This window comes from Camelus ferus, chromosome 9, assembly GCF_009834535.1.
Source record: "Camelus ferus isolate YT-003-E chromosome 9, BCGSAC_Cfer_1.0, whole genome shotgun sequence".
Taxonomy (NCBI): domain Eukaryota; kingdom Metazoa; phylum Chordata; class Mammalia; order Artiodactyla; family Camelidae; genus Camelus; species Camelus ferus.
In genome coordinates, this window is record NC_045704.1 from 58,131,693 (window position 1) to 58,253,588 (window position 121,896).

A 121,896-nucleotide genomic window follows, 5' to 3' on the forward strand; every position below is an offset into this window, starting at 1 on the left:
AAATAACAAAGACCTTCCCTGGATTATGGGCTAGAACAATGGTTCTTAATCAGAGGCAACCACTGATTCCAGCAGAGGTGAGGAATGCTGCTAAACAGCCTACAATGCACAGGACAACACGTCCCTCCCCAACCCCTACTGCCCCAACAATAAAGAATTCCATGAAGAATTATCTGACTCAAAATGCCAATAGTGCAGGGTTGAGAAACCCTTGCCTTAGAAGAACCTTTAAGAGAATCTCAGTGAGAACAGAAGAGAATTTGGGAATGTGCCCAGTGATTACAAAATTTAACAGCAGAAAGCAAAAGCGCACACACAGACACACACACACACACAGAGTTGGTTAGAAGAGATGATAAAAGATTTTAGTTTATAATAGCAACCAAAACCAAATAAAATGACCAAAAAATGGGCATAATTTATAAAAACAAAACTTTACAGTGCAAATGCAAAACACATACAATGAAATGTTCTTGGGAGCGAGCAAGCAATATTGTAAAGCTGCCTGCTTTCTCTAAATTAATGTATAAACTTAATATGCCCCTGATTGTTTTCAATGCCAAAATGATTTTTCGAACTAGACAAACTGATTCTAAAATTCATATTTAAAAAATCAACAAAGAAAACAGGAAAGAGAAAATTAATGAAGGGGAACTATTTCTATTAGATAATAAAACAATATTTAAAGCTACAGATAATTAAAATAATGTGATGCTGGCATGACATAAATAGTATGGACTAGGAATCTCAAAAAGAGGCACAATGCCATGGAGATTTTATATATTATAAAAGTAACATTCAAATCTGCGAGTAAATGATGTTGGGACAACTGGGTAGCCGTCTGGAAAAACATAAAAGTTTGATTTACCTGTCATTTATATGAGTACCAGAAGAAACAACAGAATTTTTTGAAGACAATATTAAAGTATAGGAGACCATAAGCAAAACAAAATGACAACCTACAGATTTAGAGAAAATATTTGCAAAGATGAGACTGACAAGTCAGGGCTTAATTTTCAGAATATATAAACAGCTCATACAACTTAATAAAAAAACAAACAAACAACTCAATCCAAAAATGGGCAGAAGACCTAAACAAGCAATTCTCCAATAAAGACATACAAATGGCCAACAGGCACATGAAAAAATGCTTGATATTACTAATTACCAGAAAAATGCAAATCAAAACTACAATGAGATATCACCTCACACTTGTCAGAATCACCATCATTCAAAAGTCCACAAACAATAAATGGTGGAGAGGCTGTGGAGAAAAGGGAACCCTCAAACACTATTGGTGTGAATGTAGTTTGGTGTAGGCATTATGGAAAACAGTATGAAGAGTCCTCGAAAGACTAAAAATAGACTTACCATATGATCCAGCAATCCCACTCCTGGGCATGTATCTAGAAGGAACTTTAATTTGAGAAGATACATGCACCCCAGTGTTCATAGCAGCACTATTTACAATAGTCAAGACATGGAAACAACCTAAATTTCCATCGACAAATAACTGGATAAAGAATTTGTGGTATATTCACACAATGGAATACTACTCGGCCATAAAAAAGAATAAAATAATGCCATTTGCAACAACATGGACAGACTTGGAGATTGTCATTCTAAGTGAATTAAGCCAGAAAGAGAAAGAAAAATATCAAATGATATCACTTATATGTGGAATCTGAAAAAAAGACAAATGAACTTTTCTACAAAATGGAACAGACTCACAGACATAGAAAACAAACTTATGATTACCAGCAGGGTAAGGGAGTGGGAAGGGATAAATTGGGAGTTCGAGATTTGCAGATACTAACTACTATATATAAAATAAACAAGTTTATTCTGTATAGCACAGGGAACTATATTCAATATCTTGTAGTAACCTATGATGAAAAAGAATATGAAAATGAATATGTATATGTATGACTGAAGTATTATGCTGTACACTAGAAATTGACACAACATTGTAAACTGACTATACTTCAATTTAAAAAAAGGAAAAAAAATTCCACATATGAGCAATCTCATATGGTATTTTTCTTTCTCTTTCTGGCTTATTTCACTTAGAATGACATTCTCCAGGGACATCCATATTGCTGCAAATGGTGTTATGTTGTCGTTTTTATGGCTGAACAGTATTCCACTGTATAAATATACCACATTTAAAAAAAAAGAACATAAATACAAAACAGAAATAGACTCATAGACATAGAATGCAAACTTGTGGTTGCCAAGGGGGCGGGGGGTGGGAAGGGACAGACTAGGAGTTCAAAATTTGTAGATACTGACAGGCACATGTAGAATAGATAAACAAGATTATACTGTATAGCACAGGGAAATATATACAAGATCTTGTGGTAGCTCACAGCAAAAAAAAATGTGACAATGAATATATGTATGTTCGTGTATAACTGAAAAATTGTGCTCTATGCTGCAATATGACACAACATTGTAAAATGACTATAACTCAATAAAAAAAGTTTTAAAAAAAAGGAAAAAAAAAAAAAACCCAAGATCAAAGTGGAAAAAACTTGTCTAAGTATGTCACAAAATCAAAACCCAGAAATCATGAAATAAAAGGTGAATATATTAATCTATGTAAATAGAAAAGAATGACAAACAGGAAAATACATTTGCAACTTTTACATCACATGGAGATATCTCCCTAATTTATAAAGCAGCCCTCTCAATCAATAGAAGACCAACAACTCAACAGAAAGGTAAAGAAAGGAAATAGACCATCCACTCAAAAGGAGACCAAATGGCTGTTAAACCTGAGGAAAGAAACCAACCTCACATACAGTAAGGGAAATACACCAGAATGATTTACTTTCCCCCCATCAGATTGCCAAAGTTGTAAAGTTTGTATTTGTGTGGGAATGGGGAACAGATACTCTCATACAATGGTGATGGGTGTGTAAGTTGAGAAATCAGTTAGCTTTGAACTAGACAACCTGATGCACATACGTTTTAACTCAGGAATTTTATTCTACACATCTACTCACACATGTGTAAAATGTTTTAAGTTATTCAGTGATGCATTGTCGGTAATCAACAATTGGTAATATCCCTAAATGTCCATTGATAGTGACCATGAAAGATCAGAAAGAATATAAATGCTCATGAGTTGCGGACTACAAGATTATAGCACATTCATGGTATAGATACTAGGTAGCCATAAAAAGTACTGAAGGGGTTATTTATGTGTCAATACGGACCAATCGCCAAACCTCCAGGATATACTGTTAAACAAAATACGCAAAGAGAAGAGCAGTATGTATAGTATATCACCACTTGTCTAAAAATGGAGGTGGAGAGAGGCACACGCACACACAGACATAAATATATAGTTGACTGTATGTGCATTAAAGTATCTCTGGAGTGAAACAGAGAAACAAGTAACCTTGGCTGTTTCTTCAGACTTGGTGACTACTTTATAGGAGCAAAAACAATACCTTCTGTTCATTGTATATACTTTGATACCTTTTGGATTCTGAACCGAGTATGACTATCAGCCTATCAATCAATCAATCAATATGAAAATTTAAACACAAACCCCAGTACTATCAGCATGATCTCCAGCTCTGGCCAGCCAAGTTTCCTGCCCTCTTTACCTATCTCACCTGGCCTTTTCCAAGCTGTCACTGCTGAGGAAAACTGGGAATAGACAGTTTAAAACATGGGGTTATCTTTCCTCTGTATGCATCAAACCCAGGCTACAACTCTGCATGGGTCCGCAATAGCCTGCTTTTAAATCCACAGGGGTGGAGAATTTAGCTTATTTTTAAATTGGATGGAATTCAGAAAAGAACTGCCAAAATGATTAAATAGACTGGAGAGACTGGTTCATAAAGAGAGATGAAAAGACCTAAACGTGTGTAATTTGCCTAAATGACAGCAGGGCCAATCTGTGGTTAGCACATGCAAGTATTCAAAGTGTTCAGTCACCAGGAAAGGAGAGGAATCGTTGAGGATGTAAATAGGAGAAAGATGAAAATACGGAAAGAAAAACAAAGGGTCTCCATCTTTCTGTCTGTCTCTATCTCCAGAGCAGCCTCTTCAAAGCAATGGATGTCTTGTTCCCTGGATAACACCCTAGAAAATCTTTCCTTTTGCAGAGTTGCAGGCCCGCACCAGCTCCCAGGCCAGAGGGTGAGATGTCACCACGGAGACCATTTATCTCTACTTCAGCTCCCCTTCCCCACTACTCATCTCCTTGAACTGGTGCTCTCCTGGGTCCCAGGGAGCACTTTGCTTGCTCTTTCTCTCTTCCTTATGCATACTCAATGAGGGTCAGTCTTGGGGGGGGGTTAGTACACAGTTTATTAATCATTCATTCATATTTCAAAATCTTGCTGGGTGCCTATCATGAGGCTAGAAAACAAGACGGTGATTCCCGCTAGTATCAGGGAGTTCACAATGGCTCATAAGAGGTCTACTCTCAAGAAGTGACCAGTGAGATGGCCAGGTTGATAAAGACCAGCTTAGCAGCAGCACTGGGCTGCACATTAAGCCCATCTTTCTCATCAGACTCTCACTCAGCCTATCCCCTGGAGTGCACAGAAAATTTACTTCACTGCAATGCCACTGAAAATGAGTACCGTGGGGGTTATTTTGCTCTTTTGTAATCTATCTGCCTTGTCTTTTTAGCTGCTATCTCTACTCCATTCCTTATTTTTCCCATTGACTGAATCTGCATCCATATTCCTTTGAGCTTGTGTATCAGTGCACCAGGTATGTGTTTAAGGGTGTATATATTGATGTGGGAGTGTATGCAAGTATCTGCGTGTGCATGCATGCATAATCATGCACGCATACTCATGCACCAGTCTGCATGTGCATTTCTGAGTTTATATTCATGTGCTGCTGTGTATCTAAGAAAATGCACATCTGGGTTAAGATGAACCAAAAATAAGATGAGCCAAAAATAAAATTTAAGAAGCACTCGGGTAGGGATTCCAAAACTAATACCTAAGAGTATATTTTAAAACCATTTGTGGTTTATGTTTATTTAAATTTTCCCCTATTTATCAGATGAAGGAATTGAGCTGTGGCTGAAACTTGAGCCCGATGTGCTTACTATTGGCAGCAGCAGGTGAGGCCACACCCCTGTGGGCAGAAAGTAGGGTCTGGGAAAAGAATTATTAAAGCTCTCAATTATCCTGGAAAAGAGGCAGCTTCTGGGTCAGGAGATGAAAAATTGGCAGTTGGGCCCTTGGCTGTGGGTAAGGAGAGAATGACTTCTCTCTGGGCTCTGGTTCTCTGGGGAAGAGGCTCTGAAGAGTCTAGAAGTGCCGAAGGGTTTTCCTACACGGTGGAGAGAAGCTAAGCTCAGCCATACTCAGCCAGGCCAGGAGCTAAGCAGTCCCGCAGCAGGAGAGGAAGCAGGCTCACGCTGGCTATGCCATAATTAGATTTGCCCACAGATGACAGAAAACCCAAACGCACACAAAGAAGTCCAGAAGTAATTGTTCCAAGGATCCTGGGGTGACTTCACTGAGTAATTGGTGACTCCATCTCCTCCCCTCGGCTCTACCAACCTCAGCATTTGCTTCCAGCCTCAAGACCACCTCGTGTTCCAATATGGCTGCTGTAAACCCTGCCTTCACATACTCATTTCAGGCAGCGGGAAAGGCAAAAAGAAGCATCTCCCAGCTGTACCAGCCCCAGCAAGGAACCTTCTCAGAAGGCCACTTCTGTTGCATTAGCTAGAACTTAGGCTGGTGACTGTACCTAGCTGCATGAGAGGCCAGGAAAGACATCCTTTTAGTCTGGTTTATCGCCATCTCCAGTGAAACTGTTCTTCTACAATGAAAGAAGGAAGAGAGAATGGATATGGGTAGAAAGCTTTTCTGCAGTAGCTGGGCAGAAATGCAGCCTACACCAAACTGCATGAAGATGTTCAACTGTTAGCTGAAAGATGATTCTGTTGTAAACTTCCTTTTGGTTATGCCTGAGGCTGTACCAAAAAAGTAATACGAAGTTCTCCTCTTGATGTGCTGTGGGGTATTAAAGAAGGGTCTGTGTCCACTCTTGGGCAGAGGGGAGAGCAGTAAGCAGAAACTATGGTGGTGGCTGCAGTGGCCTCAGAGAGCACTAGCCCGTGAGGAACCACAGAGAGTTTTCTGGAGCAGCAGAGCCATGTCACACTCAGGGACAATGTGTCTATGTTGTCACTACTGATGGGGGGACACAAGAAAGACATCTCCTGGAGACTCCCTGAGAAGCACCAGAGGCTAAGAACACTTTGGAAGCGAGCTGGGGTCCTACTGTCCCACAGGTGAGGTTACCCAGTCAATGAACTTCGTACTGCACCACTTATGTGACCTCGTTTATAGTCATGAGCAGGTGAGACCTGGAGGGTATCTGAATGACTTAAAATAGAGGACACATTTCAAAATCATAGGCTTTGTAAAGAAAGAATTGATTAAGGAAATGTGGATGCATGTATTTCAGACTAAATTCCAGCTTTTTAAAGTGAGCTTAGCTAATCAGTGCTCACTTTGGCGACTGGTACGCTGGGTGATCTTCAAAGCACGTTTCAGGGAGGGTATAGCTCAAGCAGTAGAGTCCATGTTTAGCATGCCCAAGGTTCTGGGTTCAATCCGCAGTACCTCCTCTAAAAGCAAATAAACTTAATTACCACTCCCCAACCAAAAAAAAAAAAGGCTTTGCTTTCAAAGCACGTTTCATGGAACTCTCTTGGTTGGGTTTGTGCAGTTCCTCAGAGAGCAGAGAGAGCTTATTTGGCCTTGGTCCCCAACTCCTGCTACTTACATGATATTCAAATTTTTGCATTCCATATAACTTTGTAATTGAAAAATTACTTACATTCCCCCCAAATTAGAAATTACTGACTTAGGTATTTAACTTATTAATGGTGATTGTCTAATAAAGTTGGTCTCGTTATCTTAAAATAGCAACATTGCAGAAAAACTGAACAAAAGGACATGAATATGTTATACCTACTCTTCTAAAAAAAAAAAAAATCCCGGCCTATAGCAACAGTAACTGAGATATACAATACCAAGATACCAAGCACTATGACTTAGTACTAAAAAGGCTCTGGACATCATCAATTAAAATATTTAGGAGGAGAGGAGGGGATTCCACATGAAGACAAACTTTGAAAATTCCTATTTATCCATCTGGAAAAACGAAGTGGTGGTGGAGGGCATGAACCAGTGACTGGACTATGTAATAAAAATCTGATTAAAGTTTCCCAAGTCATGGACGATATAGAAATGGTGAACCAGAGACTCTTTAACCAGATCCTGGAATACTGGAACTTGGTGAGACTAGAGTTTGAAAGAAGCAGATACACAACAAATGTGAGAAAGTGCTACTCTACAAAGCAGGTGGTGAATTTATGAAACGTAGTATCTCAAGTGAGCATACAAGGTGAAAATACAAATTGGGGTACAGGAAAGTTTTAGTGGGCCAGATAAGTTCTTCAGGTCTTGACTTCAATGAATGGCTCTTGGAAACCTGAAACAGGAATTTGAGATAAGCTAGAAATGTCTTGAAGTCCATTTTCACTATTGGGGGCCAGTATATTGTAGGGTAATAATTAATTTCCATACAAAATCCCATAATTTTACCTTTAGGCTTGGATACTGGTCTGGGTGGATCATAGACGGACATGTATTCTTAGGAGTGTTTCTGTAATGGGAAGTACTGGCATTTCCCCGACAGCCAACTCTTCCTAAAGCAGTAGGGCACAGCATCAATCATAAACACAATTTATAAGACACATACTGCTGTTACTCTTGATGTAAGAATACATGCCTGCTTTGCTTGGTTGGTTTTATGCTTTGTTTATCATAACATGGATGACAATTATGACAAGCAAGTATTTGTGTCACACTACGTTAATAAGAGTGCTTTCAGCAATCACTACAGACAGGCCACCCCTCCTGATTAAAGGTGAGATGTCACTGAATGCTGTGCTGGCTTTGCACAATGAATTAAGATATTATGGCTATATACATATAGCTTTTTATTAAAACTACCTTTATTGATGAAATTCCAGCAGGAAAAAAAAATAATTTTACTGCAGATCCAAGCCTCTAACTTCCAGTACTTCATTTCCCTCTGAAACAATAGTATTTGGGACACATAAGGTTACTTAAGAATATAATTATCGCGGGACAGCAGAGCTGTCTGCAACGGGGAGTTCTGAGTAGGTAGCGTTATCACAATCAGCCACAGGAGATAAGATTCATTAAAGAGAAGAACGGGCTGTGATTCTGGAGACACATGAGTAAGCCCCGTAAGAGTCAGCTCCAGCACTGTGAGAAGTGCGGCCCTTCGCAGAAAAGAAGGGGCTTGCTGCTGAATTAAAAGGCTGCAAGTGACCTCCCCAGGTCATCTAGTTCATCCCCTTCAGGCAGAAACCCTTAGAACCCAGAGTAATTCGATGATAATGCAGCCTGAGAGAGAGAGAGGGTGCGCAGGCATTCCACAATCACTCCAACACTCAGAACTTCGCTGCCAAGAAATTCTTCTTGGGTTTAAATATAATTCTTCATTCTATGGCTAATTTGCTTTTGTTTTTGTTTTCTCTTTTCTTCTCCTGAGAGACAAATCAGCTGATGAAGTGAGACTCGGGGAACCAAAGGAGCACAGCCTGCCTGGAGTTGGTGAATTCAAAACCAGAGAATGTGTTAGGTATCTTTTCTTTCCCCCAGGTCAAAAGAACAGCAAATGCTTTTCTTGGCAGGCAAAGGGCACTGGCAGGAGGCAGCTGGTCTACCTGTTTTCAGATAACTAAAATTCTTTAAGGCTTAGGGTACAACACACCAGGGAATCATCTGCTAGTGCCAACCAAAAAAAAAATAAAAAAATAAAAAAGGAGAGTAGCAATTTAAAAGTCTATAAAAATACTGAGCTCTGTGGGTCTGAGCCTGGTGCTTGAGCATGGGGGTGAGCAGGAGGTCTCTTTTTCACCCAGGTAATGACTATATGAGCCCCATAAGGAGATGGTTAAATCAAACACCGAGATGACTGCTCTTAAGAGGGGAAAAATATGTCAATCACACTTTGCCTTTGACACAAGGAAATTCCTTGAAACTGAGAATGGGGAGTGGAAGGGAGGGAGAATGTCTCCTGATGTGGGTGGCCAGGAAACCGGGGGCCAGAAAAGCATGAGAGGAGAGAGGGAGAAAGAGACTGAGAGGGAAAAAAACACAAGATTGAATTCTAATCAAAATGCTATGAGGCGTTCACACCAGGCCTTGAGAGAATATTAACAAGGTTACCCGAGGGGGGGCCTTTAGCCCCAGGAATTATTAGTGAATATGGAATTATATTTGCACAAACATTACCAGATGCAAGGAGCTAAATGTGCTGCAGATGTGGAAGGAGCCAGCGTATGTTCCAAATAGGCAGCAGCTTTATTTGTTTTACCCTTCTTACAAGAGCCTGGGCAGCACGTTTCTGAGGGGTTACATTTCTGGAATGACCACCACACCACTAGGCCTCTGTTTCCCCCACTGCTGCTTGTATGAGCCTTGAAAATATCTCTGCCCACCACCACGTGGAGTGGCCCTGAGGAAGGCTGGACAAACTTGCCAACTCACCTCTCCCACCTTCAGGTATCACAGCGCTCTAAGGGGATCATGGTGCACCAAGAAGGGATTTTTCTTAAAGATGACAGAGTTCAGAGTCAGGTAAATCACAGCAATTTCAAAGAAGAGCTTTGAAATTAAATGTAACAAGCTGACATGGAGGTTTAAAAAAACAAAACAAAACAGTAATTCAAGAGGAACAAAGAGTTCCTTCTGATATGCCACTATCAGATCCTCAAGACTTGGTTTAATTGAGATTCACCACTGCTGAAGGAGACATATCTCATCTCCGTGGTTGGACAAGCTGTTGCCTCCAGGGAGTCCCCGGAATTTGTAACCCCAAATCCCCACCACCATCCTGCTTACTTTGAGCATGACTTGCCGGTCTGGGGACAGAACTGTTCTGCATGTTGATATGATGTTGTAGGGGCAGCTGACCATGAAACTAATGGCATGAGAGCCTTCCAAGGCCCTGGTAGGGACTCCATCAATGTGTAGGCATGGTTATGTTATTACAAAGTTTATACAATTAAGGTACTTAACACCAATTCGTTAATACTGCTCTGACTTCCACTGTCACAATTCTTTTGTGAAGGCTGGCCTCAGAGTTGAGTTGAAGATGCATTTAGCTGGAGTGGAGTGGGATGTACTATGTGTAATACACATCACTTTTGTATATAATTGATCCTAGTCACCCAGTTGTAGGAAAGGATTCCAGAATCACTCCTATCATTTTCTGTTCACCCAAGGAGCTGAGACCGAGGTGTATCATGCCAAGATGTGACTGTCCATCTCACAATGCCCAGCCCCCAAATTAGGAGGGTAACAGAGGAGAAACAAGATTTGACATGTACATTCAGAAGCTAGTCCATGAAAACTTATCTAAATCTTACAAATCTTTCATGAAAAACCTTCACAGAAGTTTTCCCAAATTCAACAACAATCCTAAAATTTTGCATGACAGTAGAAGCAACAACTTGCGGTGCTGGAAAAACTTTTCCTAAATTATCAGTAACAAAAACAAATTTTGATGCATCCTGTTAGAGGTAAGTTGAAATGTTTCCATTCTCTCTATGCGGTATATCAGTAAATTTTCAGTAATATACGAAGAGGCGAACAGGAATATATACACACACATACACACACGTATAAAATAGAGATAGTTCAGGTAGTTATTAAGTTAAAGCACCATGCTGTGATATTTGCAGGTTTTATGATGTTTGTGGTATTTATCCATTTGTTGGGGTTTTTAAAGTAATTTTTTGTAGTTTCTTTTCTCATCCTAAAAAAAAATTTTTTTTGCTTTAATTTTACAACCAGAACTGTGTATCTTTTTCTTAAAGAAGGACTCCAATATTGTTTAAGCTTCAGATCCAATATAGGCCAAACTGGCCTCTGGCACCATGTACCATGTTAACGTACCATGTCCTTTTATTCTACTCATCAACTTGTAAGGTAGGTCTTGTTCATACCATTTTTAAAAAGAACCTGAAACTTTTAGTCACATAGCTTCAAACACATCTGAATACAAAGTCTGTCTTATGCCAAAGGAAATGAACGAGTGCTGGTCCTAACTGTATTCCCTACCCCTACCAGAGCGCATGTGCTTCCCGAGGTCATCTTTCTGTGCTTTATCTAGTCTGGTTTAAATGGATTCTACTGACACCCTTCCCCCTACCACCCTAACCCATCTGCCCCCACGACTGCCTCATTGTTAATAGATCTGAAAGGTCTCACTGTCAGAGAACATTTCTTCATTTCCTTTCCATTACTCTGAAATGTGCCCTTGTGGACCCCTCGGTCAATTCCTCCTTCTTGTGTTATTTGACAATTTTTTGGTGGTGTTTACACTCCATAGAAAGAAACATGAAAGATATTTGAAAGCATCTGGGCTGAAGGACATGCCGTCTTTGAAATCTCTTTTTTTTTTTTAATTTAAATTCAAAACACACCCCCTCCGGGAAGCCCACCAGATTAATTCCAGGCAGCAAAATTCCCATGCCATCCTCTCACAGTCCCTTTATAACTTGCTATTAGCTAGTCACAACTACACTAGATGTGTTTGCTTATATTCTTCTTCTTACTAGAAAACTTGAGATTAGCAATGTCTTACAATCCTTACTTACTATTTAAACTTAAATGCATATTTGGATTGCAAATTTTTTGTGGGAACTCAGTAAATTTTTCATACTATATAAGGTAAGGAAGTGAAGCCTGTTTTTTAATTCAGTACACCTCAGTATCTATCATGTTGCTTTCAAAATGAAAAATATGCAAGTTCATTTTGCGTAAAAACAGAAAACCTCACTTCTCTGGGGGAACAAAAAGCTCATCAAAAGCCCAGCCTGGTTTTCCCAAATTCTTGTGCATGGCTTTAGCTCTTCCAGTGTGTAAGAGTGGCAAACAAGAAATGCTTCAGTTTCTCTATCTGTAAAATAAGAATCGTGTTCTTTCTTGCCCATTTACTTCACAAATGTCTCATGGGGAATAGGAGTTAAATGATTAATGACTGAAAGCTCTTGGACAAACACAAAATGCTTAATAAAAATAATCCCTCATTGCCACAGTGATGGGCACCAGTGACCTGATGCTAAACCTTGACCGTGATTGAAGGCGATTCAGATAAACTTGGGGCCCTGTCCATGAATCTGCGTTTCTTTTCCCCTTGTGAGGACAATCTGGGCTGGTGTTCCTTGACTTCCTCCACCGACAGGCCCCTGTCCATGGCCCTCCCAGGCTCAAATCCAACCCCCAGGTAATGTGAAATCTGGCTTCCTGGTTGTAGAGGAGCCACATGTGGGAAACTGTAAAATGCACCATTGTGAGGTCAATATATAATTTCATCCTCCCTTTCTCAGGAAACATGCCTGCTCAGCCCATACCACAGTATTATTAGGAAAACTATTTGAGATCAAAACTCCATTTTTCATTTGTAGTGTAGGCCCTTCCTAAGAGAAGCCCTTGCATAGCTCTGGAAAGAGTCTCCAAGTGCTATAATATTTCCTGTCATGACTGAAAGAACTGGGCTGTGCTTGAAGAGTAAATATATCTCTATTGGTAGAAACTGGAAAGGTTATTATCAAAGGGAGCAAGGGATTTGGCATATTCTTAGTTCATTATGTTTATTGAACATAATCCGTTCTTGGTCTTCCGGTATAATACAGCCATGTGGAATCACCCTGGACTCAGATCCGATCTCCGAGAAATTCAGACAACTCAAGATGCATACCTACTCAACTGTCTTGTCCTAAAACCACTCTTTTTATTTCCTTCTTTAAGAGAATGAAAGAAAAATAAGAGAGTTCCTGTTAGAGAAAAGAACCGCAAAGCTTTATAATGTGTTATGACACGGGACAAAGCAATACGAGGGGCTTGGGCTCTGGCATCGGACCAAACTGAGTTTGGAATCTCAATAATATCAGTTACTCAACAGTATCAGTGGCTAATCTTGACCAAGTTATTTAACTTCCCTGAATCCATGTCTCTGTCTAAAAAGAAGGACTAAAAATTCCTATATCATAGATCATTAGTGAAGACTGAATTAGATATTGTATAAAGTGCATGGCAGAGTGCCTGACATATAAGAGACAATCAATACATAATAGCTAGTCATAATCATAATAGTGGGGGAAAAATACATACTCCTAGACTACCAACAAATCTATTATAATAAATCAACAAATGACTGAGCATCCACGTGCTGGGCACAATGGGGAAGGAAATAAAATGACTTACACACAATGAAACTGACCCCCCAAAAGTAGTTTCATTTTTGAAAATGTCAGTAAAAATACATCTTTATGGACTTTTTTGCTTTTGCTTAAGGTATATGCCAATCATAGCATCTGTTCTTAAACTGTACAGGTTTTAACTGCTGTACTACAATATACTCATTCCTCAGAAACATTGTATACCATAAAATTGTGTGCTAAAATAAAAGGGAAATGGAGAAATAACATATTCAACTTTGTAACTAACAAAAACAGTCATTGTTAGGTAAGAGGTATCTTGAGGGGAAAAAAAGGTGGAAAAGCTGGAAAGCCCAGCAAAGATGATCAGCTGGAGTTTGTCTCACGGGAAATTTAAAAATGCTTAAAAACTGCTGCTGCTTCTGGCCAAGACTGAGTGTCAGGGACCAGATTTACTTTGTTGTGTAAAACAGCAACAGACCTGGACAAATATATGAATCAAACAGCAACTCCCAAGATACTGGAAATAATCAACGAAGGCCAGTGATCTCTGAGTGAGCCCAAGGTTAGCCTTGCTTACTGCCTGAAGAGAGTTTACAGTCTGTGACACAGAGAGAACTCAGGAGATCTCCCTGAATTGAGATGGAGCTGACAGTCCAGATAAGCCAATAAGGCTCGAGTTCTCAGTGCAGAGAATTCAACTGGAGAGAACTGCACAGAGAACTGAGAAGTACAGAGTGCGCCTTTCAAGGCTTCAGTTGGTAACTGATCAAGCATGTGAGTGAGTAAACTACCTGAGACCAGGAAATGAATAGTCTTATGGAGTAAGAGCAAACTATCCAGAGGTTCATGCAGGGACAGCATACTGGCCATTCCCACAACCCAGAATGGAAAATTCATAAGTCATGAGGCTGAGATTAGTAATAAGAAAGTTCTTGCCTCAGCAGTGGGAAAAATTAACCCTAGGCTAAATATTGTTCTGGTGCCACCAAACAAAGCCTAGAAACAAGACCCAAAAGTATCAAACTGTTTCCAAATAACAACCAGATTCCAGAACAAAGTATAATAATATTTTTAAGAATACAAAAACAAGCAGCACTATTTACAATAGCCAAAACATGGAAACAGCCTAAATGTCCATCAACAGGTGACTGGATAAAGAAGATGTGGTATATTTATACAATGGAATACTACTCAGCCATAAAAACCGACAACATAATGCCATTTGCAGCAACATGGATGCTCCTGGAGAATGTCATTCTAAGTGAAGTAAGCCAGAAAGAGAAAGAAAAATACCATATGAGATCGCTCATATGTGGAATCTAAAAAACAAAAACAAAAACAAACAAACAAACAAAAACAAAGTGTAAATAAAGGACAGAAATAGACTCACAGACAGAGAATACAGACTTGTGGTTACCAGGGGGGTGGAGGATGGGAAGGGATAGACTGGGATTTCAAAATTGTAGGATAGACTACACTGTATAGCACAGGGAAATATACACAAAATGTTATGATAACTCACAGAGAAAAAAATGTGACAATGAGTGTGTATATGTCCATGAATAACTGAAAAATTGTGCTGAACACTGGAATTTGACACAACATTGTAAAATGATTATAAATCAATAAAAAATGTTAAAAAAAAAAAGAATATAAAAACAACCTACATCACACAAGATAAAATTCATAATGTTGAACATCTAATCAAAAATGTTCAGGCATGCAAAAAACTCCTCCATAAAGAGGAGAAAAACCAGTCAGTCAAAATATACTAAAAAAAATGACACAGATGATAGCATTAATAAATAAGGGTACTAAAACGGTTATAACTGTATTCTATGTGTTCAAAAAACTAGAAGAAAGAGTGAACATTAAACAAAGACATGGAAGATCACTTTTAAATTGAACTTCTACAGATGAAAACTGAAACTTCTAAAATGCAAAACACACTGGATGAGATTAACAGCAGATTAGACATCATGGAAGGAAAGTAAGTGAGATTGGAGACATAGCAATAGAAATTATCCAAAATGAAGCACAGAATTGAAAAAAAAAAAAAAAGAACAAGAGAAAAATAAAGAGTGTCGCTGAACCATGGGACAACTTCAAGCAGCCAACTATGTGTGAAACTGGAGTTGTTAAAGGAAAGAAGGCAATAAGAAGATACAAAATATTTGAAAAAGTAATGTCTAAAATATTTTCAAATTTGATAAAAAAAAATATAAACCCACAAATCCGGGAAACTCAATGGTCTTCAGACACAAGAAACATGAAGAAAACTACACTAAGGCATATCATAATCAGATTGCTTAAAACTAGTGATAAAGGGAAAAATCCTAAGAAGCCTAAGAAAAATGATACTTTACATACAGAGAAACAGCAATAAGGATGTAGACAGTGTAGAGCATCTTTAACGTACTCAGAGGGGAAAAAAACCATTAAACTAGAATTCTATAGTCCATAAAAATATCTTTCAAAATGAAAGTGAGGAACTTTTTCAGACATACTTAGAGGCAAAAAACAGAAAGACTAAAAGATGATCTATCTATGATTATCTCAACAGGTAGAGGAAGAAACATTTCACAAAATCCAATATACACTACTGATTTTTTTTAAAGTTTCAGCAAACTAGAAGAGAAGTAAACTTGATAAAAAGCACCTACCAAAAACCCTATAGCTAATATCATACTTAGTGATGAAAGACTAAATACTTTTTCTCTAAAATCAGTTTATAAAAAAGACAAAGATGTCTGTGCCATCACTTCTATTCAGCATTATACTGGAGGTTCTAGCTAGTACAATAGGCAAGAAGAGAAAAGAAAGAAAGGAAAGGAAGGGAGGGAGGGATAAAGGAAGGAAGGAAGGATGAACGAACAGAGGGAGGGAGAAGGAGGGTTTCCCTTTGGAAAAAGTAACACTGTCTTTATTCACAGGTGACACAATTATCTGTAGAAAATCTTAGGAAAGCTACAAGAAAGTTACTAGAACAAATAAGTGAGTTTAGCAAACTTGCACTATACAAGATCAATGCACAACAATCAATTGTATTTCTATGTACCAGTAACAATTAGAAATTTTAAAATACCATGTACAGTAATACTGAAAAATATGAAATAGGAGTAAAATCTGACAAAAGATGTTTAGTATTTGTATAATGCAAACGACAAAATGTTGCTTAAATTTAAGAAGACCTAAATAAATGAAGCAATACATGGAATTCATGGATCACAAGATTCAATATTGTCAAGATGTCAATTCTCCAAATTGATCTATAGATCCACTGCTTTCCCCATCAAAATAACTACAGGCCGTTTTCATACAAGTTGACAAGCTGATTATAAAATGTATGTGTATGTGAAGTGGGTACACCTAAAACAATATAACATTGTAAATCAACTATAAATAAAAAATAATAAAAATTAGATGAAATGACAAGGCCCTTAGAATCCTTAAAACACTTGGGAAAGGCAGAACAAAGTTGGAGAACTTATGCTACTTGACATTAAGACATACTGCAAAGCTGTAGTAATCAAGACAGTGTGGTACTGGTGTCAAGGAAGACTACATAGATCTATGGAACAAAACAGGACAAAACAGAAATAGACCCACACACGTATGGCCCATTGATTTTTGACAAAAGTACAAAGGCAATTAAGAAGAGAAAGCTGGTCTTTCCATAAATGGTGCTGAAACAATTGTACACTCACATGAAAAAAAAAAAGTGGACCAGTTCAACCCTAGGTACTTCAGCATGTATCAAAAAATTAAATGATTATTCTATCTTTCCTTGTTAGTGTTATCACATCGGTAAAGTTAACACTGACGTAGTAGTACCTGATATTCAGTCCATATTCAAATTTCCTGAATTCGACCCAATAACGTCCTTTTCTTGATTTTTTCTCAAGCTAAGGTTTCAAATTAAGTGTTATGCATTGCATTTCGCTTTCATATATAATCTATAATCTGAGTCCCCCTCCACCAAGTCTTTAAAAATTTTTATGACATTGGCGTTTTTCAAAAGCCCATGCCAGTATCTTGAAGGGTATTCAACAATCTGGATTTGTCTGACTGGTTCCTCAAGTATGTATACAGGTGGCATATTTTTGGCATGCAATACATAGGAGATGTACCCTTCCCATTGTAGCATGGTAGATACACCTAATGTCATTTGCCCCATTTGTGATGCTAAGTTTAAGCATTTGGCTAAGTGGCATTTGCTGAATTTCTAATTTCTTTATTGTAAAGATATCTTTACTCTTTGTAATGAATAAGCAATTTGTGATGTAATTTTTTTTTTTTTGCGTGAAAAGGCTATTTAGTTGCTTTACGTTATATAGCATACACTTTTACATTTCTTTTTTCTAAAGGAATTTCCTGTGGTGATGTAGTATTTTGAGATGTTTACTCTGCTCTCCAGTAACAGTTCATTATCGATCTTTTTGTCTCTTTTTAAAATTGATGTGTAATTGACATATAACATTATATTAGTTTCAGGTGTACAACATAATGATTCAATATATGTATCTACTTGTGAAACGATCCTCACAAGTCTAGTTAATACCCACCACTGATGAGCTTCATATGAATCAGTCATTGCACTGATGATTGCAAAACGATAAATGTATACTTTTATCATCCCTTCTACATAAATTAGTTGGCATTTTTCTGTAAAGAAGAGCTTTCCTCCTTCCTGCATTGCTTTAAGAATCACTATGAACATACGGATTTTTAAAAATTCAACATGTTATTATATTATTATAGTATATATTATGTCATATATTATAATGTGTTATACATTTTCTTTGGGATGCTCAAATTGTCTCAAATGTGGCCATTGGGAGGCCATTCAAGACTACTTCTGTGTCCTTTAGAATTTTTAGTCTTTGAGCACTCCCTTGACTTCCAGGACAATATATTCTGGGGTTATCTTGCACTTTGCCTGCTCCAAACTTGAACTGGACATTTGCTCAAGAAGCCTTGTTGTTTTTGGTGAAGGATGGTATTTAGAAACCAGGACCTAATTTCTAGGTCCTGCTGCTGACATGGAGTCCACAGTGGTGTCCCCCAATTTCAGGATTCTTCCTCACCTTTCCCCATTGCATTCTTCTCCCTCTTTTCTTAAACAGGGAGAACCTGGGTTGCCAACCACCTCAACACTGTTTTTTTTTTTCCCTCTATCTTACAATACAAATAAAATAATTGTAGTCCTCCAACAACAATGCTAACAACAAACCCACTAAGTTCCAGATTTTGTTACAGATCTTTTGATCCTTAGACTATATCAGATTCAGATGACTGTGTTCAAAAGTTACCTTAATTCTTTTTCCCTGCATGGTTATGTTATTAATTTGACAAATGGCTAGTTTTTTTTTTCTGATTGTATTCATACTATTGCCATTTTTTATTTTTCCTTCCTGTGTTTATTTTGTCCCAAATTAAGCAAATAGCACACACACATTTTTATTTCTCCTTTCTAACACAAAAGGTAATGTACTACATATACTCTGTTGCACCTTGCCTTTTTTTTTCCCCTCTGAAGAGTATATCCTGGAAATTACTTCCTATCAATTCACAGAGGTCTTCCTCACTGTCTTTTATGGCTACATCATACTCCACTGTACAAATATACCATAGTGTACCAGCTTCCTGTGGAAGGAAATTAGCATGTTTCCATTTTTTTTGCTATCATAAACATTACAATGAATAACTTTCATTATACGTTGTTTCATTTTTTGTGGCAGTGCATCTCAAGCATATGTATCCAAGAGTGTATTAGTTTGCTAGGGTTGACATAAAATAATACTACAGACTGGGTAGCTTAAACAACAGAAATTAATTTTTTCTTGCTTCTGGAGGCCAGAAGACAAGATTAAGGTGTCAGCAAGTTTGGTTTTTTCTGAGTCCTCTCTCCTCGGTTTGCAGATGGACACATTCTTGCTGTGTGCTTTTGTGGTCTTTCCTCTTTCTGTCGTCTGTGTCCTAATCTCCTCTTAAAAAGATACCAGTCATACTGGATTAGAGTGTATCTATATAACCTCATTTTGCCTTAAAATGATCCCATTAGAGGTCCTATCTGCAAGTACTGTCACATTCTGAAGTACTGGGGGTAGGGACTTCAACATACAAATCTGGGAAGGGATACTATTTGGTCCAAAATAAAGAGTAAATGCTAGTAGTGGGGAGGGTACAGCTCAGTGGTGAGTGTGTGCTCAGCACACACGAGGTCCTGGGTTCAATCCCCAGTACCTCCATTAAACAAACAAAACTAATAATAAATAAATAAACAGACCTAAGAGTGCCATCTAAAAATTTCTTTAAAAAAGAGTAAATGCCAGGCACTGTCTAATTCCACTTCAATGGTTTATACAGTGTTGTACTACCAATAGTAATCAAGCACTTATTATTCAATCTCTTAAAATACAGCTGAAAAGACTATTGCTTAGCAGTAGCCGCACTAAAAATTTTTCCCTTCATACTGAAGGTTATAATTTTATTCCAGCTATTTCAGCTCTCCTTGCCTAGGAAAATCATGTTCAAGTATCACAAATTCCACGTTATACTGCCGTTATTGTCTTATTTACCAATGCACACGAGATACTTGATGTCATAGAAACATCTTTGGCAGCAGACCAGACTGGACTTTAAACTGCTGTGACTCAGATGTTTTACCCTGAATCTGGGTAACTGTTTTACAAAGAATTCTCGCCCTGAAAAAACTCTTCTACCATAGTAATGGTTCTGAGAGTGGAACATGTGGGTTTTCTAAAGAAAATGTGTAAACCTGGGGATAGATCCCAAGTTTTCTAGTCTATGTTAGGAAAAGAGGAATTGAGCACACTCCATTCCCAAAGAATTTAAAATGAGAAACACAGATTGTATTGCCCTTAGGCTTATCCTTTGCATTTCATTTGTAGGTTGCAAAAGTAAGCCCCCATTCTAGGGATTACGACCCCATGGGAAGATAGTAACACTGCAAGAGATTTATAGCTATCTCTGGGCTCCTGCATCTGGGTACCACAGGGTTACCTCCTCCAGTTCTCAAAGGTGAGTAGCCCAGAAGACTATTCCTTTCCCCTCTATCAGCCTGCCCTTATCAGACTCTGCCTCTGACTGCTCCCTCCCGAGGTCTCCTTTTGAGAATAGTCTCATATTCTGGGCTTGACTTTACAAGTGGAAGTTTATCCCCAGACAGTTACAAACAAGTGCTCTGAACCTCTTTAATCTGTTTTAATTACAAAAGAAAACATCATCACTGTATCAAATTTACATAGCACAGATGTCTAAAAAGCAAAAAGTAAAAGTCCTTTCCTGAACCCCAGATGGAATTTATGGTAGTGTTTATACGTTGTTATTTATAAAAACCAATTCTCAGTGATGACAGCAGATGGGAAACACTTTCATGCACTGTTGCTGGGTGTACACATAGGTGAACATCTTGGCAGATAAATGAGGAGATAGTTTTCAAGATGCAAATACACATAATTTCAGAATTAGTCATTTCACTTTTAGAAATTTACCCTGCAGGTAGATTTATTTTTTATGTGTACAAATATATACTTACAAAGGTGTTCACTGAAGCACTGTTTGCAGTGTTAATGATCTAAAAACAATTTAAACATTTACCAAAAAGAGACTGTATAAACAAATAATAATATTCTCATTCAACAGAATACTATGAAGCATGACTTTTTTTTTTTAACTGAGGTATAAATGAGTATTGAGATGTTAAGATGCTTGTGACACAGTACGGGGAAAACGAAGAAGTAGAGCCCGTGGGAAGGAAAGCATATGGGCGTTTGTGACATCTCCGTAATATGCATAGAATACTTCCGGAGGGATGTACAAGTGGCTAACCATTCTTCTTCTGGAGCAGGATTAAGGAGCTGGGATAGGATACTAGAGAAGAGAACTTTTACTTCTTGTTTTGTATTTTTCCCAAAATTTGAATTATTTTTGTTTACCATGTGCATGCATTCTTTTTAAAATTGAAAAAATAAAAGGTATTTTAAAGAAGGCCCTTCCGTGTTCTCAGGCATGACTCTTACTCATAGTTCCCTGTTAAGTAGATCATGATGCATTCGTTTCTCGGTGTTCCCTGAAAGTTTTGTTTTTGCTACATTCTTCCTTTTCAGGAGCCATTCTACATAATGGATGAAAATCACTTGAGTTTGGTCTAAGTTATAGTAGGACTGAAAGGGAAAAGAAAAGCCACTTGGGCTTTGTGTTACATAATTCTTTGTTGTGTTATAACAACACATCTAAACTCCCAGACAACACACCAAGAGATGCTTAAGCAAAAATGAAAAAGAGCAAGAAATGTGAGGTGGAGAGCTTGCAGTGGAGACACAGAAAACATCTGCCCCCCAACTATGATTCGAACATTCCTAATTGTTTGTCATCTGTTTACTTTCTAGATCCTGGAGACCAGGAAATAGTTTTTTCAGTCCAGAATTACATTACAATTGTAAAATGTGGATGCTTAGTTACTTTGTTATTGGGGAAGGTCTGACCACTATTTATTTGAGTAAGAGTAAGAATTACTAGAACTCACTAGAAATAAGGCTTTGTAAAATAATACCTGACCATCTTGGACCTCCAAAATTTTTTTACAGCCACACGGAAAGATAAATATTGGCAAAGGTGAAAATCAGATCACTTTGGACCACAGGACCATCAGCATCTTATTCTGAGAATTCAAAGCTGTACTGCAGAGTTGAAACATACAACAGCTGGCCATGTCATTCCACACTACCGACGTCTTCTAAAAGAACTGGATGGCATATGTAAATGAAAATCAAATGAATATTTATTTTCATTTTTAAAATATTTAGAAGCATTTTGCAATTCCCCTGGAGAACTACAGGCTCTCTGGACTGTCGCAAAGCCAGGGCTAGATCCTGGTCCGGGAAGAAATCGGCGCCAACTGCTTCTGAGAAGTCAGGGGTGGTAATGAAATGGCACCAGGACATGTCACTGTCACTTGTGTGGTTTAAATTCTTAAAAATGACCTCAACCAGCAGTTGACCTCTCCAAGTAGGTACCTGAACAGTATTATTGTTCAAAGATTTCTGGAAAGCCTGCACTGCCAATTTAGTGAAAGCAAAGCTTGAGTGCTTCCCCCCACCATCCCTGACCCATTCCAGCAATGGAAAACCATCTGCATCCTGGCTAAGCCTGAACAATTGAACGCTCTGTGCAAAAAGTAACCATTCCTCACCATTCCTGCATCCCATCCAAACATGGATGTCGGCCGCAGTCTGCAAGGGACTGAGGGGATAGGCAGTTTCTGTTCTAGTTGTGTGAAAACATAAACTAACATCTGCAACACACTTTAGCATTTTCAAAGTGTTTTTCCCTCATATATCTTGTGTTCCTTCTTCATACATGACCACAAGTTGGAGAGCAATGAAAATATAATTTGTATTATGCACTCGACCCACACTTCCTCCTCGGTGTCTCAAATCAGGTTGAAAATGTCATTGGTGAATATTAATTTGTAAATTGTGGGAACATTTTTGTTTTCTTAGAAATAATAAATTAAAACTGAAAATGATTTTCAGCCTTCTAAAATGAGTTTGACTTCAACGTTTCAAAATACGCCCAAACTAATACCTACATTGTTTTATTCAATTCAATTAAGCAGTTACTTATGGAGCACCCCTTGTGGGCAGGGTGCATGCCACAAAACCTCAGGCAAAACTAGTGGCTGCTCTAGAAAGATCTTAGGAGTCCATGGAGAACAGTCATGGGCTTCAGAGAGGCTGTGAAAGACCCCATAAGATGTGGGAGCACGAGGTGCTGAGGGAGCACAAGGAAGGGTGCTAATCGCATCTTGGGAGGAAAAACATGTCGCATGTGGCTTTCCTACCACCTCTTCACAGCATGTTAAGGAGAAACATACTGTTTGGATTATGGAAAGTAGTGTGAAAGAAAGCATCCTGTTTGGGGAAAGCAAGTGAAAACACGCACATTCCCCCTTGGCTTTGTCCATGTTCATCATGTTTTCTTCCAAGTCCCTCCCTTATCTCATCACAAGCTGTGCCTCTTTTTGAGCCACACAGGATGCTGGCTCTAAATAGATTCCTGGGAAAGGGCCTGTAAATGCCTGTGTCATGCCAGGGCGTGGGAGGCAGGGAGTGAAGGGACCAGGCAGGGACACCAAGACAGGGGAGAGAAGGCACCCACAAAACAGCTGGCTCTGGTTAGCAAAACACCCAAGGCCAGGGAAAGGCAGGCCTTGATAAGGATCAGACTACTCAACTGAGATATTACTTCGGGGTTTCTCTACTTGCCACCCCTCCACCCTGATGCTGTCCTCCAGGCAGGGTTGGAGTTCCCCTCTGAGCCTCCACCAAAACCCTCCTTCCCTCCCTGGAGACATTTGACTGGGCAGGGAGGGGGGTCCTATTCTCTGTTCACTTGTCACTTACACGTGTGTGTAGCTCAAGAATTTTCTTTTATTTCCAACGTCTACCACAGCGCCTGGCTCAGAGTATCTTTCAGAAAATATCTGTTTCTATCTTTCAAATTGAAAAGCACTGGAAATCCTCAAATTAAAGTAGAACAAACACACACACTTAATCCCACTGCTTTAAAATAAATTACATAGAGATGTAAAATTTCCCCTTTCATATCCTTCTTTTTGCTAAAACAGATTTATCAAAATATACAGTAAATTTTGGTTGTGTGAATTAATAAATGAGTGAATAAGTAAGTCTAATAGAGTTGAAGAGGCCGAGGGAAGGAACAGAAGTTAAGCCAACAATCAAAAGGATCACTTCCCATCCTTCACTTCACTACACCTGCAAAGTCTCTTTTGTCATGTTCTGGGCTACAGGATGTAGACATCTCTGGAGCCCATCAGTCTACCACAGAGCCTACAAGGCACAGAGATAGCAGATCTAAGTACTTTCTAAGTCCAGACTTTCCTTCTAAGGAGCCCTTTGACCTCATTTGCTTTCCATTTTTGGATCTTAGTTTCCTAATTTATAAACTGGGGAAACTCATTTAACCAGTATGTTACTAGCCATGCACATTCTAAATTTTAGAGGTACTGAATAAAGCAGACAAAAGTTCCTGCTCTTATGATGCCCACATTCTAGAGGACGAGAAAGTAAATTAGGTAAAATATGTTAGATGGTGGTAAGTGTTGAGGACTGATGAGGAGACCAGCCTGTCTAGGGCAGAGATGAGGGGAAGGCAATGGGCAAAGAAGCCAGAAAGGGAGGCTGGGATGGAGAATGCAGATCATTTGGAACTTATAGGTCTTGCTAAGGACTTGGGTTTTCTCCAAACGACAGGGGAAGCCACTAGACGGTTTTGAGCAGAGGAGTAACCATGATCTAATATACATTTTAATGGGTTGCTCTGGCTGCTGACTGAGAACAGACCTAAGGGGACAAGGATGGATGCAGGGAAACATGTTAACGCCTTACTCCCCTCTACCATCACTCCTTTGTATGCCTTTCCATTTGCACACCCACGCTTCCTTCATGCTGTTTATCCCTCCTAAAGACACCCTGCTCCTCTCTCCAACTTGAAATTCCATTCAGTCAGTTCCTCCTTCAGGAGCCAACTCAGTGCTCATCTTAAAGCTGTAAGGGCACTTGGGGAAGTTGTTATCCTTCATCCCCATCTTCAGGTGAGGACAGCGGGACAAAGACCCTCAGGCGTCCGTCCAAGGTCACACATATAGTAAGTGCTGCACCCAGGGCTGCCCTAAAGTGTGATTTGAAAAAAATTAAAAGATATTCTTGATAGAGACGTTCCCCCTGAAATTGTTGGCTGTTGGCAATTATCATTAAATTGTCATCTTGAAGAGCATGGATGGTTGTCTTACTCAGCTTTGTGTACTCGGCACTTAGCATGGCGCCTGGCATGCGAAAGACACCCAGTAATTGTTGCTGGATGAGTAAATAATAGACTGTCAAGAGTCCGTGTTTCTGTGTTACTAGCATCATGCTGCCCCACTTCATGCCACTGCCTCCTGGTTTAAAATGTCAGACAACTGGAAAGGTCTAAGAATCTATGAGAGCTAGTCTTAAGTGTTCTAGGAGGAGAACTTATTAACAAATGGAGCCATAACAGGACTGGAGTGGGATCTGCCTAACACAGTAAAGATCCGAGCTAGAGACCCCCTTCTCTCCTTCCCCTTTTCAATTCCCAAGTGATTAGATGGATAAAACAGGTTCTACAGGGGTGTTATTCTTTGAGGAGAAACCACAGTTCTATTATTGGGTGCCTTTCTGCACCCTTGGCATGTGGATGTGGTTTTTTTTAAAACATTTTTTTTATTGAGTGATAGTCATTTTACAATATTATGTCAAATTCCAGTGTAGAGCACAATTTTTCAGTTATACATGAACATACATACATTCATTGTCACATTCTCTTTCGCTGTGAACCACCACAAGATCCTGTATATATTTCCCTGTGCTACACAGTACAATCTTGTTTATCTATTCTACAATTTTGAAATCCCAGTCTGTCCCTTCCCACCCCCCACCCCCTGGCAACCACAAGTTTGTATTCTATGTCTATGAATCTGTTTCTGTTTTGTATTTATTTATTTATTTATTCTTTAGATTCCACATATGAGCAATCTCATATGGTATTTTTCTTTCTCTTTCTGGCTTACTTCACTTAGAATGACATTCTCCAGGAGCATCCATGTTGCTGCAAATGGCGTTGTCGGTTTTTATGGCTGAATAGTATTCCACTGTGTAAATATACCACATCTTATTTATCCAGTCATCTGTTGATGGACATTTAGGCTATTTCCATGTCTTGGCTGTTGTAAATAGTGCTGCTATGAACATTGGGGTGCAGGTGTCATTCTGAGGTAGGGTTCCTTCTGGATAGAGATGTGGTTTTCATTGATAGTGATTATCAACAGTGACAACAGAACTGGTAAGTAGCCAGGGCTGGCGTGGGAACTGTGTGTAATGACCAGAAGAGGCCCCAAGAAGCCCGCCCTTGTCCTGTCAGGGAATTTGTGGACTCATATTGAGTGACCTGGTTGCTAATAGTTTAGAAATGGGAGTATCTGCAAATTTACCCCTGGCCTCTCCTTCCCCTCCTGGTAACCACAAGTTTGTTTGCCACGTCTGTGAGTCTGTTTCCATTTTGTAAATAAGTTCATTTTCTCACTCTTTAATATTCCACATATAAGTCACATCATTATGGCATTTTTCTTTCTCTCCCTGGTTTACTTCACTTAGTATGACAATCTCCAGGTCCATCCAAGTTGCTGCAAATGGCATTATTTTATTCTTTTTTATGGCTGAGTAGTATTCCATTGTATAAATATACCACAACTTCTTTATCCAGTCATCTGTTGATGGACAATGTCTTGGCTATTGTAAATAGTGCTGCCATGAATACTGAGGTGCACGCATCTTTTTAAATTAAAGTTCCCTATGGATATATGCTCAGGAGTGGGATTGCTGGATCATATGGTAAGTCTATTTTCAGTTTTTTTTTTTTTTGAGGAATTTCCATACTGTTTTCCATAATGGCTGCACCAAACTACATTCCTACCAACAGTGTAGGAGAGTTCCCTTTTCTCCACACTGTCTCCAGCATTTATCATTTGTGGACTTTTGAATTATGGTCATTCTGACTGGTATGAGGTGACACCTCATTGTAGTTCGATTTGCATTTCTTTGATAATTTGCAATATTGAACATTTTTTTCATGTGCCTATCGGTATGTCTTCATTGGACAAATGTTTGTTTAGGTCTTCTGCCCATTTTTTGATTGGGTTGGGTTTTTTTTGTTATCAAGTTGTACGAGCTGTTTGTATATTCTGGAAATTAGTCCCTTGTCAGTCTCATCCTTTGCAAATATTTTCTCCCATTCTGTAGGTTGTGTTTTCATTTTATTTATACTTTCCTTTGCTGTGCAAAAGCCAGTAAGTTTAATTAGGTCCCCTCTCCAGTTCTCACTCTGCCTCCAGACTCTCTCTTTGGCGCCAGCTCCCAAACATCACCTTCCCTCACCTCCATGCATGTGATAATATTAGAAGACTCATTATTTTGCCTTTGTTTTGAATTTATTATCTAATGATTTTCTCACTAACACTCTCTTCAAGTTAGTCACAGTTTGAGTCAATTCCTCCAACACCACATTACCCAAGACACAGTTTCCGGGTCTTCCACAGGTTTATAATGAAATGATTAAAGAGTCCTTGAGGTCCCAGGGGAACATTGTCAAAATGGGAGGATATTTCAGTCTATCAGTTTGTAGATGTATTTCCAAAGCACAGAGATATCTTTGGGTTAAAAAATGTAACACCTGCACGAGCATAAGCTTATACAGTTAAGGGCTGAAAGGAACCTTGAGCATCATCTGGTTCAACCATTCCCATACTTTCAGCTAAAAAGTAAGTTGAGAGGTTAAGGACTTTCTAATGTCACTTTGCTACTTAGGGCAGAATTACAACTGGAAATAAAACCCAGGGTTCTTCCAGTACAGCCATGCCTCCTGGAGCACAATCTCTTCTCACACAATCTCTTTTCTCTTGCTTCCCATTGCTTCAACCCTCCTTATGAAAGTTTATCCTCTTATATGCAAACTGATAAGGACAAATCCTTAAAAAGAGATGCTGGCAGAAGGAGAACTTGATTATAAATAGGGAGATGATGCAACCACAAGGGCTGAATCCAGAAATAAATCATATCTTCACATAGTGTTTACTGAAATTGTCTTTTGAAAAATTTCCATAGAAATTATTTTACCCACCACAGGAATGTCACTCCCTCCCACAGGGATCTGACCAAACAGAAAGAGAAGCAGAATGGAGAAAAAGCAGTAATTTAGATTTATATATAAAACATTAGTTGGAACCTAAATAATAAGCTTCAACTAATCAGAATATTTTATGCATCCTGCTTTTTAATGGAAAAGGCAAACCACAAGAAAGCGACCATGTATCAGAGATTTAAAAATGCTTCCAGGGCTTATTTTAGGCTTTACATCCCCCCCCCTCACCATTTCCCTGCAACGTCTGTCTTTAAAATATCTCACTGCATACCTCCCTCCTTCTCTTCACATGTGTTCATTTGTTCACTTAACCAATCTTCCAATATCTATTGAGCCCTCCTCTGATGTCTCACGAACTCTGCTAAGATGAAAACATGGTTTTGCCTTAGTTTAATGTCTGGTTAAAAAGTTATCCTAAGAAGATTTGGATTGTTTTCACTTTTTTTTAAAGTTATATTTCCAGTTCTATAAATGGATAATTCTGTACTGAATATTTCCATTTGGACTTCCAGATCCACTGTGTACCATTTTGCAACCTGTTCCGTGCTTCTAGTGGGGAGTGAGTGGGGAAAGGACTGACCTTAATGGACCAGATAAATCATGTTCCTTTGCTCTGGTCTTCAGCAGATGAGAGGAATCCAAAGATCAGAAGATTAGAGGGTGGGAGGAGAGACAGGTAGGGTGACTCCCACCCACATCCCACCCCTCATTCCCCACACCTGCCAAGCTGTGGGTGAACAATGGCTACATTCCTCTCCTAAAGACCCCAGCACTTGTTAGGTAACCCCCTCCTTGGATTAGCAGCTGTCACATATATCACTGTGACTGTCAATTAAAAAATGATGAGTGTGTTTCCGAGAAACAACAGAAAGCAATGTAGTTGGGAGCTAAGAGAGCTGCTACTTATGTAGCTACACAGAAAGAAAACAGGTCAAATATTCGTCCTGCCTGCCCTTTGAAAATAGATCTGTGCAAAGCCCTTCATGTTCATAGCTAGGTGAGAAAGGTTTCATAGTCGCTGTTCTTCATAAACCCAACCCTGCCATGCCAGGATGACAAGTAGGCCCAGTTTTACTTGGTTGAGAGCAGATGCCTGGGGCACAGTCTTGAAAAAGTTGTGAGGCCTGTTTTCAGTATCTGCCCTGGACATGGGTCAGGGCCCACACTCTGAAATGTAGATCCGGACTGGAATATGGACCTCTATCTCTAAAGGAATCTGATTTAGGACAATTAGAATCTGGGACAGAAACCAGTTCCTAGAATCACAAGAGTTACAATGTATGTTGTCTAGCCCTATTTTTAAATCATTTTACAAACAAGGAAAAAGAGGTACATGATGGTTAAACCAGTTGACAAATCAGTAATGGAACTAGCATGCAAATTTCCTCTGAATTCACACTTAGTTCTACTTATTAAGGACAAAAAGTAAAGAAAAACATGGCTGATTGCAACTGTCAGTTGGTTTTGGAAAGTTCAATAGAATCTAACTGGTCAAGATGGGATTTAACTGAGATAGTGAGGCCAACACCTTTCCTGTTTTTGGAGAGATTGACATCTTTTGATGTTGTTTTTGGAAAGACTTTGATCTAAGCGTTATATCTGACTAGGAGCCTAGCATCACACCAGATACATACATGTGGGAAGGAAACTGATGTAGCTTGATTACATAGACAAAACAGAAAAGAGCCTACCTAAAGACATTCCAGGGAGCTTTTCAGAGACATTGCTCTAGTTCTCTTTGTAAAACATAAATCCAGAAGGGGGAAGCCTATTCACTCTAGCTACGAAGTAGCTAGGAGCAAAGGGTGGTGATTTAAACATAGAATGAGTGTGCAGATAACATACAGATTTTGTCTCAAGGGCTCTACCATCTGGAAAAGATACGGCATGCAAGAAGAGACAACAAAGTAAAATGTTCCTCCAAAACTTCAATTTGCTCATGTCTAAGCTCCATTTCCTCCATGAAACAATTTGTCCTAAGGCAGCAGGTCAACAGTGGGGATGGGGAACATTGAAAATAATCTCCTACGTGTCCTCAAAATCGTTCTCTCCATTCTAGCTCCATGCTTAATTAAGGAAGCAATTCTCTGTCTCCTTTGACGACTTGTATCCTAGTGTTGAAAAGTAGTTTGAAAAAAAGTATGGAGAGAAATTATGGAAAAAGAATAGGAATCCCAGGGCCTGCAACACCCTCCATATAATTAGTCTTCCTCTTGGTACTGACACTAAGAATTCTACAAGTAATGGAGTCAGTTCTCTGAAGACAAGTAACTGTAAATTATTCCCTTATGTCCACTCTGACTCTTCCTATCTATTCTCACCAACTTCTCCCAACCCCTAACAAAATGGCTTCATTGTTGTGGAGTAGGAAACGGTCCTTAATGTAATAAGTTGAATCTGGAAAAAAGAATACGGCCTTGGCCTTTAATTCTGAGAAGAAGGTACTTTGAGGAAAATTCTATTTTTCTATCCATGTCACTCAGGCTCTCCCTTGATTTTGCTAGATGGCATCTTCCAGGAAAAAAGTGACAGTAATATCACCCACGTAGCCCCTAAGCAGCTTTCCCAAAGACCAGATGAAGCCTCCTGATTATTACACAAAGAAGACACTCTCATTTGCACTTCCCCAAACACAACTAGGGAAAAAAAGCATCTTTTAACGTTAGGGGTGGAGAGAGGAAAATATCAACTCTTTAAAATTCAGCCATTGAGTTGCTCTGACTTTGTAGCATGACAAGGAAGTGCCCTGAGGTGAAACTAGCCCTGCTTGGACCAGTCCCATACTTAGCAATTTCAGCCTTACAATGGTATCACTTAGAGTAGAGCACTCATCTGGAGATTAAAGTTCTTTCTATTCCTACTCTTATTTGTTGTGTGAGTTTCACCAAGGTACTTAGTATCTTTGAACCCACTACAGTTTATAGTTTCATCGGCTATAAAATGAGGAGTTGAACTAGAATTAAGCCAATGGTGAAAAAGAACAATCTCCAAATCATCATTATGGTTTCCTAAGTACTTTAGTGATCCTGGGAAGTTATGTCATTCAAACATTGACTCTGCCTCACTTTGATTTAGGGCCTTTATTTAAGTCATAAAATGAGTCCAGGAAAAGACAGTATGGCCAGAGAACTGTGGCTGTGCCCCAGATTATGAAGACAAAGGTACACCTTCATTGTGCAATCTCTTCCTCTGTATTTGAAAAATATACTCAATATAAATGAAAGGTCAGAGGTGAATGGATCATACTTCAAGTAGGTTTGAACATAGATGCCATCTAGTCTTTGCATTCTGCAAAATTCTTCTTTAAGTGAATAAATGTGTAGGGTAACTCTCCATTACCTTGATCAGCATCTAATACCAACCTGACACTTAGAATTAAATTAGAGAAACAAAATTGGATACTCTGAGACTTGAGGGCTGATTATACTACCAGAGCTAGGAGTGGACTTAAACTCTTTCCTTATCCCATTTAAATCTAACTAGATATAAACTCTCCATTACTGAGGAACAGAGGTGTGTCTGCAGAGGTGGAGGCTCCCCTTGATGTTCTTGGACAAGGAAATCTAATCCTTTCTTCTGACACACATGGTTGCAATAGAAAGCCTTCCCCAACTGCCAGTCTGGTTTTAATCTATTGTTTCAAGCAAGATGGGATTTGCAGGGAATGATAAGGAAAGAGCAAAATGACCAGAATGTACTATAAAATAAAAGTGTTGATGAGAAATCAAATTTTAAACAAGTGTTCAAAATTATAAGCACGAACATATGTAGACATACAGTGCATGCTACAAGCACATGACAATAAAAGTTTTTAATTGTAAGTATATCTAAAGTCTGCTTTGAATACAACATTTATATCTCATTTTACTAAAGTTCTTTGGCTTACCAAACGATAGCCATGGTAAAACACTGCCAATGAATACAGTGGTGCTTCATTTAAACACTGCTGGACAACGAAACATTCCTTAAGCAGACTTCCCATGTAACCAAACTAATCCTGCATTGTACAAACCTTCACAATGTTAAACACTTTATATGGAAACTTTTCAAAAGTTACATTTTTTTCTTTAAAAGATACACTGAATAACATCTTTTCCTGAAAATTCACTCATTCATTCAATTAAAATACTTATTAAAGCATGCTTATTATACTGCACTTCTTAGAAGGCCAGAAGATAGTAAGCTTAGATGGTGGTGAGCATTTTGGTGATACTTCCCCCCCAAACCAAAAGGTTTTAGAATGCCATTGTAAAAAAGTGCAAAAGCAGACAAAACTAGATTGCTTTTAATAGGTCTAGTGTCTTTTCTGCTGTCAGCTATCCCTTCTGGCTAAAAGCATATCAACCTCTATCAATTAGTTGCTTATTTTGTCAAAATAAAATTTAGATTTAAAAGATGTGCCTAGTGGGGCGGGGGGGGGGGTATAGCTCAAAGTGGTAGAGCGCATGCTTATCATCCATGAGGTCCTGGGTTCAATCCCCAGTACCTTCTCTAAAAAAAGTAAATAAACAAATAAATCTAATTAACTCCCCCAGACAAAAAAAAATTTCTTAAAAAAAAAATGTGCCTACTCTGTGCAAGGCACTATACTAGATGCTGGGGGCATGTAAGAAATACAGAAGGAATGCCCATGCTGGCTGAGTGGCATTCAAGAGTCACCAGGTCACCACTGTGGTGGGAAACACAATTTATTCTAAGTTTGAAAATAACTTACTTTTAAAAATACAGATATTGAAACACAGATATTGAAAGTAAACATAATGAAAGTTCTGATACATTTTCTTCAATGGGAGTATGTCTTGGGAATATCTCCCAGAAAAACACTGTCAGCCATGTGAGTCTTCATAGACAAAAAACTAAACTGCTTGAGGAGATAAAGTCAGCAGGCCCTGTAACAGCTTTCTGCTGGAACCCAGTCTTACTGCCAGACTTTATCTTACAATCAGGAAGGCTTAAGATGTCACATGTCTAATCTTGCTAATTCCTAGGGTCACTGACTCTAATTAATATATCTATAAAACCTGTATTTTAGCATTTTAATGCTCTGCTGTATATGAGTACAAAACATGTAGGCATTTATAAAACTGCTTGTTTAAAAGGGATACTCTATCGTTTACAAGATCAACCATCACTTCTGCGGGCAAGGTCTCTTTTCAGGGTTTCAGTAACACCATATTTTGGGGCCTTTTAAATATTTTTTGGCTACTCCTTTTAATTTCCATCACCCAACTACTGCTGTTTCACAACTCTACCTTGTAGTCTCAAAAGATTTCCTTGGATTTCCATCTGTTTTGTAGCTCAGACCTCTCTCCTGAGCTCCAGATCTATGTATCTAATTGGTGTCATATTCGGAAGCACTATAAGCTCCTCAGAAACTGAGACAAAACCAAACCGAACAGTTTTGTTGAAGAATGCTGAAGAAATGACTTCCTTAGTTGGTTCCCCCACCCCCATTCCTACAATTCCTTCCCTGATTATTTCTGTATTACACCAATCGTGCTTGAACTTCACCAGTACTTTGTACCACTCTTATGAGATTTTCACTCTATGGTTTTAATTTGTAAGTTTTGTCTTACCTTGTTAAGATTTCAGTTCCATTATGAGTATTGGCCTTCTTACTGCATTTATCTCCTAACTCTCCCTAATGGATAAATACAACAAAACACATAAAGGAATTCTGACGAGTCTCCCCCAGTTTTATTTTTACTGATCGATTTTGGGGTATATTAATAGGAGCAGTAGCACTGTGCGAACTCTACTCATAATTTAAGCCAAACACAAAACAATTTCTTCTATTAGGTATCATCTTCCCAGGAAGCCTTCCCTGGACCAGGTGGAAGCACCACAGTCCTAGACACTCCACCTCCCCAATTCTGGCATTTGCTTCTGTAACACCTAAAACAGTACATCATTTATATGCTATCTCCTTAGGCCATACACTTCCTTAAGGCAAGGTATGTCTTTCTCTGTACTTTCAGCACCTAGAAGATGAAAGGTTTTAAAAAACGTTTACAGATCGTTTTAAAAGTGTAATCAATGTATCGAGGCCACATAGGTCACAAAAGACCACTTACTACCCTCTAAGTGGATTAGGGAGGCCCCATTCCTAGAGAAACTTCTTAAAAGCTTGCCTCATGATGGCGATGATTCGAAAGGCAACTTCCTTGACTTTCTTCCAGTCTAAAAAGCTGCTACTAAAGCCCTCTAAAGAGACGGTCCCTTCAGCAAGCCTGCATAAAAACTAGGTCTCCAGGGCAAATACTAAAAACAAGCCCCACCCTGTTCCTATCCGCACCTGCTCAGCAGCAGCAAAGCAGCCCGCCCGGAGGCCATATGCGCATGCGCAATAAACAAAAGCGCCGAGAATCTAGGACTTCGTCCCTGAGCTGACGTCACTCAAGACAAGACGGCTCCGCCCTCCTCAAGATGGCGCTGCACTCAATGCGGAAGGCGCGTGGGTGCTGGACCTTCATCCGGGCACTTCACCAAGGACCCGAAGCTGTTCCCGCTCCCCAGGTAACAGAAGCTGGCCCTCTCCCGCCGTTTTCCCATCCCGCTATGTCCTTCTCATCCCCCTTTCCTCTGCTTGCTTCTTCTCGCTTCCCTTTTCCTCTGGAGAGTACAGAGCCCTTTCCTTCCTAAGGTCGATTCGCCTACGACTGCCCGCCTACTCGGAGCGTGGCGACGTTGCAAGTATGCGCGGTGACGTAACGCGCTCCTGCTGGGAGGAGCGCGCCGTCGTTTGCCCACTCTGCCTCAGCCTCTCGACCTGAGGGCATCGCACGGGCGCTGTTGCCGGGCAACGCGGGAAGCCGAGCCCTGTGTGAAGTTTTCAGAGACCCGAGGGCCAGTCTCTCCCGGACTGCCCACCTTGTGATCCTGTTGTTGTTTTTAACTCTCCTTTCCCTAACAGCAAGCCAACGGTCCGGCTGAGAAATTAGGGAAGACGCCTCGTTAGGAATTGGGCCGTTTAAGTAGGTGCACCCTCTTGACGCCCTCTCTCTGGCAATGCGGTACTTGAGCAAGTGTCAATGCATCTTCCACTCTGATTTCTCCTCATTGCCCCGAAGTAGACGTGTATCAAGGAGGTTTTATGAAGGAATCTCAGCAAGCTGCCAAAGGCGTCTTTTTGTCCTGGCAGCACTGCTGTTACTGTTTCTCTGTCGGGCTGAGAGCATGGACACGGCTTTTAACCTGTCCCGTCAGTATTTAGAATTTTACCCTCATAGCAAAAAGAAAAAAAAAAATGTATATTATTATAAATACATATAATCTCTTACCTTCATTCAGATATTTGTTTCAGCCAGATATTTGCTAAACGTCTTCCAAGTGCAGTCTCAGTAGTAGGCACTTTGCCAGACATTTCTACATTTCTTTGGAGATAACTCCTGGGAACTAAGGAGATACTTGAGATTCTGTGATTATTAGGTGATTTCCTGTCATCTTTGCATATTCATAGTCTTAATGTGTGTGAGGATTTTGTATGGTAACTGGTGTATTGGAGAGAGTACTAGACTGAAAGTTAGGAAACTACAAGTCAAGGGATTTGTCTGCCATTTGCTAGCAGTGTGACATGACAAGTCACTTAATCTTGGTGGGTTTATTTTCTTTAGCAAAATGGGTGGAGGAAGGGTTGAACTGATTGACCACGTTCCTTCAAGCTTTGGAAATTCTATTGCTCCATGATTATGAAGTCAAAAAGTAAAGCAGTAAGATTAATTATGAAAACCAAGATTTAAGTTCAACTTGGTTTTCTAATCATCACATAAATTACTTAACTTTCTGTGCTATGTGTTCTTCATGGATGTGGGCCTCAAGATTCTTGGAAGGATAAAGCATATTAAACTAGAAAGCTATTTGTTAACAAAACAGCTATTTAAATGTTATTTTAAATTTCAGGCAGCAATGTTAGGTAAGAATTCATTCAAAATTAGATAATACATCTAATACTCCACTGTTTGAAGTTTGAGGGTTTCATTCTGTAGAACCAGAATTGGTTGATTACTATATTTATAGCTAATAGTAGCATATTAAAACCTGTGGATCCAAAGTAAGTCTTAGACCCAAACCTCCTCTCATTACAAACTCAAGAGTTGAGAATGTCATGAGAAATAAAAAATCAAGGAGAAAAGAAAAACAAATTACAGCCCACAAATACTTGCCCAAGAAAGTTTATGGCATTCAATCATTATAAATGCTAAAGAAAAAATTTCTTAAATCTCTACTATTGTTTCAGTGGCATTTATGAATACGATTATCTTAAAGTATTAATCTAGATTGTTTCAGGGTGTAGAATTTCCAGAACAGGTTACTGTTTCCAAACCTTTACTTTAGGTCTCAGTAGAATATGAATTAAATGTAAGCAAGAGCATTTTTTTGAAGTATGATCTACATATAATTTTCAGTCATTAAAAATGGTTTGAAAGACTAATGCCGTCTTTGGAAAGACCAATTGGGAAAATATATAAAATTACATTTAAAGTGAATTATAATGCAATTTGTAAATAAATATTTATGTAAATATATGTACAAGAAAAAAGACTGGAAGGAAACAACTATTCTTAAATTTTTTTGTTTTGCTTTGGTCTTCCTAAATAGTGGATTAAAAGTGATTTAAGTTTTCTTCTTTAAGCTTTCTGTGTTTTTCACATGTCCTAAATTGAAGATATATCATTTTCAGACCCAGAATAAAGTTTTAAAACATAAATCTCCAAATAAATGCATAGGCATTAATATCATCTGTGATATTTTAGATATCTGAAAGAGATAACTTGTCCGACAGTGCTGTTATTAAAATGGGCTTAGAAAAGTTATTAAAATGGCTTTAGAAAACTAAAGATTTATGGGCACTTCTCCTGTATGTATCTTCTTTTCCTCTTGAAAAGTTTCCTTTGAAGTCAAAGATTTTGTGAACAGATGCAGAAATATGTGAAGGAAGAATTGGATTCTTAAACCAGATGCATTAGACACTTTTATGATATCTCATACTCTTTGCGGAAAATAAAAAAATTATTTTGCAAGGGTGTAGTATATTGGAAAAAAACGTAAATTTGTCACGTGGATGATCCTATCAAAATCTAAGAAATAGAAATTTGCTTGTGATTGGTTTTGGCTGCGCGGTTACTTCCTGAGGTGAGAAGTAAAAGTGGGTGAGACACCGCAGTGCTTTGCTAGAGTCCTGTGATTCCTTGATTGTGTTAGTGTTTTCTTAAAAAGGCAAAATCTTGGGTAATAAGCTTGGCACTGGAGACTTTTAGTTATCTTAGGCTTTTGCCCCCCAAGGCTTGATGTAGAACTCAAGTTTAAAATAAAAACTTGGAAAAAACAGAAATAACAGTGTATCAAGTCCTACTCATTATGAAATGTCCACAGTTTATATGCAAGTAGTTTATTTTGCCAGGTGTTGCCTGACAGAAAAATATTGAAGTCTGCCGAGATGAGAGTAGTCACAGACTCAGGAATGAAGATCTGACATGTTATGTTTAAACGCTGATGGCATTAGGTAAATTTAGGCCTGTCATCATTGGCCAAACACAGAATCCATACTTCTTTAAGTACTAACTTATGATTGCATTGTGCAAAGAGTGAAATATTGATGACTAGCAGACTTTTGCAATAATATATGTAATCATTCAGGTGAAGTGTAAAATATCCACATTTGATCACAGTTGAACAATACACCTCATTCATTATTAGCTGTCCCAGTCTGGGTTTGGCCAGTATTAACATATTGTTCCTACTGTTAATGGCCATTAAATGTAGCCATTAGATGAAGGAATCATGCCTGCAAAAAAATAGGCAATATATTAAATTTTAATCTTGTATTTAGTTCTCACAACAAGGCTTTTTAAAAAATCAGACCCTCTTTTTTTTGGTGTATATATTTTTTTTATTGAACTATAGTCAGTTTACAATGTTGTGTCCATTTCTAGTGTACAGCATAATGCTTCAGTCGTACGTGAACATACATATATTCGTTTTCATATTCTTTTTCACCATAAGTTACTACAAGATATTAACTATAGTTCCCTGTGCTATACAGAAGAAACTTGTTGTTTATCTATTTTGTAGATCCCTCTTTTTTTTAAACATGTTTTATTTTAAAATAATTTGAGATATGCAAAATTGTGAAATTAGTACAGAATATTCCTGTCTACCCTGCACCAAGCAGCTTCTTCTTGCATAATCATGATATAATTATCAAAGTCAAGAAGTGAACTTGGGACAATTTCAAATTTCACATTTTCCCGCTAGTTACTTCCTCGTCCAGGACCAAATCCAGGATCCCACGTTGCATTTAGCTGTCATGTCTTTTCCTATCATTGTCATGTCCTCAGTCTTTAATGACCTTGGCCTTTTTGAAGAGACTTGCTTAATTATTTTGTAGAATGTCTCTTAATATGGATGTGTCTGATGTTTTATCACAATTAGACTGAGGTGATGGATTTTGGCAAGAATACTTCAGAAGAGATAGTGTTCATAACAAGGCTTTAAGGTAGGTGTTAACACCTTATTTTGAGCAGACGAAAATAGACTTTAGTTAAGTTACTTGCCTAATGTCTCAAAGCTAATTAATTGTGAAATTAGGGTGTTAAAATTTACTGTTGGCATTTCATTCCAGATTTTGTAGTTAGTATTTGTTTTTATAGGTTTCTCTGATCATTAAATTGGGGTAGTGTTCCCAGTGACTTTTCCCTTAGCTTTTCTCTGCCGAGTTCATCCATCCAACATGCGATGTGAGCTATAATCAGCCTGGAAAGCCATCAGGAGCCGCTGTGGCCATCTGGGAATTTTACTTGATGCTAACTGCCAGTTTGATCAGGCTGCCATATCTCCAAGTGCTTTTCTTAAATGGCACATAAAAGTGTTTTGTGGACCCACTCTAAAGCCCCTTTTAAGCTCAGTCTATGAGTCCATTTGTTTAAAATACTCTTTGAGTTGATTTTCCTTGTGAATTGACTTAGCTTATTAGAACCAATAATATTTCAATTCTTGGAAAATGTCTTTGAATGGCTAATGAAAACTACTGATGATAACTGCTGAAAATATAGAGGAGGAACAGTAGGTAGACGCTGAGCATTTATCCTGGCAACTGTTATAGCAGCCACAGCCGGGAAGTGCCGAACAGCGTGAGGCTGCTGACCCCAGATCCTTTCCCAGTGTATCTGTTGCATGGCCGAAGGTTACAGAGAACTGTGTGCAGAGGACCCCTTTTTATATTCTTTTTCATCATAGGCCATTCCAAGGTGTTGAATATACTTCCCTGTGCTACACAGTAGGACCTTGTTGTTTATCTATTTTATATTTAGTAGTTAGTATCTGCAAACCGTGAACTCCCCAGTTTTGGATTTCTTAAGATGAAGTTTGAAAAATACTTCAGCTTCCTTAAATATCCAGGTGAATTTGTTAACTTAGGACCGCATGCAATGGATGAATTATTTTTAAGGAGCTGCTCTGTAAATGAGTTATTTGGGAGTTCTTATTCTGTTGTGTATGTTTTTAGTCAATAAAATGCAATATTTGTTCTATTTATGTTAAGCTGTGTGAGTACTTGAGATAATGGCAGTCAGTTTTCCTTCCTTCCTTCCTTTCTAACTTCTTTCTTTCATTCCAAATACAGAAATACAGATTACTTCTGCATAATATGCTAATGTTTGTGCCCAGAGATGATGCTTTGACCTCATTCTCAGTCACTGCTGTGACTAACTTGGCCTCTAGCCTCCTCCCAAGGAGCGCTTACTCCAGTTCTGCTCATGATCCTATTTTACCACCACCACTCAGGGGTTCAGGAATTTCTCTCCTAGAGACTGCAGCACAAGGCCTAAACTTTCTTCCTGAATTTCCACAGGAGAAATATACTCACTTGGGATAGAAACTGCTCTGCCCACGTGAGACACTAGATGCAGAGAGATAATTTATAGGCACAGGGGTGATAAATGGACTCCAGCTTGGCTGAATTTAACTCCATTCAGGCATTTACAGTTTTCTCTCTATATCATTACTTAGCAATACTCTATCTTTTATGCCGAGTCAGAGGCTTAACACTTTTCCTTAACTTCCTTACTTATGGGGTGAAGCAAGGTCATATGTAGGTTTGTACCACCCCATCATCTGACTTCTAATGGTCCTGTAATCACTGACCAAAATTCATCTACTGCTCTTTTTTCTTGGCTCACAGTCTTCCTTGCATTGAACCTACTTCTGGTTGGCTAAGAACTACCCTTTTGACTGCCTCTTTGTGTCTTCAAAAGTGCAGTTGAGCTACCCTGGTTTCTAACCCACAGAGATTCTCACAGCTTCCACTTCTACATTCCCTGCCCTCCAGGCTGGGACACCAACCAGCAGGCAGACAGAGATGTCAGTTTCTCCTTTGCATTCCTGTCCTGGTGTTCTGGCTGTGACTCATTATGGCGCCAGGCAACTCCACTGTGGATAGAGCTCTGAATGACCTTGGATATGTCACTGCTTGTTTCAGGTTCTTGGACTAACAGTTGTAGATTTTTCATCAAGGCATTTGAAAACAAAATAAAATAATAAATATCACCTTGTGAAACATTTTCAAGTGGGATCTTTTATTTTCATTAATAATAATACCCTGTTCTAATAAAACACTTCGTAGTCTTCAGAATGCATCACGTATTCTTATTTAATCTTGAGGACGACATTCACTCTTTAGCCATCTAAAATTTTTACTCACTGATTAAATTTTCATTGTGTCTTCTCTCTCTTTTTTTTTTTTTACCAGCTTTGTAGCAATGATGAACCTAAATAAGTCAATACCAGTATTTTTTAAAGTTTTGGTTTGGTGGACATTATTTTCTTATTTGTACTAAAATTGATTTCATGTTTAATTCATTTTTGGGCCCTAGTCTGATAGGACTGTGTTAATTTCAGATATTACTGCATATGGTGATGACAGGGGGAGGTGATACCAGCACACATTTATTGGATGCTTACCGTATAGCAAGCATGTTTGAGGCACTTGACATCATTAGGTCATTTAATCCTTGCAACCTAATGAGGTCAGTGTTAATATTACTCCCGTTTTATAGATGGGGATACCAAGAGGTTAAATAACTCACTCATGGTCACATAGCAAGTATTAGAGCCAAGATGTAAACCCAGGTAGTCTGATTCCAAACTCTGAGTACTAATAGTAATAAAAAGCCATTGAATTCTGAAACAAATTACCTGTGTTAATATGCTGATAACTGCCATGCAAAGTTTTACATCTGTTCCATGGAAGCCACTTATATTTCTTGCCATGGTGACATGCAGAGTAGAAATTATAAATCATCCTTTGTTGTTGCTGTTCCTACAGTCTTGTTTGGCTCAGTGAATTATGAGAAAGGAGCAAAGCTGTCTTGTAAATTTATCTCCATGTCTCTATTTGGCTATTGCCACTAGGATTACCCTGTGTAAAATAAGGGCTTTTAACACGTAAGTCCCAAGGTGCATGTAGGAAGTTCTGTTTATACACAGTCTATAGCTGAAAGGTCAACCAGTGCACAGCCTTGCAAGCAGAGGGGAGGTGGTGAGTGCTGAAGCTTATGGATGGCCAGGAGACCACTATCTAGGGTCTAGTTGGGATTTATGGCTAGAGTATTTTCTTCAAAAGTAACAGAGGTGCAAAGTAGTAAGATGGAAAAGATGAAAATAATTAGTGTTGTAGGCTATTTCTGCAAGGGATAAGTAAGAATTTTATTCTAAAAGACTCTCATTCCAAAAAGTTCGCAGAAGAGTCTGAAATTCACTAATTGAACTAAAGCCAACTATTACCAATTAGTGCATTAATTAGGATACTCTTGCAGCAACATTGAACAGAATTTATTTTATATACCAGACAAAGGACTCCTCATGAACAGTTCCTTATACTCTGGAGAATTCAAATGGACCATTCTATTTTATATTCATTCAGCTCCACTCTTTGCTCACTGTATTACTTTGGAACCCTCTTGGGAAGCAGGAGAATGTGATGGTGAAGGGAAATGAAGCTGTTTATTTAAATCTCTGATTTGAATTCCTGTCCTCCCATGGGGAGAATGGTCTAAGCAGCCAGTTCATAACTTTGCTAGGAGAGAAAAGAGGTCTCTTGGGCTGGGGGTGAGTGTGTAGCATGAAGGTGGACTCCCAAGGGAGATGTTAATGACCAGACTATATGGAGCCCTTGCCAATTCTGGGGAGAGAGCCAGGTTGGCCTTCTGTGGATACTGGTTACCTGGCCATCTTGGGTGTAAAGGAAAGTCCTTCCATGCCGGCAACACTTGCTTCTCCAGTGTCTGGAAAGTTGCCAGGAAGCTGAAAGGAGCAAGGGTCTAGAGGATCAAGAGTCACCTGAACATTATACTTGTCCTCTTAAAGTTGACTGGCTTCTCACTAAGAGGAAGTGTGGTAAAGCAGAAGAGGCATGGCTATTGGGATCTGTCAGGCCTGGCTCCACTAAATGCTAACTGTGTGATGTCAGGCACATTATTTGACCTCACTACACCTCAGTTTTCTCATCTGCAAAGTATTAATAGTAATACTCACATGGTAGGAATTTTATGTGGATTTGAGATTCTACCAAATGTATAAAGTCCCTTGGCCAATGCACAGCACCTAGTGGGCCCTCCATGCTGATAATGATTATTTCTTCAATAATATATGATTCTACTCAGCGACTTTTCTACCATTACCAATCTTAATGATCTTTTGATTCCTCCCATCTCCATACTATCCTCTCCTCTCTCTCCCACCATCAGTCTGACCAGACTAACCTCCCAAAAGCAGTGCACTAATTATGTTCTTCCCTTGTTCAGAAAACTTTGGGGGCTTCTTACAAAGTTTAGACTCCTTATAGCCTCCCATTCAAGATCTTCCACAGTTTCGATCCAAAACACTTCTCTAGGCCATTGCTGACCTACATGGATCCTTTGCCCTGGAGTTAATATAATTTACAAGTTTGCTCAGAGCTATTTCCATTTACTTCTTGGTTAATGTCACTGTCTCTTGTTGGAAAAACCGTTCTTTCCATTCTAATTGGTCTGTATTCCATCATTCTTTAAAATAACAAATAGCAACAACAACAAAACTCATTTATAGGTTCCAGAAAACTTTGCTCTTAAGCTGGAAATGATTGCTCCCATTTTGAGATTTCATAAGACTTTGTACCTTTCTTACGGAAACTGACAAATCCTTCTTTATATTCTCTGTTTATAGGATAGATGCTTTAGGACAGATGGAAAGCTTGCTATTTTTTATTTAGACCTTTTATGAGAACTCCAGCAGGAGGCAGTTTATAAGAAATACATTGTTCCACAGATGCAGTCTTAGGCTGTCATTTAGCAGACCGACACCACCAGGAGTATGTTCTTAGAGGCCACCCCTCATTGTGAAAGACAGGGCAAGAAGGATTCTTCCTGTTGAGCCCTGGATATGATAATTAAATGTGTGAGAAAATGAGTTATTACTCAAACCTTTGATATAATAATTCCTGAAGCAGAAAGAGCTCAGTAAATATTTATTGAGTGAATGAATTCAGCAAAAAATAAATATAAGACATGAGAAGGTGCACACCATTGGCGTTTAGCATATTGTTGAATCTAAACCATGCACTATTTGTGTATATTTTTATGTTTTTAATTACAAAGGATACTCAGTTATTGCTGCAGTTAATAAGTGATCTTATTATTGCCCTAAGCATCCAGATGTTTAAAAGTGATTGGGAGATAATACTGGTTTCATTTCAATGATTTTCCAAGTAGGCTCTGACTTTCTAACTTGTTACTATAACTGACTTTTATTGCCACTCTAGCTCTTATTTTATTTTTCATAGTTACCTTTTCATAGCTAATTATACTGGAGTTTGCAACCTTTATATTTTATACTGAAGTTTGTTACCTCTGTATATAGAAAAGTGTAGACTCAGGATTAAGATGAGTAGATTTTATTTCGAGCAGTTTTGCCTCAAGAGACTGCCTGGTTCAATAAATGTGCGTATTAGCTATACAGGCACTGACATCGTGGTTTTCACTGCTATATCAAGAGAATGCTCTCTTCAATTCATAAAGGAAATAAAAGGCTCATCCTATCAACATTGCCTTTTTTCTTAATTGTTCATTTTAAGTCAGCCTTTAAAACAGCCTTTGAAGGTGTGCCTAGGAACTTTGCTGTATAGATCTAGTTATGCTCTGCAGAGATACAGAAAACAGCCCTAAGTTTCCCTGCACTGTTATGCTATGTAGACAGTGAGGCCACTTGTAAGCTTCCCATCCAATGCTATTTGATTTTTCTTTGCACTATGAAAACATAGTATGATTCAAGAAGAATTTATATATTCATTACAATTAACTTAAATTTTCTTCTTTTAAAGTGGCCTAGTGATGTTTTAGTGGTTGATTAGGAAAGTTTTATTGTTATACTTGCTTACCAACTTATCATTTACATGTTCAATACAACCTGAAATCAACCTAGTATAATCGCAGAACGGTTACAGAATGTCATGTCTGTTCAGGAGGGGTTTGATTGCAGCATCTTTCTGATAAGTCTGTGACTACAGTGGCCAAACATCTTGTTAAACCCAGGACCGGTTGTATCCATCAATTTTTAAAATTCTTGGAAATTCCAGTGTTTCCACATCCACACGACATCTCCCGCATTGTTTTTCAAATTCTAAAGTGAAACAGAAATGCTTTAGTAGACCATGTGTCCTTAATTTTGATTAGGAATATATTAACATATCTGTAACTCAAATAGAGACACAGCTCATCCCCTCGTCTTATTTTTCTGTCTAACTAGCAGACTACTTTTGTCAGTCTTCCATGATTCCTGTCTTCCCGAAAGTCAAATGCCCACCTTTACACTGACTCTGTGGAGACAGGGTCATCCAGCTTCCATGTGGACCACATGTTAGAAGGGTTGGGGGTAGAGAGCAGTGTCTCTTCAAAAAAAAGTTAACAGAGCCAAGACCACAGATGGGATTACTGTGATCTGAGTGACACTTAAATTTGTGTCTTTTTTAGAGAGATCATCAAGAAAAGCATGTAAAGTGGGAAAAATAATTTCCAAAACCAGGGTTTTTTCTTTTTTAGTCCTTTTTAGGCTCAGACTTTGGGAGAGAGAGATCAGAACTGAGACATCCAAAAAAAGAGAGAGATGGGAGAAGAATCATTAGAGTGTGGATCTAAGGATTCCAAGAGGTTAGAGAATTTCAAAGAAAAAATGAAGAGCAAGACAGTACTATAGTATGATAAAGACTAAAAGTTATCCATTAGAGTTTATAATTGGTATATCACTAATGATATGAGCAACCACAATGGCTTTAGAGGAGTTACTGGTGCAGACTAGTGACAGTGAGATGAGGGGTGAGGAAGTGGGGATTGCTCTTGTGAGGAGCCCGAGTGAGAAAGAAGCATCAGAGAGGGAGAAGGGCGCTTTGAAGAATGGCCTGACCCAGCGAATTCTTTGAAGGTAGGATCTTTTAGGATGGAAGAGCCTTGAGCACGATTAGAAGAGCCAATAAAGATGGACAGATTGAAGATACAGAAAAGAGATGGAAAGAAATGCAATTCAGAGCAAACGCTTGAACATTAGGAGAGACAGACCAAGCAAGTCTGGGACTGGGAGAAAGGTATAGAGATGGCTGTGGGTCTAGAGTTTGCTGGGAATGGGGTGGGAAATTCAGGAACTCTAAAACCTCATGGGTATAATTCTGTCAAGGGGTTAATAGAATAAGTCAGTGATTTAGTGGACAGGCTCTAAAGTCAGACTGCCTGGGTTCAAAATAAGGTTCTTCTACTTGGTAACTGGAAGTCCTTGGGCAAGTTACTGAACCTCTCTCTACTTCATTTTCTTCATCTATAAGAGGAGTTAAAAACTTGAACTCTGTAGCCAAACCGCCAGAGTTTGGAGCTCATAAGCTCCACCACTAACTAACAGTATGTCCTTGGCAAGTCACTTAACCTTTCTGTGCCTTAATTTCTTCTTCTGTAAAAAGGAGACAATGATACTATCTACCCCACCAAATCACTGTGAGGATTAAATGAGTTAATATTTATAAGGGTCTAAAACAGTACCGGGCATATTGTGAGCACTATATGTGTTTGAAAAAATGGTTCAATAAGCGGTGTTGAGAGTTGAGAGTCCAAGAGACTATAATTTAGATTTATAGATAGTATCTGTGTTGTTTTAAGGTTTTTCACCAGAAGTGCTCAGCTATTCAGGTATGTAAGTGAAGAATGAGCCCTCTAGTCTTGAACCAGGATTGGAGTTTTTGTGTGGCTATGGGGAATCTACTGGCAAGGGTTACTGAAGTTGCTAATGAGAGCAAAGTCCAAGTGATTTACCTTGAGACCAGGCTGGGTAGGGAAGAGGAGAGGTCAGATAGGGACCGCTGCACTAGTTAAAAATGGAAAAATCAGAGACTCCAATTTCTAAGTGAGTTTGGAGAGGAAGTATAGTGGGAATAAAAGCATGAACAAGTTGAAAGGTGGAAGGTTGTAGACTGAATAGAATATTGACACTTAAGATTTCAAAAACAGGAATTCTGGGTGATGACAAAGTCCAGGGTATGGCCATGGGACAAGGTAGTTGAGGTTGAGGATTTCAAACAAATGTATTGAATGCTAGACTATTGGATGAGTAATATTCCTGATAATTGAACTCTTTTGGATAATGGAAGTTAGGGTTGAAAGAGAGCCAGCTTCCTAAGCCTTTAATCAGTTTGGGAGAGTTATTCATGAGACAGGAAGAATACAACAAAGTGCTGAGCAAGTGTAAACGTCTATCCTCCCATTTATGTAGTCACGTGAGACGTTTTGGACCATTTGTACCCAGTGTCTCCTGAACTATTAAAAGATTCTGTTCAGTGGAATATTATTTGGATATGTCACCTGGTAAACTGGGTCCTCATCTCAAATTCAGAGGATTAGTAAGATCATGAATATTTTCTGTGTATTGATATATTAGCAAATATTGAGCACCTACTACACCAATGAAGAACACAGATAAAATCTTATATCCCAGAGGGAAAGACAAATAATAAACAAGTAATTAAAATATGTTAAAATATGTATGTTAGGTGATAATAAGTGACACATTGAAAAATAAAGCAGAGACAAGCGATGGTAACTGCCACAGGATATTGCAGTTTTAAATTGGATGGTCAGCAAAGGCCTCTAAGAAGGTGAGATTTCAGAAGAGACCTGAAGGTGGTGAAAACACATGCAGGGTGGATATCTGGGGGAAGATGGTGCCAGGCAGAGAAAGCAGGAATGGGACAGCCTTGAGGTAGGGGGGGTGGCTAACCTGGCATGTTTGAAGACCAGCAAGGAGGCCAGTATGGCTTAAGAAGAGTGAGAATTTCTGCATTTTACAAATACTATATAGTACTTTCTGTGTGTTGGACACTTTTCTAAATACTTTATAAATATTCATTTAATGCTCATAACAACCCTATAATGCAGTGCTATTATTAGCCCCATTTTACAGATGAGGATCTGTAAAACAGGTGTTAAGTAACTTGTCACACTGGCAACAAAATGCACATAGTTTAAGAGGGGAAGGAGCCAGGGTTCTAACCTTAGGTTTGTTTTGCATTATGCTGCCCATTATAGCAGTAGGACATGAACTCAGATGGCTAATTGGAAGGTGGGAGTGGGAAAGTCAATTGTATAGAATCTTGGAAGCAACTGTAAAGACTTTGTCTTTTGCTAGGATTGAGTTGCAAAGCCATTGGAAGGCTTGTTTGGAGGAATGACATGGGCTGACACAGGTCTTTAAGCTGCACTCTGGCCATTAGGTTGAAAATAGAATAGAGGAGCAAGGATAGAAGCAAGGAGACCAGTTAGAGGCTAGTATAAAGTCCGGGCGAGGGATGATAGTGGCTTGGATGAGGATGAGTAGTGAAGATGGTTTCATGAGAAGTGGTCTGATTCTTGATATTTATTTTAAAGAATGTAGAGCCAACAAGATATTTTTACTGACTAGATGTAGGATGAAAGAATGGAGTCAAGATTGATTCCAAGGTTTTAGGGTAGAGCAACTGGAGGAATGAATTTGCCACTTACTGAGATGGTAAAGATGGCAAGAGGAATAAGATATTTTTTGGAAGTGGAGGGGAAGGTCAGGAGTTGAGTTTTAGTCATGTGGAGTTTAGATGCCCAGTGAACATTTAAATGGAGATGACAGGTAGACAATTAGATATATGAGATCAAAGCTCAAGAGAGACATCCAGATAGATATATTTGCGAGTCTTCAGTTGAGACTCTTCTTAAAGCTATGAGATTGTGTGTGATCATCTTAGCAGTGTTTTTGGAAAGAGTTGAGAAGTGGTCCAAGTACTGAACCTGTGAGCATTTCAACATTAAGAGATTGGGATGATGAGAATAACCAGCCAAGACAGTAGTAGCCAGATAGATAGGAGGAAAAGTAGGAGAAGGTGACATCCTGGAAGCCAAGGGAAGATAATGTTTTCTAGACCAATTCACATGCATCTGTGCACATGTGCGCATGCGCGCGCACACACCCACACACACACACAAGTGCTTGCACATGTACACCACGTATCATATATGAAGACAGAATAATCAAGGGTACCAGCCACTTTTCTTCACTGATTACCATAGTCTCTACTTGCAGGAAAATTTAATTGGGAAGCCTCAGTATTAAATAAGGTCACTTGATGGGTGTGGAATCAGAACAAGGGAGGTTCAGTGGGTCACTTTATTGGCTGGTGTAATTAAGCTATGATAACCCGAAGCTCCATCCCCATCGTGGGGTGTACTTGCTCCTTAGGCAACATGTGGTACTGTGACATATGACTTGTGTCACAGAACCATTTCCTTTGGACACATGGCCAAAGTTTTCCCAAGGGAGCTGCTTTTTCTAAGCTTCCACCCCTCCAGGAGGCAGAGTCTTTCTTTAGATATGTTAATGTACCTCATCTTGTTTCCATTAAGTCTTATCCTCAGAGTTCTTAAACTTTTTTGGGAAGGGGTCATTATTTCCTTTGATTAAAATGTAGACTTTCTGCCTAGAAAAATATATATATATAAATTCTCAAAATTTTGTGTACGGTTTCACAAGTCCATGAACCCAGCTTAAGAACTCCTACTTTAGGCTGACCTGTCTCTGATTTGTTGACTCACTCATTGAAGGTTAACTTATTCCCTTCTTTCAAAGCCCTCTTCCTTATACACTGGAATAGTACTGCCACTTACCAATTACAAAGCTGGTCTTAGGATCTACACCATAGAACTTCTATGTGAAATTGTTTAATAACGAAATATTTCTGTTACTTTAATAAGTGAAACGTCTTGTCTAGAAGGGTGGTAGACTGTCATGCCATATGCCTCCCTGTACACATTGCTTCATAGTGAAGTTCTAGCATATTCATATACAATAACACAAATGTGTAAAGCTCATGCTAGCCAGTTCTGAAATTCAGCCTTTAGTAGGGGTGGGTGAGTCTTACTATAAGATGCTGCTGCTTAAACAATTAAGTATATATATATATATATATATATATATATATATATATATATATATATATATATATATATATATATTATATATATATAATTAAAGTTTGGCAGAAATAGAGGAAGATTCAAAATATTTGCTTGAAGGGTGAAAAGAAAAGCTGCCCAGAATATTAAGAGCAATACCCATCTGAACTTCACAGAAAGTGTCATGAGAGTGTCAGTGATTAGAACTGATCAGATATTTGGCTGTCCTTTTCAACCAGAAGATGGATTTGAACCAGATTACCACATCCACTGTTTAGTTTTGAAGAGAAAGAAAGAAAAAAAAAAAGCCAATTATTTGTCTCTTTGTTCAAAGGCTTTTTTTGTATTGTAGATCCCTGAAAGGCTGATAGAGAAGCCAGCCTTTCACATCCATTAAGGTTAGCCCTGAAACTGTTGAATTTGATCTCTTCCATTTGCCATCTGGATACAGTAGAGAAAAAGCTATTCTGCGTTGGGTTGCTGGACACCATCCAGAAAATAATATGTCAGGGGCATCAAAGGCTTGAGGCACTTGGTCCAGTCTGTCTAACGATCACAGGCAGGGCCTGCTCTCCAGTTTTGTAGTATGTTTTATTTTTGCAGTGACAATATATATCCCAGTAAAATAGATCACAAGGGTTACTGCCAACTTGTCAAAGCTGCAATTCTTCCATCATACACTTCAAAAAAGGGCCAGATTTTAATTGGGCAAGGCTTGATTTCCAAACGGAGGAAGCTCCATCTCATCACAGTCTATACCCTTTCTTAGGGAGACTACTTAATGCAAAGGGGATTCTAACTCCTAGATTGTTTCATCCTACACCCAAATGCCAAATTTAAAGTCTCCTTAAAGTTGACCTCATTTAAAGCTGTGTTCCTTACCCTCTTTAGAAGTAGGCCCAGTATCTGGCCAGCTAATGACCATGCTGGCAGCTTTCCAGGAATCTGACAACCACATCTCATTATTCACACCAACTGGAGCCAATTGTGGCTGAACTTTTTTCTTCTTCTTTTTCTTCTGTTATTTAAAAATGTGGATAGGAAGCAACAGCAAGCAATGGCATGGGTTCCTCTGGGATTGGAGAGGAGCCTAGCAAAATAGAACCTGTGTGTCAGGGAGCGTATGGCTATGTTTTAAGGTAGCTGCAGGCCGTCTAACTCTAAGCTCTGATAAAGCAAGCTTTAGTTTAGGTCTTTGCAGGATGTGCTTAGAGATGAATTTATAGCTTCTGCAGTAGGTAAAATTGTAGGGCAATTGCCATTTTGTCTCTTACACTGAGAAGGGGTGGCAAGAAGAGTTGCCAAGCCCTAACCGTGGACCGCACTTTTCTTTGTGGACAAGACTGGGCGCCAAGCTGACACTAAATACTGGGTCAACTCCCAAGTCTCCCATGCTGCCCTCAGGAGCTAGAGAGGCCCTGGCTGGTTTCTGTCCAGTTTGCTAAGTGGGGTGTTGTGGGCAGCAGCACTCTGGTTTTTGTTCCTTGTTCAAGTTATCTGGTAGATACAAAGTTATTACTTCTAATGCTCCCAACTGGTACTGTCCATGTTTCTTTCCATCCTGTCATTCAGGGACTTTACTCTCAGAATCTTTCTGTTCTTCTTTTCTCCCTTCAGATCTGGTATTGAGAGCAGCAAGCAGTTCTCCTACATTAAGTGAAACAAAATCTCCACACTATAATCAAGGAAAGCAGTGTTGATGACTCTGAGCAGCATTATCCCTGCTAAGATTTGGGCGCATGCTCCCAGCATCTGTTTGGCCCCTCCCAGGCTGGCCTGTCCCTTCCTGTAGTTGGTGACTTGTTTTTCCTGTAGTGTTTACCTGCTCTCAGATCCCCTCCCTGGCTTAAAAACAAACAAACAAACAAACAAAAAACTGGAAAGGCTGTGATGTCAAGTCACTATTAGAGCCAGACTTCCTGGCCTCGCCAACCCTACCCAGTTACTTAACCCGTCTGTGCCTTAGTCACCTTACCTGTATAATGGGGCTAGTCAGAGCGCCTGCCATGGTGGTGTTATAGGTTTGGTGTGACAGTTAAGAGAGGAATATGAAGGAAAGAGGCTGGCACAGCAGAGTGCTCAATATATATTTCCTACTGTTGTTATTGTTATCATTATTTGATGTAGGTTAGTATGAATGGATTTCATCATTTTTTACCTCAATCAAGTTATTTAGCATGTTGAGGCCTTTATTATTCATTGTCAACGACAAGATTTTGAGTTCTGCTAAAAGAACTTCTGGGATTAGCAACCAGGAAAGATTGGCGCCAGGGAGATCCTTCAGCTCCCATTGCTGCCCTGCTGGCTTTACAGCTGCACCAGAGCATAGGGTGTTGGAGGAGCTGAGAGGCCCCATCCCCTCCTGGAAGACAAGCTCCAGGAGTGCAGGGATTCCGTCTTTTTGTTCACCCTCATCTTCCCGGCATCTAGGACGGTGCCTGGCTTCTCAAGATGGCGACTCCTCATCTCCAGTCATCAACTTGATCTTGGCTCAGCCTCCACAGACTCCCATGATTTTTTTTTTTTTAAAGACATTTATTGTGTCCTTTAAAAAGAATTATTATCTGTCTAGATCCCTTCTTAGTTTTAAAGAATACCCTCTGTGTAAACTTTGGTGGGCACAGTGGCAGTGAGAATTAAAATACTGTTTTATTTTCAACTTAGCATGGGCCTAATGCCCCAATGTGTAGCTCTGGTAAACTTGATTAGGCCCAAGACTCTACCTAAATCCGAACCCAAAATTTGGGATGTGAATTACCAGCTGCCTGAGATAGAGGGTGCAAGAGATCAACTTGAAAGTTTGGGATCCAGACCTGACTCCAAGGCAGGCTTGTGGGGATGACAGAAAGGGCAAGATTCATCTGGTAACAAATCTGACCCAGTCACGATTCTTGAAGCTGGTCATTTCAACGAGCAATTTTCTGATCCAAGTGGGGAACAAGAATAGGGAAAGAACGGAGGCTCCCCTTCCAGTGAGCACTACCTGTCATGGCAGAAAAAAGTTGGAAACTGCCGCTATGGGGTAAGACCCCATTTAGCCGGTAAGATTAGAAAAGCTGGACCCCAAACTGGAGAAAGCAGATAGGTTAAAATACAAACAATACAGTGTAGTTTTGTGGAAATCAAAGGAGAATATTTTAAAGGATGATAATGAGGAGTGTCAGTTGGTAGATTCAGAGAGACCGTTGGAGAACAAGACAGAAGAGGCTGTTGGATTGAAGGAGTAAGAGACCATTATTAGTTTTAGAAAAGCTTTAGTAACTTGGTGGATGAGAAACCAGATTATAGGGAGTTAAAGTGGTGGTGGTGATATAGGGTTCTCCTGGCAATATTTAGGAAGAGTACGAAAGGGAGAAATAACTCAGGTAGGACTAGACTTCTTTATATTCCTACACAATCTGAAAGAATGTGTAAAGAGATGACGATTTAAAATGGAAGAAAGTAAAAGATAACTTGATGGAGAAATAGTCCTAAGAACACGAGAGGATAAATAGCACTGTGGGAAAGGGTTAGTCTCAAGGGATTTTTCTCTCTAAAACAAAAGAGGAGAGAAGATGGTTATCTACATGGAAGTACTTGGTGGTGCAGACTAGCGAAGGTGATACTAAATACTGAGCTCAGTAAAGAAGAACTGGGGTGATCTGATAAGAGGAGGAAAGCTCCTGGGGCTTAAGTAGACTAGAGAATTAAAATTAGCTCTAAATAAAATGAATCAGTGAATTAGCTGGGCACCGCATAATAGTCACTGCACTGCAGAGTTCTCAAGGGCAGGGATTCTGTTTTATTACTCTTGTATCCCTACTGCTTAACAGTGTTTGGTCCATGGTTAGTGCTCAATAAATATTTGAATGGATGGATGGATGGATGGATGGATGGATGGATGGATGATCTGTTATCTGGATGTGCTTATGAAAGTTTATTTTACTTGAATTAAACTACTCTTGACCCCTAATAAGGGCCTAGGTGAAATCAAATATAATCATTAAACTAAGCTCATAACTGTCTGCAATTTAGAAACAGGACTTAATAGATGGAACCTTTTCTGCAAGTCCCCATTTTTTTGTGTTGCGTTTTCCTAGGGTAAGGGAATGGTAGTGGTGATTTTGTTTTGCAATACTGGATGAAAGGGTGAGTTGTTAGATCTAGCACACACTATTCTGCTGCTTGTAGCTCTGGGATTTGGCCCAAATTCAGAAACGGTCATATTTGGGACCATATTTGCAGCTTCAGTGGCCCCCAAAGAACCTGCACCTTCCTGATTTTGCCTCCTCATTTGATTATTCCAGTAACTTAGGTGGTTCAGATATCCCTACTTAAAACTAGCATGTGTGTTAGAGACGCTTGGAACCCATGTTAGGAATCCTGTACCAGATGTAATAAGTGAAGATCAAGATATCTCAGATTTAATGGCTTGTGCCATTAAAGTAAAAGACTGAAGAGAAAGGAAGACACGGACAGACACTGCTTGAAAAAGAAAAGAAGAAAGACTTACAGTCTTTTATTTTTCTATGAGAATAAGGAAGAAACTGGTGATGACACTCAATTATTCAATAATTAGATATGGGGCACCTGTGGTAGGCAGAGGCCTCCTTAAGATGAGACTAAAATGTGAAATGTAACTTATTCACTGGGAAAATTGTTTCAGTAACCTTTATAAAAAATTACATGGGCTTGTTTTGATTTTACCTTTATGAACTAATATTCCAAATTGATTATTTCCTGATAGAGGGAAGTTGGAATGATTCTGATACTAAAACCTACATTTCTCCTCAACATTGCCAGTTAACATTAGGAGTTTGCTGTTTCATTACAACCGGGGACACTAGTAGGACCAAAGCATTTTCCTCCATGTTGCTTTCGGTTGTTAGGAACTGCAACAGTGGAAGCCCTGGCCCCTTGAACCATAGCAGCAGCAGGTGAGCAGAGGAGGAACTAGATTTCAAAATATTTTGTTTTAAGAGGCCACTTGATGGGTTGAAGTCATCACACAACATCTGAGGTTGATTCTGAGATTCTTAATTTATCCTTTTTAAAGATTCAGATTAAAAAACATAAACAAATTTCCACTCAGTTTTCCCATAAACCCCATCCCTTAACTCAACTCAAAACATCCTGATCCTGCAGTGTTCTGCTGTATTCCTGCCCCAGCCGAATTAGGCAGGCCCCTGGGTGCCTGGTGGGGGGCATGCAGTGCTTGTCTTCCAGAAGAAGGAAGTAGCACTATATTGTAGGTTAGGCACACTCTTCCTAAGGGGAGAACTGGTCAAAAATCAAATTGAATTCATACATGAGCTCCCTGTATACTTGTGAATGCCTTTTAACATCACCTTGTTAAAATAAAATGTCAGGAAATTAACACACAAAAGCCACTCTGAACCTTGAGGTATGATTGCTTTTATTCTAAGGAGAATTGAACAATTTTATAAGGGGTTCATAGAAATAATTTTTCCATACATTTTATTCTAAGAGTATTTTATTGTAGATTCTACTAAAATTATGATACTTTAAGAATTTGGAAAAGTGTTCTAATTGTAGATATTGTTGACTAAAAGATGCCTGGCATTTATATAGGTAACCTGGGAAGGGATCATTTGAAAATGTCCTGCTAGTCTTAAAAATATCCTTTCTTATTCTCTTCTCTGGGGTTACTGAGTGCCTGGAAACCTACAACCAGGCTTCCAGCTCTTGCATTCTATAAGTTGCATATAATTAGTATTCATTTCTACTTTGTTAATGTACGTGTATTGAACCTCCACCCTGTTGATGTTAGGAATGGGAGGAAACATGGATCTTGCCCGTGAGGATTTCACTGGCTGGTGAGGCAGAAGAGGGAGAACAAAGCAATGTAGGTACTTCCAGGAGCAAATAACTCAAGTTACCTTGGGAGGGTGGAGAAGACTTCATAAATGTGGTGATGTCCGAACTGGGTCTTAAAATATAAATTGAAATCTGTCAGGTGAAGACAGGCACACCAGGCAGAGAGAAGTGAATGTGCAAAGGGTTAGAATTTAGAAAGAATATGGCTTCTTCAGGTAACTAAAAGGAATATACAATTCATGGAGTAGAGTGGTAGGAGAAAAAGGCTGAAAAAAGTACACTTGAGTCTTGTTAACTCTGCAGTGCTGATGAGGTATGGATCAGCAAAAATGTAAAACTGCCAGAAACATGAGAGAACTTGCAAAATGTAATGTAAATCATCTGATAGATCATTGGGCTATAGTTTTCTTCAGCAGTGCTTTAAAAAATGTCATCAAGATGGAAGATTTAAAAACTATGTATATGTATGTATTATACTTTAATATAACTCAAGTGCTGCCATTTCAGCTGCATCATTTTTACCCAGTTGGTGTTCTGCCTGTCCACACAAAACAGCTCTGTTTCACTTGGTGCGTACATTTCTCCCTCTTCACTGTTTGATGGTTATGGCACAAGCATTTGCAATTACTTTCTCAGTAACTATGATTATTTGATTGTAATATAAAAAAGAGTCAGTGTTATTTTTCAGAAAAATGTCCAAGAGTTTACCAATTGAGGCAAACAGTAGTGTCACCTGTGGTACCATGTATTTTATCATTAATAATTAGTCAGTGTATAGTAATTTGTCATCTAAGTAGATGAAAAATCATGTTCTACTTTCAAGATGTACTTTCAAACCATCTGATTGAAATTGTTGAATATAAGAGCAATATTCTATTATTTACACTAATTATTTTACCCTACTAATGGTTAGTCATAGAGGAGAATTATGTACAATATAAAAAATTTCCAAATGGAGCAGAGTTAAAGTGCATTTAAAATCATTACAATTTGAGTGTGAGTGCTAATTTTGCGGTAAAGTTGAGGAAAGTTAATCATTTTTGACTCAAGGTATGTTTACAAAAATAGAATACACCCATGTAAGCACATAAAATAAATAAAAATAAAATTAGAGTTGAAAGTTTATTGAAAAACAGTGTTACTGCAAAAGGGACATGATAAATATTCATTGGTGAATAAAGGCAGGGTTTTGGAGTTGGGAATCAAACTAAAATCTAGAAGAGAATAATTATTTTGGTTTATAAATTCACAACTTGGTTAGCACAAAAATGCACAAATTCCAAGTGAAATAACTGGAATTAGAGAAATAAAATTATGATGCCGCATTACCTTATAAATGAGATAAATGTTTTTTCCATTTATTCAGCAGTAAATGATGATACAACTTAAAGCGAAATGAAAAAGTGTCATCAATTTGTGTAAACAATTAGAAAAGGCCAGGCCCTCTTAATTAAAGAAATATTCTTGAATTTTATTAGGTATAATGAGACAACTGCCTAAGGAATGTAGAGTTATTTTACACACACACACACACACACACACACAGAGTGAGTGCAAATCAGAATTATGTTTCCATTAAACATAAATAGGAAATTAAATGTAGGGTGGGGAAATTTTAGAGGAAAAGCTAAGTACTCAATTGAGCAAAATTCTAGGGTTTGTTAACAAGTGTGAGGAATTGAAAACCCTGAAACGTCCTCAATCCTGACACTTCTTTGACAACGCTGTCTCTGCATCTACATGTAGATTACCAGCTTTTTCAGAATTGTGTAAGAGGCCCAAAGATGTGACGTGCAGGAAACTAATGTGGCATGTCAAAACTGTTTTGGACTGTTTGTTCTCCAACATTATGGGCTATCATCGAGCGCTTTCAGAGATTACTCAAATAACCTTTCAAATATAAAGTGGGATAGTAAGGGGGAGGGTATAGCTCAGTGGCAGAGTGCATGCTTAGCATGCACTTGGTCCTGGGTTCAATCCCCAGTGCCTCCATCAAAAAAACAAATAAACCTAATTACCTCCCCCTGCAGGAAAAAAAAAAAGTTGGGGGATAGTAAATTAATGATCAGCTGACACTAGTTTCCAAATGTGAATTTTTCCCTTTTCTTCCCCAAGTTTATTACAAACCATTATAAGAATTCTTTCTAAAGAGCCTCAAAGAAAAATTATAGGCATATTTTCTTAGTTTATAAAAGTAAAAGAAATAGTTCACTGTTTATTAGCTAAGAAAACCTATATCTCAGAACTATTTGGGCTGGGATAACTATGCCCAAAAATAATCTCTTAAGGTTTCAAAGGAAAAAAAAGAACTTTCAGAGGAGAACACTAGGTCGTGGCAGTTCAAATAGTGCACGTCATACTATTTCATCAGAAAAATGGTACCCAGTCAATATTTTTTTTACCAAAGGAAGCCGTATTTGCTAAGTGTAAATTTACATTTTTCTGAGTGATTACAGCATAGTGAAAACTGTAAAGCTACTCCTTAAACAGAAGGAATAAATGGAGCAAAGCCAACTATGTACAGTAATTTTATGGAATCAGTGCAAATGTGATCCTAGAACTCTGATTTTCCCAGAACAAAGTAACAGCAACTTGATCTATGGGTACATCCCTGCAGTTGATGCTAGCTGTTTATTGGACATGATCTACCCAGTAATGCTTCCCACACCTCAGCACCACTGTCTATGTATGTGTGGTCATGGTTCGGCCAGTCGCGACAGTCAGTGCAGAATGCTTATATTCCACTTAGCCTTGCCCCAGCATGGGCCTGTGCAGCTCTGGAGAAGCTCAGTTGCCTGGCAGATTACAGGTCCTGAAGGCTCACCGTATCAGCGTACGACATTAGCCGAGTGTGTCCCCTAAGGCTGCCGTAACTAAGTGCCACAAACCAGATGGCTTAAAACAGCAGGAATTTATTCTCTTGCATTTCTGGTGGCTAGGAGTCTAAAATCAAAATGTCAGCAGGGCCATGCTCTTCTGCAGGGACTCTAGTGGAGACTCCTTCCTTGACTCTTTCTAGATTCTGGTGACTCCTTGCAAAGTTTGGCATTTGCTGACTTGTAGCTGCACCTCTCTGGTCTCTGCCGCTATCTTCACACGGCCTTTTGCCCTCCGTGTCTCTGTGTGTCTTCTCCTCTCCTTGTAGAGACACCAGTCATTGGATTTACAGCCCACTCTGATCCAGCGTGAGCTCATCCTCACTGATTACATCTGCAAGGACCCTGTTTCCAAGGAAGGTCAAAGTCACAGTCTGAGGGTCTAGGTAGACAGGAGTTTTGGGGGGACACAGTCAAGCCACTACACCCAGCAATGGAAATGCTGTTAATTTAATCTGACCCAGAATACTGTCATTTGAGATACCAATATTTTTTATGTGTTGGGCTTTAAATTATAGAACATACTAAAGATTACTCTTGCGGTTTGAGTTGAGTATGATATTGGCCCTAGTGCTAGGATGAAGAATGAAAAGTGGCATGTTATAAAATATTAAATATAAAACACTAATCTGAAATTTCTTATAGGACTTCTCAGTTGTTTCTCGTTCATGGAGAAACTTGCCCCTCCCAGGTCTCAGTAATCTGTATGTGTGTGAAGTCAGATTATGAAGGATTTTCTACACAAACCTGAGGGGTTTGGACTTGACTGTAGGAAAGGAAGAACCAGTGGAGATTCATTACTTTAAGAAGACAGTTCAGGTGGTGGTATGGAAGATAAAAAAGTCAGAAACTATTGAAACGGCACAGGTGAGATGACTGGGGATTAGACTATATTGATGGAGAGGGAGAAGTGAAATTTTATTGGATAATATCCCTGAAGATTTAGCAATTAATTACATGTTAATAATCATAGCTACTTTTTTCCATCTTACTTAAGATACAGTTGACATATTATAAGTGTAAGATGTACAACATAGTGACTTGTTACCCGTATATATTGTGAAATGGTTACCACAGTGAATTAGTTAATACATCCACCACCTCATATAATTATATATATATATATTTTTTTTGGTGGTGAGAACATTTAAAATCAATCATAGCTGATATTTAATGAGTGCTTTCTATGTGCCAGGAGCTATTCTAAGCACTTTTTATGTACTAATATATTTAATTCTTACAATGATCCTAATGAAGTTAATACTATTAAAATTTTGATTTCAGATGAAGCAACTGAGGCACAAATACTTGCCAGAGATTTAGTAATTGGAGGAGCCAGGATTTTAACCCACAGAATCCGGTGAGGGAAAGGAAGGAATCAGGGATGACTCCTGTGGTTGGGAGACTGAGTGAATGGTTCTGTCATTAGCCAGGATTGAAAATACAGAACAGTAGGTTTGGGGAGAATTGACTGGAAGGTCACAAGTCAGTAGACTCCACTTTGGATGTGTCACTAAGTGTGAAGAGCTGCTGGTGGGACGTCCGAATGGCTATGTCCCACAGATAGTTAATAGTAAGTACTAGAAATAATATTTGGTGTTCAAGTTTGTCTTTTCTCAAAAAGGCAATACTGTTTTACTGTATACAATATGTAGCTGCAGTAAAATGCGAAAAATTGATGATATTGTCTTCGAGCTTTAAAAAACTCAATGGGTGCTTTCATCAGAGTGAAAAGTCTTTGTGATAGTTTATTCTCATGTCCTCTTCATATTGTTAGGTAAATAACTATCTTGCCTGGAACTCTGTGACAGTTTTTGGCCAAGCAGATAGAGGAGAGGAATTCATTCATTGTGATTTGTGCTCACCGGTCATAAGTGAATTTACTTCATTACAGACTCCCCTTACACTCTCACCCTTTGCGCCACACATTCCTCCAAATACACCCCTGCCTTGCTCTAACCACGGGGCATTCCAGTTCAAACCCAGCAGTTTATGGGAACTGCTTTTGTTGAAATCATTAAAGAAAGAAAGGCCTGTGAATTCTCCTTCCTAAGCCCTGCCTGTTTTCTGTGTCATTTCAGTCTCATTAATCAGCATTGCAACAAAGTAGACATGGTGCTGTGTATTTTACTGTCCCCAGCACAGCAGCTTCTGCGTCTCTGCCCCCAGGCCGACGCATTGGGGAAAAAGAGAGAGGGAAACCATCAATCTTCCCAGTTGCACATGTCAGCGGTGATTCCTTCGCGCTTCCTGTTGGCTGTCTCTCTCACCACCTGTGTTTAGAATTAGCACTGAAGCTGCTGCCCAGATGAATAAGAACCACTGTCCCTGTCACCTGCCCTGGTACGGGCCACCACTTCTAAATGAAAACAAGACATACATAGGGCAGTTATCATTACTGTGAGCGGTGCAAAAGAGAGGGTCACACGTCCCCCTAGAAGTTCATCATGACATAAAATTAAAGCAGATTTTAGGTCATTCATTTCAGGAGGTAGCATCATTTATTGAATCAGAGGGGTAAAAGCAATTAATTTCTTGAGCGCCTTGCTGTATCTCAGTCTCCCTCTGAAGTGTATACAGCTGAATTTGATCTACTTGTGTTCAAATCCCGACTCCACTATTTACTAGCTATGCAGTACTCACCGAACCCCTCAACACCTCAGCCTCCTCATCTGTAAAACAGAGATGATGGTACTACCTACCTCATGAGGCTTTTTGTGAGGATTAAATGAGATAATGCATTCATAGCCCTTGCTAGAGTAGTTTGCACACAGTGAGCACTCAATAAATGTTAGCCATTATTATTGTTAACCTCATTGTTCGCATAATAAAACTGAGGTTCAGAGAGATTAAATAATTTGTGCAAGCTACCAAGAGATGTAGAGGGAACTTGAACCTAGCACTCTCTGATTCCCAAAACTCATTTCTGTTCTGTTAACCTATATTGTTTCCATTCTCATTCCAGCTTACAAATAACTTAGTATGTAAGCTTAATAAATCACTTGACTTTATTCACATCTTTATTTCCCATTATGTAAAATGAAAATAATGTTAACTGAGGTTCCTGTTAGAATGAGACCCTTGTAATTACATGTCAACTAGTATAATCAGGCCATATAGAAAAACTAGGCATATTTTAAAAATTTGGCCACTGAAAATGTTCATGCCCTTAAAAAAAAAAAGTTAAATAGTACAAAAGTGTCAAAAGGTAGTCATTGTGCATTCCCATTTATTATTATTATTATTATTTATTATTATTACTCCCATTTTATAGATGAGATTCTGTGACTTGTACAAGGAAACACAGCTAGTGTGTGCAGAGCTGGCATTGGAGTTGTTGTTCTGACACCAGATTTGGGCCTCTTCACCTCTTCTCTGTGTGCTCAGTACTTAACATTCTTCTTAGCTGTTGCATAGTATTCCTTCATATAATAATAAAACAACTATTTAATTAATATGTTCCCTACTAGTGGACGTTTAGTTGCTTTTGTTATGAAATAATCATGTGGGGAATGCCTTGTATCCTTACATTCTCGTGTTTCTGTAGGACCAATTTCTGTATGTTGGATGTTTGGGTCAAAATATTTAAACACTTAAAATTTTGACCTCCATAAATGGTCAGATAACTTACTCCATGCCAGGCACTAAGCACTTTACACTAGTAAACTCGTCACAGCCCCTCCACCCCGTCTACCCTGTGAGGTTGGTATATCATTATCTTCATTTCGTAGATGCTCAAGGCTGTACAAGGAATAGAACCAGGACTTCAACCCAGGCAACCTACCCCTAGAGCCTGCTTCTTAACCATGGTCAATAACCAAACAAGTTATCCTAGTCATATTTGACTGCTTGACTTTGTGAATTTTCTAATTTATTCTAAAGTTGACTTAACAGTATGAGCTGACAAGAAGGTTCTGAACAAATATTGTTAAAACAACCACAGCCCTGGGGATTATATCTGTCTACAGGTCAGATAATGAGAAAGGGAGCCGTGGGTCGCTGGAAAATGAGACTTCTTCCTCCTAGCTGTGGTCAGGACAGCCAAAGAGATTCTTTATTTTGAGTGAACTATCTGTATTCCAGGAAAATAACTTTAGAATTTTTTTTTTCTCTGTTAGCATTGTGAGTACCTTGTAAAAAAATTCACACTTTATCACTCTCAAAGGTTTAGAACACTTGTAGTCATGGAGTTATTTCGTATGTCATGCAGAAGAATTTCTGGCATCTTGGCCTCGATTAGCCAAGGCCACCTGTCGTTAGTCCGGGTCTTAGTCAGCCAACCAAGCTGACCATGAGACCTGCCTATGGCTGCTTGAGTGTTGAATTCAGACTCTCTGATAGGGATTGGAGGGTGCTGGAGAGTTTGCCACCCAGGGAAATAGGGTAGAAAAGAACATTCTATGCAAAGATAATTTTGTTTCCTTCCTATTACAATTCTTATGTCAAAACCTTCTTAGTGGGATTATTTTCTTGGCAAAGTCTGGGATACGTGTGCTTCCTGAATCTCTGAGCCTTAAGGATTTATGGAACCGGGCATTGCCAAGTAAGTTTACTAACTTGGAAGATGGTGTGCTTACTTGTCCCAGGTGTCTTTTCTCACCAATGTAGAGGCTCTAACCACACCTTCATAATCTCTTTACCTTCTTAATCTGCTGACCTTCATGTCATATTAGAACTGCCTGAAGCCAGAGGGGCCTCTGACCATGTATAAATAAATGTTCAGGGATTTTATTACCTTGAAATGTAAATTATAAGCAACTGAACCTTTCATATTTTTACAGTCTATTTGTGTGTTCGTGTGTGTATATGCATATTTCCATGTTTCTGACCCAGTTGGCAGTTTTGGAGAATAATTATGTAGTAGTTGGCTTAGAACAGTGGTTTTTCAAGCGTGACCACACATTAGAATCACCTGGGGAGACTTTAAGACATCCTGATGCTCACACCAAACCCGAAACTGATTAAATCAGAAGCTCTAAGAATGGGACCCAAACTCCCAGATAATCACTGTGCAGCCAAGATTGAGAACTGTTGGCTTAGAAGGTATCTTCTATCTTTTATTCATGGTGTTTTCATCTGTACCTCATTATGTGTGGTTGAAGTGAATTTTAAGAATAAGTGTTGGTGCCCCCAAAACCCCTGTCAAACTTGAGCAGGCATCAGAATCACCTGGAAGGCTTGTTGGAGCACAGATTACATAAATCTTCTCATTTCTTCTCCTGGGATAAAACCTACCCTTAGAATTTCTGAGTCAGTAGGTCTGAGTTGGGGCCCAGGAATCTGCATTCCTAACAAGGTCCTGTTACGGTGATGTTGCTGGTGGAGGGACACCCTGTGAGAACCTCTGCTCCCACCTTCCTTCCTCCTTCCTTCTCTGCTCTTTCTTCCCATAGTAGTGGCCAAGGCGACTGCCTCCAGGACAGTCCTCATACTCACAATATCAGTGTTAGGAAAGCTAGTGTTGCAAGAGGGAGCTTCCATGTGTTGCCCCGCCTCCAAATAATCATAAATCTAATTTTCAAAGTCTGTGTGCAAATACAACCTGCCCTTCTTACCAGATTGCTCCCCGTAAGCCCTTTCTGCTTGAAAATCAGAGCCACCACTGGGTAGGTGGTTTTCTAGTGTCCCCAAATGTAACTTGGACTTCACTTTCCCACAGAAACAATTTTATGAATGGGGTTTAGGTGCAGCTGAAATGGTGCTGTTAGAACCATTTCTTCAGAAACACTGTGGGTTCAGTGAGGCTTCGGTGGGCTGCCTTCCAGGAGCTTAACTGCCTACTAAAGAACTGAGTTTCTGAGTTTCAGAAAACCAATTTCAAACGAACTCTTAGGCCATAACTTATTTAGGAACTCCCTATAACTGGAACATTTGGTTCATTTTGTATAGTTATTTTGCCCTTTACATGGAGCCAGAGAACGTGGGGTTGGGGTGGGAGGTTTGTCATTTGTTCCACTAACATTTATTAGATGCTCACAATGTACCTGGCAGTGCCATGTACTGGGGATATAAAGATGAAAAAGACATCCCCTGCCCTGGAGAGCTCGTATTCTGGGTGGGAAAATATTTACTAAGCAAATAAGAAAATATTTACCAAGTTACCAACGTGATATGTGCAATAATGAAGAACTGATGAAAGAGGGATCTGTTCTGCTTGGAGAGAGAGACTGTGTGTGTGTGTGTGCGTGTGTGTATACGTGTGTGTGTGTACGTGGGTGTGTGTTTGGTAGGGAGAAGGTATGTTTAAGAGCTTTAGAATCAGGGAGAGATTGTTAGGCCTTGAAGACCTTGAAGGCCATGGGGAGTTCTCCAGGCAGGGAAAGGGCTGAGGAACTTCCAGGATGAGGGAACAGTCTGAGTGCTGAGGGGATGAGTTGTATGAAAAAAGGCAAATAACAAGGTCAGCTCCTCATGGAGGATGATGGAGGACCACTGGGAAGGGAAATGAGTGTCACATAAAATTTGAGTGAGAAACGAGAAGAGTTATGCTTAGAGCTAAGTCTCTATGTGTGGTATTTGCATTTTTATCCTAGGCTTTTTTTTTTTTTTGAGAACTTTCTTCTGTGTATTTCCCACTACTCTGAAAAAGAACATTTTTTCAACAAAATATTAATATTTTGAAAAGGTACTGAATCAAGTTGTTTGCAAAGCTCTGCTCTAGGAAGCTCGCAGGGGGCCGCCTCCTGGGGATCCCTCCCCACCTCTCCCGTTACCCCTACACCAAGCTTTTCTTGGACTCTTTTCTGTATTAGGCTTGTCTGGTAAGAATATTGCATTGGAAAAAGGGCACATAACTAAAAAAGAGAAGTTTAAATACCAGTCTAATCTACTTCTCACACATTTAGTAACAGCCAGAGGGATTAGGTGTGAAGAGTCAAATCTCTCAGCTGCTGTAAAAGGACAGCTGTTCTCAGACAATCGCCCAAGGGTGGGCCATCAGGCGGGCATTGATGTGGCTGTGTGATTGGTGATCATGGGTAGGATGAGCCTTCGGCCACAAAAGGGCATGATGAAATCCTACCTTCCCAGTATGATCTAACACTTTAAGATCAATGTTCAAATTTTCTTATGAGGAAAAACTAATATTTTCTTAAGCATTTCAGATCATTCTTTATACTTTAAAATTTTTAGTACTTCTTGAGCTCTTGCCTGTATTTACTATTCCATTCAATATAAAAATAAATTATGTAATGGTGGTTAAGATATTTATGTCAAGAATTTGCTCTTGGCTGATTTAGTTTAGCAAGCAGTATTACATTAGAAACTAAAAGTATTTCTCACTACGTATATGTTATAATTACTGACGTTGTGTTTAGATAATATATTAATCTAGTTTTAGTCACTTTTTCAATAAAAACTAAAAGGACTTGCCAGTTTATTCTGTACCTACATATAACCTTTGCATTTAAACATAGCTTAGCTGCCCCAAGGTGACAGTGCAATCTTTCCTGGGAGCCACAGTCCCCAGATTTTATATTTCATCACCTCTGTCTGTTGGTGAGATATTCACTGAAGTACTGTTGGATATGTAAGCAAGAAGACAGAAAAGAAAGACCTGAAGAAAACAAACCCAAAGAGATGTTGAGGTATTAAAGAAGAAGAAAAAAACGTGATAAACACACAAAAGTGTCATGGTTTGGTGGGCGGAGCTGTGGAGGTCTGGATTCTGGTCCCAGCTGTACCACCAGCTGTGTGCCTTGGCCTTTCAGGAAACATCTCTGTGGCACACCTTCCCCTTTGAGGAGCGTGTGTGTGGAGGGGAGACCTGATGCAGCCCAGTGTGAAGGAAGGAGACAGAACTCGGAGTCCAGTGGTGAGACTGCTATCCAGATCTGACCACCTGCCTGTCATCTTGTGCAGGTTGCTGAACCTCGCAGTGTCCTTCTCTGGAAAGTAAGGCCAGTAATTCCTGCCTCCATCACATGAGATGAGGTACATGCAAGTGCCCAGGAATGTTTCAGATAGCTGAAGTTCAGCCCCAGAAGGAAAATACATCTGCAGAAACATTCAGTCACATGGTGGAAGGACAGCACAGTGCACGGAGGGAAAAGACATGCATGGCTCTTAAAATGTGGTGGTGGCTTAAATAAGTCTGTAGAAAACTTTTTTTAAAAAAATTAAGTTTATTCTTTTTAAACTATTTCCCTGGCCTAGCAATACATATTAAGTGCCCTTATGGAACTCACAGTCTGATGGGTTAGTCACACCTTTCTCTTTTTTTCTTTTTAAAAAATGATTTTTTCTTGCAGTTTTAATTGTTGGCCTACATATTACTTCTTGTTTGAGGGTGACATAAGACCTGCCTTCTCTTACATTGAATTAATATTCACTCTATGGATTCCCAGGTCTGAGCATCTGGTTTCATTTCTACTTAGGTTTTTTTTTTTTTCATTTCTACCGGGTTTTTTTTTTTTTTCTTGGTGCTGAGTCAGCATTTTCTCACCGACCCAGGACTCTCTGTTCTTTCTGGAAGAAGGAGCTGACTGGCAGAACAATGCTGAGCTGTGGCCAAAGAAAGCTTCAGAGAAGCACCTGGATCCTCCCAGCCAGGGCCAAAGTGCTGTTTTTCTATGCCGGGTCTCCTACGTTTCAGTTCTTAAATCACTAATGAGTGATAGAGACATTTTCAAGAAAATGTTGAAGATATATGTGAGGTGACTAGGGTTGAAATAGTAGGGTGACATACGTGATAGAATTGAGAAACACAGAGAGCTAAGCAGTGAGAGTCTTAAGTTGAAATTTTTATTTATATACAATTAGAAGAATAAATTAGACATGCAGAAAGAGATTTTCAACCCAATTAGTTGATAATGTTGTCGATTACTTTTTTATCACAATCTGTGATAACATGCCTTTCATTGAACCAATTAGACATAGTGGTTGTTCAGCCAAGTTTTTGGTTCACCGTTGACTACAGTTAAAACAGGTGTGATGAATGCACAGTGGATGTTACAGCTGGACACAAGCAGGACTTAGTAAAAAGAATCTTGAAATCTTTAGTTGGTGTCTTTGGTTCCCATCACTGTACCAAAGCTGAAAGTGTTTCAAAGACAGCCTTCTTTTGATGTATTTTATTCTCTTGAGATTAAAATCAGAAGCTTCCTTTGGTTAATCACAAAAATTATCTTTTACCATAATTAGCCACTTGGGATTTTTCAGTGTTTTTTGGGTGCAGTAATTGAAATTACTGTGATTATGAATTTTGGATAGGCTCAGTACCTTACGTCAGGAATGCTTTTAGCTACGTTTTTCAGATTGATAAGTTTGTTCTCCCTTTGATTCCAACACCTACCGTCTCCTCTGGAATATATCAAATCCCAGGGCTGACGCTGCCCATTGGTAATGCTGATTCTGTTACAAACAAGCCAATTCATGTATTGATTGGAAGTGGCATTTGTTAAAGAAATACACCTGAAATAAAAATGAAGACCTACTTCATAAAATGCTCCTTTTTTAGCCCCTGTGCACTGCGATGGGATTGAAGGTTGATGCTCCAGACTTCCCCATGAGTGAATGCCTGTGGGCTAGTCTTGAAGCTGTTTTCTTTGTGGTTTGCCTCCTGTCCACTGGGAAGCCCGTGCTCCTTTCACTTTCATTCTTTTCCAACTCCAGTGCTTTTGAACACAGAACCCCCATCCTCCCACCACCCAAACTCCACATTCCAGCCCCATGATTTCATGGTACCAGGCGTATCTCCCCTGCCATGCCGTCAGGCTGCCTGCTGACTCTTGCAGGGGAACAGACGGGAACATAAACTCACCACAGAAGAGCAAGCCACTCTCTGTATATTTTTAAGACCAGGAATCCAGTTCTCATTTAGAGCCTGTATTTTTTTAATAGCTCCTTGAAAATTGAACAAAACATTTCTTGTTGCTCTTATTTCTTGATAACATCATTCCCTCTGCCTGGATGTATAGAATCACAGAAACTAGAGAATGAAAAAGACGTATTAGATCATGTCTAGTTCATTCCCACTGGTCACAATTCTTTTTTCCCACAGTCTGTCCTCTAGTGCTTTCCTCTTCTAGTTTTCTCAAGAATTTGTTTCTCCATTTCTCCTGGGGAATAATTCCTTAGTTTGAACATGGAGGAATTTATGTGGAAATATTCATATTCTAGTCCTTATAATCCTTTACATGACCATAAACAATTCCCTTTCATCCTAGGTCAAGCATTTCTGGATTTTTTTTTTTTTTTCCTCTCTTCCATTTATTAAGTTCAGAGCTTGTTTTTCTGCTTTGCTTTCTCTCTTCATCAATCAGGCCCTAAAGCCCATTAATCATTTTTTTTTAACCTCAGTGAAAGCTCCTTTGCTTATTCCCATATCAGGAACCCAGGGCTGGTTTAGGTCCTAAGGTCCTAGAGGAAGCCTCATTGATATGTACTTATTCTATGCTAACTTTTCTCTCTCCCTCTCTCTACCCCCTCCACCCCCAACTCCCTGCCTCAGTTCTCAATTACAAACTGTTTTTAGAATAGTGTCTCTAAATTGTGATTTGGGGAGTTAGTCATTTGAAAGCCTCTTGTGTGTGTACGTGTGTATGGTTTTAAGTGGTAAGATTGTATTTGTTCTCAGTTACTTAGAGGATATTTTTCATATTGTCAGAGCCACAAATCTTTTCGGTCTCCTGAGTGGTTGGATCAAATACAATTCTGGGTCATGGAATTATGATGTAGCATTCTATTTTATGGCTGTCATCTCAGGAGCAGAGAGGACAACAAGCAGATATGGGGAAAATAGACTGTATTTGTAGGATTTGAAATTCTTGGGGAAAGGGAAGGGCAAAGTAAGTAGCCTTGGCAGTCACGTACCTAAAGTAGATTAGCTCTTAGGAGATAATGTTAGATATAATGTTAGATATAAATATATAAAATATAATATTAGGTTAAGACTTTAAAATGTCATTCTTTTCTTAATTTTAGCTTTATTGATGTATACTTGACAAAGAAAGTTAGAAGATATTTAAAGTGTACATAGACCATGATGATTTGATATACACTGTGAAAAGGTCCTCCTCCCACCTACTTAATTATTAACACAACCAACACTTCATGTGTTTATCTTTTTGTGTGTATCTATGAGCATTTGAGTTCTACTCTCAGCAATTTTCAATTATACAATACAATGTTATCAACTATAGTCATCATGTTTTACATTAAATCCTCATTGGTATGTGGTTTTCTAGATTGGAGGACCCAATATTATAAACATGTTGGTTTTCCCCAAAGCAATCTATGGACTCAGTATAATCCCAGTCACAAACCCCAAACAAGTTTTTTTTTTCCTCTTGCAACTTAAAAAGATGACTGTAAAACGGAATGAAAAGGACCAAGGATGGGTTAGATACTCTTGAAGAAGAAGAAGGTAGAAAGACTTGCTCTACCAGGTCCCAGGACTTAATAAGAAGGCAGCTGCACTTGATACTGGTCCAGACATAGACAAATAGACCAGTGGACCAATGAGGCAATAAAAAGACCCAGACATGTAGAGATACTTGATTTATGCTGAAGTGGCATTCCAGAGCAGTGGGGAAAGACAGTCTTTTCAATAAACGATTTTGGAGCAATTATGTAGCTATATAAGGGGGAAAAAGGGGAGAGAAAATAAAGTGGATGCCTACCTCACACCATATGCAAAAGAGGACACAGACAAATGTAAAAACTAAAACTTTAAAGCATGCACATACATATGCTTTATATTTATGTACATGTATACATGAACTCAGGGTATTGAAAGATGTCTTCGATGGCAAAATCTGTAGTCAAAAATTATATATTTGGTAAAATTAAGAACATCTCTTCATCAAAAGATAACATAAAGGCAAATAGCTACACAATGAGAGAACATATTGGCCACACACGTAATTGACAAAAATATTAGGATCCAGAATATACAAAAATTCTTAAATCAATAAAAAGACAATCCAATCTGAGAAAAGCAGGCAAAGTAACTTGAATAGGCTCTCCACAGTTGAAGAAATAAAAATAGCTAATAACCATAAGAGTTCTCAACTTCTCTAATAAGTAATCAAAGAGATGCAACTAAACCATAAGGCAGTTCTACCTTCTATAACCAGTTAACTAAAAATAAAACTACTGGCAAAGTGTTGGTGAGGATGTAAAACAACAAGAATTTGTGGTATAAATTGTGAATTGCTACATACTTAGGAATAATTTAGCACACTGTAGTACAATTAGAGACACGTATGCATACCTTATGACCCAGCAATTCTACTCCTAGCTATGTACAGTACAGAAACTTGGCATTTAATACACAAGTATACATGTAAAAGAATTTTTTCTTTTTTTTTTCTTTTTTTTTTGCAAATTTTCAGACCTATAGAAAAGTAGCAGGATAGTACACTGAAGTTTTAATAGATGGTGGCCAGTCAAAACACGGTAGCTAGTGGAAGGAGTGTGCATGAGCTTTGAAGTCAGTGATACCTGGCTTGAAGTTTCAATTCTACATACTAGTTGTGTGACCCAGGGCAATCTATTAAATCTGTGAGCCTCAGTTCTCTCATCTGCAAATGGAGGTAATCACATGCCTACCACACTGAGTTCTATGAGGATTAAATACATTAATATGTATAAAACACTGAGCATAAATGCCTACAACATTGTAGTTGTGCAATAAATTATGGCTGTTACTAGTAATATTTTTATTGTTGCTGTTAAAAATGATAATGATTCATTTAATTTTTTCAGAACCTTTTATTTAGAGCCCAGTTACTGATAGACATTCATTTTTGGCTTTTCACTATAGAATGCAAAATCATTCAAAGGAAAAGTAGCATTTTTCACCCTATATTAGGGACAGAAAATATTAAAAAAATTCTTTTTTGAACTCAGAGGCTTACAAATACAGAGGCGTATTTCTTCTTCCCATTTCCTATTACAACTTTAATCATAGAAAGTGTAAACCAGTGGGAAAACATGACCATGACAAAAATGATTTTATACTTTAAAAAATAATGCAGAATTTAAAATGTCTTTTAAAGAAATTAAAAAAAAAAACTAAGTATGATTTTTATCAAAAGTATAAGAAAACTGAAGCATGAAAAAGTTAAATAACTTTATCAAGAAGTAATATTAGAAATAGAGTATAGGTTTCCTAATTTTTCGCCCAAGATCCTGCACATTAAATTATAATATTAGCAATTATTTTTAAAGGAAACTGAATTAACAGTAGACTTTAGCCCTAATGCTATGGCCTTTATTTCCTTAACTACAGAATGAATGGAATTATGTGAGAAACCCTTGGGCCCCTTTAATCTCCAGTGAAATGTGATCCTACGTCTGAAGTCTTTGTAACTGACCACCAGAACCATAGTCATCTTTTCCTCTTGGGAACTTCTGTCTTTACCCCACTATTTATCTTTCCAAACTGGTCACGATCATATTGTCACATTGTACTGTAACTTAACATTTTTGTAAGCATATCCTCTGTCTCCAATTAGATTGCATTTTCTTGGAGATACAGACATTTTCTTATGTGCCTTTGTATTTGTAAGCTTTCAAGTGCAAAAAAAAATTTTTTAATATCATTTTCTGTCTCCTCATAGCACCTAACATAGTCCTTTGCATAGAGTAGGAACAATATAAATGCATAGGGATGAAGATTGTCAGATAGGAGTTCAAAAAAATAAGACAACAACCATAGCTATGGTAACACTGGCATAGGATTCATGGATTCTGCTTCAAAAGCATTATGTTTGTTTTCCTTTGTTCCAGAAAGATGCCACCAAGCGAATATTCTCTGGCATTCAGCCTACAGGAATTCCCCACCTTGGCAATTACCTGGGAGCTATTGAGAGCTGGGTGAGATTACAGGACGAGCATGGCTCTGTGCTGTACAGCATCGTTGACCTACACTCCATCACTGTCCCCCAAGACCCAGCCTTCCTCCGGCAGAGCATCTTGGACATGACTGCTGCTCTTCTTGCCTGCGGCATAAACCCAGAGAAGTGCATCCTTTTCCAACAATCTCAGGTCAGCTTCTCAGATTAGAACTGAGAAAACTTCCATTTTCAGATTATTTGAGGAATAATTTGAATAGTTTATATAGCTCCTGTTTGTGATTTTTAAGAAATCGTTCAAGGGTGATTTCATCAAATGTGAATGTTTCATTTTAATGTTTTCCCTGTATTCATATCACCGAGTATCATTATAATGCAATAGTATTTTTCAACTGTTCCTCCACTATATGTGGTAAATTTATAATGATTCATATACCAAAAAGTTGTATCTCATTAGTACTTCTAATCCTGGAATTGTTTTTCTCTGCTGGGTTGCATTCAAACTGATGAATTCATGCTGTTGACTAGTCTCCTGGTGATCAGGGATAGAATTTAACGACCTATGGTTTTGTGTAACTTCAATGTTACTTTGTTGGGTATTGCTTTTGGAAGGTCTACTGGATAATTCCCATTATTCATTCTTTGTATAATAGCTTTTGAGAAGATTTGAAAGAACTAGCTAGGAAATTGGAAGACAATGTCCAGTGTCTTGAGTCCAAGCCAAGAAAGTCTTCAGAACAAAGCCAGAATATTTGACTCATATCTTTACTATGGATGAATCAGTTTACTCTTGGACAGGCAGAGAGCCTGGACCAGAGACAGGGCACTTAAGAGACTCCCTAGGAAAGAAGATGAAAATTTTAACTGGATTGTGCCCTCATTACATGTCTACTTTAACCCTGTGACTAAGTCCCAGCCACGGAATGATATGCAGTACATGTTCTGGCACATGTTAACGTGTATAGATGTGTGGTACATGTTATACATGTATATAACTCCTTCCTTGATCATAAACTTCTGACAATCATTATTTTATGTATATCTAATTACCCATAGAACTTAATGTAATTCACACAGAACAACTATATTTTTAAAATATGTCATAAATGAAAAGACTGTCTTCAAAACATAAATGCATTTATCAACTTAAAGTTGTTGCCAGCTTAGAGATGATTTGATAAAATAATAGAATCTAATCATTAAAATGACCATAAAGGCAATTTATCTCAATTTCCTTCCTTTCAGTTGGTCAGGAAGTCTTTCCCTGCATATGACTTTTTTTTTTTAATACATATGACTTTTCAAATTCAATCTTGGACAGATCTAATTGTTATAAAGTACTTGCTTATACTGAGCAAACACCTGCCTCGCTATAACTTCAATCCACTCATTTGACTTCTCTCTAAAATTCATAGTAAGCCAACTCTGTCTTCTACATGACCGCTCTTCAAATACTTGGAGACATTTATTGTGCACCAGCCCTACCCTTCAGGTCCTTATCTCATAGGCCCTACTGTCTTCAAACTAGTCCCTAGATTTCTCACCCTCTTGGTTTTCCTACCTCAGAAGCACTCCTACCTTCTCTCTGAAAGGAATGTGTGCCTCATATTTCATGAAACAATGTGTATTCAAACTCTTCACATCCATCCCTGATATTATAATGCTGGTCATCATTAGAGCCAGTTTTTGAGTCACCTAATGCATTTTCCAAAGCCTACCATCTTCACTCCATCTTACTGTTTTTGATATAAGCTCTCTTTTGATCTTTATGTGATACTTTTTTAAATTGTATTCTCAGTACCTATTTCCATACTTCTTAATATGTGAAAATGTCTAATCTCCACAAAGTAACCACTTGTCAGATTGCTTTTTTAAGAGACCTTTAAAATTCAAGGCTTATTCACAACCATATCCAATACTTACACTTTGAGCTATACCCCTAGAATGATCACCATGTTATAAAAATTTTCTCCATTGTAAAGGATTTTTGGCAGTAACCTCCATAAACAACTAAAATTTGCAAAAATTGAGGTATCTTCTTCCACATGGTACGTTGTTGTTCAAAATAACAATTGAAAGAGGAACCCACAGTATGGGAGCCTTTGTAAGAAATCTCTTATAAATGAGCGATAATGAAATTTACCTTCCTTTTGGTTTTTCTGTGTTACATAATGAGCTCACTGGTTCCCAAAGTGGTTATGGATCTAGATCAGAGAGTGGAGGCAACTGGGGTTGCCTGTTTCCTCAGTGGCCTCTAAACTACCAATCCCCCTCCTTCCATCCCTGACTTAAACTCCCTTAGGGCAATTTCAATCCTTTGCTGGTAAAATTTGAGGAAAGTACTCATCAGCCCACATTGCACAATTTGTCCCACAAAGACAGTATGAAGGACTTCCTCAGGGGTCCTTCTGTCCTCAAGACATGCTTGGCTGAGGCCATTTCCTTCTTTAACTCGGGCCACCAGCCTTATTACAACTCAGTAGATGAGCTAGATATTTTATCAGGTTTTCTTTCCTTTTAAAATATTTAATAAAGAAACTTAAATATACACAGAAGAGTTAGAGTGAGGAGTATACTGTATCTCCACTGTCTCATCAATTTTTGTTGTTGTTGCTGAAGTATTTGAAAGCAGATACCACACATCATGACATTTTATGCCCAAAATATTTCAGCATGCCTCTGTATAAACTAAGGAAGTTTTCTTACATAACCACAATACTGTCATCACACCTAACAAAGTTAATGATAATTCCATATTATCATGTTATTTATATATTAGTTATATGATAACATGGAATTATAATAATATTGTTATCTTATCATGGTCAAATTGTGCTGATTCTCCCAAAATATCTTTGATATTGGCTTGTTTGAATGATGGTGATCTAACCAAGTTCTACATATCACAGTTGATTATGGAGCTTAAGTCTCTTTTTTTACCATACCTTTTGATTTGTTGATCAAATTTTGTTTCCTGTAAAGTTAATCCTTCTGCACTTAAAAAAAAATTAAAACTTTGGTTTCTCTGCTCCCACTCTTTTCATGCTTTTGATGTGTTAATTGGGTTTTCTTTTATTTGCTATAAAATTAGCTCTTTTGAACATAAAAATAAACCTTAAGATTTTGTTGCTTTCTCTTTGCACTCATCTGTGTCAGCTGATGTTTAATGGCCATAACCTGCTATCCCACATAATTGCTCATCATCATTTGTAATAGTTTGAATAGAAACTATGTTTGCGTAGCACCTATGGAGAGCCTGGGAAGAAGTGCCTGGACATCAGAATGGCCATAAAGCCTCAAGCCGTTCATGGAGGCTGGCAGGAAGTTCTTCTCTGTGCTTATCTTGAAACTGTGAAGGCATGTATTGGCTTTTGCTTGTTAGAATCATTTTCAAGTAGAAGTATAATTAAATAAGCTAATTGTCTCCCTGAAACAATTATTATTTTGAACACCTGGCCCCATATTTGCAGTGTTCTAGTAGGCAAAAGAATCATCATGGTGTTGGTATTTTATGTCTTGCAATACAAAAATCAATTAATAACTGCTTTATCAACCTATGGAGTCTCCAGGAGACGGGGATTGAAAAGAAAATATAACATCTCTAAATGTGCAATGTATCAGCCTTTTCATATATGTGACCTCTCTTTTAATCTTCAAAATGACGTATGAGTTAAGCATTACTGTTTCTTCAAGATGAATAAATTAAGGTATGAAAAGATTAAGTAAATTAGAAAATATACTTAAAACCATCTCTAAGAGGTGCATGGTACTCAGTAGAGACTAAACAAATATATCTTTTTTTTAAATTGAAGTATAGTCAGTTACAGTGTGTCAATTTCTGGTATACAGCATAATGTCCCAGTCATCCATATATATTCATTTTCATATTCTTTTTCATTAAAGATTATTATAAGATGTTGAATATAGTTCCCTGTGCTATACAGAAGAAATTTGTTTTTTATCTATTTTTATAACGAATACTGAGATCATGCAGGTTTCAGGGGGCAAATCTAGGACTCTCTTTTTCTTCCTAAGGCACCACTTTTGGAAGGTATACAGACAGTTTCTGACTTACAATGGTTTGACCTACAATTTTGATCTTTTTTCCAAGCTGGCAATATGCAGTATGGTACTCTCTTGTGATGCCTTTCACCTTCAGTATAGTATTCAATAAATTACACGAGATATTTAACACTTTATTATAATAAAGGCTTTGTGTTAGATGATTTTGCCCACCTGTAGGCTAATGGAAGTGTTCTGAGCACGTTTAAGGTAGGCTAGACTAAGCTATGTTGTTTGGTAGATTGGTATGTTAGATGCATTTTCGACTTAGAAAATTTTCAACTTAACGATGAGTATATCAGGATGCCCCATCATAAGTTGAAGAAGCTCTGTACTCACAGGGCAAGAACCTTTTTCTGTCTTCCACCATGCCTTTGACTCTGGAGCTGATGGCAGAAGGGCAGTGCAGAGCCAGAGCTGACCTCAGGGTCCTGGACGATTAAATTACCCTTTCACCCTGACCTGAGTCTCACAGATAGACAGTCTCTTCCCTACATTGTAGCCCTGGTCATCTTTCTACTTGAAACAGATCAGCACCTCTCTCCTACCCTCAGGGTAAAAATCTAAGCTGAGTTTCTGGAAAGCCCTTCAAGCATGAGGCCCTTGAGAACATGAGGTCAGTGTTTCTTCCACTCCACTACTGTTTATCACAGGTTATTTTGTGTTCAAACAATCTGATTCACTTTTACCAACAATTCTTCAAAGCAGAAGTTGAAGTATTTTCTTCTGGTTTTATTTTGAGAAAATTTGATAAAGCAATTCTTATAAAACATAACCTTAGTGATTGGTTGTGCAATTTTAACAAGGTTTTTTGTTAGTTCCTTAATATTGGGAATTTTGTAGTGCATTTAGTCATTTAGTTGATCATTAAATATGACTGGAATTTAGAAAACAATTATAGTTAAAGTGTTGGGAGTCAATGCCAGTTAAAATGAGTCATGCTTGCATCTCCCCATACACAATTTTTCACAAGTAAAATTAAGAATTTTTAAGAATTGTGCTGTACACCAGAAATTGACACAACATTGTAAACTGGCTATACCTCAATAAAAAAGGGGTGGGGAATGGAGAAAAAAAGGATTTTTGAAATTGTGAAATAGAGGAAAAAAAAATTTTTTTTATATTATATAAGTACTCTTTTCATGTCTGTCCATTGTGTCAAGCACAGTAGTTAGAGATAAATATAAAGCCTCGTTCCCCAAGTGCCATTGTTGTACATTGGAGTAAGTTCTAGTAATCATCTGAAATAGGGAAAGAATTTAGCTAGCTATGTTATAATGCTGATTTTTACCAATAATTTTTGTCTCTAGTCCTTTGCATTCTTTCTCAGCAGTCTGACTGGAACAATTTAGCCTTATTGAAGATTTTTCTCATTATTTTCTTTTTCTTTCTTTCCCACTGGCCTCTAGTCATGGGTCTTCCCTAAAATATGTTTGCCATATGTGGGAAATTTTACAGAGCCTCTCCTCTGAAAGGTGTGTGTGTGTGTGTGTGTGTGCGTGGAATAGAGAGAGAGGGGCTCTGCCTGTGTGTGTGTGTGTCTGGCAGAGGTTTCCATCCCGATGCCAAAGTCAATGGTCTTTTATTTCTAGCAGGCCTGAGTGCAGATCCAATCTGATTCCCACAGCTGTCTCTGAGGTGCATGTCTCCACATCTTTAGTTGTTACTTTGCTTGCGATTGAATCACCCTGCAGATGGAAGATAAAAGCTGGAGTTCATAGCTTTAGGCACTGGCTTCCTGCCAAGGCTGGGCGAAAAGGACAGTTTTGACCATCAGACATCACATTACAGAGGGGCTAAAACAGTCCAGGGAAGAGTCGAGGGAGACGAATGGAATCTCCAGCTTCGGAATGTGGCCTTATTCTCTAGTTAGAGTTAGATTTTGTTTCCCAGGAAACTAAAATCAATAATAATAATAATAAAGGAAAGAGGGCTTTGGGAGGAACCAATTTCTGATCGAAGGCCAAAGGAACTGACTACATGAATCTTGGCTCAAACAAAACAAAAGTTGTCCCATATCTTAGAGGTATATAAAACCAAAGCCTAAACTAGGACAGAGAATCTCTCGTGTTTTCACTTATCCTAGTCATTTTGGAAGCATATTTGAGTACATACTTATATTTGTCAAATTCTCAAAGTTGTCAGGCTACCGACAGCAGGTATACATTCGACTCATAACAGAAAGGGAGCAACAAACTTTTGTATAGGTTAATGGTCTTGAGGAATCTATTTGTAAAATAGGCATCATCTCCAAAGTTTCCAGGGAGAGACAAAGGACTTAAATGGCCCATGACATAACTAATAAAGAGAAGTTAGGAATGTTACTATATACCCAAATTCCTCATGCAATTCCCTGCTCTAAAGAGTTTCCACCAGCACCATTTCCTTGCCTAGATCTATATCCGTGTGTGATTTGATGAGAAGTTGTAGTATGTGTGCTGTTTCCATCCCGGACCACAGGGTTAGGTCCCATCTCAATTATATCTCCAAGAAGAGTTCTTTTTTACTATCAGGGCAATAGTGGAAAGAGTATGGGCTTTGAAGCCAGATATAGTTTGCTTGCATTTTGTTGTTGTTGTTGTTGTTAATGGAGGCACTGGGGACTGAACCCAGGACCTCGGGCATTCTAAGCAGGCACTCTCCCACTGAGGTATACCCCCAAACCCAAAGCCAGATATAGTTTGAATCTCACTGTGATCTCTTCTTGTGGTGACACACTGGGCAAGTTACTAAAGCTCTCTGAACCCCTTTTTATTGTCTATAATAGGGATATTTAAATAATATGATGTATAATACCTGGCAGATGTTAACTTTCTCTCTCACCCTGCCCCACCACACACATCCTGCCCCCACCCCAGGCTCCTTGACTTGTTTAAAGGTGGGGTGGATTTGGAATTTGGAGAACAAATTAATGACAGTGTCCCTTTTTATACTCAATAATAAAATATTTTCAGAAGAGTTTGTTATCAAAGGTTTGGGAGGACTTTTAAAGAAATATTTCAAACATTCAGAAAAGTATGAAGACGAATGGCTGCTTTTTGAAATGCTGACCTTTTGGCATACTTGCTTCGTGTCGCTTTTGTTTTTTAAGAAATAAAGCATTATAAGTATAGTTGAAACTTTGTGTTAGCTGTCTCTAATTCCATTCCGCTTTCTGCCTCCCCAGAGGTAACCGCCGTACTGAATATAATATTGATCATTCCCATGTGTGTTTATATTTTCATTGCATACAATTTGGCCATAACAATCCATGCTATTTATTTTGTTTGTTTTAAAACTTCATATAAATAACATCATGATGCACATATCTTTCTACATCTGTATTTTTGTATGTAACATTAATTACATGGTTGAAATTTATTCATTTTGACTGCTCTACAATGTTCCATTGTCTGGCTCTATCACAATATATTTAGCCATTTTCTTGGCATAGGATGTTTAGATTTTTCCAACTTTTTATTACTGCAAGTAATACTACCCTGGGCATACCTATATATGCTTTTTGTGCACGTGTGAAAGGCTTTTCTAGGTATACGTACCTAAGAGTGGAATCCTGAGCACATATGACATATGTATCATCGTTAGTGGATATTGCCAGATTGCTCTCCAGATTGGTATTCCAATTCACAGTCACACCAAAAGAAGAGTTCCTTTTGGTCTATGGCAATATTTGGCATTTTATTTTTGCCGTTGTAAAGGATGGAATATGCTACCTCATGTTGTTCCAATTTGCACTTCCCTGATTACTGGTAAGGTTAAGCATTTTTTTAATGTTTTAAGCCTTTTGTTTTCTTCTGTGAATTATTTGTTCATCCCTTTTGCCCATATGAAAAATTTGTTTGTATTTTCTTATTGATTGAAGAAGTTCTTTACATATCCTGAACACTAATCCTTTGTCTGTTATACATTACCTTTTTTCAGTCGGTGGCTTGTCTTTTAAAATTTTTAAACACTGTCTTTTGTTGCACAGAAGTTTTCACTTTAATGAAGCCAACGCAATCTTTGCCTATATGATTTTGTGCTTCTGGGTGTGTTTTTAAGAAATTGTTCTCAGGCTGAATGTGATAAAGCTATTCTGCATGATTATCTCCTAAATGGTTCAAAGTTTTGCTTTTCACATTTTTTTAAATTGAAGTATAGTCAGTTACAGTATGTCAGTTTCTGGTGTACAGCACAATATCCCAGTCATGCATATGTATATATATATATTTGTTTTCATATTCTTTTTCATTAAAGGTTATTACAAGGTATTGAATATAGTTCCCTGTGCTTTACAGAAGAAATTTGTTTTTTAAATCTATTTTTATATATAGTAGCTAACATTTGCTAATCTCAAACTCCCAAATTTATCCCTCCCCAGCCCCATTCCCCCAGTAACCATAAGATTGTTAACTATGTCTGAGTCTATTTCTGTTTTGTAGATGAGTTCATTAGTATCCTCTTTTTTCTTTTTCTTTTTTTTTTTTAATTCCACATATGAGTAATATCATATGGTATTTTTCTTTATCTTTCTGGCTTACTTCACTTAGTATGACAGTCTCCAGGTCCACCCATGTTGCTGCCAATGGCATTATTTTATTCTTTTTTATAGTTAAGTAGTATTCCATTGTATAAATATACCACAACTTCTTTATCCACTCATCTGTCAATGGACATTAAAATTGCTTCCATGTCTTGTCTATTGTATATATTGCTGCTATGAACATTGGGGTGCATGTATCTTTTTGAATTAGAGTTCCCTCTGGATATATGCCCAGGAGTGGGGTTGCTAGGTCATATGGTAAGTCTATTTTTGGTTTTTTGAGGAATTGCCATACTATTTTCCATAATGGCTGCACCAAACTACATTCCCACCAGCCGTGAGGAGGATTCCCTTTTCTCCATACCCTCTCCAACATTTATTGTTTATAGACTTTTGAATCATGGCCATTCTGACTGGTGTGAGGTGATACCTCATTGTAGTTTTGATTTACATTTCACTGATAATTAGCGATATTGAGCATTTTTTCACGTGCTTGTTGGCCAGTTGTAATGTCTTCATTGGAGAATTGTTTGTTTAGGTCTTCTGCCCATTTTTGGATTGGGTTTTTTTTTCTTATTAAGTTGTATGAACTGTATGTATCTTCTGGAAATTAAGCCCTTGTCAATCTCATCTTTTGCAAACATTTTCTTCCATTTCATAAGTTGTTATTTTGTTTTACTTATGGTTTCCTTTGCTGTGCAAAAGCTTATACGTTTAATTAGGTTCCATCTGTTTATTTTTGCTTTTATTTCTATTGCTTGGGTAGACTGCCCTAGGAGAACATTGCTAATATTTATGTCAGAGAATGTTTTACCTATGTTTTCTTCTAGGAGGTTTATTGTGTCTTATCTTCTGTTTAAGTCTTTAAGCCATTTTGAGTTTACTTTTATGTATGGTGTGAGGGAATGTTCTAACTTCATTGATTTACATGCAACTGTCTAATTTCCTAACACCCACTTGCTGAAGAGGCTATCTTCCCCATTGTATATTCTTGCCTCCTTTGTCAAAGAGTAATTGACTGTAGATATGTGGGTTTATTTCTGGTCTCTCTATTCTGTTCCATTGATCTTTATGTCTGATTTTATGCTAATACCATACTGTTTTGACTACTGTAGCTCTGAAGTCTTGTCTGAAGTCTGGAAGGGTTATTCCTCCAGCTTCATTCTTTTTCTTTAGTATTGCTTTGGCAATTCTGGATCTTTTGAGATTCTATATAAATTTTAGGTTTTTTGTTCTAGTTCTGTGAAAAATATCATGGGTAATTTGATAGGGATTGCATTAAATCTGTACATTGCCTTGGGCATTATGGCCATTTTAGCAATATTGAGTCTCCCAATCCAAGACCATGGGATATTTTTCCATTTCTTTAAGTCATCTTTAATTTCCTTAATCAGTGTTTTGTAGTTCTCCATTTATAAGTCTTTTATCTCCTTGGTCAGATTTATTCCAAAGTATTTTATTGTTTTGGATGTGATCTTAAAAGGGATCGTTTCTTTACTTTCCTTTCCTGCTATTTCATTGTTAGTTTAAAGAAATGCAACTGATTTCTGTATGTTAATCTTGTATCCTGCTACCTTGCCAAATTCTTTTATCAGCTCTAGTAGTTTCTGTGTGAATTTGTAGGGTTTTCTGTATACAATATTATGTCATCCATATATAGTGACAGTTTTACCTCTTCTCTTCCAATTTGGATCCCTTTTGTTTCTTTTTCTTGCCTGATTGCTGTGGCAAGGACTTCCAAAACTATGTTGAATAGAAGTGGTGAGAGTGGGCAGTCCTTGTTCCAGATTTTAGTGGGAATGCTTTCAGTTTTTCACCATTGAGTATTACGCTGGCTGTGGTTTGTCATAAATAGTTTTTATTAAGTTGAGATATGTTCCCTCTATACCCACTTTGGTAAGAGTTTTTATCATAAATGGGTGTTGAATTTTATCAAATACTTTTTTCTGCATCTATTGAGATGATCATGTGATTTTTGTCTTTTCTTTTGTGGATGTGGTGTATCACACTGATTGCTTTGCATATGTTGAACAGTCCTTGTGTCACTGGGATGAATCCAACTTGATTATGGTGTATGATCTTTTTTATATGCTGTTGGATTCTGTTTGCTAATATTTTGTTGAGGATTTTTGCATCTATGTTCATCAATGATATTGGCCTGTAATTTTCCTTTTTGGTAGTGTCTTTGTCTGGTTTTGGTATCAGGGTGATGATGGTTTCATAAAATGAGTTTGGGAGTACTCCCTCCTTTTCAATCTTTTGGAAGAGTTTGAGAAGGATCCGTATGAGATCTTCTTTGTATGTTTGGTAGAATTCCCCAGTGAAGCCATCTGGTCCTGGACTTTTGTTTGTAGGGAGATTTTTTATCACTTATTCTATTTCATTTCTAGTAATATGTCTGTTCAAGTGGTCTGCTTCTTCTTGATTCAGTCTTGGTGGACTGTATGTTTCCAGAAACTTGTCCATTTCTTCTGGATTGTCCAATTTGTTTCCATATAGTTGTTCATAGTATTCTCATATGGGTTTTTTTTGTATTTCTGTGGTATTGGTTGTAATTTCTCCATTTTCCTTTCTTATTTTGTTTGGTTCTCTCTCTCTTCTTCTTGGTGAGCCTGGCCAGAGGTCTGTCAATGTTGTTTACTCTTTCAGAAAACCAACTCTTGGTTTGATTGTTTATTTTCTATTTTTTTATCTCTCTTTTATTTATTTCCTCTCTGATACTTTTCACATTTAAGACTTAGTTATCTACAAATAGATCTTACCATCTTACACATTTTGACAGATATTTATGTTATTAAAAAAGCATTTCTTATTATCAACACAGATCATTTCAGGAATGTCTTTAAGTTTGGGAAGATGTCTAGCACATAGTAATGGATAAGTGTTTTCCAAAATGCTAATTTTTGATTGATAACTGACATTTTATCATTAGCAACACGTTCTGTGAGTTGTTTTCCTTGAATTCCCTTGAATTCTGTTTTCCCTTAATGAGTTTTGCTAGAGACTACACTCTTAATCTTTCCGGAGCACAAATTTGGTTTCATATCTTTGTTTTCTATTTCATTACTTTCATTGTTTCCTCTCTTGCTTCTATTTTCTTTGAAATTACTTTGTTGTTATTTTTCTAACTTCTTGAGTGGACCTCATTAATTTTCAACCATTCTTCTTTTCTAATATAAATATAATATATTTATTTCCTTCTAAGTACTGATTTATCAGCATCCACAAAGTTGTGATTTAGTATACTCACTATAGCTTATTTGTAAATGATTTCTGCTCCACTATTATTTTTTATTTGATCTGTGATTTATTTAGAAATATGTGTTTTATTTTCCAAATACATGATTCTTTTTTAAAAACCTTTTTACCCACTCAAATGACTAAAATTAAAAATACTGATAATGCTAAGTTTTGGTAAGAATGTGAAGCAATGTAAACTCACACATTGCTAGTAAGAATATGAAATGGCAATTAAACAACTTCCCTTCTTCTTCTTCCCACTGCTCCCTCACCTTCTTCAGACCCTGGAAACCACTGTTTTACTTTCTATCTCTATGAACCAGACTATTCTAGATAATTCATGTAAGTAAAATTATACAGTATTTGTCTTTTTGTGACTGGCTCATTTCACTTATCATACTGTCCTCAAGGTTCATTTGTGCTGTAGCATATGTCAGAATTGCCTTCCTTTGTAAGGCTGAATAATATTGCATAGTGTGCTTATATCACATTTTGTTTATCCATTTATGTGTCAGTGAACATTTGGGTTGCTTCCAACTTTTGGCTTTTGTGAATAATGCTGTCATGAATATGGGTATACAAATACCTATTCAAGAGCCTGCTTTGAATTCTTTTGTATGTATACCCAGAAGTGATATTGCTAGACCACATGGTAATTTTATTTTTAATTTTTCAGGGAATCACCATACTGTTTTCCATAGCAGTTGGACAGTTTTATACTCCAACCAATACTGGACAAGGGTTCCAATTTCTCCATCCTCACCAACACTTGCTATTTTCTGGGGTTTTTGTGAGTTTTCTTGTTTTTATGGGGTGTTTTTTATAGCTGCCTTTCTACTGGATGTGAGGTGATATCTCATTTTGTAGTTTTAATTTGCATTTCCCTAATGATTAGTGATATTGAGCATCTTTTCATATGCTTTTTGACTGTTTATATATCTTCCTTAGGAAAAAAACTATTCAAGTCCTTTGCCCATTTTTTAATCAGGCTGTTTTTGTTGTTGTTGTTGAGTTGTAGGGGTTCTTTATTTTCTCCCATTTCATAAGTTACCTTTTCACTTTGTCAATTGTGTCCTTTAATGAACAAAAGTTTTTTAATTTAATGTAGTTCCCCCAAACTTTCATTATTTTCTCAGACCTAAATTATAGGGGCTATCAGATATAACCACATGAATATTTAACATAAAAAATTACTGAAGAGATAGATTTTATTTAAAAAATAATAAACTCTTTGCCATCATGTCCTCTAAGGGATAGACATCTTACTCTTCCTCAAGATAGGAATTTGGCCATTGTTATCATTTCTTATTATTCATGTTCATTTCCTGTAAGAACAATGATCATCTAACTTTTCCTGCAAAAGTATGGATAGTAAATATTTTAGGGTTTCCAGGCCTCATGTGTTCTCTGTCACCACCACCATCACCACCTCTCTTCCTCCTCCTCTTTTTCTTTCTCCTTCTTCTCTTTTTTAATATCTGACTACCCTTTAAAAATGTGAAAACCATTCTTAACCCAAAGGCTGAATAAAAACAACCCACAGGTCAGATCTGGCCTGTGAGCAGCAATGTGCTAACCCCTGCGTATGAGGATTATATGTCCTCATCCATTGTCTTGTGACTGACATTGCATCCTATAGGAGCAGCATCTATTCCTACAGGTGCTGTTGGGCTTGTCCACGTAACTTCTTCAGCCGTTGGAAAGTGAGCGATCATGATACACACCATGCTCAAACAGAATCTTTAAATCCATTCCGTGTTTGTTTTCAGTTTCTTGCTCTTTTTCCTTCCTTCTAACTCCTTCATTTTGGGTCCTGGAATGAGAAAGTATATAAAACAGAGTTGTAGCCAGCATACAGCTACCAATATGTCATGTGAGTGAGAAAGAAAACATTGCTGTGAGCTACTTGTATTTAGGATTGTTACCCAGCATAGCCTAGAAAAAGCTGACTAATATAATGCTGAAGATAAATACATATGTGTACACAGACACACACATATACAGGACAAACAGTAGATTTTAGATGGAGGTGACTTTTAATTCAGGAACAGACTTATAGAGGCTAATTATTTAGCTCTGGAAGTATTAACAAAGAAAAAGTATAGAAACATCCAAATGTGTACAGACAGATACTCATTGGCAAACATAAATACTGACATGAGACAGACCAGTTGAAAAGAGTGAGTGAGAGTTTATCATTGATAACAGCTCTTTTCATTAAAATCAGGTCCCCAAACAAGGATCCTGTTAAGGGGATTTGTGATGGGGATGACAAGAGCCTAATGAAAATAACTAAGCATGAAATTGCTAGTTTCCGAGAGGAAACGATAAATGGGAGTTTGTGAGTCTGGTAAGTTTTCCAAGTGTCCTAACCAAAACTGGTAGTACCTGATTTCTGGGAAAATAACATTTATACGGGAAATAATGAAATCTTAAGGGACACTTAAGACATTTTATCCAAGATTTACCAAATCAGCTAATTGCTTGAATGGCTTTGATAGATACATAGCAGCTGTATTTTTTGGAATCGCGCTATCCTATACTCTCCTTATTAATTAAATATTTTTGAGATAATTTCAAATGCAGTAAAATACAGAGAATAATGTAACATTCATGTCCCCAACACCAAGGATAAATATTGACGTTTTTGTCATACTTGCTTGACTTCCTGTATTAAACAAATAATTATAAATTTGAAAGGCCCCTTAATTCATTCCTTGCCTACTCCTTTCACTCCTCCTCCCTGCATCCCTTTTCTCTCTCCCCAGGCAGCCAAAATCTTGGATTTTGTCTATACCAATCTAGTCAATTTTTCATACCTGTTTTCATATGTAATTCCAGGAGCAACATGTAATATTTTTAATTGTGCAGCTTAAAAAAATAAGTGTTGCCATATTGTAGAACCTTTCTGCAGTTTTCATTTTGCACAGAGCAGTCTGTTTTTGTGATCTCATGTTTAAATGTATGAATCTAGCTCATGTCTTCTATTTGTTGTATAGAATGCCATTATATAAATATGCCACATTTTATTTATGTGTCACCCTATTAGTAAACCTTTAATATCATTTATGCATTCATTTAACAAATATTTATTGAGCACTTATGTGTCCTAGGTTCTGTGTTAGGTACTCATGTTATATCAGTGAAGAAAACACACAAACACCTTTGCCTCCATGGTTCTTACATTCTGTTGGGGAACACAACATAAATGATAGCTATAATAAATAAGCCAAACCTAAAGTATATTAGAATGTGATAGGTTATGTAGAAAAAGATTAAGGAGAATTGGGAGTGGTGTTGAGGGAGATAGATTGCTATTTTAAACAGCTTAGCTAGGGGAATAATGTTAGATATTGAGAAGACAATATTAGATAACTAACAAGATAATATTAAAGCAAAGACTTAATATGAGGGAGTTAGTGAGGTGAATATCTAGGGGAAGAGAATTCCTAAGTGCAAAGCCCCTAAGGTGGGAACGTGCCCAGTGTATTCAGGGAACACAAGGAGGTCAGCGGCTGAAGAAGGGGGAACAGAGGGGAGAGGAAGAGGATTCGAATCCAGACGTTATCCCGGGTTGAATGGGATGAAATTGTCATTAGGCCATTGTAAGGACTTTGAGAAGATGGGAAGTCCAGGATTTGGAGCAGAGAGGCAACACAATCTGTGTTTTAAAAGGATCACTTTGGCTGCTGTTAAGAATAGACTGTGTGGGAGCAAGGTTGGAAGCAGGGAGATCAGCTGGCAAGTTGTTACAGTAATCCAGGTGAGAGGTGATGGTGCCTCAGACTAGAGCAAAAGAGGTGAAAGTAAGATTCCGAACATATTCTGAAGGTTGAAGCAACAAGATTTGCAGATGGATAAGATGTGAAAGAAATAGAGATGTGTGAGAGAAATAGAGGAGTGAAGAATGACTCCAAGGTTTTTGCTTAAGTAACTGCAAGGGTGGAGTTGCAACAGAAAGGACAGCAGTGGTAGAGCAGGTTTGGAATGGAGGACCAGGATCTCAGTTCTGAATAGACTGAGTTTGAGATGTCCATTAGATAGCCACACAAATATGCTGAGTGGATAGCTGGCTACGTGAATCTGGAGTTCAGTAAAGGGGTCTGGCTAGAATTGTACATTCAGAAGCCAACAGTTATATAGATTGTAGTTAAAGCCACGAGGTGAGATGAAGTTGCAAAAAGACCGAGTGTCAAAAAAGAATATAAGAAACAAGGACTAAAACTTGAGTGTCTGCCATATTAAGAGATTAAGGAGGAGAGAAGGGACACACACAGAGACTGAGAAGAGACACTATGGAAATAGGGAGGTAAACTATAATAATGCAGTGTCTGGGGAGCCAAGGGAAGAAAGTCAATCAGGGTGGAAGAAGTAATTAGTTGTGTCAAATGCTGCTAAATATGCAAGCAAGGTGACAACTTGATCCTAACCATTAGCATTGCTGGTGGTGATGAGTGGCCGTAGTGGCGTGGTAGAGGCGAAACCTGAGTTGAGTGGGTTGAAGTGAGAAGGGGAGGCTCCTCAAACACAGTGGCAGCTCTGGTCTGGCATCTTTCTCTTTCTTCAGGATGAGAACCCATTCTCCCAACTCACCTTTTGAAAGGATCTGGAGGTAGCTTTAATATAAAGGCCACCTTTTCCTATGGGGAGAAAATTCCTATGTGGAGGAAAGTGGAGATTGTGGCAAAGATCAGAAAATCAGGATTCCGCAAACTATGTTATCTTTATTGCCTCGGAATAATTAATGTGTGATGTCCCAAAGAACGGTCATGATGAACTCCGCTTGTATAGTTTTTAAAACAGCCTTACTGAGATGTAATTCACCTACCATACAATTTACTCAATTAAAGTGTACGGTTTAATATACACCTTGCACTTTACAATGTACTCTTTTAGTGTATTCACAGAGTTGGGCATCCATCACCACAGTCAAGTTTAGAACACTTTCATCACCCCAAAAAGAAACCCTGTACCCATTAGCAGTCACTCTCGTCGCCCCTCTAACCCTCTCCATGGCAACCTCAGTTCCACTTTGTCTTCTATAGGTTTGCCTTTTCTGAACATTTCATATGAATGGAATCATACTTTGTGTCCTTTTGTGATTGGCTTCTTTCTCTTAGCATAATATTCTCAAGGTTTGTCTACTGTAATATTTATCATTACTTCATTTGTTGTTATTGTTGAATAATATCCCATTGTTGAATACTACATTTTGTTCATCCGTTCTTGAGCCAGTGAACATTTGGGTTGCTTCCACTTTTCCACATGTTTATACGTGAAAAATGCTATCATAAACATTGGTGTCAAGTTTTTGTATAGTTATATGTTTTCAGTTACCCTGGTTTATACCTAGGAGTGGGATTGCTGGATCATATGGTAACTTTATATTTAACATTCTGAGGAACTGTTAAACTTTGAAAGGGGCTACATCGCTTTACATGAGAGTTCCGCCACCAGTGGACAGAGGGTCCCTGACTTGGAATGGTTCAACTTAACAATTTTTCGACTTTACAGTGGTACCAAAGCCATAAGCATTCAGTAGAAACCATACTTCAGGTTTTGAATTTTGATTTTTTTTCCCTAGGCTAGCAATATGTGGCTTAATACTCTCTATGATGTTGGGTATCAGTGGGGAGCTGCAGCTTCCAGTCAGCCATGCCGTCAGGATGGTAGACAATGGATGGACACACAACAATTCTGTGCCTAGACAACTAACTGTTCTGTTTCTCCCTTTCAGTACAGTACTTGATAAGTTACATGAGCTATTCAGCACTTTATCATAAAACAGATTTTATGTTAGATAATTTTGCCCAACTGTAGCTAATGTTAAGTGTTCTGAGCACGTTTAAGGTAGGCTAGGCTAAGATATGATGTTCAGTAGGTTAGAAGTATTAAATGAGTTTTCAACTTAGGATATTTTCAACTTCACGAAGTAACCCCATTGTAAGTTGGGGAAGATCTGTATAGGGATTCCAAATTCTTCATTTCTCTCCTAAACTTTTTATTGTTTGTCTTTTTTTAACAATCCTAGTGAGTGTAAAGTTGTATCTCAATGTGTTGGGTTTTTTCAATGTGGTTTTGACATGCATTTTCCTAATGACTAATGATGTTGAGCATATTTTCATGTGCTTATTAGCCATTTGTATATCTTCTTTGGAGAAGTGTCTTTTTCAAATCCTTTGCCCATTTTAAATTGAATTTATCTGTCTTTTCATTGTTAAATTATGAGTTTTTTATGTAGTCTGGATACAATGACCTTATCAGATATAATTTGCAAATAACTTCTCCCATTTTGTGAATTGTCTTTCACTTTCTTGATGATATCCTTTGAAACACAACATTTTTAAGTTTTGATGAAGACCAATTTATCAGTTTTTTTCTTTTGTTGCTTGTGCTATTGGTGTCATACGGTCTAACAAGTCATTGCTTAACATAGGTCATGAAAATTTACTCCTTTTATTTTCTAAGCATTTTATAGTTTTTGCTGTTACACTGAAGTCTGTGATCCATCTTCAGTTATTTTTTATGTATGGTGAGAGGTGGAGGTCCAGCTTCAGTCTTTTGCACGTAGCTATGCCTATAGAAATTCAGTTGCCCTAGCATCATGTGTTGAAAAGACTATTCTTTCCCCCATAGAACTGTCTTAGCACCTTTACTGAAAACCAATCAACCATGGATGTATGGATTTATTTTTGGATTCTCACTTCTTTTCCATTGATCTACATATTCTATCCTGATACCAGTACTAAATTTTCTAAATTACTATAGTATTACAGGGATTGATTTTGAAACCAAGCTTGCATATTGGAATAAATCCCACTTGATTGTATTGTGTTACTCTTAATATATGTTGCTGGATTCAGTTTGCTAGTGTTTTGTTGGGTTTTTGCATCTATATGCATGTTATTGGTCTGTAGTTTTCTTTCATTATATCTTTGCCACGTTTTGGTTTCAGAGTAATACTGGCCTCCTAGAATGAGAAAGGAAGTGTGCCCTCTTTTTTTTTTTTTTTTTTTTTGAAACAGATTCTGAAGAATTGTTAATTTTTTTAAATGTTCATTAGAATTCAGTAGTGAAATCTTCCTTCTCCTCCCTACTCCACTAGGGTTCATTTTTGTTGTTGCTATGTTTGTGTAGTTAACTTTTCTGCAGCAGTTCTGTAAAGTCTGTCTCCACAGTCAGGCATGGCCACTGCAATCTCTGCTGAGTTAGCTTAGTGCTCAGGAAATGACTGAGCAGAAATCTGCAAATGCTTTGATCTGAGATTTTCAACCCTTTACTGAGGGGCTTACACCGGGCCTCAAGGTGAGCCAGAGGTAAGAGATCAGGATCTTCTCAGGTCTTTTCTGGATGTGTGCACAGCCCTGCACAGACATGTGGCCTTCCGGATGCCCAGGAATATGTCAGGTCTTTTCAAAGTGCTCTATAAGCATTCTCTTTCCCAGCTTTTCTCCTTAAGCTTTTTAGCCAGCCTCCTATTTTCTCCTATTGGTATCAGCACCTCAGGCAGCTGTAATATTAAATCACTGCTGATAAATTTTTCTGGAAGAATGTCCAAGGGATAGGCTTTTCCCCACTGAGTGAGCTCTGAGTCAGGTCATAACAGCAAGCCCTACAAACGGGGCTTTTCCAGGGGGCTGTTGCACAGGTGAAGTAGTGATGATTCTCTGAGCTTGGGTCTGTAAGAGGAGCTCCAAAGCCAGACGTTCCCTTCCAGGGGCTGCTGGCTGCTGTTTCCATGACTACCACAGATACAGGGAGAGGCTGATGGCAACTGGGCAAGTTAAAATGCCACGGAGCTCTCTGTTCTTACTGAGATTTGGATGTTTTTCTTAAATAAATACTCTTCAACTAATGGCAAGCCTCTGGTTAATTTTCCAGAGTTTTATAAAAGTGACTTTGACAACTTTTGCTTATGTTCTCATTGCTTTTATGGAGGAACAGATTTTCAGAGGTTGTTATTCTGCTATTCCAGAAGTCCCTTCACCTTATTTTAAAAACCGAAAAAGTTTTGATTGTATTTTATTCAAGGCCAAATGTGGTTAGATTTACAAGCCTCTTACCTATTTTCACAAACTGAACGTACCTGTGCACAAGTTACATGAGTAACTTGCAGTGCTCTTCATGCCCCTTTTCTTTTTGTAGCTTTATTTATATATGTATTTATTTTACAATATCATATTTTAAATTGAAGTATAGTTGATGTACAATATTATATGTTAAATTTATACAATATAAGTGATTCACAATTTTTAAAGGTTCTACTCCATTTATAGTTATTATAAAATATTGGCTATGTTCCCCATGGTGTACAATACATCCCTGTAGCTTATTTTATACCTGATAGTTTTTGTACCTCTTCATCCTCCACCTCCATCTTGCCCGTCCCCCTTTCCATCTTCCACTGGGTAACCACTAGTTCCTTCTCTACATCTGTGAGTCTGTTTCTTTTCTGATATATTCACTAGTTTGTTGTATTTTTTTGGATTCCACATGTAAGTGTTCATTGCCCCTTTTCAATTGCTAACCATCCCTTCCCCCAAGATAACCTTTTTTTAAATTGAATATAATTTAAATTATTTAGTACATACTCTTTTATGTCTGGTTTCTTTCATTCAACATTATGTTTAAGAGATTCATTCATGTCGTTGAATGCAATTGTTCAGTCTTCCTCATTGCTGTAATATTCCATTGAGTGAATATGCCAAATTTATGCATTCTATGTAGGTGGACATTCAGATTACTTACAATACAGGCTGTTACAGTATATTCTTGCACATATATTTTTGTGAACATATATAAACATTTCTTTAGGTATATACCTAGAAATGGAATATCTAGGTCATATGTTATATGAATGATGAGTGTTAGTGGATAGTCAGTTTTCAAAGTTGGTATACCAATTTACATTCCCACAGCACTGTATAAGAGTTCTGTTTTACTCGATATCCTTGCCATCATATTTGGCTTTTCACTTTAATCATTCTGAGTGTATAATGGTATCACCCATTATGACTTCAATTTGCATTTAGTCCATTTGGCCAATTTTCATAGGGTTATCTGCTTTTTTCTTATCAACTTGTAGGCATTCTTTGCATATTTTGCATGCAAATTTATATTCTGTATAGGCTTGCAAATATCTCCTCCCACTCTGTGACTTGCCTTTTCCCTCTTTAAATGGTGGTATTTGATAAAGAGAAGTTATTAATTTTATGATAGTTTAAGTTATCAAGTTTTTTTGCTTTACGTTTAGTACATTTTAGATCCTATGAAAAATCCATACTGACCAAAGGAAATTAAAGATGCAACCAATTGATTTAATTTTTCTACAGGTTTTTAAAAGACCCATTATTTAGGCAGGGCGTTTTAGTCTGCCATGAAGAATACTAGTGTTTCCCCACAGGCGTGTTGTACAAATGATTGTCCTCTTTCCTTCACAGAAATATTTATAAAACATCAAGCCTTACATAACTCTATTCCAGGATTTCTTTTGTTTCTTCCTATCAAACCCAGCAGTTCCACTGAGTATATTTCTTACCCTCTTTGTTTCTAATCACCCTGTCTTCTGTTTTCAGAGATAACAGAGCCCATTAGAGTTGAAGTTCTCTAACTTTCTGTTCTCCACTCCTATCCCACTAGCTCCTCATCTATGTTTATTTCCCCTCTTCCTTTTACAGTGAAAGATATTTCACAGAAAGTAGATCTATCCCACCTTAAAAAACAAAACAAAAACTTTATTCTCTAACCCCCACTAGTTATCTTCATTTCCATCCTTCCTTAAAAAGGAAATGTCTTACACACATGATAAATTACATAGAATGTAATATACCCACACGATGAATGCATGTAAAATTGGTGAAATCTAAATATGGTGGATGGATTGTATCAAACTTGATTTCCTGTAAGTGTAATGTAAAATAAATTATATTATAGTTATGCAAGATGTTGCCATTGGGGGAAACTGGGTGAAGCGTAATACTTGATCTCTTAGTATTATTTCTTACAACTATATTCGAATCTATAATTATCTCAGAATAAAATGTTAAAACCAGAGTCTTTCTAAAAAGTTATCTGTCATAATAATAACTACCATTTGCAGAGTGCTTACTGTGTGCTAGGTACTGTTCTAAGCACTGTCAGGTGGATACTAGTGTTAGTCTCATTTTGTAGATGATGAAACTGAGGTTAAATTACACAGGGTTACCCAGCTAGTAAGTGGCAGAACTGATGTTTAGATCTGGTAGCCTAAGTCTTCCACTCTGCTTGCTATACTTCTTGTACATCTGTCTTCATATCCTACCTCCTGGTCACATGTCAACTCACCCCTCCAAAATTCAGCTTCCATCCCAACCAGCCCCCTGAAACTGCTTTTGCCTGGATTACCAACAAGTTGCTAAATCTAGTGGATTCTTTTTGGTTGTAACCATTCTTTCTGCAGCCTTTGTTCATACAGTCAACAAATATTTGCTGAGCACTTACAGTGTGCCAGATTCTTGTTTTACAGCAGGGGACAAGTTAGGCAAAACTGCTGTCGCCGAAGACTACACGTCTTTACTTGTTACATTAGGAGGTCAGAAGTCTTAAGTCACTGCTAACTTGTTTGTGGATGGTCAACAGACCACTATATTATTCCATACTTTTGTTTTTCTGGAGGTAAAACAGATTGTTTTTGTTATAACAGATATTGTTATTTTATTTGTGGTTTCATAAGTAAATCAGAATGTACTATGTTTAATGCCATTTTCACTTTTCTCCAAATAGAAATCTGAACCTTTCCAAGCAGTTGTCATGAATATGAATAAATTAAGAGAGCCAACAATATTGCTAATTATCAGAAATGCAAATCAAAACTACAATGAGGTATTGCCTCACACCAGTCACAATGGCCATCATTCAAAAGTCCACGAACAATAAGTGCTAGAGAGGAGGCAGAGAAGAGGGAACCCTACTACACTGTTGGAGGGAATGTAGTTTGGTGCAGCCATTAGGGAAAAGAGTATGGAGAGTCCTCAAAAAGCTAAAAATGGACTTACCATATGATCCAGCAACCCACTTCTAGGCATATATCTGGAAGAAACTCTAATTTGAAAAGATACATGCACCCCAGTGTTCATAGCAGCACTGTTTACAGTAGCCAAGACATGAAAGCAACCTAAATGTCCATGACTGGATAAAGAAGATGTTGGGTGTGTGTGTGTGTGTATGTGTGTGTATATGTGTGTGTGTATATATTCAATTATATATACACATATATACATACATATATGTATATAATATATATGTATATTATATACACATGTATACATACACACACACATAATGGAATACTACTCAGCCATAAAAAAGAATGAAATAATGCCATCTGCAGCAACATGGATGGATCTGGAGATCGTCATACTAAGTGAAATAAGCTAGAAAAAGAAAGAAAATATCATATGATGTCACTTACATGTGGGATCTAAAAAAATGAGATAGATAAACTTACTTACAAAACAGAAACAGACTTACTGACATAGAAAACAAATTTATGGTTACCAGGTGAGAAAGGGGCAGGTGGAAGGATAAATTGGGAGTTTGGGATTTTCAGACACTAACTACTATATATATAAAGTAGATAAACAAGTTTCTTCTGTATAGCACAGGGAACTATATTCAGTAGCTTGTAATAATCTATAATGAAAAAGAATATGAAAGGAATAATTTCTGAATCACTATCCTGTACCCCAGAAATTAACACAACATTCTAAACCGACTATACTTCAATAAAAAAAAAATTTAGAGCCAAATTCTGAAGTATACTACCCTTCTTATGTAATTTTTAATGATAAATTATGAAAATTAATTGCCTTTGACCTTTTACTTACTTTTTTCTATATAAGGATCATTGAATTGATTTTATGCCCCATTATTTGGAAACACCAGGAAGATCTCTGCCAAATATTAAATAAGTTTCATTCCACATATCCAAATAAAAAGCTACTCCAAGGAGAATACTTAACTTCGTGGAGACATCATGGTAACTGTTTGCATATCACCAAAGCTGAACCCTTGAGCTCGAGTTGAGGGAAAGAAGTCATCTTGTCTCTTTCCACATGTCTGTGGTTATTTTCTCTGTTTTTATTCCTTTCTCCAGTTCAGTGAAGAAGAAAAAAAAATTTCTCCTACATTTCGTGCCAAAAAACAGCTCTTGTTTTATTAGTTCTAATGGGAATGTGTTTTGCTTGGTGATTGGAAACAACCATAATCCTCTTGCTTCCATCCAGGGTTACTGTTTCTGTCTGATCGCTCTTTGTTTACAGCAGCAGTTAGCAATTTGCATGGACAGTGCTGTCAAAGTCACTGCTCTCAATGAAACCCAAATGCCTCTTGGAAGAAAGATGACAGAGTCAGCCTAGTGACTTGCAAAACTTTAAAAGTGATTCCTTGTCAAACATGTGAAAAACAACTCTTCCCTCTCCATGACTGGGGGAAAAAAATGAGAAACTATCTTACACCAGATGACGATTCCTTGCTAGTAAACAGGCCTGGGCTGGTTCAGCTTCACTCCTTTATGTTCCTTTTGCAAAACCCACAAAGAACACATTTGGGGCCACTTTTCAGAGCTGGCAACAGTCTCTGCTTTTTAAAGAAATCAGATGGGCGCACACACACAAAAATCCACACTGGATGAAGGGCTCCGAATCCCCAGGGTCCAAAAACAGGCCTTAAATTCTAGATCACCAGTCAGGACCTGGCCTGGACCCAAGAATCATCCCAGTTGTTGCCAGATTTGGTTGTTTGATTAAATTTGGGTAAAACAAAAACGAATTGGGAAAAGTTTCTATTTTCTTGTTGACTAGACCTCTTCTTTAAAAAAAAAAAAAGGAAGGAAGAAATAAGAACTACAAAAACATGCTTTGGGATGATAAAGTGATTTCTAAATTTCAAATTATTCTGGGTCTAAAGGATTCAGTCTTTTAATTTTTTAAGTTCAGTACCTTTCTCTACTATTTACATGTAAGGTATTACAGCTGCTTTCATATATTGAGTTTGTTTAGAGAGGATTTGATACAGTGTATGTGTGTGTTTGTGTGTGGGTGTTTTTAATTACTTTGGCTTTTTTAAAATTTGATGTATAGTTGGCTTATAATATTATATTAGTTTCAGGTGTACAACATAGTGATTGAATATTTTTATAAATTACACACCATACAAAGTTATAAAATGTTGACTATATTCCTATGCTGAAATAGATACCTCAGGATAAAATGAAACCCTCTCACTGAAGATGTTAAAGCAGTGTCTGGTCAGCTGCTTGCTAAGGATGTTGTGACGAGGATTTAAATACTAGACTAGTAATTGGGTTTTATTGTTTAGTTTTGAAGATGTCTTCTTCATCTAAAATTCTGTGCATTATGAATTAGCTTCCTTCACCTGTCATTTTTTTAATTACTCAAATCTGGAATATTTTCAGCCATTTAAGATAATACTTGTCTGTTTAGTTTTACCTTCTATGCAAGAAAATATTGACCACCTTTGTTAATGTTCTGTATTATTTCTTCAGGTGTCTGAACACACACAGTTAAGTTGGATCCTTACCTGCATGGTCAGACTACCTCGATTACAACATTTACACCAGTGGAAGGTAAATGCCAGTGATCTGATTAATAAACAGAAAGAAGTTCAGTCTCCATTGCAGCTGTTTTTTCCCCTCTGTTTGTTTTTGCATTGGGCTCTGGAAATCCTGAGTTTACTGTCCTCCCTGACCCGCTACTCTCCATTGGCTAGACCAGGATCTTTAACCTTGCAGCCTCAGGGTATGAAACCGAAAGTAAAAGGGTTTTCCAAGATCCCTTCCAACTGAAAAAACTGGATAAAAATATCCAGCTTTTTAATTATTTGATTTTATCTGTGTATGGTTCACTTAGAGTGACCTTTGAGTAGACTTGGTAATAATGACTTTGAATGTACCGCATTCTAATGAACAATCACCATTTCTGGATTACTGGACTCTGGAGTTGCCTCCACTACAAGTAACTGGCAGTAAGGCAGGAATGTTTCCATTGTGGGGAGACAAGACAACATGTTTTGTTTAACATTTAACCAAGTTGAGTCCAGGCAACAGTTCAAACCCACAGAAAAATTAAGCCTGTTCTTTTTCTAAGGTCAACTGAGAAATATAAATTGGATAATTCATAGTACTTTACTTCCATATATTTTTGCAACTGGATAACTTGAGGGTAAGTAGCCTTCAGCTGTATCAACTCTAATTTCAGCATTAAGCTTCTTTCCAGCGTATATTCTGGGCCATTGATTTCCTCAAAAGCTGGTTCAGAAGCCTTCAAGTATGCTGCAGGAAGAAACAGCTTTAAAGTGGCAGTGCCCAAATAAGAGGTACTGGTGATGGGGCAGAATCATTACCTGCCAGGAGTTGGAAACAAAATTTTGTAATGTAATCTACCATAGTTTGGGTAAGACTTTCCCATTCTATCATAATATTATAACGCTAGGTTGAATGCTGAAATCCTTTTATAAGAACTGATTTAATGGGAAATGCTGCCCTTTAAAATAATTTCTGAGGGCCTCCTGATAACACATGACTAGTGAATACACTAATATTCTGGGGAATCCTTCCCACGGGTCTGTTGATTTCCTATTTGTGGGTAAAACATGGATTTCAAAGCCAGCCTTATCCTAGAGTATGTTATACTGCCTTCTGTGGTTCTTCCTTCATTAACAAATACTGGTGATGCCTTCTGCTAGTCTCACCATGCCGGGTGCTGGAGGTACAGCAGTCACCAAGAAGGATGGACGCAGCCCCTTTCATGAGGCTTGTAGTCTGTATGGGAACAGACAATTAAACAAGCCATCAAAGTGTGAAAAGTTTTAGGAGGGAAAGGCTCCAGTTCTATGGGAAGATCTAAGAACCCCTAGCTGGGTTTTGATTGGGACAGTGAGGGGCAGAACAGTGGGGTGGAAGGGTGGGGTCAGGGCTGCTGGGGTCAGGGTTATTTGGAGGATCGGTGAGATCACACAGATGGGAGGCATCTGGGGCACATAATAGGCACCCAATAAATGTTAGTGCTCCCTAAATCTCTCCCCTTCCTTTGTAGCTTCAAGATCCAGTATTCTAATATTAAAAGACTATAAATCCAATGCATTAGCACTTTTTAAAAATTGGATTCACTCATTCCCAAATTAACCTTTAATTATAATTACCCAGTGATCATTGCAAACTGGCCTTTATCATGGACACTGTAATGAGGAGAGATTCTGAAGGAACTGTATATTCAGACTTTGAAATTTCCTATAAGTGGTCTATATAGCATTAGTAGTGCTGTGAGCTAGAAACTACTTGAAGTAACCAGAAGCTTGTAACTAAATTATGGAACATTAAGATGGTTAAAGAGAGAAGCTGTTGTTTTCAGCCCCAGCCCCAGAGGGTGTGTCTGCATTTTGGTTGGGGAAGCCCGAGTGGTGAGCACACGCGCTTGGTCCTTGAAAGGGTGCAAGTTTATAAATTCAGTTGTTCGGTTCATTCAGAAATCCTTGGATTTCAGGGAAGTGATTCATATTAACTAAGCAAATAAAACTTACCTATACATCAAAATGTCCATTTATCATTTCATACATAAGAGACAATATACCTGGGTCTTAGCAGTTACCAGTCTGCACATAACAGTCCCTGCTAATAAGTAGCTCTACTCAAAAAGCCAGACTGTCTGCAGCAAGGGGGTCAGAGTCACACAGGCTCGTACTCAGCCTGTGCGGACTGTTAGTTCACAGTCAGCACCCACTGCTCACCGGCTATCAGGTATTTCCAATAACCACCTCTAGGGTTCCCACCAGCTTCCCTGTTAAGGAGCTATTCTAGTCTGTTGTTTACTGAAATCTCTTTACTCCCACTGCTTTAACACCCGAAGATCAAGACAGATCATTAGGATTGGTCTGATGACAATATCTCTTAGTTTCACTTTTTAATGACATGATTTGGGGATTTTTGTTGTTACTGTTTTTTGTTTAATGCAATTTTAAAGGAATATTATAGTTTTGTCAATAGCACAGTGTGAGACTTTTCAGGACGTTTCCACAGGCAAACAGTAGGACATTTGATGTTAGCTAATGTTAATTTATAGAAATTTAATTTCATGGTATTTTCTGACCTCCCCTGTGAAATCTGGAATTTATTTGATTCGGAGCCTAGAAGACCTTATGCTCTTACTTTAATAAAATGAAAAAGAAATAGTGACAGTGCAGGATCGTTTCCAGGGGAAGTAGGTTCACCTTATTCCCACCAAAACCTGGAGCATAAGGACAAACCAGCTGGAAGATGGCTGGAGCTGCTAAAAGGAACTGAGATAGAATGTTGTTACAGGTGGCTTCAGATCACCCTTTGCTTTAAAGGTTTCTTAATTTCACATTAGAATTAGGTTCATGTTGGATTTGTTTCCCTCCTCTCTTTTCACCCACACAGGCAAAGACTGCCACGGAGAAGCACAGCGGAACAGTGGGCCTGCTCACATACCCAGTGCTCCAGGCAGCCGACATTCTGCTGTACAAGTAAGGGGCAGGGCTCACCCTGGTCGTAGATGTGCTTCGTGCTGACAAGAGAATGTTTCACCTAGCTCAAGAAGATTTGGTTCACGGGGAATGAGGGGTGTAGAAAGGATCAGGCATCTATTCCCCAGTTAATAATACCAAATGATAGAGTATGTTTCAGTGTTTAAACTAATAGTGTTAGGAGCTAACACTTAAATAGCACTGGCTATGTGTTGGAAAAAGTTGTAAGTGCTTTACATACATTAACCCATTTAATCTTCACAACCACCTTATAAAACTTATACCGTTATCATCCCCATTTTACAGATGTGGAAACTAAGGCACCGAGTGGTCAGTAACTTGCCCAAGGTCATGTGCTAGCAAGGCTTGGACCCAAGATTTGAGTCTAGAAAGTTTGGGTACAGAGTCTGTGTTCTTAACCACTATGGAAGATATCCTCCCCCAGTAATAATTACACTTCAAGGGTTTTAGCGGGGAGGGTATAACTCAGTGGTAGAGTGTATGCCTAGCATGGATGAGGTCCTGGGTTCAATCCCCTGTACCTCCATTTAAAAAAAATGTGTTTAAAAAATTATTTTTGTGTTTATTTCTCATATAATCTAGACTTTCAAGCAATGCTATCCAACAGAACTTGCTGCGACTATGGAAATGTTCTGTATCTGCATTTATTAAGACCGTAGCCACTAGCCACATGAGGCTATTGAACACTTGAAATGTTAACAGAGGAACTGAATTTTAACTTTTATTTAATTTTAATGAATTTAAATTTAAATAGCTGCCTGTGGCGAGTAGCTACTGTATTGGGACCTGCAGGTTGAGAGCAAGTCTTTCAACATGATACAAGGTACCCTCACTTTTCTTGGCCACGTAATCAATATGTCAACTACTACTGCCACTTACAGGTCTCAAAACTACAATCAGAGGATGCCAATGCCTGTCCTCTCTGCAGTGCTGGCCAGGGCTTCTGACCCCACTGCTTTCCCAGCTCTTCCCTGCTATCCCCGCATCACCCTCCTCGGGCCCCACTTGGCCTTCTAGAAGATAAAGCCTCCTCATTAGTGTGCACTCATAGCCAAGCCTCGCCACTGTGAAAGCTTCTGAGGAAAGAGAGAAACTCTGTGAGTCTTCTTACCCCTTACCCTTAAGGTCTTGACCTCATTAAAGTGATTCTTCCATGGGAAATGTAGAATTCTCTGCATGTAAATATGATAATAGCATGGAGATGACAGTATACATACCCCGTGACACGACCCCAGAGCCCTTGTGCCGTTATGATGGAAACAACCAGAGCAGCTGCTGAACTTTCCACATAATGAATTTCCATGAGTACATGCAGGCTGTCTTTAATTCTGATCCAAACTTGTATGTTGGGAGTATGTGTCTGTTTGTTGTGTTAACTTGAATGCTGGACTCTTGATAGCATTTATTATGTACAGTGAGTAACTTTTGACTTAGCCTGGGAACTCTAGAATACTTTTCTCCAGGAGTAGCAAATGAAAGTTTAATAAGGGTCTAAAGACATATATCCTAGTGAGGTAACATGTTTACTTAGAAAGATTCCATAAACAACCTTGATTTTGTCACCCGTAAAGATGAGAAAAATCCTTGTTAAAGGATTAAAACGATGTCTGTCACTTGACTATGATCGATGATGATGATGTCTTTGACGATCTCAATCTTACGTCTAATTTCGTTTTCAATGGCTACTTCTTCATAAAGCCAAAGGCTGCGATTTTTCAGCATCAGGGTTTGGAAGCACACGAGCACAGTAGATTTCTTTAACAGTTCAAGAGCTCAAGGCTGTGTAAAAGAGTAAACTTGAACAAGAATGATTGCCCTCTTGGTGAGCCATGGGGCACAGAGTGGGAAGAAACTTTAAAGGGCCTCTTCTTCAATTCCCTTGCTTTACAAATACGTCCTAGTGAGGTTAAGCAATTTGCCCAAAGCAGTGCAGTCAGACCGTGGACAGGGGAGCCTCAGAGCATGATTATGGTCTCCTGAGGCCAGTGCTCACCTTCCTGAAGGAGCCAGTTGTTCTGTTAGGAGGCAAGATCATCACATGAGCAACCAGAGCGATACATGATCGTATATGCTAAAGTGATGATGAATTTGTTTTTATCGATTGCCCAAAATACAACTGGCAGAATGATAAAATACTACAGTTTCTTTCATCTGTAAAGTGGGTTAATGGGACATAGCTCAGGGGGTTATTAAACGAATTATGTATGAATTGATATTACCTAGTATATACTTAATACAAGTACAGTACAAGCAACATCTTACAAGACTGACAATGGCAAAAATAGTTCCTTAAGATCCTCCAATCTGTCATACAGTCCACCTTTTCTCCAGCCAAGCCTGAGATTGTCAGTGTCCTCTTTCCTTACGTGAAACACTTGTTATCTCACAGGTGGCAAGTAAACACCAAGAGCTTCCTGATGGCTTCCTGTCTGCCTCGTGCTGTCCCACACCAGTGGGTTCTCACAGTTAGTTCAGGCTTCCAAGGATAAGCAGTTCTTTTTCACCTCAGTTACCCCCAGCCCAGTCCTGGTAGCAAAAAAATTCCCAAACTATAAATATTCCTTCTTTGACTCTTACTGATCTACTTGGTGGTTAGAATATTCTTAGTAAAGAATGCCATTAGATGCTTTTCTTTTCCTATTTTCCGAAAGGAGGATTTTGGTGGCAGATTTTTATCTGTCTCCATCAGGAGTCTTGCATTTTGCATATAACTTGGTAAAACAAACAGATAAAAGTCTTTTTCTATCAAACTAGGTAATTATCTATATTCAAGATGACTGTCTCCTACCCTAGCCCAGAAACTATCTACCTCTAACGCCATAATTAGACCATAGATGTGGAGCTGGTACCTGCAAGCTCCTTTTCTTAGGAGGAATGCCCTGAATTTCCCTCCTATCTAGTCTTAGGCCAGACCTCCTGCTGCCAGCCACAGATGCTCCAGCTCATAGACTCTGTTCCTTTGGGCTCTTTTCTCCTGCCATCTTCCTTTGAGGGTACCCAGGGGTGCCATGGCCACATCACATATATCCCACATTTCCTGGGCATGTGTGTCATTTGGACCACTGCAAAGCCTGCAGACAAGTACAGTAAAACCAGCTCTGTTTATGACAGCATTTATTCTGCTAACATACATTTCTCTTCTGTCTTATCATGCTTCCTTCCAAGTTTAGAGATTCCTAATTGCTCCATAATAAGTAGCAGAAGCAGAACTGAAACCCAGGTCTGGTTTTTAGCCGGCACCACTGTTTTCCCTATAACAGAGCTCAAGCACTTGGGGGTATTTTTTGTTTGGTTTTGTTTCAGATATTTCTGGATTTTGAAGAAGTTCATCTTTAGAATGTCTGTGAATATATACATTATAAGTATAAATAAATACACAAACGAAAAGTAGATAGATGGATACAAAAAAATTTACATTTTCTCCCACCAGCAAATCTATGTGAGTTCTTCACAAAATGTTGATGTGCAGGGCAAGTATAGATTTCATGTTTGCTTTTGTCAAAATCAGCATTAGAATGAGTGGTACCTGGTGGGCTGGAGAACAAACATGAGGGAAGGGAATGGAAGAGGAGCCTTCCAGATAAGTGTGTGAACGATTTATGTAATTGTTCGGGCAGAACTTGGTAAGGAACCCAGGAATGGCCAGCTGAAACCATCCTAAGCTTGAGAGTATAATAAAATAGCAAGTATTTGAAGAGAGACAAAATACCCCCAAATAACTAGTGTTTATAGTTTTTATTTTGCATCTGTGTTATTTTTCTAAATATCTAATTTCAAATAGCTTGATATATATTAAATAAATATTTCTCTCTCTCTGTATATATATAGATATATACAGAAACATGCACATAGCTTTTATTAATATGTAGCAAATACTTGTTAAATACCTATAATGCCACTAATCCAGAAAAAGGCACTATGCATGGACTTGAGGGAACGGGAAGAAGGAATTCACATGTGGTGAGCCTTGTTTGTTAGGTGTCATACTAGCTGCTACATACACGGTATCTATTCAGATTCTCACAACAGCTCTATAAGATAGTTAAGTGGCATTACTCCCATTTTACAGATAAATGAAGTTTTAGAGAGGTACCACTAAGTCTGCTCAAACAGAGATGAGAGTGCTTTTCTGGGCTAATTGGTTTCTCTTTCTCAAGAACCTGAAGAGGGAAACATGGGAAGAGGATAAGAAGGTAGTGAAAGCAAAAGCTGAAATGACATAGGAAAACGTGGAAACAGAGTCCTCAAGGAGCTATGAGCAAGCAGAGCCAAAACCAACCAAAGTGAAGAGTATGGAGAGGAAGATGCCTGGTCAGAAACTTAAGACTTGGTAATTCCAGAGAGGAGCTGAGTCGCCATAATGTTTGAGGATCAGGCCACTGCCATTGAGGACAGCTGAGATAATGGTTCCCAAAGCTGCTTTGGAGACTTCCAGTTCTTGAATTACATTTTTTCTCTGTGAGGCCAGACTGTCCTAAATTTTTATGAGATCCTGAGAGCTGCTGGCCAATCCTCATTTCAGTGCTGATGTCCACATACTTACTTGCAACTGCCAAAGCAATAATTTCTTCTTTGTCTTTCACTTGTGAGCTACTGGGCAAGTGCCTACGCTAAACCAGAACCCTACTGGAAGGTAGTCTTAGAAATGTAGCTTAAGGCTGCTAGCCCCTGAAGATCAAGGAACAGCGTAGAAGGGAGAGAACGGTGCTGAGGGGTCAACAGACAGTCCAGTACACACTCCAAAAAGCAAGAGGAAGCATTTTGTACACTTTTAAGGACAGAGTGAAATGATTCGATTTGTACTTTTAAAAAAGGGCTGATTAAAAGACAGAATGAGTTGTTGAGGGACAAGAGCAGTGGAGGCAGTCTATTAAAAGGCTCTTCCACTAATCTACTTAGACCATGATGGTGGCAGTGAAGATGAAGAGAATGGAGAAATCTTTTTTTTTTTTTTTTTGGATTATGGTCTTCTTATATATTTTTTGTCTACTTGCACATCAAATTTGAAAAGATCTCTCATAATTTTAAGCTTTTTTTGTTTTTCTAGAAGCTTTCCCGTTGATATTTCATTATAGTTTTAGTGTATACATCTTTTTTTCCTAAAGTATAGTCAGTTACAGTGTGTCCATTTCTGGCATACAGCATAATGTCCCAGTCATGCCTATATATACATATATTCATTTTCATAATCTTTTTCGAGAATGGAGAGATTTAAGAGATGTTGGGGGTTAACATGGATAAGACTTTATAATGGATTGGATGTGTCTGAGAAAGAGCTGTCAGGGACGACCCCAGGTTTCTGACTTGTGCGACTGGATAGATGGTGTTGCCATTCACCGAGATAGGGAATACTCTTAAGAGGACCAGCCAGAAGAATTTATAACTTCAATTGGTGTTCTCTCCTCCTGGAAGACTTAACTCCCTAGAAGACAAAGTCTTGTTTATATCTCTCACAGTACTGGCACGAGGCCTTGCACATCATAGGTCTTCATAAATAATTGCTAAGTTGAGGAATCATTACAGTATACCCAACAAGCAACCAGTGGTGGTTAAGTAATCCTTTACAAAAGGAAAAACAGCACCGAACTCCTTTCCCAGTCAGGATGGTTAAAGGCAGCAGCACTGAAAATGCACAAACACAGCCAAAAAAGTAGGGGGGAAAAGTAAGAGAATAGATCTCTGTGAGCAGATATATGTAGGCAATAATTATTCATCTGGACACTAATCCTGCCAGAGGGGAGGAGTGGATCCTAAGGAAACGTAGATGTAACTAGGAACTAAGCAAAAGAAAAACGGTTTAGTCACCAAAGAAGATCAGACGCATTATTATGTGACAGAAGTTATAACAATCAGAATTATGAAAGACTTGTTTTATGTTGTGTCTAAGAAAGTGCTGTCAGGATAAGTGAAAAAGAAAAAAAAAATGGGGGGAGAGAGAAGAATATTAATATGGATATCATTATGGAGAGTATAAATTTTAAAAGAAAAGCACTAAATTATTTGAAGTGAAAGGAAGACTATGAGGAGGGAGGTTGAAAATATGAAGAGAATAAGCCCCATAAGTGAGCAGAATCAAAGACAGGCTGAATTAATGTGAAGTGTAAACTTAATGGATGAGAAGTAAGGGCCAAGATAAATTATAGGAGGTGAAAGGAGCAGCAGGAGCAGAGCGAGGAAAGGCTAGAAACAAACAAACTGAAATCAGATGAAAAAGCCAAGTGGAACAATAGGTCCAGGTGAAAAAAATTAAAATTTTTTAATCCTTTTTTTTTTTTTTTTGAAAGCCAAACCTCACAGAATTGTAAGAAAAGAGGCAAGGCTCCGACATAAGGCAGAGACACATGCAGAGTCATTATGAAAACTAAATGTGTTTTCTGTTTAGTTTGGTTGCTTTGTGAATCTGGAACCATTTTGACATGTGGAAATATTCATTTTGATGTGCTTAAAGTGTATTGATTATGGTAATTGTTTTTTCTGTGTTGGTTGCAGTCCATTGTGATTTCCTATGGGCTACTGTAGTTGCTTTTTAACCTGCCCTGTTGGCTAATTTGGTTTAGGGGAGTCAAGCTGACCTCTGCAGGTCAGCCTCACTGTAATTACAAGATGGGAGTGCAAAGTCCAGTCAAAGAAGAGGAATTTAGAAGGATGGGACATGTGCATGTACACCTCCAAGAGGAACGTGTACAGGGTTGTGGACACTGATGGGAAACATAAAAAGGAACATTCTTGTTTTCACCACTCACTGAGCCAGTGACTTTCGGCTCCAGGCTGCAGTGGAAGAAAGCACTATACGTGGCCTAACAACCGTGTTGTAGAATTTCCTAGTCATTCACTGACCTTAGAAGAGAAACTACATCCTGATCCTTTGTCATGGTCTCTGGATTTTTGTCTTTTTCTTCATTATTCTCTCTGCTTTCCTTAAATTAAAAGAATCCTCAGAATTCCTATAGCATACCATTTATATTTGGGGATTACCCAATCAGATATGTGACCTGTCAGTCTGAAATATGTATTCTACCCAAATCAGGATTGCTGCCCAGATCTGTGACTGTCCCTGGGATTATATGTTGATATTTATGTTTGTGGTGTGAATCAGCTGTCAGAAAGTGAAAATGGTCCTGGTTTGAAAAAAGTCACAATGTACCTCACACCAAGGGGTCCCTAATAGTATCTTTTACCATTTTGTCCTTTATGGTGTCAGATAGTAATGAATACATATTATGTGACTAGCCAGTGCTTGCTGAGTTCTTGCTGTCGAGTACTATGCTGGTTTGCTCATTTAATCTTGGAAACAAGAGTATGAGGTAAGCACCATCGTTATCCTCACTTTAAAGAGGAAATGGAGGCTCAGAAACTGGAAGAAAGTTGGCTAGTAACTCAATAGTAGCTGGTGGAGCTGTGATTTAAACAGTCTGATCATGAGCTGATTTTATTATCATTTTTCTCCTGGTATAAACCTGTATAGACTAAAGTTACTCCCTCTTAAGATCATTTTGTTTATTGAATAAATATTTATTGAGCGCCTCCTACCTACCAGGCAGCTCTACCAGGTGTTGGAAATAGATTGAAAAACAAGACAGGCTTTCAAAAAGCCTGTTTGCTAGCAGGAGAGAAAACAACATACAATTAAACAAACAAGTGAAATAAAATAATTAGACTTGGATTAATACTATAAAGAAAATAAATAAGATACTGGGGAAAAAGAATAAGAGGGCAGAGCCAACTTTGGAGAGTATAGTTAGGGAAGGCTTCTCCGAAGAGGTGACATTTAAGCTTAGACCTGAAATAAAGGCACTATTGGGCAGGAGTTAAGGAAGGAACATTCTGGTAGAACAGAGGAGCAGTCTGTTCAGTAGATCCAGCTCCCTGCCCTAAACATTTGAATTACAGTACTTTCCCAGATACACGATTGCTTTTTCTGTCTTGATAGGATCTAGTAGTGGGAGAGTCAGTGGTCTCTTACAGTTTTGTTTCAGTGTATTGTTAGCTATTAACTATTATTAACTATTAGCTACTGTTTCCATTCTTACTAACATATTGGTGCACTTCCTCCAAACCAGTTTCTGAGGCTAACACTCTTTGTTTGCATACTTTCTTCCAGGCCCCAAACTGCAAGTGTTGCATGCATTATTATACTCACTCCTAAAGAAACCCCCTAAGTATGGACTATTATTAATCAAAAAAAAAAAAAAAAAACAGATTTAGGTTAAATAACTTGCCCAGGAGCACCAACGGATGAGTGACATAGCAGGACTCTGGCCCTAGAACTACCTGACACCAGAGCCCCTCACTCAAACCACTGTGGCCCCTCCTATATATGAATACACATTATACGTATTTTCGAAAAAATTTACATCCTGGGGTTTTTTTGGTCATATTTTTCCACATCATTATGTGTTTTCTGCCTTTTGCTATATAGATGGTGTTTTCTTTGCTTTTATCTCTTCCATCGACTTGGAAGATGTGCTTTCTGTTTTTAATTCTGATAGTGATCATCTTTAAACAAATACCTCCCACCTGAGAACAAACAGGCTATTTATTCAGAGTTTGCCAGAGCAGGAGAGCCAGCCACTGTCACTCTGTGTTCTGCAGACTCGAAGGCAGGCAGGGTCGTGGAGAGGCTTGACTAGAGGTGGGGCATCATATGTGGTTGGTTTGGGAAGCATATTTGACTCTCTCTGGTTGCACAGAGCTTGGACGCAGAATTGGGATGTTGGCAGTCATTGACCAAGTCTTGACTGTGCTGGGCCCCTTGCTGTAGAGACGGTGCTCCAGAGATTCTGGGTGAGAGTTTTCTGGTCATGTAATGTCTGGACATTGTCCACTTGTATATGTTTCTCACTCTTCAAAATTATATTTTTGAGTCTTTTTTTAATCATTCCAAGTAAAAAATGATATGGTATCATGTAAGATGGATTATTAATCATACTTTCAGGTTCTCAGTCTATATTCACACTTCCTTTTGATTTTGTAAACTAACCTGGGATTTTTCAACAAAAATTGTTGTTATAAATGGCTTGATTTTAGATTATTTTCTATTTCGAATTGTTACCAAAACTTAGACGTAATGTTTTTATTCTTTACAGCCAATCTTTATACCTTGGCATCTCCGTTTCCAAGTTCTTGAGTCCATAGATTTGAATCAAAAATTTTTCTAGTCCTTTACATGCCTGAGAATTTCTTTCTGTTCAGCTTGCCTCATCTGTAAAATGGGATGAAGTACAATAATAATACATTAAAAATTCTTAGTAAAGTGTACAGCATATAGGAAGTATTCAATAGCTATTAGCTACTTTATTATCATCATAATAATGATCATTATAGTTCACATCTAAAAGACAGCATGGCTAGATTTTTAATACTTTTTTCTCACAATCCCATAAACATTGTTCCATTTTGTGTTATTAACCTGATTTCTCTTATTTTTGTCGTTATTTTTTGACTGTGATGTATAGGATTTTTTCCATTAACTTTGTGATTTACAAATTTTTCTGGGTTGTGTTTTGTTGTGAGTCTCTAGGGTTTTTTTCCCTGAAACCTGCCTAGTTCCTTGAAAATGCATACTCAGTTTTGTCTACCTGTTATTTGCCTGTCATACTTCTTTCTTTTTCCTCTTGCTCTGAGGTCCTACAGAGCTTCATGTTTCTCTTCCAAGTTCACTGATATGACCTGTCCTTAGGATTCTGCACCTACTGCTCCTGATTCTTCTATTGTGTGTTTGATTTTCTTTAATTCATCATTTCACTTTCTCTTCATTTTATTATTTTCTATCACCACCTGTTTTTCTCCTTTTCTGATTTCTTGCTCATACCTTATAATAGCCATGGCTTTTTGAATCCTATTGAGGTTACCAAGTAATTTTCTTTAAGAAACAAAATAGAACAGGGGGAAGGTATAGTTCAGTGGTAGAGTATGTGCTCAGCATGCATGAGTTCCTGGGTTCAATTCCCAGCACCTCCATTAAAAACACAAAAACAAAACAACTATAAAATTAACTTTCAAATGTTTGACCTTCCTCAGGATCTACAGGGTAAAATTCCCTTTCCTTTGTTCCACGATATTTTTCATAGGCTCTGTTTTGGGGTCTTTTACTTGTTTGTTTGATTGATTGATTGATTGATTTTTTATGTAACGGGCTTTTTTTTTTTAACATTTTTTATTGATTTATAATCATTTTACAATGTTGTGTCAAATTCCAGTGTAGAGCACAATTTTTCAGTTATACATGAACATATATATATTCATTGTCACATTTTTTTCTCTGTGAACTACCATAAGATCTTGTATATATTTCCCTGTGCTATACAGTATAATCTTGTTTATCTATTCTACAATTTTGAAATCCCAGTCTACCTCTTCCCACCCCCTGCCTCCTTGGCAACCACAAGTTTGTATTCTATGTCTGTGAGTCTATTTCTGTTTTGTATTTATGCCTTGTTTGTTTGTTTTTTAGATTCCACATATGAGCGATCTCATATGGTATTTTTCTTTCTCTTTCTGGCTTACTTCACTTAGAATGACATTCTCCAGGAGCATCCATGTTGCTGCAAATGGCATTATGTTGTCGGTTTTTATGGCTGAATAGTATTCCATTGTATAAATATACCACATCTTCTTTATCCAGTCATCTGTTGATGGACATTTAGGCTGTTTCCATGTTTTGGCTATTGTAAATAGTGCTGCTATGAACATTGGGATCCAGGTGTCATCCTGAAGTAGGGTTCCTTCTGGATATATGCCCAGGAGCGGGATTCCTGGGTCATATGGTAAGTCTATTCCTAGTCTTTTGAGGAAACTCCATACTGTTTTCCACAGTGGCTGCACCAAACTGCATTCCCACCAGCAGTGAAGGAGAGTTCCCTTTTCTCCACAGCCTCTCCAGCATTTGTCATTTGTGGATTTTTGAATGATGGCCATTCTAACTGGTGTGAGGTGATACCTTATTGTAGTTTTGATCTGCATTTCTCTGATAATTAGTGATATTGAGCATTTTTTCATGTGTCTATTGATCATTTGTATGTTTTCCTTGGAGAATTGCTTGTTTAGGTCTTCTGCCCATTTTTGGATTGGGTTGTTTATTTTTTTCTTATTGAGTCGTATGAGCTGCTTATATATTCTGGAGATCAAGCCTTTGTTGGTTTCATTTGCAAAAATTTTTTCCCATTCCATAGGTTGTCTATTTGTTTTACTTACAGTTTCCTTATGTATTCGGCTTTTAAAATCCATATCAGAACAAGAAAACTATATTCAAATAGTGCCTGTCAGTAGACAAAATCTATGAAAGGCCCTCATGTCCACTGTCTGCGTACCTGGATGCTCACTGAAGTCCCTGCTCAGAATCCAACAGGAGGACAGAATAGTGTGCTGTGCTCCTAACCCAGGTGCTTGTGTTGCTCAACTTCGTTAGTATTTCTGGTCTGAGATAGATTTCCTCCTACTGCCTGCCTAGCTCTTGCATTCTCTGAGCAGATGTATCATGTGAAAAAGAACAGCCTCACCAGGATACTCTGCTTCCAGGTCTCATCCTGCCTCAGTCTCTCACCTTAAGCACTTTACTTTTTCATTCATTCATTCAACAGGTATTCCTTGAGTGGAGCCCATCCCCAGTCAGAAAACATTCTGTGTCCTGGGGTACAGTAATGGACAAGGCAAACAAGTCTGTACTGTCATAGAATTCCATTCTCATTCTTATGAGGAAGCAGTGTACCGTGACCACTTCCTGCTGCCTCCACTGCTTGTAATGTTTCCTGAGAGCAGAATGTAGAAAGAGTCAGGCTGATGAAGAGAAAGGGATCCATATCAGAATATGAGTCTAGCTGTGACAGAGGGATGTCTGTCCTCATCTCCCGTTGGGATAGGTTTCCAACAATGGGGCATTTGCTCTGACTTTGAAGGAAGCTCAGTCAGTTGCTCTTTTCAGTTCAATTCTGTTGATTTCACAGTTAATGAAAAGTCTTCTCAAATTCTGTTTTAGGTTTGACTCCTTTTTTTTAACACCTTTATCATGGTATGATTCCTGTACAGTAAACTACACATAGTTCGGATGTACAATTTGATGAATTTTGGTAGACGCATATACCAATGAAACCACCACCACAATCAAGATAGCTAACATTTCCATCACTCCCCAAGAGGTGCAAATTTCAAATTCCCAATTTATCCCTTCCCACCCCCTTAAGACTCCTAGTTATATGTTTGACTCTTGATGCTAATTTTCAGTTATTTTTTTTCCTCTGTCCTCCAGAGTATTTTAGTAAGAAATTGAGACAGGTTATCTTGGACTACAATGCTGACATCATTTCAAAACTGGAATGTTGATTCTTTAGTGTTGAGTTTGGAAGTAAACATGGGATATGTAATACCAATGTCCAGTCCTAACCCTTCAGAGAGATGGCAGAGCTAGGGACAGAGCCCTAAAATCATCAGAAGAGAAGGGACTTGTGGATCCTCAGGTGAAAGTTAATAAGCTCTCCAATGATGGGAGAGAACTACAGAGCCATGACCATGTTTTTAGAAATGTCAACATCTAGGGAACAAAAGGAGACTAAGCCAACACATTGCCCTCTGTTGATTTGATTTTCTTTTTACTCTCCTGAGAAAATTTATATATAAATGAATAAATATTCATTAGGGCTTGGTTATCCACTTTGCTAAATATGCATGATGACCCTGGACTTTTTTTTTCCGCTTCATAAACTGTCCCTCTTTTCAGCCAAGCTAGAGAGAAGTTGGAATCAGAGTTAGGTAATGAGTGAACCTCTAGTTATTTGAGATATATGTCTTGAGCAGTTTTCTGAAATACAGTCTACCATTTCAGAATTCTCTTTCCTACATAGCTACCATTATTTTAAGGCTTAGCAAATTCCAGGCACTGTGGTAAGCACTTTACATGCATTATCTCATTTAATCTCCACAACAATAGTATGGGGTAAATATTAATACTCCCATTTTATAGTAAGAAAGTTTTCTATGATAGAAATTCTATGATTTACCCAAAGTCACATACACAAAAAATGAGAGTAGCAAATGCATAGGTATTTGAGAGGCTATATGAAAACACAGCTAATGTTCAGGGATTTTTTTTTCAATAAATAAAATATATTGCTTCTGTGCAAAAGATGTCAAAGAGTTGCTTTGACACCTACTGCTTATTCTAACATTCAAGACATTTATCAACGTTTCCTTTGGAGATATATTCAGAATTATTTTGTGATATAAATATTAGTTTCATTAACTGACAATCATGCCTTGTTTTTGGCTGGAAAGTATTGAACACTTATTCAGCATATTTATCTCCACAGGACTTTTGGGTTATTATAAAAAAATAATTTTTTTCACTTGAATCAAAATTTCTCCCTATGTAAATATTCAAAAGAATCTGCTGCAAAATAATGTACATTCCTTATAGTTCTGCAACTATAGTAAGAAACACTTTTATGCATCTATTAAAATTCTGTTAATGAAGAACACATAGAATCATGGGAACTACCTATTATGCTAACATAAAAGATAGTATGCGTATTACAACTGCAGTTATGTAAAAATATGCATCCATAGAGACAAAAACAAAGACTAGAGTAATTTCCAGAAATTAAGAATGATTGCAAAATTATGAGGAATATTTCAGAATTTTTCAAAATCTTCTCAAGTCTAGTTACTGTAGTAAAGTAGCTAGTCTTTTTTTTTAAATTGATTAACATATGCTATTATGTTAGTTTCAGGTATACAACATAGTGATTTAATGTCTACATAAATCTCGAAATGATCACCGTGGAAAGTCTAGTTACTGTCACCATACAAAGTTAATACAGTATTATTGACTATATTTCCTATGGTGTACATTACATCTCCATGACTTAATCACTTTATAACTAGTAGTTTGTACCTCTCTATCCTACCCCTATCCATTTTGCCCACCCTCCAACTCCCATCCCCTCTAGGAACTACCAGTCTGTTCTCTGTATTGTGAGTCTTGTTTTATTTTGTTTTGTTTGTTCATTTGTTTTGTTTTTCGGGTTCCACATATAAGTGAAAACATACAGCATTTGTCTTTCTTTGCCTGACTTACTTCACTAAGCATAATACCTTCCAGTTTCATCCATGTTGTTGCAAATGGCAGGATTTCATTCTTTTTTTTTATGGCTGAGTAATATTTTATTATGGTGTGTGTATACACACACACACACACCCCACAGCTGCTTTATCCATTCATCTGTTAATGGGCATTTAGGTTGCTTCCATATTGTGGCTATTGTAAATAATGAACATAGGGGTGACTAAATCTTTTCAAATTCATGTTTTTATTTTCTTTGGATAAATAACCAGAAGTGGAATTGATGATTCTTATGGTAGTTCTATTTTTAATTTTTTGAAGAACCTTCATACTGTTCTCCATAGTGGCTGCACGAATTTATATTCCCACCAGCAGTGCACAGGGGTCCCCTTTTCTCTGCATCATCACCAACACCTGTTATTTCTTTGTCTTTTTGATTATAGCTATTCTGAAGGGTATAAGGTGATATCTCATTGTGGTTTTGATTTGCATTTCCCTGATAATTAGTGATGTGAAACATCTTTTCATGAGTCTATTGGCCATCTGTGTGTCTTCTTTGGAAAAATGTCTATTCAGGTCCTCTGTCCACTTTTTCATCAGATTTTTTTTTACATTGAGTTGTATGAATTCTTTGTATATTTTGGATATTAACCCCTTACTTGGTATACCATTTGCAAACATCTCCTATTTGGTAGTTTGCCTTTTCGTTTTGCTGATGGTTTCCTTCACTGTACCTGTTTAGTTTGATGTGGTCCCATTTGTTTAATTTTGCTTTTTTATTGTCCTTGTCTGTGGAGTCAGATCCAAAAAAATCCTTAAGACTGGTATCAAAGAGATTACTCCCTATGTTTTCTTCTAGGAATTTTATGGTTTCAGCTTTTACATTCAAGTGTTTTATCCTTTTGAGTTATTTTTTGAATATAGTATAAGATACTGGTCCAGTTTGATTCTTTTGCATGTAGCTGTCCATTTTTCTTAGCACCATTTATTGAAAAGTGTCTTTCCCCCACTGTCTATTCTTGCCTCCTTTGTCATAGATTGACAATACCTGCATTTATTTATTTCTAGGCTCTCTATTCTGTTCCATTGATCTATGTGTCTGTTTTTGTACCAGTACCATACTGTTTTGATTACTGTGTAGTTTGAAAATCAAGGCTAAAGTAGCTAGTATATATCAAATCAAGTCAGACAGAGTATACTTTGAAATCAAGGCTAAAGTAGCTAGTCTTTATGGGTAATCAAAGCTGCCTTCACTTCCTTATGCTCTGAACAACTATGTTAAATAAACCAGTAGCTGTGGACAGTCATTCGCAAGGAAAATAGTATCTCTGACAGTTTTTCAAGGACGACTAATTAACCATGGGGCTAGGAGATACTCTCTATAACGAAGTACCGTAGTTTTCTAGCAGTTTTTCTTTCCTGGGGTTGTTTTTAAAAGTTGTTATTGTTCCACTCGTATGTACAATTATCATTTAAATATTCAAGTTGACTTTAAGGCTGCTGCTCTCATGGGAAGAATGTTAAGCATTCTTGATCAAGAAACTACAGCATTTTATTAACTGTATTATCAAATGTAAATTCCTAGCCAGACATTAAAGACTTAAAACTACGTGTCTCCTTCCCCAGTAATATTTTAGTATAATTTTCCCCCTCAAGACTTCTCTATAGTGATTAATTCTTCCCTTGTTTGATGTACCTCCTCATGATCCAACACTGCAAACTTTATATATGGGATTAAAATAATTAAAGTCCCTATATTTTGATAATTTTTGTTTCACATCTTCATTTTTTGATAAAATAAAATATTGCAGATAAAACTCAGGTCCTTTGTTCCTTTCCCCAGACCCATTCTCTTTCCTTCTTTAGAGGCAGCTATGATCATGCATTTGTGGAGGAATCTCCAATATGTTTTTGTACTTTTATATATGGACCTATAAACAATATATAATGTTATCGTATATACTTTTAAGATTTACAAGTGAGCAGCTACATGCAAAAGACATGTAGAGAAGACTCTACATGTCTTCTATGACTTGCTTTTTTTCATTCAACATTGTTTTGAGATCCATCTACATTGTACTAATAGATTTTGTTTATTTATTTTAAGTTCCCTGGAGCATATTAATGGTCTCGTGATTGCAGTTTACTTGAAAACAAAGGAGCATATTCCAAAAAGATCTTAGGTTACCCCCTGTGTGACAAGGAGGGAAAACTCTTGCCCAAAGAGCTTTCTGCCATCTTTGATTTGGAGAGTCGGGTGGAGTGTCTTTCAAGTGTAAACACCACCTCTGAAGTAAAAAGCATCTGGTCAAGGCTAGGATAATATGTGCCGACTGGGTGAGGGAATGGGGAGTAGTTTAAAATACAATTATGCTTAGAGCATATGCTGTTTAAGATACCATTCCTCCCTCCCAGCAAGAGCCTGTCACACTGGTGTTGATGGCTGTGTTCTTCTGCTATGGAAGAAACAGAACTAGAGTAGACAAACGTCTCTTTGGCATTTGTCTGATACACAGATAAAGACTTGGGTCTCAACATTCCCTCTGTAGCTGGTGAACATTTGTTGAACACCAACAGTGAAATAGGCACAGGAATTGCAGCTGCTTGCAATATCATTTCAGTGTAAGCAGGAGCCTTGCTGAGTTTTCCTGCCTGTCTTTTATTAAAGGTCCACACACGTTCCTGTTGGAGAGGACCAAGTCCAGCACATGGAGCTGGTTCAGGATCTAGCGCACGGGTTTAACAAGAAGTTTGGGGAGTTCTTCCCGGTGCCCAAGTCCATTCTGAGTAAGTAACAAATGTGAAATTGTTAAATCAGGGTGCATTTGGAAGAGAGGATTGATTGGATGACGGACCAAGGCTTGGAACTTTCTTGGGACTAAACTTGGCTTTGTCATGGATAGGCTTCAGGATTTGTAATGAGAATTCTATCCTTTCCTGTAATGTAATGTAGGACTCTTCAGATTATTGAAAAAAAATAACGAAGAAAGTTTGAAAAATATGGGAGAGACTAGAAACTAAAAATAATCATTTTTGTTATAAAATATTACATTATATATATAAAAACACATCTCATTTAGTAGAGCAGGTATTTTTCCCTATTCTGTGGTTGAGGAAAGAAATTAAGGCTTGGCAAGGCTGACTCTGTGTCCAAGTCATGTATCTAGTTGGTGGCAAAACCTGGGCCCTACATTGAGGCCTCTGGTTCCAAAGCCAGTTGACCTTGTGTTCCCTATTCACAAAGTCAAAAGTGTAAGAACTGCTGGATCATAATCTAGATATAACAAGAGGGCATTCATAATCCTCGCATTCTGCCTTCTTAAATGCACGACCCAGACGGAATGTGCAACCTACCTACTGAATCCAAAACCTCGCCTGCAGCTTGCAAGGCTGTGCTGCGCTGGAATCTTCTCGAGGGAAGAAGCTGTAAATCTCTATCAGCATTTTGGTAGCAATGTAAACTTGTGGCAAGGGCAGAAATCACTGAATCTAAGCTCTGTCCATCGTTATTAAGCTGACAGCATTTTAGAGAGTGTAACTCATGCCTAGTATCAATTTAGAAGCATAAGGCGGCTGTAAATTTCTAAGTTATTCCGACAGTTCACACAAAGCCCATGCATTGAAATCACCTTCTTTTAGCAATAAGGACTATTTTAATGCTTTGACCAATTATTATTTTACCTATTTTAACTTTATATGTTTCTGTAAAAGCCATAAATTGGGCAGTTATTAATACATTGGTTTATGAAGCACGCCTTAACATCTTGATTCTATCAGAGCAATAAACAAGTCACTTGTTTCATTCTCACACGTGTACATGTGTGTGTTAGCAATTGCTTACATAATCATGGGTAAAGAAATGGAAAGATGCCACAGGTTGTGTAAACCAGCACAAGGGCAGGAGGGGCAGTGGTTGTTGGCAGGGGTGATTAACCAGTAGGGAAGACCAGAGGGGAAAGAAATAGACAATATTTGTTAACAGGTATTCACAGCAAAAACAGTATGATTGATACAATTTCATTTGTGTAAGATTGTACATTTTTATGTATATATGTACATTAAAAGATGCATCAGAGGGAGGGAGGAATGAATAGATGGAGCATAAGGGATTTTTAGGGCAATGAAATTATTCTGCACAATACTATAGTGGTGGCTACACGTCATTATGCATTTGTCAAAACGCATAGAATGCACAACATCAAGAGTGAACCCTAATGTAAACTATGGACTTTGGTTGATAATAATGTGTCCTGCCATATTGGTTCATTGATTGTACCAAATATGCCACACTGATGAGGGATGTTGAGGGTAGGGGAGAATATATGTGTGAGTGGGGAGGGCTGTGTGCAAACTCTCTGTATTTTCTACTCAATTCTGCTGTGAACCTGAAACTACTCTTAAAAAATAGTCCATTAATAAAAAAAAGATGCATGAAAATATCAACAAAATACTGACAGAATTAACTAACATTTCCAACATCTTCACTTTCATGCTTATATAAATTGCTTGATTTTTTTTATAATGAGCATTTGATATTAATTGGGTAAAAATAATAAAGTTACTTGGTGTTCTTGGCACTTAAGATCTAGACACTGACATTCCTATTGGTGTTTTTTTTTTGTTTTGTTTTTGTCTTTATTTTTTTGGTCTGGGTTTTGTCTTTCGTGCCTCTGTGTTGGTGTTTCCACCTAGCATCGATGAAGAAGGTGAAATCCCTGCGTGATCCTTCTGCCAAAATGTCGAAATCAGACCCCGATAAACTGGCCACTGTCCGAATAACAGACAGCCCTGAGGAGATAGTGCAGAAGTTCCGCAAGGCTGTGACGGACTTCACCTCGGAGGTCACCTATGACCCGGCCCAGCGAGGGGGCGTCTCCAACCTGGTCGCCATCCACGCGGCAGTGACCGGACTCCCAGTGGAGGATGTGGTCCGCCGCAGTGCTGGCTTCGACACTGCTCGCTACAAGCTGGTGGTGGCAGATGCTGTGATCGAGAAATTTGCTCCCATTAAGAGTGAAATTGAAAAACTGAAGATGGACAAGGGCTACTTAGACAAGGTTTTACGAGATGGGTCGGCGAAAGCCAAAGAATTAGCATATCCCGTGTGCCAGGAGGTGAAGAAATTGGTGGGGTTTCTATAGGAAGTTTCAACTAATCACAAAAAGGCTTTTATATCTTGCCGTCTGCTCACTCCAATAAAGGCAGCTTTCCTTGCCAGGGAACAATTAAAGTTTGGGGAACGCTTTATTTGGGACACCTGATTATTGGCTTCATTTGATGAATAATGATTTGTAGCCTTCAAATAGAGCAGTGTTCTAAATCACATCAGCAACATTCTGTGGCAAAAACAAATCAAACAAACAAAACCCACAGAAGAAGGCATAGCTATCTGAATCCTCAGTTATTTGAGACACACTCTTTGGCCTTAATTTATTCACACAAATGTGATTGAGGTGAGTAGTAATTTGGCAAACAGGGGTATTATTGTGTCTGTCTGGAGTACTTATTGTCACAGGTGCTCACTTACCTATCCCAACCCTTTAAAAAGTAATATAATAGACATAGTCCTTGGGATGCAATTGGACCAATTTGTATTCAGACCCCATAAAAATAAGTTGATGATTATCATTCATTCGTCACTGAGATGGTACCTGCTTTAATGTATTTAATCAGCTTAACTTATTTCCTGAGAAACCACACTGACTATTCTAGCAAGGATTATTTGCTGTTGTTTTAATTCAGAAATGCATAATATAACCTTCTGAGAAGGTTGCATTATTTCAACTCGATTGATTTACTGTACAAAAGCCCAGATCCCTGGATTATGTTCTTTATAAGCCTTTCCTTGCATTTGTCTCTCAGTTTAATCTCGCCAACCCCCTGTGAAATATATAGGAGAGGGACTGCCGTTTTACACCTGAGGAACATGAGGCTCAGAGAGGACAATTAACTTGTACAATATCACCCTGCAAGTAAGAAGCAAATCCAAGATCAAAACCTTTACTCCATATTCCTAAGAATAGTGCTTTTGTCATCAACACAGAGCCCTGAGAGGCAGCATGTTTGAGACTCCAAGCATTTTTATTTATGAAGGTGAGTACTGGAAAGACCTGAACTACAGATACTGTTTATATCAGCAGATCATCCCATAGCTACCAGCTTTAAATCTGGATTCAGCCAGCCTTGGTCACATTTGCTTCTCAGGACCCCCAAAGCAGGTCCCAAGTTCTGTCTCCTCTTATTTCGAGGACACTTCAAAGTATATTCTGCCCTATTACAAGACTAGTGAGGTCTGCCGAGTCAGATTTTCCCAGTGATTGGAAGCTTTGCACCTCACCTCCACCTCCATCTAAGTAGCAGCAAGTCACTCGAAAACCTAGCTTCCCTGCACTTCCCTTTCCCACACCTGAAAGTGGAAATGACCATCCTGAGTCACCCCACCAGGACCATTTAGAAAGACTGATTTTGTAACAGAAATTGCTTAAAGGTTTTTGCCAGTGGCTACCATGATCACCATTTATACATAGGAGACAAGTATACTGGGCAATGAATTTTTACTCATGTTTCTTAAGAGAAAGAAGTAAAGTGATCCTTTTATCAGAACAGATAGAAATATACCAAACACTGCATCCTAGAGTCCAAATTTAAAGACCCTTTTTGGATCTTTTCTTGGAATAGGGTGTCTAGAATCTTAGAACCTCTTTGGCATATCTCCTCCAAGGCTCTTTTTTTTTTTTTTCCTTCCAAGGAAACCCTAATATGAATACTAGAAAATGACTAAATTAAAGAATTAAAGGTGGACCTATCCAACTGTTTATTTTTTTACCCCCTTACAACACCTTCCATTCCAAAGAACAAAAGGCACCTTGGAAAAAAATCTTAGAGGAGAGAAACAAGATGACATGTGATAACTTTTAGGGGGCAAAGTCCTATAGAGATGAGGTTGGGCTTGTGAGAATCCTGTTGTTGCTCTTCTTTGAAAGTGACCATAGGACTCAAGTCCATAGTCATTGAGAGATGTGCCCAAGGGAGCTCAGGAAGTTTATAAAAGAGCCAAGGCCAGAACCTAGATTTATGTTCACATACCTTCCAATTATCATTTACAGGCCTCAGCACAGTCTTTTCATTGGGATGAAAAACTGGAGAGAAATCCAACTTGTGGCTTACCTGAGAAGGTGATTTTCATTGTTATTTTCCAGTTGTTTTGTGGAGAGTTGAAATGACGAAAAATACTTAGATGGTGGTAATAATGGTCAAATAACTTGGTGCTCTGTAGCTCCATCTACTGACAAACCCTACTTCAAACTCACCTTGACAGACTGTCACTCGGAATACTGTGAGGGTATCTTGCCTTTTGTAGATGCTTCATAAACATTTATCAAAATAATGTCAGAATGTGGGCTAGAGAGTCCTAATAAATTGTGGGTTTTTTCCCCCAGAAACCTTCCTGATGCA

At 38.2% G+C, this 121,896-nt stretch overlaps 1 protein-coding gene and 1 non-coding gene across 2 annotated transcripts; both read left to right on the forward strand.

Moving 5' to 3' along the window:
* Positions 1–32,444: 32,444 nt before the first annotated feature.
* TRNAD-AUC lies at positions 32,445–32,518 on the forward strand. The gene has a single exon. It is a non-coding gene; the product is annotated as a tRNA-Asp (tRNA).
* Positions 32,519–34,410: 1,892 nt separating this feature from the next.
* WARS2 (tryptophanyl tRNA synthetase 2, mitochondrial) lies at positions 34,411–121,661 on the forward strand. Its single transcript, XM_006184288.3, has 6 exons — positions 34,411–34,543; positions 71,940–72,197; positions 97,372–97,452; positions 100,282–100,367; positions 117,110–117,228; positions 119,134–121,661. Exons 1-6 carry the CDS (start codon positions 34,454–34,456, stop codon positions 119,580–119,582), a joined length of 1,083 nt encoding a protein of 360 aa, XP_006184350.1. The 5' UTR covers positions 34,411–34,453; the 3' UTR covers positions 119,583–121,661.
* Positions 121,662–121,896: the final 235 nt, after the last annotated feature.

Bases quoted from the DNA above. Each gene is read 5' to 3' on its own strand.
- WARS2 (XM_006184288.3), top strand. From the start codon at position 34,454: ATGGCGCTGCACTCAATGCGGAAGGCGCGTGGGTGCTGGACCTTCATC. The intron at 34,544-71,939 runs GTAACAGAAGCT...CCTTTGTTCCAG, and splicing joins AAGCTGTTCCCGCTCCCCAG to AAAGATGCCACCAAGCGAAT. The intron at 117,229-119,133 runs GTAAGTAACAAA...GTTTCCACCTAG, and splicing joins GGTGCCCAAGTCCATTCTGA to CATCGATGAAGAAGGTGAAA.